The sequence below is a fragment of the Petromyzon marinus genome, chromosome 25 (genome assembly GCF_048934315.1).
Source record: "Petromyzon marinus isolate PM22_M1 ecotype Great Lakes invasive population chromosome 25, UKy_Petmar_22M1.pri1.0, whole genome shotgun sequence".
Taxonomy (NCBI): Eukaryota; Metazoa; Chordata; class Hyperoartia; order Petromyzontiformes; family Petromyzontidae; genus Petromyzon; species Petromyzon marinus.
The window spans coordinates 10,629,143-10,773,321 of NC_133691.1; the positions used below are offsets into that span (position 1 = coordinate 10,629,143).

General features: G+C 50.0%; 5 protein-coding genes and 1 long non-coding RNA gene across 23 annotated transcripts; 5 read left to right on the top strand and 1 right to left on the bottom strand.

Moving 5' to 3' along the window:
- Positions 1-3,873: 3,873 nt before the first annotated feature.
- LOC116945839 (sulfotransferase 2B1-like) lies at positions 3,874-34,868 on the top strand. Of its 2 annotated transcripts, none has more exons than XM_032960439.1 (7): positions 3,874-4,117; positions 5,785-5,993; positions 9,894-10,020; positions 11,561-11,655; positions 20,099-20,230; positions 21,449-21,494; positions 22,436-22,931. In XM_032960439.1, exons 1-7 carry the CDS (start codon positions 3,958-3,960, stop codon positions 22,555-22,557), a joined length of 891 nt encoding a protein of 296 aa, XP_032816330.1. In that variant the 5' UTR covers positions 3,874-3,957; the 3' UTR covers positions 22,558-22,931. The 2 variants fall into 2 exon arrangements, with proteins under 2 accessions (XP_032816330.1, XP_032816329.1); XM_032960438.2 differs by lacking the exons at positions 21,449-21,494; positions 22,436-22,931 and adding exons at positions 33,378-33,423; positions 34,371-34,868 and having other exon boundaries at positions 3,885-4,117.
- Positions 34,869-38,209: 3,341 nt separating this feature from the next.
- Positions 38,210-39,909, top strand: LOC116945779 (uncharacterized). The gene is made up of 2 exons (XR_004403368.2): positions 38,210-38,471; positions 39,410-39,909. It is a non-coding gene; the product is annotated as an uncharacterized LOC116945779 (long non-coding RNA).
- Positions 39,910-52,101: 12,192 nt separating this feature from the next.
- Positions 52,102-74,958, top strand: LOC116945792 (protein-glutamine gamma-glutamyltransferase K-like). Its single transcript, XM_032960326.2, has 14 exons — positions 52,102-53,619; positions 56,181-56,369; positions 57,971-58,303; positions 58,974-59,092; positions 59,610-59,717; positions 60,278-60,458; positions 60,752-60,890; positions 61,258-61,361; positions 61,801-61,889; positions 62,795-62,948; positions 69,021-69,311; positions 69,472-69,632; positions 71,300-71,442; positions 72,133-74,958. Exons 1-14 carry the CDS (start codon positions 52,968-52,970, stop codon positions 72,272-72,274), a joined length of 2,805 nt encoding a protein of 934 aa, XP_032816217.2. The 5' UTR covers positions 52,102-52,967; the 3' UTR covers positions 72,275-74,958.
- A 1,254-nt stretch (positions 74,959-76,212) lies between these two features.
- LOC116945791 (protein-glutamine gamma-glutamyltransferase 4-like) lies at positions 76,213-89,764 on the top strand. The gene is made up of 13 exons (XM_076069538.1): positions 76,213-76,228; positions 77,443-77,631; positions 78,766-79,091; positions 80,262-80,507; positions 82,825-82,926; positions 83,767-83,947; positions 84,756-84,894; positions 85,397-85,500; positions 86,395-86,483; positions 87,068-87,269; positions 88,183-88,668; positions 89,056-89,216; positions 89,568-89,764. The coding sequence occupies exons 1-13, from the start codon at positions 76,213-76,215 to the stop codon at positions 89,736-89,738; spliced, it is 2,412 nt and encodes an 803-aa protein (XP_075925653.1). The 3' UTR covers positions 89,739-89,764.
- Positions 89,765-108,149: 18,385 nt separating this feature from the next.
- On the top strand, positions 108,150-122,220 carry LOC116945836 (RNA-binding protein 39-like). Of its 17 annotated transcripts, none has more exons than XM_032960416.2 (21): positions 108,150-108,307; positions 110,233-110,280; positions 111,043-111,123; positions 112,122-112,187; positions 112,329-112,381; positions 112,940-112,978; positions 113,545-113,718; positions 114,193-114,267; positions 114,453-114,506; positions 114,752-114,814; positions 116,595-116,712; positions 117,315-117,467; positions 117,744-117,890; positions 118,065-118,130; positions 118,431-118,635; positions 118,758-118,847; positions 118,962-119,034; positions 119,630-119,735; positions 120,623-120,701; positions 121,356-121,452; positions 121,667-122,220. In XM_032960416.2, exons 3-21 carry the CDS (start codon positions 111,070-111,072, stop codon positions 121,680-121,682), a joined length of 1,728 nt encoding a protein of 575 aa, XP_032816307.1. In that variant the 5' UTR covers positions 108,150-108,307; positions 110,233-110,280; positions 111,043-111,069; the 3' UTR covers positions 121,683-122,220. The 17 variants fall into 17 exon arrangements, with proteins under 17 accessions (XP_032816307.1, XP_032816310.1, XP_032816315.1 ...); XM_032960419.2 differs by having other exon boundaries at positions 111,046-111,123; XM_032960417.2 differs by lacking the exon at positions 108,150-108,307 and adding an exon at positions 108,334-108,716.
- Positions 122,221-129,587: 7,367 nt separating this feature from the next.
- Positions 129,588-143,224, bottom strand: LOC116945790 (pyruvate dehydrogenase [acetyl-transferring]-phosphatase 1, mitochondrial-like; the record flags this gene model as incomplete). The annotated part of the gene is made up of 8 exons (XM_032960324.2): positions 129,588-131,206; positions 131,617-131,797; positions 134,572-134,802; positions 135,259-135,506; positions 137,673-138,044; positions 138,743-138,901; positions 140,654-140,713; positions 143,012-143,224. Coding segments are annotated over 8 exons (1,743 nt in total), but the record flags the coding sequence as incomplete, so codon positions are not given.
- Positions 143,225-144,179: the final 955 nt, after the last annotated feature.

Genomic DNA, 144,179 nt, shown 5'->3' on the forward strand with positions numbered 1-144,179 from the left:
CTCAGGAGTAGCTCTATGAGATCTCTGGCTCTGCAACAGAGGGCGCTTGAGCGGATATCTCAGGGGTAGCTCTGTGAGATCTCTCCCTGGGCAACAGAGGGCACTTGAGCGGATATCTCAAGGGTAGCTCTGCGAGATCTCTCGCTGGGCAACAGAGGGCACTTGAGCAGACATCTCAGGGGTGGCTTTGCGAGATCTCTCGCTGGGCAACAGAGTGCACTTGAGAGGATATCTCAGGGATAGCTCTGCGAGATCTCTGGCTGGGCAACAGAGGGCACTTGAGCGGATATCTCAGGGGTACCTCTGCGAGATCTCTCACTGGGTAACAGAGGGCACTTGAGCGGATATCTCATGGGTGGCTCTGCGAGATCTCTAGCTGGGCAACAGAGGGCACTTGAGCGGATATCTCAGGAGTAGCTCTGCGAGATCTCTCGCTGGGCAACAGAGGGCACTTGAGCGGATATCTCAGGGGTGGTTCTGCGAGATCTCTCGCTGGGCAACAGAGGGCACTTGAGCGGATATCTCAGGAGTAGCTCTACGAGATCTCTGGCTGGGCAACAGAGGGCGCTTGAGCGGATATCTCAGGAGTAGCTCTGCGAGATCTCTCGCTGGACAACAGAGGGCACTTGAGTGGATATCTCAAGGGTAGCTCTGCGAGATCTCTCGCTGGGCAACAGAGGGCACTTGGCAGATATCTCAGGAGTAGCTCTACGAGATCTCTGGCTGGGCAACAGAGGGCACTTGAGCGGACATCTCAGGGGTGGCTCTGCGAGATCTCTCGCTGGGCAACAGAGGGCACTTGAGCGGATATCTCAGGGGTAGCTCTGCGAGATCTCTCGCTGGGCAACAGAGGGCACTTGAGCGGCTATCTCAGGGGTAGCTCTGCGAGATCTTTCGCTGGGCAACAGAGGGCACTTGAACGGATATCTCAGGAGTAGCTCTGCGAGATCTCTCGCTGGGCAACAGAGGGCACTTGAGCGGATATCTCAGGAGCAGCTCTGCTAGATCGCCTCACGCGAACCATTCTCTTAACAATACTCCCGAGGCAATACATTCTGGCGAGATGCCACGTTTCATGATATAATAAAGTCGAAAGCAAACAATTTAAATAATGCACACTAAACACCGCCTGGAGCGAGCGTATATCGCGTTGTCTGGAGTTCATCATTAACTCAGCTGTCGGTAGGGTCATGGTCACGGAAGGCTCAGGGGCAGGGCTACGGCTGCGTCTCGACGCCCACGGGACGGGAGTTTGACAGCATCTGTTTGTGATCCACCAACCTTCGCTGCTTCCTCCACAGTGCTTGATTACAGGCTACGTGCATAGCCACATTTGTCTCTCCGGTACCCGTATTTACATACCGTACCAGGTACTCATTTAAGGTCTGAGACGACCAAGGGGGGGAAACCCAGGACCGCTTAAAATCTTCGCCACTGTTAAGGGTTGTGATCGAGAAGCGAACTGAAATCGCCTTCCCGATACATCGTACACGCACACATTATACTCATGTACAGTACACACACACCCATCACAACAACAACCGCCATTCGCCACTAAGTGGCGGTGACGTCACCACGACGCTTGTGCCAGGCCATGTGCACCTTGAGGCCACGTGAAGTGTCGAACGCCCGCTGGCAGGTCACGGGGCAGACCCAGGTTCCACGGGTCGACTGACTGGGATGACTGGCTGATGCACCACCTGTGCCCTCTACTGTGCCAACCTGCAGTGCTTTAGCCACCCGGCGCTCCGCTCGTTGTTGTGAGCGTCGCTCCTCCGCCCTCCGTAGTTGTTGGAGGGCGACTGCCTCCAACTGCCCAGTAGCGTCCTTCACGAGCCTCCTCCACAGAGGCCGATCTTGACACCGCTGGTACCAGTCATCGGCAAGTCCACTCAGCTCCACGTCCTCCTGTACCACATCACTCCATCTCTTCTCTAGCTCGTGCCGCGCCCGTTAAGCCCCCTCAATCCGGCCGAACAAAAGCTGTTTCGGCATATGGTGGCTGGGCATGCGGGCTACATGACCCAGCCAACGCAGCCTTGCCTGCCGGAGGAGCTCACCGATGGGACCTTGCCCAGATCTTTCAAGGATTTGTGAGCTCCTCACACAATCCAGCCTGGTTAAACCCAGCATGGATCTTAGGCAGGCTAGCCTAAATGTTTCTAACCGGTGAAGATGCAACATTAGGGGGGTCCACGTTTCGCAAGCGTAGAGACCGTGGCCGAGAAGACCTGAAGCTTAGTGCGGAGCGACAGACCAGGTAGCTTCCACACAGCGCTACGCAACCGATGAAAAGATATTGCCGCTCGACTGATTCGGAGTGATGCCTCTGCTGTTAAACTTGAGCCGGCCATAAGCACACTGCCCAGGTATGGGAAACTCTCCACTCTCCACTCTATCCACAACTGCCCCATCGCCGATTGGGAGTTGTGGGGGTTGAGTGTCCGATGGTACAAAATACCCAGGCAGGTGCTTAGTTTTGGTAGGGGTGATGGTAAGGCCCCATCTCTTAGTGGCACGCTCCAGTCTCAGCAGCAGCATCTCCAACTCCTCCTCTGAATGAACAGCTATTACCAAATCATCGGCATACATAACGTGGTTGAGCAATAGGGAGCCATCCCTTGACCGCACCCGGGCATCGATCAGCCTCCCATTATATCTGTACCAAATGGAGATTCCCCCGGTAAAGCTATTGAAGGCCTCACGAACTACGTGGTCAAAATAGATGTTAAATAATGTGGGAGCCAGAGGACATCCCCGTCGCACCCCAAGGTGTACAGGGAATGGCTCTGACTCCCGGCCCGCTCACCGTACACACACACACACACCGTACACACACACACCGTACACACACTGTACACAGTACAGGAATACTGGCGCAAGCGATACAACGGCACCATAAACTCTGTACGAGACCTGGGCAGGCGTCAATTGAAGTGAATTCCATTGCAACGGACCCGGGTAAAGTTTGTCACGTCAACAGAACGTGGCCAATTCGTTGCCCGTACAGCGACACCGGTTGTGTCGGGGAGCAAATCCACAACATTTAAAATCTGAGTACGAGATCGTAAATGGCGAAGGAAGTTCAACAAAGATCCCCCGTATAGCCTTAACAGACTGTAGGGGCAAGTGCTGTTAGCCAGCAGCTAATAAGGCCGGCACGACACACGAGGGGATGGGTGGCCAACACCACGGCGATGTTTACACACCGCACCAGGTACTCATTTGAGGCTGAGTCGACCTAGGAGAGGCCCATGACCGGCTCAAATAATCGTCACTGGGTGTTGGCCGTGAGCGGGAATCGAACCCGGGTCTCCAGGTTCGTAGGGCAGCGTAGCGCTAACCGCTGCACTATCGCTCCCCCAGCAATCCCTCCAGTACACGCAAACCAGCTGATTTCATCGCTCCATCTCCAAGGTGTACATGGCCCTCTGACGGGTGCCAATCTTCTGTCTGCCACCCACCCCAAGTCACTCGTCTTGGCCAACGGCCTCCAAACCTTGCGGCCCAAGCCTCCAAACCTCTTAAGCGTGCGTTCTCTAAATGCACGTGATCCTCTCTCTCCGACCCACGATGGGTATCATCGACACGTATATACGTTGTGTCATATCGATAACAGTACATTCATTCGTCGAGACTTGCACATTCCTCGCCGCGTGCTGATAAACAAACGTTAATCATTATTGGGGAAGGCTGCAAAAATCAAAAGTTGCTTCGTATCACCTCGTACGGAGATAAGAAAATGCAGCAGTCAGAGCCGCGGCCAGGTGGATAGCATCAGTGACCCCCCCGCCCCCCCGGGGTGCTGTGACGTGGGGACGGGTCGAGTCACGTGGCAGCGGACCGTATAAAAAGGAGGCAGCGAGCCCCTCGCCCATTCGCTGTCTTTGCCAGGTTGGGTGACGGATCTCTTACTGGTCGCCGCGTGAGAGAGCCGAGGCGACACAGCGAGTAGCGATGGATCCGCCTGCAGATGAAGTAAAAATAACAGACGCCATTCTGGAGGTCGACGGCTGCCTCTTCCCCGCAGACATCATCTTGCGAGAGGGGCTCGCCTACACCAAGAACTTCCCCGTGCGCGAGGACGACGTCTTTATCGTCACCTACCCGAAGTCTGGTACGGAGGGACTCGCTCGCACACGCAGGGGCACAGAGGGACAGAGAGACATCCTGGAGAGGTGGGGGGTGGAGAGACACACAGAGAGACACACGCAGGGGCACAGGGAGACAGAGAGACATCCTGGAGAGGTGGGGGGGGGGGGGGGGGTGGAGAGACACACAGAGAGACACACGCAGGGGCACAGGGGGACAGAGAGACATCCTGGAGAGGTGGGGGGGGAGAGACATACAGAGAGACACACGCAGGGGCACAGGGGGACAGAGAGACATCCTGTACAGAGTGGGTGGGGGGGAGAGACACACAGAGAGGCACACGCAGGGGCACAGGGGGACAGAGAGACATACACAGAGAGAGAAACACACGCAGGACCCACATGCATATGGAGACGCGCTCACACGCACGCACATAGGGGCATGCACACAGAAGCACAGAGAGACATCCTGCACAGAGAGAGAAGTGGGGAGAGAGACACACACAGAGAGACACACACAGGTACCATATACGTACAGAGACACTCACTTAATAAACGAAAGGCATACCGAGCTACAAAAGACAACGATCCCCCGTGTAGTCCACCACGGCTGATGGTGCTGATCGCGAGCAACCTGCGAAGGCTGGAACGGGCACGCAAGGGGTTGTTGGGTGGCCACCACCACGCCCAACCGCCTTTGTCTACCTAGTGGCGATATTTACACATCGCACCAGGTACTTATTTAAGGCTGAATCGATCTAGGGAAAGCCCAGGACCGGTTCAGATAATCGCCACTGGCGTTGACCGTGAGCGGGAATCGAACTCGGGTCGCCGGGTTCGTAGCGCAGCGCGCCAAGCACTGCACTACCGATATCCATGATGTACAGACACAGAGATACACACAACTGCATACATACACAGATACAAAGACAAAGGTCCCCCGTATAGCCTTAACAGACTGTAGGGGCAAGTGCTGTTAGCGAGCACCTATGAAGGCCGGCACGACACACACGAGGGGGTGGGTGGCCAGCACCACGCCCGGCCGCCTTTGTCTCCCTAGCGGCGATGTTTACACATCGCACCAGGCACTCATTTGAGGCTGAGTCGACCTACAAGCAAACACACACACGTGTGCACATAGCGACATGCAGAGAGAGAGAGAGATACACAGAGGTACACACAGAGGCAATACACACACGTACGGCCATACACACTGACAAAAGCACACACACACACACGTGCGGACATCGAGACGCACGCGAAAGACGCTCGCGTACACAACAACAATGGCAACAACAAAAAAGCGACCGCCATTCGAAACTCAGCGATGGCAATCACGACGCTTGTGTGCCAGGATGGGTGCACCGTCACGTGACACTGGTGCCCCCCCCCCCCCCCGCAGACACGAGCACAAAGATTGCAAACACATTTTAGATTGACAGCACATTTCTTTAAAACTGCTTTTGTGTCTTTAGTTTATTGTTCTTCCCCCGCACGGTTGACCACGTACGGTGCGAAAGAAACTCAACATACATACGCCTCCGATGAGCACGGTTGGCTACGTACGGTGCGAAATTCAACACACACACAGAGGCATGCACCAGGGTGTGTCCACATCGCGGCACGCACGCATCTCGCCGCACAGTATCTGGGTCTCATCTCCCCCCCACCGCCCCTCCTCCATGCCCCCCAGGCACCACGTGGATGCAGGAGATCCTGAGTCTCATCATGAACGACGTTGACATCTCAAAAGTGGAGTCGGTGCCAAACCGGAATCGCGCGCCGTGGCTCGAGCTGGCCACGGCTCCCGTCTACCTGGACGGGCGCGAGTCCCCTCGCCTGGCCACCACTCACGTGTACGCCACCTTCGCGCCCACCCAGATTATGCAGGGGAAGGGCAAGGTGAGCGCACGTGTGGGTGTAGGTGTGTAGGTGTGTGGGTGTATGTGTGGGTGGGTGTGGGTGGGTGTGTGTGTGTGTGGGTGTGTGAATGGGCTAGTGGTAATGCGGCGGTTAGCGCGCTTGCGCTACGAGAGACATCCTGTACAGAGAGAGTGGGGGGGGGGGAGAGACAACAGCAACCGCCATTCACCACTAAGTGGCGGTGATGTCACCACGACGCTTGTGCCAGGCTATGTGCACCCTGAGGCCACGTGAAGTGTCGAACGCCCGCTGGCAGGAGGTCACGGGGCAGACCAAGGTGCCACGGGTCGACTGACTAAGATGACTGAGATGACTGGCTGATGCACCACCTGTGCCCCCTACTGTGCCAACCTGCTGTGCTTTAGCCACCCGGCGCTCTGCTCGTTGTTGTGAGCGTCGCTCCGCCGCCCTCCGTTGTTGTTGGAGGGCGACTACCTCCAACTGCCCAGTAGCGTCCTTCACGAGCCTCCTCCACAGAGGCCGATCTTGACACCGCTGGTACCAGTCATCGGCAAGTCCACTCAGCTCCACGTCCTCCTGTACCACATCACTCCATCTCTTCTCTAGCCCGTGCCGCGCCAGTTTAGCCCCCTCAATCGGGCCGAACAAAAGCTGTTTCGGCATGCGGTGGCTGGGCATGCGGGCTACATGACCCAGCCATCGCAGCCTTGCCCGCCGGAGGAGCTCACCGATGGAGCCTTGCCCATATCTTTCAAGGATTTGTGAGCTCCTCAGACAATCCAGTCTGGTTAAACCCAGGATGGATCGTAGGCAGGCCAGCCTAAATGTTTCTAACCGGCGAAGATGTTCGATTAGGGGGGTCCACGTTTCGCAAGCGTAGAGAAGGGAGGGAATGACCGTGGCCGAGAAGACCTGAAGCTTAGTGCGGAGCGACAGACCAGGTAGCTTCCACACAGCGTTACGCAACCGATGAAAAGATATTGCCACTCGACTGATTCGGAGTGAGACCTCTGCTGTTAAACTGGAGCCGGTCATAAGCACACTGCCCAGGTGTGGGAAACTCTCCACTCGCTCCACAATTGCTCCCTCACCGATTGGGAGTTGTGGGGGTGGAGTGTCCGATGGTACAAAATACCCATGCAGGTGCTTAGTTTTGGTGGGGCTGATGGTAAGGCCCCACCTCTTAGTGGCACTCTCCAGTCTCAGCAGCAGCGTCTCCAATTCCTCCTCTGAATGAGCAGCTATTACGAAATCATCAGCATACATAACGTGGTTGAGCAATAGGGAGCCATCCCTTGACCGCACCCGGGCATTGATCAGCCTCCCATTATATCTGTACCATATGGAGATTCCCCCGGTACAGCTATTGAAGGCTTCACGAACTACGTGGTCAAAATAGATGTTAAATAATGTGGGAGCCAGAGGACATCCCTGTCGCACCGACAAGGTGTACAGGGAATGGCTCTGACTCCCGGCCACGTAGTTTTACCCAGGCCTGTTCACCATCATGAAGGTTCTTAATGATCATGAGCAGGGGGTCAGGTACTCCAAAAGCACGAAGAACAACCCAGAGCCTAGGCCTACTGATGGTATCATAGGCCTTGACCAGGTCAATAAAGCAGAGATGTAGGTCTTGTTGGAATTCCCTACACCTCTGCTGTAGCAGACGGACAGAAAATATGGCATCTGTGCAGGACCGCCCTTTCCTGAAACCGCATTGGGGCTCCGCAAGCCTCTCCTCAGCGTGCCTGGCAAGGCGATGCTGAATAATCCTTGCCAGGACCTTTCCCGGCACACTGAGGAGTGAGATGCCCCTGTAGTTGTTACAGTCTGTGCGGTTCCCCTTCTTAAAAAGGGGGACCACCAGGGCATCCTTCCAATACTGCAGAACCCGTCCAGTGGTCCAGACTGTTGTTATGATGTCATATAGGGCAGTCTGTGCACAAACGCCACCCTCCCTCAGCATTTCGCTTGGAAGATCATCACTGCCCGCTGCCTTTCCTGGTCTCAGACTCCGGATCGCCTTCAGTACTTCCTCAACAGATGGCATCTCAGCCAGCCACCTGTTCCTGGGGGTCGGAGATTGGATCACCGTTTTTCCCCTGATGGTAATAGGTGTGGCGCTGCAGGTTACTTTTTTGATGGAGTTAAATAGAGATTTGTGATCACGGGCCACTGAGGCAGACTCCATCTCCTCAGAAACCCGCGACCACCACCCATCCTTGCAGCGCCTCACGGCTCTCCGAACCTCCGAGCGAAGGCTGTGGTAAGCCTCCTCATTCTCTGACGTGGGATTCTGTAGCCGATGACAGTGGGCTTGTCGCTTTTTCTCAACCATCCTGAACACCTCCTCTGTCAGCACAGGTCTCTGGGGAGGTCTGGACCGCGTACCCAAAGCAGCTATTGCAGCTGCTTGAGTCACAGTCCTAAACCTCGCCCATTTACCCTCGACATCAGGAGGAGTCGGGGACGATGCCAATCCCAGCCGCAAGCGATGATGAAATTCTCGCTTGCAACTTTCATCAGATAACTGAGACCAGGCCACTTTAGGTTGGAATGGGGTCCTGGGTGTACACCCACCACCGGAGTGGAAGAATGGCAGGCGCATCTTACAGATGACTAGTCGATGGTCAGAGGGCAGATCAGCTCCACGGTAGGTCCTGGTGTCAAGGACATGGGCTCGCATCCGCTGGTCCGTCACTATGTAGTCCAGCAGATGTTCTTGCTTGGACCCGGCATGCATCCATGATGTTGTGTGGATGCGCCGATGCCGGAACAGCGTGTTGGTAATTACAAGCCCATGGGCTGCACAAAAATCTAGCAGGCTCTTACCGTTGTTATTGAGCTGATCTGGCCCATGCCCTAAAATCACTCCAGACCAGGTGCCAGCATCATGACCAACTCGGGCATTGAAGTCACCCAACATGATGACTCTATCCCGAGGGGCCACTTTAGCCAGCACCTGTGACAGGAGGTCATAGAAGGAATCTGACTCTTCGGCTTTGCCTGCATCCCTCCACGGATGTTCATCTTCGGTGGGGGCATAAGTAACCACGACCACCATTCCTCGCCTCCAGTTGATGGGAAGGCGAGCCCAAAGTAGCCTGGGGCTTACAGCTTCCCACACCTCACCGCCACGCTCCCACGCCCCCTTCATTCTTTTGTTCAAAAGAAGACCCACACCCTGTTGTTTGGCAGTCTGCTGCCCCCAGTAGAGGACTGTCCACCCCTCATGGTGGCAGGAGCCAGAACCGGTCCATCGGACCTCCTGAATGCCACATAGATCCAGGCGGTACCGGTCCAGCTCCCGACAGAGGAGTGGCAGCCTCTCCTCCGCAGTGAGCGTTCGAACATTCCACGTGGCCACCCGTAGTGGTTTTTCGTTGTTTCTGGAGGAGCCCCGAGGGTAGATATTCAATCTCCTGGCTCCGCCAATTGGGGTTTGGCCAGGAGACGTCATAGACGCCTGCCCCCCAGGGGCCTCCGGCACAAGCTTATTAGTTATATACTTAATTCGCGGTTTAGTGGTAATTAATTGAAGGTGGAGAGGTTACCAGCCCCTCGCACCCATCCAGAGCCCCCGTTTAGCCCCTGTGGTGGACACAGATGCCATGAGGGGAGGAGCCAATCGAAATTGGAACTCTCCCCACAGCACTGTCCACGACAGAGTTGCCCGTCCGGCACCGCGAGGAGGTAGGGGGTTGTTTTGCCGGACACAGCAAGAAAATTAGTAAAAAAAATTATTGCTGTGGTTTTCACACCTGATGATGATTGCTTGTGTTGCAGTCGAAACGTCGTGAGAATTAAATTTTTAATATTTTTATTATTTTATTGTGTCCTTTCTACGTGACTTTACCGAAAGAACCAAGAATATAACATCCCCCCTGTTCCTCCTCTCTGCGGCCCCCCATCCCTCAGGTCGTCTACGTGTACCGCAACCCCAAGGACACGCTCATATCGTTCTACCACTTTCACAACATGGCGAAATTCCTATCCACGCCGGAGTCGTTCGAGAGCTTCGTGTCGGACTTCATGAACGAAAAACGTGAGCACGCGGAGGGATTGCGAAATGGAGGAGTGGAGAGGATGGGAAGAATGTGGGGTGGAGTAGAGAGGGAGGGAGTGAAGGGAAAGAATGTGGAGTGGAGTAGAGAGGGAGAGAGTGGAGGGAGAGAATGTGGAGTGGAGTAGAGAGGGAGTGGAGGGGGAGAATGAGTGTAGTAGAGAGGGAGTGATGGGGGGGAATGTGGAGTTGAGTAGAGAGGGAGAGAGTGAAGGGAGAGAATGTGGAGTGGAGTAGAGAGGGAGAGAATGTGGAGTGGAGTAGAGAGGGAGTGAGTGAAGGGAGAGAATGTGGAGTGGAGAGGGAGTGAAGGGAGAGAATGTGGAGTGGAGTAGAGAGGGAGTGAAGGGAGAGAATGTGGAGTGGAGTAGAGAGGGAGTGAAGGGAGAGAATAAGGAGTGTAGTAGAGGGAGTGAGTGAAGGGAGAGAATAAGGAGTGTAGTAGAGAGGGAGTGAAGGGAGAGAATAAGGAGTGTAGTAGAGAGGGAGTGAAGGGAGAGAATAAGGAGTGTAGTAGAGAGGGAGAGAATGATGAGTGTAGTAGAGAGGGAGTGAACGGAGAGAATGTGGAGTGGAGTAGAGAGAGTGGAGTGAAGCGAGAGCTTACGGAGATTTGTATGAATCTGTAAATTTATACAATGGAAGGCGTCTTCCCCACACCACGTTGGGTCATGAGGATTGTTTAAGCATACACCATCACGCTGGTCAGTGATGTTTGGCGGATATATTATCTTATATATATTAGAAAGTGTATTATATAGTGCCTTAATCCAAGGCGCTTTACAATACTGTCATTATAAAATAGTATATACTATGATAGTGGTCAAAATAAAGAGTGGGGTTATTGCAAGTGGTGGGGTAGTTATGGTGACAGGAGAGCAACGTGGGAATTTATTCTGAGACAAACCTGATTCTGATGAGACCCGGCACGTCGAAACCAATCCACTTGGGCTTATCCTGAAAGCAATGCTGCGGCTGACTGCCAGAAGGCCGTGTGTGTGCGCCTGATGGGATGTGTAAAGCACACTTTGATATATAAATGTTAATGTGGAGAGATGGATATTTGAATGAGGCGTACTGTCCACGTATGGGTTCGTCATTTGTATTCTCCAACAACAAGGCGAATTATTATTTCACGGTATCATCTAAAAAGCACAAAACATAAATATTTCAATCTTGATTTGAAGCTTTCGTGACTGCAGGAATCCATACTCTTTGGTTCTTTCGGTAAAGTCACAGTGGAACTGCTGGATATTTTTTTCCGCCCGAGGACGACCGCTTGTGTTGCGATCGAAACGTCGTGATATATTATTCATATTTTGTTTTATTTTTCTACCTACGTGACTTTACCGAAAGAACCAAAGCATATAAATATTTCAGTTGTTGGATCTTGTCACCGAGAGAGTGAGTGACTTGAGGCTGACTTGGGACGGTAATGAGTTTGTATGTTTGTATGTTGAACTTTTTTCGCAACCTACGTAGCCAACCGTGCTAACCTCTTCCTCCACATGTTATGTTGCAGTTTCATTTGGGTCCTGGTTCGAGCACATCAAGACCTGGATGGACGTGAGAGATAAAGCCAAGTTAATGTTCATCGCCTATGAAGACTTGCACAAAGTACGAGATGCTCGCTCACTCACTCACTCACCCACCCCAATCACTCAATCAACAGCTCAGCCAGTCACTTGCCCACACATCCACTCAGTCACCCACCCATCCACCCACTCGTATGTAGTCACTCATAATAACCGCCCACTCGGTCACTCCCCACTCCACTCGCAACTCACATACAGTACGTATTCACCCACTCAAATCGCCCATTGCATCACACATTTCTTCACTCCCGCACATCTGATTAGCACAGTTGGCTAGGATTACACATCCACTTAGCCACTCTACGACGAATATCCACTGTATAGTCTTTAACACATTGCTGGGGCGAGTGCTGTTTGCGAGCACCTATGAAAGTGGGAACGGCACATGGGGGGAAGGTGAGTGGCCAACGCCACGCCTTGGTCGCCTTTGTCTCTTCAGCGGTGATGTTACATCGCACAAAGTAATCATGTATAAGGCTGAGTCAACCTAGGGGAGGCTACTAACGAACCAACTATTTGTATGTTTCCAGGTAGGGCCCACTGAGCTACATAGCTCTCTTTCAGAAGTGACCTGGCCACAAATGATAGCTCAACGAAGTGGCGATGTGGAACTGTATAGCAGCCAAACACTCTAAACGCGTGTTTCTCAATGCGGAGGGAAAAACCGGAGGACCCGGAGAAAAATCCACGCGACCACGGGGAGAGAGAGACACACAAACTTCAAATATACAGGTGTCGGGGTCGAACCCTCGACCTCCTTCAGAATCAGAATCAGAAAGGGTTTTATTCGCCATGTAAGTTCACACCGACACAGAATTTACTTTGGCAGGATGGTGCATACATTCAACATATAGGAATCTAAAATCTTAAATAAGTTTTAAACAAGTCTTACTATATAATCTTAGTTTTTTCGGTAAAGTCACGTTGAAGAGAAACAACAAAATAATAAAATATATATAAAACAATAAAAAATTCTCACGACGTTTCGACCATAACTCAAACGGTCATCTTCAGGTGTGTTGGTTTGCATAAATTTATTTTTAAATGGCGCATTTATTTATTTAAAAAAAATTTATGCAAACCAACACACCTGAAGATGACCGTTTGAGTTATGGTCGAAACGTCGTGAGAATTTTTTTTATTGTTTTATATATATTTTATTATTTTGTTGTTTCTCTTCAACGTGACTTTACCGAAAAAACTAAGAATATGAATTACTGCAGTCACGAAAGCTTTAAATCAAAATTTAAGTCTTACTATAATAAGGGTTAAAAGTCTAACACCAAGGGGCTGAAGTATATAAAATAGAATAAATATCGAATTAAAATAGCTTTAAGATATAATTTAAAAATAAAAAATACAAATAGGTTAACATAGTTAATATCGGCAAGGTGTCATTATGTAGATAAAATGTTAAAAACAATGTAAACCCTTGGCCTTGTTTAACAGGCCAGCAGCAGATGGGAAGAAACTGTTTTTATGGCGTGAGGTTTTGGTCCTGATGGACCGAAGCCTTCTGCCGGAAGGGAGTAGCTGAAACAGAGAGTGTCCAGGGTGGGAGAAATCGGCCATAATCTTCCTCGCTCGCCTCATGGACCTTGTCGTGTGCAGGTCCTCGAGGGTTGGTAGATTGCAGGCAATTACCTTCTCAGCAGTGTGGATGATACGCTGCAGTCTGCTCTTGTCCTTGGCAGTGGCAGCAGCGTACCAGACGGTTATGGAGGTGAGGATGGATTCAATGATCGCTGTATAGAATTGCACCATCATTGTCTTTGGCAGGTTGAATTTCTTCAGCTGCTGTAGAAAGTACATCCTCTGTTGAGCTTTCTTGGTGAGGGAGCTGATGTTCAGTTCCCACTTGAGGTCCCGGGAGAGAATAGTGCCCAGGAAGCGGAAGGACTCTACAATTTTGACTGGGGAGTCTAACAGGGTGATGGGGGTGAGTGGGGCTGTATTCTTCCTGAAGTCCACAACCATCTCAACTGTCTTTAGAGCATTTAGCTCTAAGTTGTTCTGGCTACACCAGGTCACCAGATTGTCAGCTTCCCACCTATAGTCAGACTCATCCCCACCAGAGATCAGCCCAATGAGGGTGGTGTCATCCGCAAACTTCAATAGTTTGACGGACAGATGATTGGAGGTGCAGCTGTTGGTATACAGGGAGAAGAGCAGAGGGGAAAGGACGCAGCCCTGAGGAGTTCCGGTGCTGATGGACCTGGAGTCAGAGACTTGTGTTCCCAGCTTAACGCACTGCTTCCTGTCAGACAGGAAGTCTGTGATCCATTTACAGGTGGTGTAGGGCACGTTCAGCTGGAAAAGCTTGTCCTGAAGCAGGGCAGGGATGATAGTGTTGAAGGCAGAGCTGAAGTCCACAAACAGGATCCTGGCATAGGATGCTGGGGCATCCAGATGCTGTAGGGTGAAGTGGAGGGCCATGTTAACTGCGTCGTCCACAGACCTGTTGGCTCTGTAGGCAAACTGAAGGGGGTCCAGGAGAGGGTCTGTGATGGCTTTGAGGTGTGCCAGGACCAGGCGCTCAAAAGACTTCATTATCACAGATGTAAGGGCCACCGGTCTGTAATCATTTAGTCCTGTTGGCCTTAGCTTTTTGGGCACAGGGGTGATGGTGGAGGACTTGAGACAGGCTGGTACATGGCATGTCTCCAGGGAGGTGTTAAAGATGTTGGTGAACACCGGAGACAGCTGGTCAGCGCAGTGCCTGATGGTGGCTGGAGAGACAGAGTCCGGCCCGGGTGCTTTGCGTGGATTCTGCCTCTTGAAAAGTCTATTAACTTCTCCCTCCTGAAAGGAGATAGTCGTCTCTGTAGTATTGGTGGGGGATGGGGCCTCTTGGGTTGGAAGGGGTGGTTCAGGACAGTCCAATTGTCTTTCAAATCTACAGTAGAACTCGTTCAGGTCGTTGGCTAGGCGGGAGTCGTTAGTGGTGTGGGGGGCTCTGGGTTTGTAGTTGGTGATCTGCCTGAGCCCTCTCCAGACAGAAGCAGCGTCGTTTGTAGAGAACTGGTGTTTTAGTCTCTCTGAGTACAGTCGTTTAGCCTCTCTCACCGCTTTGCTAAACCTGTTCTTCGACTCCTTGAATCTGTCTCTATCTCCACTCCTAAACGCTTCCTCCTTCTCCAACCTCAACCTTCTGAGCTTTGCTGAGAACCGGGGCTTATTGTTGTTAAAGTTCACCCTGGTACGTGTTGGGATACAGCAGTCCTCACAGAAGCTGATGTAGGACGTCACAGCCTCTGTGAGTTCATCCAGACTATTGGTAGCAGTCGTGAACATATCCCAGTCAGTACAGTCTAAGCACGCCCGCAAATCTTCCACAGCCTCACTGGTCCACTGTTTAGATGTCCTCACAGCAGGTTTACAGAGTTTTAGTTTCTGCCTGTATGCAGGAATCAGGTGGACCATGGCATGGTCAGAGTGCCCTAGTGCTGCTCGGGGGACGGCGTGGTAGGCTCTACTGACTGTAGTGTAGCAGTGATCCAGAGTGTTCCCTTCTCTGGTTGGGCATTTAATGAATTGTATGTATTTGGGGAGTTCGTGGCTGAGATTACCTTTGTTAAAGTCTCCAAGTACGATAACCAACGAATCTGGATTTGCTCGCTCCACACTCAGAATCTGATCGGCGAGCATGCGTTGGGCCTCTTTAACCTGAGGACAAGGCGGCAAATAAACTCCGACCAAAAAGAGCGACGCGAACTCGTGAGGCGAGTAAAACGGTTTACAGGTTATAAAAATTGATTCAAGGTGTGGAGAACAATGTTGCAGAATCACTGTGACATCTACACACCAGCCACTGTTAATGTAAAAACAAATACCACCGCCTTTCGTCTTGCCGGATAGTGCTATGTCACGATCCGATCTTACAAGATGGAATCCTGCTAGTTGTAGCGAAGTGTCCGGAATCAAATCACACAGCCATGTTTCCGTGAAGCACAAAGCAGAAGCTGAAAGAAAGTCTTTGTTTTTTACCATCAGTAGCTGAAGTTCATCCATTTTGTTGTACAGTGAACGTACGTTGGAGAGGAAAAAGCTCGGAAGCACTGTTCGGATCCCGCGTCTGCGTAGCCGTACTAGAGCCCCCGACGTTTACCCCTTGGGCGGCGTTTCGCTGCTTGAGCAAAGCCTAGCGCGGCATTGACTAGAATGCCTACTAATTCTGCCGCTGGAAGCAGAAAAGTAGGAATTAAATCCACAGCAGTTGTTTCCCTGATATTTAAAAGTTCGTCTCTTATTCTTAGTTTTTTCGGTAAAGTCACGTTGAAGAGAAACAACAAAATAATAAAATATATATAAAATAATAAAAAAATTCTCACGACGTTTCGACCATAACTCAAACGGTCATCTTCAGGTGTGTTGGTTTGCATAAATTTTTTTTAAACGACGCATTTATTTATTTATAAAAAAAACGTTAGCGTCACGCGCAGCGATTTGGCAGTTTACCCAGGACTAGTCCATCTATATTTTGAAAAGAGGAGGGGGGAGACGAAATTTTTTATAATGTATGCTCTCTGAAAGCCACTGTAAGCGTGAACAATCAATTAAGAACTGAAATGGTTTATCAAATCTTTCCAATGATTGCTAAGATAGAATCCATCTTCTCGGTTGAAATTGTCTCTGTGCTTGTATATGTGGATAGCCTCATGAACGAATCTCTCATGGAAGCCAGATGGCTTACAAAGAACCTCTGTCTTGGAAAAGTCAATGGCATGTGAGCCTACTGAATTAGAACAATGATCTGCTACGGCCGAGGTGTTGGTCCTACCGTGTTTAAGGTCTGCTTTGTGTTCACGAATGCGGTCCGAGACATGGCGTTTGGTTTCTCCAATGTAACTACTACCACAGAGGCAACTTAGTTTGTAGACACCAGGGTATTGTATTTCCGGAATCACATCTTTTACAGACGGAACCAGATCACGGATTTGATGTAATGTGTTGAAACGGACCTGGATCTTGTGTTTATTCAAGATTTTGGAGATCTTTTTTGTGATCCCAGCAATGTAGGGTAAAGTGATGGTTTTGAAAGGCTCCTCAAGAGGGTTCTTCTTCATGGTTTGAGTGATAGCTTTGCGGATTGTATAGTCGGAGTAACCATTAGCCCTAAGAGCTTGGTGTACGTGCTTGAGTTCACTGCTTATGTGTTCCTGGTCGGATATGCATTGGGCTCTATGATACAGAGTCTTGATGAGAGAATTCTTCTGTGATGGATGGTGGTGGGAATCCGGTTTCAGATAAGCATCCGTATGGGTAGCTTTCCTGTAGACAGAGTGGCTCATTGAACCATCAGGTCTCTTTTTAATTAGGACATCCAAAAAAGGTATCTTGCCATCTATTTCGACTTCCATGGTAAATCTGATGGCTGGGTGTATGGAATTGATGTGGTCGAAGAATTGGTCTAGAGCAGGCCGGCCATGTGGCCAGATGACAAAAGTGTCATCCACGTACCTCTTCCATAAGGTTGGGCACAGAGTGGCAGTCTGGATGGCGTCAGTCTCAAATTTCTCCATGAAAATGTTAGCTATAACTGGAGAAAGGGGGGAGCCCATTGGGGTGCCCTCAGTTTGTTTGTAGAAAGTTCCATTCCAAGTGAAGTATGTATTGGTTAAACAGTGTCTCACCAGGGGGGGTACCTCAGTGTTTAGTCCTTGATGAACCAAGTCTTCAATGATTGCAATGGTGTCAGGTACAGGAACCTTGGTGAATAAGGAAACTACATCAAAACTGACAAGCAGGTCGTCTGGGGACAGGGAAATACCCTTGATTGTCGATACCAGGTGAGTAGAATTTTGTACCGCAGAGGTGGTCTTTCCAGTGAAAGGACGCAGGATTTCAGACAAAAAACGAGCTAGTTTGTAGGTGGGGGAGCTGATAGTAGAGACTATGGGACGAAGAGGTGTATCAACTTTATGTATTTTTGGTAAGCCGTATAATCTTGGTGGCCTGGCAGCAGAAGGTTTCAACGAAAACTGTTTAGATTGATCAATTAATGCGGTTGAATCAGAAATTATTTTGTTGGTTTGTGTAACGAGGCTATTGGTGGGATCTCTTTTTATTTTTGTATAACTACCATCGTCGAGTAATTCTTTAATTTTGTTGTTGTATTCTATTTTATCCATGATGACAGTAGCATTGCCTTTGTCAGCTGAGAGGACTACAATATCATTCCTCTTTTTTAATTTATATAATTCAAAACACTCATCTTTGCTGAGGTTGCTAGCTGGCATCTTAGCGTTTTTGAGGGTTGCAGCGATTTCAGATCTTGCTACGTCTGCAGCGATGTGACCCAGGCCCCTGAGAGAAACGTCTACTTGGGCAATTATATCATTAACTGGTATGTGTTTAGGTGTGACTGCAAAGTTTAGACCTTTAGCTAAAACGGATTTCAGACCATCGGAAATAGAACTGTTACTGCGATTAATTACGACTTTATTAACGTCTAACTTTTTGGTGTGTGGGTCCGGTCTTTTGTTGAAGAGGAGGTTAAATTTGGAAATCAGGTTTTCCTTACATTTGGTCGACATAGTAGCAGCTGAAGAGGCAGTCATATTGTCTACATGTTCCCAATCCGATGTGGACATTATTGCCGTCAATGATAAGTGTGATTTGTAGAGTGTCTTGTCTAACTGATCTAGTTCTGTGCGTATAAGTCTGATTTTTTCTGAGATAAGAGCTAAGCTAGTTTTGAAAAGAATTCGTTTCGCATTAGAAGAAGTTACAGCAGCAGAGGTCAGTGTAAATGCGATTGGTATTACCCCAGAGTCGCGGCATCTCTTCAGGAAGGTGAGAGACTCGGTCAGCTGAGCTTTCTTAGTGGCTTTCAGACAGCATACATTAGAAAAAATTTCGTCTCCCCCCTCCTCTTTTCAAAATATAGATGGACTAGTCCTGGGTAAACTGCCAAATCGCTGCACGTGATGCTAACGTTTTTTATAAATAAATAAATGCGCCGTTTAAAAATAAATTTATGCAAACCAACACACCTGAAGATGACCGTTTGAGTTATGGTCGAAACGTCGTGAGAATTTTTTTAAATTGTTTTATATTTTTTTATTATTTTGTTGTTTCTCTTCAACGTGACTTTACCGAAAAAACTAAGAATATGAATTACTGCAGTCACGAAAGCTTTAAATCAAAGTTCGTCTCTTGTTAGAGAACTCCGAAAATCTTGGCAAAACACTGAATTGACAGACAAAACAAGACAAAACAGGGCGCACCGACCGGCTGAGGCTACTATCATCGGCGCCATTTTCGCACCAGCACGGGTGTGCTGAACAGCAGGACTCTCTCACCAGCACTGGTGTGTTGAACAGTAGGCCCCTCTCACCAGCATGGGAGTGGTGAACAGCAGGCCCCTCTCACCAACACGGGTGTGATGAACAGTAGGCCTCTCTCACCAGCATGGGAGTGAACAGCAGGCCCCTCTCACCAACACGGGTGTGATGAACAGCACGCCCCTCTCACCAGCACGGGTGTGATGAATAGAAGGCCTCTCTCACCAGCACGGGTGTGTTGAACAGCAGGCCCCTCTCACCAGCACGGGTGTGCTGAATAGTAGGCCCCTCTCACCAGCACGGGTGTGCTGAACAGCAGGCCCCTCTCACCAGCACGGGTGTGTTGAACAGCAGGCCCCTCTCACCAGCACGGGTGTGTTGAACAGCAGGCCCCTCTCACCAGCACGGGTGTGTTGAACAGCAGGCCCCTCTCACCAGCACGGGTGTGCTGAACAGTAGGCCCCTCTCACCAGCACGGGTGTGTTGAACAGCAGGCCCCTCTCACCAGCACGGGTGTACTGAACAGTAGGCCCCTCAACACGGGTGTGCTGAACAGCAGGCCTCTCTCACCAGCACGGGTGTGCTGAACAGCAGGCCCCTCAACAGCAGGCCCCTCTCACCAGCACGGGTGTGCTGAACAGCAGGCCCCTCAACACAGGTGTGCTGAACAGCAGGCCCCTCTCACCAACACAGATGTGATGAACAGCAGGCCCCTCTCACCAGCACGGGTGTGCTGAACAGCAGGCCCCTCAACAGCAGGCCTCTCTCACCAGCGCAGGTGTGCTGAACAGCAGGCCTCTCAACAGCAGGCCTCTCTCACCAGCAAGGGTGTGCTGAACAGCAGGTCCCTCAACACGGGTGTACTGAACAGCAGGCCTCTCTAACCAGCACGGGTGTGATGAACAGCAGGCCCCTCAACAGCAGGCCTCTCTCACCAGCACGGGTGTGATGAACAGCAGGCCTCTCTCACCAGCACGAGTGTGTTGAACAGCAAGCCCCTCTCAAGACAAAACTGGACAAAACAGGGCGCACCAACCGGCCGAGGCTGCCATCATCGGCGCCATCTGTACACCAGGCGAAGTAGTTAACATCTCCCCACCGACACATCCACTCGCTAAACCATAAACCACCCCCCGCCACTCCCCACCCACCCGGACTCCCCCCCCATCCCCTCCCCAGGACCTGGCCGGCTCGGTGACTCACATCGCCACCTTCCTCGGCAAGAAGCTGGACGCCGAAAAGCTGAAGGTCTTGGTGGACCACTGCAGCTTCTCCAGCATGAAGAACAACAACATGGTCAACTACAGCGAGGTATGAAACCTACCGCAAGCCATGATCTCGACCCCGATCCTAACCCCAGTTCTGTTCGACTCGTGCGCATCATGGCATCAGCAACACGTTCAGGAGCGAGACGCCAACGTCGAGCTCTACGTCGAGGAGGGAGAGAGTCAGAGAGAGATTTCGTGTCGTGTTTTGCTGTTCCTCGTCCTCCAATGAAGGAGCGCAGACCACAGTGGTTTGTTATGCGGTCCATAGTTTGGGTCGTATGGCAACAATCGCTCTACCATAGCATGCGTCTTGACATTTTCCATTCATGGAGGTGGGGTGGCGCATCCGCCTGCTGCCGATGTCCTGATGCGGTTGATGGTTTCACCACCGGTGTCTTTGAGTAGAAGGAATGGTACTGGTAGGAACCTCCTGGTTACACCAGCCCACAGGGGATTATTGTGTCCGTCCGTCGTACATCCAAAAATGGGAGGGGTGGGGCTGGGTGGAGAGGGGAAGGTGGGGAGGGGCTGGGTGGGGAGGGAGGGAGGGGCTGGGTGGGGAGGGTGGGGCTGGGTGGGGAGGGGAGGGTGGAGAGGGGCTGGGTGGGGAGGGTGGGGAGGGGCTGGGTGGGGAGGGTGGGGAGGGGCTGGGTGGGAGGGGTGGGGCTGGGTGGGGAGGGGCTGGTTACTCCGTGGTGCCTTTATAAAACACAACGTTTAACCTACTCACGCCGGCTTGTGCCCGCCCTCATAGTCGGGCATATTTGCGGAATACACCACGTGCCGCCATTGACCCTGGCCATTGACCGAGCAACCCAACATTCCTACCAGCTCCCTCTGCAGGAATATGTTAAAGCCAGCAAGTTGGGTGCAGTGTTGTTTGGGTCTGGGTGAGATTCTAGAATGATGAGAAGTTGATTCGCGGCTCGCTCTATCGCCATGGGTCTGTGTCGGGTTACGTTGGCTCACGCGCGCACGACGTGGCTCGGTGAAGGAGATGTGCGCGCGATCGGCCTGCTGTCGATGTCCTGATGCGATTGATGGTCACACTGGTGGCTTCGAGCAAGCGGCGGCGCGCGCTCCATCCTCCTGACGTCTGCGAAAGACTCTTCTCGCGGGGTTGTTGAGAGTAAACGTGAGCCGGGCCATACCCCTTGACCGGTCCGGCACGGCTCCGGTCTGCGGCCTCGTGACCGTGGGTTGGGGTCGTTTCGGAGACTCAGTTTGTGTAAAAATAACATTTTATCTTTGTCATCCTCAGGTACCAAGCACCTACTTTGAAAAAGGGCAAAAGTTCATGCGCAAGGGTGAGTTTTTGGTGCGCGGAGGTGCGCCGATGGATGTGTGATTGCGTGTGTTAGCGAGTGTAAACATCGCCACTAAGGGAGGCAAAGGCGGCCGGGCGTAGTGCGGCCACCTACCCCCTCATGTGCCGTACCGGCCATGATAGGTGCTCACAAAAAGCACTCACCCCAATAGTCTGTTCAGGCTATACGGGGGATCTTTGTGTTAGCGAGCACCTCTGAAGGCCAGCACGGCACACGAGGGGGTCAGTGGCAAGCACCACGCCACCTTCATCTACCTTAGTGGCCGCCTTTGTCTCTCCTAGTGGCGATGTTTACACTTCGCACCAGGTACTCACTTGAGGCTGAGTCGACGTAGGGGAGGCCCAGGACTGGTTCAGATAATCGTCACCGATGTTGGCCCATGAGCTGCGCCGCTAACTGCTACCACTACCGCTCCCTGTTTAGCGAGCACCTCGCACGCTTGTACAACACTCACATTTACGTCATGGCGGTCATATTGCACAGGAGACTTGATGCCACAACGACAGCCATGTTGAGTCAGCATTGTTTTCCGGGCAGCCGATTGGCTGGTTGCAGCGGGAGCGATGACGTAATCTCCAGCAACCACTGATTTTTTTTTGGGGGGGGGGAGCGCTCACGCACAGACACTCCGTGTTGCTCACTCCGCACTTTTTGGACGTACGCAAACCTCTGGCTGGTAGGATTTACGAAGTTCTTTCTCAATCTATATCCAGCTCCCAGGTATTTTGTATTTTATGTTGGACTTACTTTCACGTAAAGTTTCCAGCAATTATACTGGGGGGTAGGGGGGGGGGGGGTGGTTGTGCCACTATGTGTTTTGTACAGCGCCGATGTTCCAACGTTTCGCACCACATGCTTGAGTGGGTGGGAGCTTCTTAGGGCAGAGCGGTTGTGACGATGGTGCCTTCACTCGCTCGCAGGGACCGTGGGCGACTGGAAGACGATGTTCACGGTGGCGATGAACGAGGAGTTCGACGCTTTCGTCCGCGAGAAGATGAAGGGATACGAACTCGACGACAGATGGACCAGCGACACAAAGTGACTGTCGCGACACAAAGTGGCACCGGCACATGGCAGAACAGCAACTAGGATACGGCACGGCACGTGCGATAGCCTGATTTTGTTGAGAGAGAGAGAGAAAAGCACACAATCCTGCCTAATGCTGCATAGAGAGTTTTAACGTTTAATGTCACCTGATTATGAGAGTAACTATGCAATGTGTTGACTCATTATACACCTTCGGTTTCCATAGCATTTCACATATTATTGGTGGGAGTTACCATCACTCGAGCACATAAGCAGGAAACCACGCCACAGGTATTGAATGGCAATGTATATTTCACTGTGTTCTGAATGCTTGTACAGCTCTTTGTTTCAAAGAAAAAATAAAGCAATGCCGCAGGAGCTGCTTCCAAAGCTGAATTGTGTCTTTGTTTTCTAGCCGCCGGTGTAATCATAAAGACTCACGACTATGAAGAAGGGCCACGGCCCGAAACGTCGCCTATTACAGGCGCTGCCTCTTATAACGCTGCCTCTTATAACGCTGTTTCATTATTCCATTCTTTGTCCTGGAGGATATAATCCTGCGCGGATCAGCCCATATATAGAAGAGGGCATGGCGTTGCCCATTGGGTCGTGTCTTTGCCCATATATGATCTTCTGGAACCTGATTTGAGGTGTCTATTATATCGATTCTGCTCATAGGCGATACCACAGCCACGTTAGAGAATCTTTTAATGGTTAATCACTGCATCGATTCATTGGCGATCCATGGATCGAGCTTCTCACCCGCCCCTACTGGACATCTGCGATAAAGAGCTTCATAGCTCATCGGATTTATCCAGGACAAATACAGATTCTGATTCTGTGTAATCCCATTGGTTAGTATAGCTTCCCGTGCAACGTGTGTTTACGGCAGACGGTGGTTACTCTTAAGCAAACTCCGACTTAATGTACTTGTGAGTACGAAACTTATTGTATTTTTTCATGTCATAAATAAAAAGTTATTATTTTATTCATAAAATGCTTTCAAACATTTACTAGCTTTACAACGGGAATTTGATTCACCACGTCCGGCCGCCTTTGTCTCCCCAGTGGCGATATTCACGCACCACACCAATTACTCGTTTGAGGCTGAATAGACCTAGTGGAGGGTCAGGACCGGTTCAAATATTCGTCACCAGTGGTGGCCTTGAGCGGTAATCGAACTCAGGTCGCCGGGTTCATAGCACAGTACGCTAACCACTACACTACCGCTCCCCCCCCACACACACGTGCGCGCGTCCATAGGTACACATAGACGCGCTTGCTGCAGACACACAACTTTCAGGATGCGTACGGCAGTAAACGACTCGAATAATAAAGTAATGCTGCGCGAAGAACGCCTTAGACCTGTGTGACATCAGCAGGCACACTGTGTTACGCTTCCGCATACGGGTCACATGACAGAGATGTGACGTCACAGCTCACTTGCCGTGCAAAATATATGCATTATTGCGCCCCCCCCCAAAAAAGTATATATTTTTTTCATTTTGCATGGTGTACAGTCTGGAAAGTACCCACATGGCAAATTTCAAGTTTGTTGCAGGTCGGGAAGTACGCTAAACATTTTGAAACAAACACACATATTCACAAATTTCCCTTTTAAATATATGGATCATGTGCACAGTATCATTATTAAGGCTTTTACCGATACTCCAATGAAGCCCTCAGATACTGTATTTCTCATTGGTAAATGATAGCGCTGTTGGAAACGCATCTCTATTGGAACCATGTTATAGTGACTTCCAATAGCGCTGTTTCATACAGCACTCCGTTTATCAATAACGCATCCTGAGCGCTATAAGAGATATGCCTGTATATATTATTTCAAGAGCATACACAGTTTTGTTATTTGTGCTTGTGCACCACTGCCAATGCAGCAGCATCGCTCAAAAATATTGTTCAACTCCAAATATAAGAAAACGGAGCATCGTTATCAATGAGTATGCCCTGCTGGGTTCAGATAGCACGCGCCACTGCACATTAACTGTGGCCGGGTAATGGATCTCACTTGGGCTGGGTTCGTAGCGCGGTGTGCGAATCAACAGGTATGTCATGCGCACGTACGCACGCGGATGTACATCCCAAGGGCACCCCACCTTGTCAATCAATAATTTACTTTGGATAATTCCAGACAAATGTAGCACAAAGATCCCCCGTAGAGCGTTTAATAGACTGTTATGGCAAGTGCTGTTAGCGATCAGCTATGGAGGGCCGGGACAGGGGACACACGGGGGTGGTGTGGACAGAAACCCACACCCAGTCGCCTTTGTCTCCCCAGTGGCGATGTTTACGCGTTACACCAGGTATTAATTAAAGGCTGAGTCGACCTAGGGGAGTCCCAGGACCGGTTCAGGGGTTATTCGCCACCGATATTGGCTGCGTTGTGGTATTGCGACTCGGGTCGTCGACTTGGAAGTGTAGTGCGGCAGGATCAGTGTTCTTCGTTTCACGCCACGCGGACAACTGGCGGCCCCTGGTGGCCTGGAGTGCGGCCCCGGCCAATATACAGCACGTGACACCCCCCCCCCCCCATCATCGTCGTCATTGTGCGACATCTATGAGACATTTTTTTCCAGTATAAACTAATGAAACAATAAGAATAGGTTGTAACCTTCCTGGCAATAAAACAGGTGTTAAGATGATCAAACAGCCACAAATCGCTGCCTTGTGCAAGGCACCAGGTCTGCGTTAACCACACGCGGTGCTTATGGCAAAACGTGTGTGGTGCCACCGCAGCGGAGCAGCTCGGCCGGCGCCACCCGCTCCTCGCACCCCCCCCCCCCCCACGAACGCACGCACACCCCACAAAACACTCGCATGCACCCCCGTAGGGTCTCGAGGAGGGATCACCTGGTACGATGGGTTTTCACCCGAGGACCCCCCTAGCAGGGACGTCCCACGGTTTCCCCGGACCAGGAAATTGGCTGAGACCCCCAGACCGGATTACATGGCGGCCCCCCCAAAATCGGGGGCATAGAGCTTTACAGGCCGGCCGCGATGAAGCATACACAGCACACGTGTTGATGCGCGGCACACAAACAGAGCGTGCAGCAACGGGTCAAAGGTTACAGTCGGCCAGGCTCTGCAACGGTGAGTTCGAAGACGCGAACAAAAAACATTTTATCATAAAGTACGTGGACCGGTGGGATTGGGGGATTTGAGAGAGAGCTGTGTTTGTGTTAGGCTGCTTCCCGGATTAGATTACAGGCCGTGCACGATAGCAGGCATTCCGCACTGATGAAAACGGTACCAGGGTTATTACCCCTTGCTGGTGCAGCGTCAGAAATACATAGCACACGCCGCCCTATGTACACTTACCTGTAGTTGCGGGCACCGGTCCGTAGGGGGTTCCACCCTGAGACAGAGAGAAAGAGCCGGACCGTTGAGAGGCCGAGTTCCCCCGACCCCAGGTGAAGGGTTGGGGGGTTATTCCATAGCCCCCTGGAAGGTTCCAGAAAGGGGGACGGTACCGGGGACGGAGAGTCCCCGAGGTGGATATAAAAGACGGACCTCAGGACGGCTCGAGGCAGTGCTCTGAAGACGAAGACAGAAGACCAGCTAGGCAAGGACCCCCGGGACCCCCGGGACCCGACGTCCTTTTAAGGGTAGGGGCCGAGCGCGGGCCAGTGGTCGAGACCCGCACCTTGGCTGGGTCGGGTCAGGATAGCCTCCCCTAGGTCACCCTTAGCCGGAGGACTGAGAGCCCGTGGTCCCAGTGATAGGGCACGTCAGCCCGGAGGCCATACCTCCCCAGGTAGTTGGGAAAAGGGCCTTTGTGTTACGGTTATTGAAATAAACGTGTTGCTTCTAAAGCTACGTCTCCGGTCTCCGTGGGAACCCACTACACTGGCAAGAACAAGGCAGGTGTTAAGATCTTCTTTGGTTCTTTCGGTAAAGTCACGTAGAATGAGAATAAAATAATAAATTGATAAAATAAATAACACAATAATATTCTCACGACGTTTCGGCCACAACACAAGCGGCCTTCATCAGGTGAAGGGACGAGACTGTCTGGTAGGACAGCGCTGGAGTGACCTGATGAAGGCCGCTTGTGTTGTGGCCGAAACGTCGTGAGAATATTATTGTGTTATTTTATTTGATCAATTTATTATTTTATTCTCATTTTACGTGACTTTACCGAAAGAACCAAAGAAGATGAATCCTTGCAGTCACGAAAGCTTTAAATCGAGGTGTTAAGATGTTCGAGCCCCCAAATAGACACCAGCAGTATTTGGAAAAACATCGAGTCTGCATTAACACATACCGTACCTCTGATTATCATGGTTGTGAAAGAAGGTACATACACACCTGTGGTAAAACATGCAAACAAACATGCCCTTTACTCTTTGGTTCTTTCGGTAAAGTCACGTAGGTACGTATAAATAAAATAAAACAAATCACGACGTTTCGATCGCAACACAAGCGATCCTCATCAGGTGGAACACCCACAGCAAGAAAATGCTGAAGTCGGCGGGAGAGCTGCCGTGGCAAGAGGTTATATAGGTAAGACAGGGGGGAGGAGGCAAGGGGGGAGAGGGAGATGGGGGGGCGCGTGAGCGCTCGGGTAAGAGGACGTGAGGCTGGGGAGGGGGGACATGCTCTTATAATGATATATGCATTGTCTTTAAAACTGATTGCACGACACGAGAGACATCCTTCTTTATGACTTTGTCTCGCCAGCGTTAGACCGAAGAATAACGCCAAAAGGCGAACAGTAGAAAGGCAACGCAGGTATCCAATCATTAATATCTCAATATCTCAATATAATATTTCAATATCTCAAGTTAATATCTCAATATCTTAAGTTAATATCTCAAGTTAATATCTCAATATATCTCAATATCTCAAGTTAATATCTCAATATCTTAAGTTAATATCTCAAGTTAATATCTCAATATATCTCAATATCTCAAGTTAATATCTCAATATCCCAAGTTAATATCTCAATATCTTAAGTTAATATCTCAAGCCATTAATATAGCAAGTATTACAGCATTCAAATCTGGAGTTGAGCAATTGAATATTCCAACCATGGAGAGGACGGATCCCTATACAGTAGTACCTCTGTACATCGACAGCTTCGGACTCATAGACTCCCCGATCAGATGGGTCCCTGTGCAGAGTTCGTGCCGTAACACGACGGTCAGTGCATGAGATCGGGGGGGGGGGGGGGGGGAGCGCTCACGCACAGACACTCCGTGTTGCTCACTCCGCACTTTTTGGACGTACGCAAACCTCTGGCTGGTAGGATTTACGAAGTTGTTTCTCAATCTATAGCCAGCTCCCAGGTATTTTGTATTTTATGTTGGACTTACTTTCACGTAAAGTTTCCAGCAATTATACTGGGGGGGGGGGGGGGGTGGTGGTTGTGCCACTATGTGTTTTGTACAGCGCCGATGTTCCAACGTTTCGCACCACATGCTTGAGTGGGTGGGAGCTTCTTAGGGCAGAGCGGTTGTGACGATGGCGCCTTCACTCGCTCGCAGGGACCGTGGGCGACTGGAAGACGATGTTCACGGTGGCGATGAACGAGGAGTTCGACGCTTTCGTCCGCGAGAAGATGAAGGGATACGAACTCGACGACGGATGGACCAGCGACACAAAGTGACTGTCGCGACACAAAGTGGCACCGGCACATTTTGAAACAAACACACATATTCACAAATTTCCCTTTTAAATATATGGATCATGTGCACAGTATCATTATTAAGGCTTTTACCGATACTCCAATGAAGCCCTCAGATACTGTATTTCTCATTGGTAAATGATAGCGCTGTTGGAAACGCATCTCTATTGGAACCATGTTATAGTGACTTCCTATAGCGCTGTTTCATACAGCACTCCGTTTATCAATAACGCATCCTGAGCGCTATAAGAGATATGCCTGTATATATTATTTCAAGAGCATACACAGTTTTGTTATTTGTGCTTGTGCACCACTGCCAATGCAGCAGCATCGCTCAAAAATATTGTTCAACTCCAAATATAAGAAAACGGAGCTTCGTTATCAATGAGTATGCCCCGCTGGGTTCAGATAGCACGCGCCACTGCACATTAACTGTGGCTGGGTAATGGATCTCACTTGGGCTGGGTTCGTAGCGCGGTGTGCGAATCAACAGGTATGTCATGCGCACGTACGCACGCGGATGTACATCCCAAGGGCACCCCACCTTGTCAATCAATAATTTACTTTGGATAATTCCAGGCAAATGTAGCACAAAGATCCCCCGTAGAGCGTTTAATAGACTGTTATGGCAAGTGCTGTTAGCGATCAGCTATGGAGGGCCGGGACAGGGGACACACGGGGGTGGTGTGGACAGAAACCCACACCCAGCCGCCTTTGTCTCCCCAGTGGCGATGTTTACGCGTTACACCAGGTATTAATTAAAGGCTGAGTCGACCTAGGGGAGTCCCAGGACCGGTTCAGGGGTTATTCGCCACCGATATTGGCTGCGTTGTGGTATTGCGACTCGGGTCGTCGACTTGGAAGTGTAGTGTCGGCAGGATCAGTGTTCTTCGTTTCACGCCACGCGGACAACTGGCGGCCCCTGGTGGCCTGGAGTGCGGCCCCGGCCAATATACAGCACGTGACACACCCCCCCCCCCCATCGTCATCATCGTCGTCATTGTGCGACATCTATGAGACATTTTTTTTCAGTATAAAACTAATGAAACAAAAAGAATAGGTTGTAACCTTCCTGGCAATAAAACAGGTGTTAAGATGATCAAACAGCCACAAATCGCTGCCTTGTGCAAGGCACCAGGTCTGCGTTAACCACACGCGGTGCTTATGGCAAAACGTGTGTGGTGTCACCGCAGCGGAGCAGCTCGGCCGGCGCCACCCGCTCCTCGCACCGCCCCCCCCCCCGCGAACGCACGCACACCCCACAAAACACTCGCATGCACCCCCGTAGGGTCTCGAGGAGGGATCACCTGGTACGATGGGTTTTCACCCGAGGACCCCACTAGCAGGGACGTCCCACGGTTTCCCCGGACCAGGAAATTGGCTGAGACCCCCAGACCGGATTACATGGCGGCCCCCCCAAAATCGGGGGCATAGAGCTTTACAGGCCGGCCGCGTTGAAGCATACACAGCACACGTGTTGATGCGCGGCACACAAACAGAGTGTGCAGCAACGGGTCAAAGGTTACAGTCGGCCAGGCTCTGCAACGGTGAGTTCGAAGACGCGAACAAAAACATTTTATCATAAAGTACGTGGACCGGTGGGATTGGGGGATTTGAGAGAGAGCTGTGTTTGTGTTAGGCTGCTTCCCGGATTAGATTACAGGCCGTGCACGATAGCAGGCATTCCGCACTGATGAAAACGGTACCAGGGTTATTACCCCTTGCTGGTGCAGCGTCAGAAATACATAGCACACGCCGCCCTATGTACACTTACCTGTAGTTGCGGGAACGGGTCCGTAGGGGGTGCCACCCTGAGACAGAGAGAAAGAGCCGGACCGTCGAGAGGCCGAGTTCCCCCGACCCCAGGTGAAGGGTTGGGGGGTTATTCCATAGCCCCCTGGAAGGTTCCAGAAAGGGGGACGGTACCGGGGGCGGAGAGTCCCCGAGGTGGATATAAAAGACGGACCTCAGGACGGCTCGAGGCAGTGCTCTGAAGACGAAGACAGGAGACCAGCTAGGCAAGGACCCCCGGGACCCCCGGGACCCGACGTCCTTTTAAGGGCCGGGGCCGAGTGCGGGCCAATGGTCGAGACCCGCACCTTGGCTGGGTCGGGTCAGGATAGCCTCCCCTAGGTCACCCTTAGCCGGAGGACTGAGAGCCCGTGGTCCCAGTGATAGGGCACGTCAGCCCGGAGACCATACCTCCCCAGGTAGTTGGGAAAAGGGCCTTTGTGTTACGGTTATTGAAATAAACGTGTTGCCTCTAAAGCTACGTCTCCGGTCTCCGTGGGAACCCACTACACTGGCAAGAACAAGGCAGGTGTTAAGATGTTCGAGCCCCCAAATAGACACCAGCAGTATTTGGCAAAGCATCGAGTCTGCTTTAACACGTACCGCACCTCTGATTATCATGGTTGTGAAAGAAGGTACATACACACCTGTGGTAAAACATGCAAACAAACTTGCCCTTTACTCTTTGGTTCTTTCGGTAAAGTCACGTAGGTACGTATAAATAAAATAAAACAAATCACGACGTTTCGATCGCAACACAAGCGATCCTCATCAGGTGGAACACCCACAGCAAGAAAATGCTGAAGTCGGCGGGAGAGCTGCCGTGGCAAGAGGTTATATAGGTAAGACAGGGGGGAGGAGGCAAGGGGGGAGAGGGAGATGGGGGGGGCGCGTGAGTGCTCGGGTAAGAGGACGTGAGGCTGGGGGGGGGGACATGCTCTTATAATGATATATGCATTGTCTTTAAAACTGATTGCACGACACGAGAGACATCCTTCTTTATGACTTTGTCTCGCCAGCGTTAGACCGAAGAATAACGCCAAAAGGCGAACAGTAGAAAGGCAACGCAGGTATCCAATCATTAATATCTCAATATCTCAATATAATATTTCAATATCTCAAGTTAATATCTCAATATCTTAAGTTAATATCTCAAGTTAATATCTCAATATATCTCAATATCTCAAGTTAATATCTCAATATCTTAAGTTAATATCTCAAGTTAATATCTCAATATATCTCAATATCTCAAGTTAATATCTCAATATCCCAAGTTAATATCTCAATATCTTAAGTTAATATCTCAAGCCATTAATATAGCAAGTATTACAGCATTCATATCTGGAGTTGAGCAATTGAATATTCCAACCATGGAGAGGACGGATCCCTATACAGTAGTACCTCTGTACATCGACAGCTTCGGACTCATAGACTCCCCGATCAGATGGGTCCCTGTGCAGAGTTCGTGCCGTAACACGACGGTCAGTGCATGAGATCGTACAGCGGGGAGTGAGTACCTATGCATGCGCTATGAAAAAAGTGCCAATGCCTTAAACGTCGCCTATTATATATTTGTTTTATTTTTAACGTTGTTGAGTGTTCTTCTTTTGTTGGGGTGTGCTTGTGCACCGCAGCCAGGGTAGGGTAGCATCATTATCACCACCAAATAGTTTATTTTCATTTTCTAGGACGTCAAGTTTGATTCCAGTGCCACGGCTGTCAGGGGCGAATTCTATCTGGATCCGTGGGAGTGGTGGAGTCTACACCACGCCCGGCCCTCTTAGTCTCTCCAGTGTTGAGTGGAGTGGGAGAGAATCAATGCGGGGGGAGGAAGGGGATGATGGAGAGAGTTCAAGGGAGAGAGCGAATGGGAGGGCGGGGCGAGGGAGAGGGGGGTTATGAAGGAGTGGAAGGGGAAATAACTGAAGAAAGGTGGAAGAAGTGAATTAAGGACTGCAGGGGAATGGAGTGAATGAGGAATCGGTCAAAAAGTTGTGAGAACACTCACTCGCTTGCTTGACTAGCTTGAGATTTAAATCCTGGGCGCCACGGTGGCTCGGTGATGTTAACTACCTCGCCTGGTATACAGGAGGTCGTGGGTTCGATCCCGACCCTGGCGCCTGCTGTATATTTGCTGTTTGCGTCTCTCTCTCTCTCATCATCATGGTGGCTCGGTGATGTTAACTACCTCGCCTGATATACAGAAGGTCGTGGGTTCGATCCCGATCCCGACCCTGGCTCCTGCTGCTGTATATTTGCAGTTTGCGTGTCTCTCTCCCTGTGGTCGCGAGGAATTGTTTCCGGGTCCTCCGGTTCTTCTCTCCACATTTAGAATCATGCGTTTAGAGTATTTGGCTGCTATAAATTTCCACGTGATAAGCCACTTCGGTGAGCTATCATTTGTAGCCTATGTCGCTTCTAAAAAAGAGCTATATAGCTCAGTGGGCATTTACCTGGTAAACAAAAAAGAAATAGTTTAGTTTTGAGATAAGCGACGTGGTCGGTTCACACACACACCCCATGTCTCCCTTGTAAGCCAGCCCCTCTATAAGAACGGACTCTCACCCGGGTTCTAAACAAAGTTCACTTTTGTGACACACATTCAGGCACCTCCAAAACAACAAAACAATCAGAGTCAACGCCTCTGCTGAAATGAGCAACGCAACAGCGTTCATCTGCGTTAACGGGCGTGTGGAAATTCCACATTCCCCAGGGTGTGGGTCATGTCAGTCCATAGGATGGTCACTGTTGACTCCCCACCCCCAGACTTGTAAGCCTGCGCAGATCATTATCGATCCTGAAGTGACAGTAACGACGGTGGCAGTGATCGTAATCTTCACGATGATGCCGATTAGTTGAACACGTAGTCGGCTTTCGCGACCGATATCATCCATAATACAGGTTCTTTTTTTTTGGGGGGGGGGGGGTTAGATCGCATAATATATAAATATGTGTCGTTAAACCCGCCACCACCCGATACAGCTAATTAGTAAGGTTTGTCACGTAAACAGAACGTGGCCAATTCGTGACTAGTACAGCGCACCGGGTGTGTTGGAGAGTAAGACCCACAACATTTACAAGTCGAGTTTTACTTGATTTGAAGCTTTCCTGACTGCAGGAATCCATACTCTTTAGTTCTTTCGGTAAAGTCACGTAGGTATAAAATAAAATAAGAGTATCGAGTTTTACTCTTCAACACACCGGTGTGCTGAACTAGCCACGTGTTGGCATGCGACCTCCAAACAGGGAGACATTAAGAGGCCGGGCGTGGTGCTGGCCACCCACCCACTCGTGTGCCGTTCCAGCCTTCAAGCTCGCATTTGACGTTGGAACATCGCCAGGAATTAATGTATTTATGCAACCTGTACTTAAAAATAACATTTTATCTTTGTCATCCTCAGGTACCAAGGACCTATTTTGATAGAGGGCAAAAGTTCATGCGCAAGGGTGAGTTTTTAGTGCGCGGAGGTGCGCCGATGGATGTGTGATTGCGTGTGTTAGCGAGTGTAAACATCGCCACTAAGGGAGGCAAATGTGGCCGGGCGTAGTGCGGCCACCTACCCCCTCGTGTGCCGTACCGGCCATGATAGGTGCTCACAAAAAGCACTCACCCCAATAGTCTGTTCAGGCTATACGGGGGATCTTTGTGTTAGCGAGCACCTCTGCAAGCCAGCACGGCACACGAGGGGGTCAGTGGCAAGCACCACGCCGCCTTCATCTACCTTAGTGGCCACCTTTGTCTCTCCTAGTGGCGATGTTTACACTTCGCACCAGGTACTCACTTGAGGCTGAGTCGACGTAGGGGAGGCCCAGGACTGGTTCAGATCATCGTCACCGATGTTGGCCCATGAGCTGCGCCGCTAACTGCTACCACTACCGCTCCCCGTTTAGCGAGCACCTCGCACGCTCGTACAACGCTCACATTTACGTCATGGCGGTCATATTGCACAGGAGACTTCATGCCACAACGACAGCCATGTTGAGTCAGCATTGTTTTCCGGGCAGCCGATTGGCTGGTTGCAGCGGGAGCGATGACGTAATCTCCAGCAACCACTGATTTTTTTTTGGGGGGGGGGAGCGCTCACGCACAGACACTCCGTGTTGCTCACTCCGCACTTTTTGGATGTATGCAAACCCCTGGCTGGTAGCATTTACGAAGTTCTTTCTCAATCTATATCCAGCTCCCAGGTATTTTGTATTTTATGTTGGACTTACTTTCACGTAAAGTTTCCAGCAATTATACTGGGGGGGGGGGGGGGGGGGGGTGGTTGTGGTTGTGCCACTATGTGTTTTGTACAGCGCCGATGTTCCAACGTTTCGCACCACATGCTTGAGTGGGTGGGAGCTTCTTAGGGCAGAGCGGTTGTGACGATGGCGCCTTCACTCGCTCGCAGGGACCGTGGGCGACTGGAAGACGATGTTCACGGTGGCGATGAACGAGGAGTTCGACGCTTTCGTCCGCGAGAAGATGAAGGGATACGAACTCGACGACGGATGGACCAGCGACACAAAGTGACTGTCGCGACACAAAGTGGCACCGGCACATGGCAGAACAGCAACTAGGATACGGCACGGCACGTGCGATAGCCTGATTTTGTTGAGAGAGAGAGAGAGAAAAGCACACAATCCTGCCTAATGCTGCATAGAGAGTTTTAACGTTTAATGTCACCTGATTATGAGAGTAACTATGCAATGTGTTGACTCATTATACACCTTCGGTTTCCATAGCATTTCACATATTATTGGTGGGAGTTACCATCACTCGAGCACATAAGCAGGAAACCACGCCACAGGTATTGAATGGCAATGTATATTTCACTGTGTTCTGAATGCTTGTACAGCTCTTTGTTTCAAAGAAAAAATAAAGCAATGCCGCAGGAGCTGCTTCCAAAGCTGAATTGTGTCTTTGTTTTCTAGCCGCCGGTGTAATCATAAAGACTCACGACTATGAAGAAGGGCCACGGCCCGAAATGTCGCCTATTACAGGCGCTGCCTCTTATAACGCTGCCTCTTATAACGCTGTTTCATTATTCCATTCTTTGTCCTGGAGGAAATAATCCTGCGCGGATCAGCCCATATATAGAAGAGGGCATGGCGTTGCCCATTGGGTCGTGTCTTTGCCCATATATGATCTTCTGGAACCTGATTTGAGGTGTCTATTATATCGATTCTGCTCAGGCGATACCACAGCCACGTTAGAGAATCGTTTAATGGCTAATCACTGCATCGATTCATTGGCGATCCATGGATCGAGTTTCTCACCCGACCCTACTGGACATCTGCGATAAAGAGCTTCATAGCTCATCGGATTTATCCAGGATAAATACAGATTCTGATTCTGTGTAATCCCATTGGTTAGTATAGCTTCCCGTGCAACGTGTGTTTACGGCAGACGGTGGTTAATCTTAAGCAAACTCCGACTTAATGTACTTGTGAGTACGAAACTTATTGTATTTTTTCATGTCATAAATTAAAAGTTATTATTTTATTCATAAAATGCTTTCAAACATTTACTCACTTTACAACGGGGATTTGATTCACCACGTCCGGCCACCTTTGTCTCCCCAGTGGCGATATTCACGCACCACACCAATTACTCGTTTGAGGCTGAATAGACCTAGCGGAGGGTCAGGACCAGTTCAAATATTCGTCACTAGTGGTGGCCTTGAGCGGGAATTGAACTCAGGTCGCCGGGTTCATAGCACAGTACGCGAACCACTACACTACCACTCCCCCCCCACACACGTGCGCGCGTCCATAGGTACACATACACGCGCTTGCTGCAGACACAACTTTCAGGATGCGTACGGCAGTAAACGACTCGAATAATAAAGTAATGCTGCGCGAAGAACGCCTTAGACCTGTGTGACATCAGCAGGCACACTGTGTTACGCTTCCGCATACGGGTCACATGACAGAGATGTGACGTCACAGCTCACTTGCCGTGCAAAATATATGCATTATTGCGCCCCCCCCCCCAAAAAAAGTATATATTTTTTTTTCATTTTTGCATGGTGTATAGTCTGGAAAGTACCCACATGGCAAATTTCAAGTTTGTTGCAGGTCGGGAAGTACGCTAAACATTTTGAAACAAACACACATATTCACAAATTTCCCTTTTAAATATATGGATCATGTGCACAGTATCATTATTAAGGCTTTTACCGATACTCCAATGAAGCCCTCAGACACTGTATTTCTCATTGGTAAATGATAGCGCTGCTGGAAACGCATCTCTACTGGAACCATGTTATAGTGACCTCCTATAGCGCTGTTTCATACAGCACTCCGTTTATCAATAACGCATCCTGAGCGCTATAAGAGATATGCCTGTATATATTATTTCAAGAGCATACACAGTTTTGTTATTTGTGCTTGTGCACCACTGCCAATGCAGCAGCATCGCTTAAAAATATTGTTCAACTCCAAATCTAAGAAAACGGAGCTTCGTTATCAATGAGTATGCCCTGCTGGGTTCAGATAGCACGCGCCACTGCACATTAACTGTGGCCGGGTAATGGATCTCACTTGGGCTGGGTTCGTAGCGCGGTGTGCGAATCAACAGGTATGTCATGCGCACGTACGCACGCGGATGTACATCCCAAGGGCACCCCACCTTGTCAATCAATAATTTACTTTGGATAATTCCAGACAAATGTAGCACAAAGATCCCCCGTAGAGCGTTTAATAGACTGTTATGGCAAGTGCTGTTAGCGATCAGCTATGGAGGGCCGGGACAGGGGACACACGGGGGTGGTGTGGACAGAAACCCACACCCAGCCGCCTTTGTCTCCCCAGTGGCGATGTTTACGCGTTACACCAGGTATTAATTAAAGGCTGAGTCGACCTAGGGGAGTCCCAGGACCGGTTCAGGGGTTATTCGCCACCGATATTGGCTGCGTTGTGGTATTGCGACTCGGGTCGTCGACTTGGAAGTGTAGTGCGGCAGGATCAGTGTTCTTCGTTTCACGCCACGCGGACAACTGGCGGCCCCTGGTGGCCTGGAGTGCGGCCCCGGCCAATATACAGCACGTGACACCCCCCCCCCCCCATCGTCGTCATCGTCGTCATTGTGCGACATCTATGAGACATTTTTTTCCAGTATAAAACTAATGAAACAATAAGAATAGGTTGTAACCTTCCTGGCAATAAAACAGGTGTTAAGATGATCAAACAGCCACAAATCGCTGCCTTGTGCAAGGCACCAGGTCTGCGTTAACCACACGCGGTGCTTATGGCAAAACGTGTGTGGTGCCACCGCAGCGGAGCAGCTCGGCCGGCGCCACCCGCTCCTCGCACCCCCCCCCCACGAACGCACGCACACCCCGCGTGGAATTGTTTCTGGGTCCTCCGGTTCTTCTCTCCACATTTAGAATCATGCGTTTAGAGTATTTGGCTGCTATAAATTTCCACGTTATAAGCCACTTCGGTGAGCTATTATTTGTAGCCTATGTCGCTTCTAAAAAAGAGCTATATAGCTCAGTGGGCATTTACCTGGTAAACAAAAAAGAAATAGTTTAGTTTTGAGATAAGCGACGTAGTCGGTTCACACACACACATACCCCACGTCTCCCTTTGTAAGCCAGCCCCTCTATAAGAACGGACTCTCACCCGGGTTCTAAACAAAGTTCACTTTTGTGACACACATTCAGGCACCTTCCAAACAACAAAACAATCAGAGTCAACGCCTCTGCTGAAATGAGCAACGCAACAGCGTTCATCTGCGTTAACGGGCGTGTGGAAATTCCACATTCCCCAGGGTGTGGGTCATGTCAGTCCATAGGATAGTCACTGTTGACTCCCCACCCCCAGACTTCTAAGCCTGCGCAGATCATTATCGATCCTGAAGTGACAGTAACGACGGTGGCAGTGATCGTAATCTTCACGATGATGCCGATTAGTTGAACACGTAGTCGGCTTTCGCGACCGATATCATCCATAATACAGGTTCTTTTTTTGGGGGGGGGGGGGGGTTAGATCGCATAATATATAAATGTGTCGTTAAACCCGCCACCACCCGATACAGCTAATTAGTAAGGTTTGTCACGTAAACAGAACGTGGCCAATTCGTCACTAGTACAGCGCACCGGGTGTGTTGGAGAGTAAAACCCACAACATTTACAAGTCGAGTTTTACTTGATTTGAAGCTTTCCTGACTGCAGGAATCCATACTCTTTAGTTCTTTCGGTAAAGTCGCGTAGGTATAAAATAAAATAAGAGTATCGAGTTTTACTCTTCAACACACCGGTGTGCTGAACTAGCCACGTGTTGGCATGCGACCTCCAAACAGGGAGACATTAAGAGGCCGGGCGTGGTGCTGGCCACCCACCCACCCCCTCGTGTGCCGTTCCAGCCTTCAAGCTCGCATTTGACGTTGAAACATCGCCAGGAATTAATGTATTTATGCAACCTGTACTTAAAAATAACATTTTATCTTTGTCATCCTCAGGTACCAAGGACCTATTTTGATAGAGGGCAAAAGTTCATGCGCAAGGGTGAGTTTTTAGTGCGCGGAGGTGCGCCGATGGATGTGTGATTGCGTGTGTTAGCGAGTGTAAACATCGCCACTAAGGGAGGCAAAGGAGGCCGGGCGTAGTGCGGCCACCTACCCCCTCGTGTGCCGTACCGGCCATGATAGGTGCTCACAAAAAGCACTCGCCCCACTAGTCTGTTCAGGCTATACGGGGGATCTTTGTGTTAGCGAGCACCTCTGCAAGCCAGCACGGCACACGAGGGGGTCAGTGGCAAGCACCACGCCGCCTTCATCTACCTTAGTGGCCGCCTTTGTCTCTCCTAGTGGCGATGTTTACACTTCGCACCAGGTACTCACTTGAGGCTGAGTCGACGTAGGGGAGGCCCAGGACTGGTTCAGATAATCGTCACCGATGTTGGCCCATGAGCTGCGCCGCTAACTGCTACCACTACCGCTCCCCGTTTAGCGAGCACCTCGAACGCTCGTACAACGCTCACATTTACGTCATGGCGGTCATTGCACAGGAGACTTGATGCCACAACGACAGCCATGTTGAGTCAGCATTGTTTTCCGGGCAGCCGATTGGCTGGTTGCAGCGGGAGCGATGACGTAATCTCCAGCAACCACTGATTTTTTTTGGGGGGGGGGGGGGCGCTCACGCACAGACACTCCGTGTTGCTCACTCCGCACTTTTTGGACGTACGCAAACCTCTGTCTGGTAGGATTTACGAAGTTCTTTCTCAATCTATATCCAGCTCCCAGGTATTTTGTATTTTATGTTGGACTTACTTTCACGTAAAGTTTCCAGCAATTATACTGGGGGGGGGGGGGGGGTGGTGGTTGTGCCACTATGTGTTTTGTACAGCGCCGATGTTCCAACGTTTCGCACCACATGCTTGAGTGGGTGGGAGCTTCTTAGGGCAGAGCGGTTGTGACGATGGCGCCTTCACTCGCTCGCAGGGACCGTGGGCGACTGGAAGACGATGTTCACGGTGGCGATGAACGAGGAGTTCGACGCTTTCGTCCGCGAGAAGATGAAGGGATACGAACTCGACGACGGATGGACCAGCGACACAAAGTGACTGTCGCGACACAAAGTGGCACCGGCACATGGCAGAACAGCAACTAGGATACGGCACGGCACGTGCGATAGCCTGATTTTGTTGAGAGAGAGAGAGAGAGAAAAGCACACAATCCTGCCTAATGCTGCATAGAGAGTTTTAACGTTTAATGTCACCTGATTATGAGAGTAACTATGCAATGTGTTGACTCATTATACACCTTCGGTTTCCATAGCATTTCATATATTATTGGTGGGAGTTACCATCACTCGAGCACATAAGCAGGAAACCACGCCACAGGTATTGAATGGCAATGTATATTTCACTCTGTTCTGAATGCTTGTACAGCTCTTTGTTTCAAAGAAAAAATAAAGCAATGCCGCAGGAGCTGCTTCCAAAGCTGAATTGTGTCTTTGTTTTCTAGCCGCCGGTGTAATCATAAACACTCACGACTATGAAGAAGGGCCACGGCCCGAAACGTCGCCTATTACAGGCGCTGCGTATTATAACGCTGTTTCATTATTCCATTCTTTGTCCTGGAGGAAATAATCCTGCGCGGATCAGCCCATATATAGAAGAGGGCATGGCGTTGCCCATTGGGTCGTGTCTTTGCCCATATATGATCTTCTGGAACCTGATTTGAGGTGTCTATTATATCGATTCTGCTCATAGGCGATACCACAGCCACGTTAGAGAATCGTTTAATGGTTAATCACTGCATCGATTCATTGGCGATCCATGGATCGAGCTTCTCACCCACCCCTACTGGACATCTGCGATAAAGAGCTTCATAGCTCATCGGATTTATCCAGGATAAATACAGATTCTGATTCTGTGTAATCCCATTGGTTAGTATAGCTTCCCGTGCAACGTGTGTTTACGGCAGACGGTGGTTAATCTTAAGCAAACTCCGACTTAATGTACTTGTGAGTACGAAACTTATTGTATTGTTTCATGTCATAAATTAAAAGTTATTATTTTATTCATAAAATGCTTTCAAACATTTACTAGCTTTACAACGGGGATTTGATTCACCACGTCCGGCCGCCTTTGTCTCCCCAGTGGCGATATTCACGCACCACACCAATTACTCGTTTGAGGCTGAATAGACCTAGCGGAGGGTCAGGACCAGTTCAAATATTCGTCACCAGTGGTGGCCTTGAGCGGGAATCGAACTCAGGTCGCCGGGTTCATAGCACAGTACGCGAACCACTACACTACCGCTCCCCCCACACACACACACGTGCGCGCGTCCATAGGTACACATACACGCGCTTGCTGCAGACACACACAACTTTCAGGATGCGTACGGCAGTAAACGACTCGAATAATAAAGTAATGTTGCGCGAAGAACGCCTTAGACCTGTGTGACATCAGCAGGCACACTGTGTTACGCTTCCGCATACGGGTCACATGACAGAGATGTGACGTCACAGCTCACTTGCCGTGCAAAATATATGCATTATTGCGCCCCCCCCCCCCAAAAAAAGTATATATATTTTTTCATTTTTGCATGGTGTACAGTCTGGAAAGTACCCACATGGCAAATTTCAAGTTTGTTGCAGGTCGGGAAGTACGCTAAACATTTTGAAACAAACACACATATTCACAAATTTCCCTTTTAAATATATGGATCATGTGCACAGTATCATTATTAAGGCTTTTACCGATACTCCAATGAAGCCCTCAGATACTGTATTTCTCATTGGTAAATGATAGCGCTGTTGGAAACGCATCTCTATTGGAACCATGTTATAGTGACTTCCTATAGCGCTGTTTCATACAGCACTCCGTTTATCAATAACGCATCCTGAGCGCTATAAGAGATATGCCTGTATATATTATTTCAAGAGCATACACAGTTTTGTTATTTGTGCTTGTGCACCACTGCCAATGCAGCAGCATCGCTCAAAAATATTGTTCAACTCCAAATATAAGAAAACGGAGCTTCGTTATCAATGAGTATGCCCCGCTGGGTTCAGATAGCACGCGCCACTGCACATTAACTGTGGCTGGGTAATGGATCTCACTTGGGCTGGGTTCGTAGCGCGGTGTGCGAATCAACAGGTATGTCATGCGCACGTACGCACGCGGATGTACATCCCAAGGGCACCCCACCTTGTCAATCAATAATTTACTTTGGATAATTCCAGGCAAATGTAGCACAAAGATCCCCTGTAGAGCGTTTAATAGACTGTTATGGCAAGTGCTGTTAGCGATCAGCTATGGAGGGCCGGGACAGGGGACACACGGGGGTGGTGTGGACAGAAACCCACACCCAGCCGCCTTTGTCTCCCCAGTGGCGATGTTTACGCGTTACACCAGGTATTAATTAAAGGCTGAGTCGACCTAGGGGAGTCCCAGGACCGGTTCAGGGGTTATTCGCCACCGATATTGGCTGCGTTGTGGTATTGCGACTCGGGTCGTCGACTTGGAAGTGTAGTGCGGCAGGATCAGTGTTCTTCGTTTCACGCCACGCGGACAACTGGCGGCCCCTGGTGGCCTGGAGTGCGGCCCCGGCCAATATACAGCACGTGACACCCCCCCCCCCCATCGTCATCATCGTCGTCATTGTGCGACATCTATGAGACATTTTTTTTCAGTATAAAACTAATGAAACAAAAAGAATAGGTTGTAACCTTCCTGGCAATAAAACAGGTGTTAAGATGATCAAACAGCCACAAATCGCTGCCTTGTGCAAGGCACCAGGTCTGCGTTAACCACACGCGGTGCTTATGGCAAAACGTGCGTGGTGCCACCGCAGCGGAGCAGCTCGGCCGGCGCCACCCGCTCCTCGGACCGCCCCCCCCCCCCGCGAACGCACGCACACCCCACAAAACACTCGCATGCACCCCCGTAGGGTCTCGAGGAGGGATCACCTGGTACGATGGATTTTCACCCGAGGACCCCATTAGCAGGGACGTCCCACGGTTTCCCCGGACCAGGAAATTGGCTGAGACCCCCAGACCGGATTACATGGCGGCCCCCCCAAAATCGGGGGCATAGAGCTTTACAGGCCGGCCGCGATGAAGCATACACAGCACACGTGTTGATGCGCGGCACACAGAGCGTGCAGCAACGGGTCAAAGGTTACAGTCGGCCAGGCTCTGCAACGGTGAGTTCGAAGACGCGAACAAAAAACATTTTATCATAAAGTACGTGGGCCGGTGGGATTGGGGGATTTGAGAGAGAGCTGTGTTTGTGTTAGGCTGCTTCCCGGATTAGATTGCAGGCCGTGCACGATAGCAGGCATTCCGCACTGATGAAAACGGTACCAGGGTTATTACCCCTTGCTGGTGCAGCGTCAGAAATACATAGCACACGCCGCCCTATGTACACTTACCTGTAGTTGCGGGCACGGGTCCGTAGGGGGTGCCACCCTGAGACAGAGAGAAAGAGCCGGACCGTCGAGAGGCCGAGTTCCCCCGACCCCAGGTGAAGGGTTGGGGGGGTTATTCCATAGCCCCCTGGAAGGTTCCAGAAAGGGGGACGGTACCGGGGGCGGAGAGTCCCCGAGGTGGATATAAAAGACGGACCTCAGGACGGCTCGAGGCAGTGCTCTGAAGACGAAGACAGAAGATCAGCTAGGCAAGGAACCCCGGGACCCCCGTGACCCGACGTCCTTTTAAGGGCCGGGGCCGAGCGCGGGCCAGTGGTCGAGACCCGCACCTTGGCTGGGTCGGGTCAGGATAGCCTCCCCTAGGTCACCCTTAGCCGGAGGACTGAGAGCCCGTGGTCCCAGTGATACGGCACGTCAGCCCGGAGGCCATACCTCCCCAGGTAGTTGGGAAAAGGGCCTTTGTGTTACGGTTATTGAAATAAACGTGTTGCCTCTAAAGCTACGTCTCCGGTCTCCGTGGGAACCCACTACACTGGCAAAAACAAGGCAGGTGTTAAGATCTTCTTTGGTTCTTTCGGTAAAGTCACGTAGAATGAGAATAAAATAATAAATTGATAAAATAAAATAACACAATAATATTCTCACGACGTTTCGGCCACAACACAAGCGGCCTTCATCAGGTGAAGGGACGAGACTGTCTGGTAGGACAGCGCTGGAGTGACCTGATGAAGGCCGCTTGTGTTGTGGCCGAAACGTCGTGAGAATATTATTGTGTTATTTTATTTTATCAATTTATTATTTTATTCTCATTCTACGTGACTTTATCGAAATAACCAAAGAAGATGAATCCTTGCAGTCACGAAAGCTTTAAATCGAGGTGTTAAGATGTTCGAGCCCCCAAATAGACACCAGCAGTATTTGGCAAAGCATCGAGTCTGCATTAACACGTACCGCACCTCTGATGATCATGGTTGTGAAAGAAGGTACATACACACCTGTGGTAAAACATGCAAACAAACATGCCCTTTACTCTTTGGTTCTTTCGGTAAAGTCACGTAGGTACGTATAAATAAAATAAAACAAATCACGACGTTTCGATCGCAACACAAGCGATCCTCATCAGGTGGAACACCCACAGCAAGAAAATGCTGAAGTCGGCGGGAGAGCTGCCGTGGCAAGAGGTTATATAGGTAAGACAGGGGGGAGGAGGCAAGGGGGGAGAGGGAGATGGGGGGGGCGCGTGAGTGCTCGGGTAAGAGGACGTGAGGCTGGGGGGGGGGACATGCTCTTATAATGATATATGCATTGTCTTTAAAACTGATTGCACGACACGAGAGACATCCTTCTTTATGACTTTGTCTCGCCAGCGTTAGACCGAAGAATAACGCCAAAAGGCGAACAGTAGAAAGGCAACGCAGGTATCCAATCATTAATATCTCAATATCTCAATATAATATTTCAATATCTCAAGTTAATATCTCAATATCTTAAGTTAATATCTCAAGTTAATATCTCAATATATCTCAATATCTCAAGTTAATATCTCAATATCTTAAGTTAATATCTCAAGTTAATATCTCAATATATCTCAATATCTCAAGTTAATATCTCAATATCCCAAGTTAATATCTCAATATCTTAAGTTAATATCTCAAGCCATTAATATAGCAAGTATTACAGCATTCATATCTGGAGTTGAGCAATTGAATATTCCAACCATGGAGAGGACGGATCCCTATACAGTAGTACCTCTGTACATCGACAGCTTCGGACTCATAGACTCCCCGATCAGATGGGTCCCTGTGCAGAGTTCGTGCCGTAACACGACGGTCAGTGCATGAGATCGGACAGCGGGGAGTGAGTACCTATGCATGCGCTATGAAAAAAGTGCCAATGCCTTAAACGTCGCCTATTATATATTTGTTTTACTTTTAACGTTGTTGAGTGTTCTTCTTTTGTTGGGGTGTGCTTGTGCACCGCAGCCAGGGTAGGGTAGCATCATCATCACCACCAAATAGTTTATTTTCATTTTCTAGGACGTCAAGTTTGATTCCAGTACCACGGCTGTCAGGGGCGAATTCTATCTGGATCCGTGGGAGTGGTGGAGTCTACACCACGCCCGGCCCTCTTAGTCTCCCCAGTGTTGAGTGGAGTGGGAGAGAATCAATGCGGGGGGGGGGGGGAGGAAGGGGATGATGGAGAGAGTTCAAGGGAGAGAGCGAATGGGAGGGCGGGGCGAGGGAGAGGGGGGTTATGAAGGAGTGGAAGGGGAAATAACTGAAGAAAGGTGGAAGAAGTGAATTAAGGACTGCAGGGGAATGGAGTGAATGAGGAATCGGTCAAAAAGTTGTGAGAACACTCACTCGTTTGCTTGACTAGCTTGAGATTTAAATCCTGGGCGCCACGGTGGCTCGGTGATGTTAACTACCTCGCCTGGTATACAGGAGGTCGTGGGTTCGATCCCGACCCTGGCGCCTGCTGTATATTTGCTGTTTGCGTCTCTCTCTCATCATCATCACGGTGGCTCGGTGATGTTAACTACCTCGCCTGGTATACAGAAGGTCGTGGGTTCGATCCCGACCCTGGCGCCTGCTGCTGTATATTTGCAGTTTGCGTGTCTCTCTCCCTGTGGTCGCGTGGAATTGTTTCCGGGTCCTCCGGTTCTTCTCTCCACATTTAGAATCATGCGTTTTGAGTATTTGGCTGCTATAAATTTCCACGTGATAAGCCACTTCGGTGAGCTATCATTTGTAGCCTATGTCGCTTCTAAAAAAGAGCTATATAGCTCAGTGGGCATTTACCTGGTAAACAAAAAAGAAATAGTTTAGTTTTGAGATAAGCGACGTGGTCGGTTCACACACACACACACCCCACGTCTCCCTTGTAAGCCAGCCCCTCTATAAGAACGGCCTCTCACCCGGGTTCTAAACAAAGTTCACTTTTGTGACACACATTCAGGCACCTCCCAAACAACAAAACAATCAGAGTCAACGCCTCTGCTGAAATGAGCAACGCAACAGCGTTCATCTGCGTTAACGGGCGTGTGGAAATTCCACATTCCCCAGGGTGTGGGTCATGTCAGTCCATAGGATGGTCACTGTTGACTCCCCACCCCCAGACTTGTAAGCCTGCGCAGATCATTATCGATCCTGAAGTGACAGTAACGACGGTGGCAGTGATCGTAATCTCCACGATGATGCCGATTAGTTGAACACGTAGTCGGCTTTCGCGACCGATATCATCCATAATACAGGTTCTTTTTTTGGGGGGGGGGGGGTTAGATCGCATAATATATAAATGTGTCGTTAAACCCGCCACCACCCGATACAGCTAATTAGTAAGGTTTGTCACGTAAACAGAACGTGGCCAATTCGTAACTAGTACAGCGCACCGAGTGTGTTGGAGAGTAAAACCCACAACATTTACAAGTGGAGTTTTATTTGATTTGAAGCTTTCCTGACTGCAGGAATCCATACTCTTTAGTTCTTTCGGTAAAGTCACGTAGGTATAAAATAAAATAAGATTATCGAGTTTTACTCTTCAACACACCGGTGTGCTGAACTATCCACGTGTTGGCATGCGACCTCCAAACAGGGAGACATTAAGAGGCCGGGCGTGGTGCTGGCCACCCACCCACCCCCTCGTGTGCCGTTCCAGCCTTCAAGCTCGCATTTGACGTTGAAACATCGCCAGGAATTAATGTATTTATGCAACCTGTACTTATGCCTTTTTGTGACTCGTTTTTGCCCTTGTATTGTTTGTTGCTGTAACTTGCTCACCCACCCCGACTGGGCATCTGTGAACAAAAAGCTTCATGGCTCATCGGATTCTTCGAGTCTAAATAGAGATTTTTGTTTGACAAGGTGAAGAAAACAGTGCTCGCTAATCGCGCCTGCCCCAACACAGCCTGAGGTTCGGCATTGGGATGCGATTCTGAACTGCAGCGAAGTCGAATGCGGGGAATCCGCGGCTGGCACGCAACTCGAAGGGGGATTCGCTTGGAACCGGAGGGGTCAACGGCGCATGGACAACGTCGACCTCTTTAAAACTCGTTTCTTTTGAGCCGCTTTGTTGTGTTCAGTTCGTTCTCCGTTCCCCCGCGCCTACGATGAGCAAGGTTGGCTTGGTACGGCGCGAAAGAAGTTCAGCATACATAGTTTAACAAACGTACATCACTGCGGCTCATGGGAATTCGGCATCAACAGATGAAATGCGGTGGTGGCGGCGCTGCTAAGTTGTGAGACGTCTCGCTGTTGTTGCCTTGGGCATGGACCCAGGCACCGCAAGGCGGCGTTCAACCTGGGAGGCCTCCAATTCTCACCACAGCAGAGCTGCGGTCACCACCCGCATATACTCACACTCTCACCCCTCACACTGTCACCCCCTCACTGACTCACCCCCTCACACTGTCACCCCCTCACACTGTCACCCCTCACACTGTCACCCCCTCACTGACTCAACCCCTCACACTGTCACCCCCTCACACTGTCACCCCCTCACACTGTCACCCCCTCACTGACTCACCCCTCACACTGTCACCCCCTCACACTGTCACCCCCTCACACTGTCACCCCCTCACACTGTCACCCCCTCACACTGTCACCCCCTCACTAACTCACCCCCTCACACTGTCACCCCCTCACACTGTCACCTCCTCACTGACTCACCCCCTCACACTGTCACCCCTCACACTGTCACCCTCTCACACTGTCACCCCCTCACACTGTCACCCCCTCACACTGTCACCCCCTCACTGACTCACCCCCACTGACTCACCCCCTCACACTGTCACCCCCTCACACTGTCACCTCCTCACTGACTCACCCCCTCACACTGTCACCCTCTCACACTGTCACCCCCTCACACTGTCGCCTCCTCACGCTGTCACCCCCTCACTGACTCACCCCCTCACACTGTCACCCCCTCACACTGTCACCCCCTCACACTGTCACCCCCTCACTGACTCACCCCCTCACACTGTCACCCCCTCACACTGTCATCCCCTCACACTGTCAACCCCTCACACTGTCACCTCCTCACTAACTCACCCCCTCACACTCTCACCCCCTCACACTGTCACCCCCTCACACTGTCACCCCCTCACACTGTCACCCCCTCACTGACTCACCCCCTTACACTCTCACCCCCTCACTGACTCATCCCCTCACACTGTCACCCCCTCACTGACTCACCCCCTCACACTCTCACCCCCTCTCTGACTCATCCCCTCACTGACTCATCCCCTCACTGACTCATCTTAAAATCCCCTCGCCCTATGAATCTGTCGCCATGACGCCGCTGTTATACCACAGCAACCACCACCACGACTACCACATCAACCTCCACCACCACCACGACTACCACATCAACCTCCACCACCACCACATCAACCACCACCACGACTACCACGACAACCTCCACCACCACCACGACTACCACATCAACCTCCACCACCACATCAACCTCCACCACCACCACCACGACTACCACATCAACCTCCACCACCACCACGACTACCACATCAACCTCCACCACGACTACCACGACAACCACCACCACGACTACCACATCAACCTCCACCACCACCACCACCACGACTACCACATCAACCACCACCGCTACCACGACTACCACATCAACCACCACCGCCACCACGACTACCACATCAACCTCCACCACCAACACGACAACCACATCAACCTCCACCACCACCACGACAACCTCCACCACCACCACGACTACCACAGCAACTACCACCGCCACCACTTGAAAACCAACGCCGCCAACCACCACCACCACGACTACCACATCAACCTCCACCACCACCACGACTACCACATCAACCTCCACCACCACCACGACTACCACATCAACATCCACCACCACCACGACTACCACATCAACCTCCACCACCACCACGACAACCACGTATGTCACGAGAGAGGCTGGTGGTGGAGTTGTATGTATAGGTGGAGGCGATGGTGGCGAGTCTGATGGTTGTGATCATGGTGGCGGTGATTATCTAACGCTGCGGTGAATCCCTCCAACACCCCCCTGGCTCGAACCGGAGGCCACGTGGCAGCGGCTCCCACTGCTGGCTCGGTGCCAGGTCTGGCGATCACCTCGCTCAGACGTTCCCCCTCGTAGTGTCGCCTCGAGCGAGGCTCATCCCACTCTCATCGCACTGACGTCACCTGTGTATGTGGGGGGACAGAGAGGAGATCTCATCAAGAACAACACCGTTGACAAGGTGCACATCAACAGAGCCTTTGGGAAGTCAGTGCTTGGTGAAGTTGGTGGTGATGATGGTGACAGTGATGGATGGGCTCTACCGACGATGACACGTTGGTGGTGATAGTGGTGAAGGTGATATTGGTGATGGTGGTGGTGATGGTGGTGATGGTGGTGGTGATGGTGGTGGTGATGGTGGTGGTGGTAGTTGGTGGTGGTGGTGGTGATGGTGGTGGTGCTGGTGGTGGTGCTGGTGGTGGTGAAGGTGTTATTGGTGATGGTGGTGGTGGTGATGGTGGTGGTGGTGATGGTGGTGCTGGTGGTGGTGGTGATGGTGGTGGTGATGGTGGTAGTTGGTAGTGGTGGTGCTGGTGGTGCTGGTGGTGGTGATGGTGGTGATGGTGGTGGTGATTGTGGTGGTGGTGGTAGTTGGTGGTGGTGGTGGTGATGGTGGTGGTGCTGGTGGTGAAGGTGATATTGCTGATGGTGATGGTGGGTGATGGTGGTGATGGTGGTGGTGATGGTGCTGGTGGTGGTGGTGGTGAAGGTAATATTGGTGGTGGTGGTGGTGATGGTGGTGGTGGTGGTGATGGTGGTGCTGGTGGTGATGGTGCTGGTGGTAGTTGTGTTCTCCACGAGTCACCACATCGATCACCAACCGCATCGCGGGCTTTCAGATGCTCTTCTGCGGCCGTCGGGAACGCTCTTCCTTCCCATACTAGGAAGCCACTGGAGCTGTGCACTTTCAAATAATCTAGGTTGGAAAGTAGTTGATTTCGAACTGCTTGCTTAGTGTGTTGTCCTTCCCCGCACCTCCGATTAGCACGGTTGGCTACGTACGGTGCAAAAGGTCAACATACAGTACATACACTGAGCAAAGTGGAAGACCTAAGAGTCAGATGGTTGGATAGTGTTCTGGCAGATCTCGGGGTAAGGTTGCCCGCCACTTGCTAGGGGTGGCTGTTGCCACATCACCCCCTCACGGGAGTCCTGTGCTGTCACCTTCACAGGTGCTCGCCAACAGAACTTGCCCCAATAGCCTGAACAGGCTACACGGCGGAGCTTTGTATGTGTGTGCACGTATGTGTGTGTGCGTATATCGCGTGTGGAGCGGTTAGCACAACGCGCCATGAACCTGGCGAGCCAAATTCGATTCCCGGCCAACACCAGTGACGATTATGTGAGCAGTTCCTGGGGCTCCCCTAGGTCGACTCAGCCTCAAATGAGTACCTGGTGCGGTGTGTAAACATCAAGTGGGAAGATCGCTCCACCGATGCGAGTGTCCTCCTCCAAGCTGACACCACCAGCATTGAAGCAATGCTTATAATCAACCAACTCCAATGGAGCGGCCACTGCATCCGCATGCCTGAGAACCGCCTCCCCCGCCAGATCCTTCTCTCCCAGCACTCCGATGGTCAGCGGACAAGGGGGGGGGGGGGAGGGGGCACAAATAAAGCGGTTCAAGGATACCCTCAAGTTCCCCATGAGACGCCGAAAAACCAGCCTTCAAGACTGGGAGGAGCAGCAGGCAGGCTGCCCAGCGCCTCGGGCCGCGGCCCCACTTTCTAGACCCAACGTCTCGATGCCGCCAAAGGAAAAGGAAACCAACCCTGCACTGCGGACCTCACTTACATCTGGGCTCAGCGCGTGGCGCCCTCAATGCCCAATGATCTGCGGATGCAGAATTGGACTCGGCAGCCACCTCAAGCCACCACTAAACCTGATGGGCCGTTCATCATCTAACCCCCAGGGACTGCCGACGACGTGAACATCGCCACCAAGGGAGACAAAGGCGGCCGGGCGTGGCGCTGGCCACCCACCCCCTCGTGCGCCGTATTCGTCTTGCTAACGGCACTTGCCCAACAGTCTGTTGAGGCAACGCGGGGCGGGGGGATCTTTGTCTTTGTGTTCCGAGTGACGTCGAGGGAGCGCTCTTCATTTGAATCAGCGTGCTCACGCAATCATCGGGCACGTGTGGCGTGCTCACTTGCTATTTGAACGGAAGAGCATATTGGAAAACGGGTGACGGGTCTCGTGTTTGTCTGGAGTTTTGCCAATCCTTGCCACACGGAGAGTTTAGGAGAAAAGGGGGTTTGTAAGGAGCAGCAAGATTAAACGGAGGAGGTGGAAGAGGTTGAGGTGAAGGTGGAGTAGCGGGACGCTAGCGACGAGAACGTCGAGGAGGAAGGATTTATATTTAAGGACTCGAGGAAGAGGAATAAAGATACGGGATATTTGGAGGAGTGAAGGTTGAGATGTAGGAGGAGCTAGGCCGAGGTGAAGGAGGAGGTGGAGGAGGTGAAGGAGGTGGAGCAGGTGGAGGAGGTGAACGTGTAGGATGTGAAGGAGGATGTTGAAGAGGTGCAGTGGGTGAAGCAGGATGTGAAGGAGGATGGTGAAGAGATGCAGTGGGTGAAGCAGGATGTGAAGGATGATGTTGAAGAGGTGCAGTGGGTGAAGCAGGATGTGCAGGAGGATGTTGAAGAGGTGCAGTGGGTGAAGCAGGATGTGAAGGAGGATGTTGAAGAGGTGCAGTGGGTGAAGCAGGACGTGAAGGAGGAGGTGTATGCTTGAGTCGTGGTTGGGGCACGGCAAGAACGCGGCCGCTCCCTGGCTCCGCCCGCCCGCCCGGCCGGTCGAGCCGCGTGCCTCCTCCCTCACCTCGTGCCACGGCCGAGCCGCGAGGAGCGCTCAAGCGGACCAACAGTCCGAGTCAACACGAACATTCAAGCCTCATTTCCCGTGGAACCATACGCACAATGAGCTGTGCGTGTTAAGCCTTAGTTGTCCACTTTGGGTGATAGCCATACGTTGTTATCGAACTTGAGAGTGTCTATTTGTTGATCGGGTTTTTTTATTATTTAAGGAGTAAAATAAATGAATAAATGTAATTCTTTACACAAACAGGCGGCGAATGTTGAGTGATTTGTGCTGAATGCGTGGCCAATGTGGGCGTGGTTGTCTGCGTGTGTGAGAGTGGGTGGGAACGCGTGTGTGTGGGTACGTGTGTGTGTGTGTGGGTACGTGTGTGTGTGAGAGTGAGTGGGAACGCGTGTGTGTGTGTGTGGGTACGTGTGTGTGTGGGTACGTGTGTGTGTGGGTACGTGTGTGTGTGGGTACGTGTGTGTGTGGGTACGTGTGTGTGTGTGAGAGTGAGTGGGAACGCGTGTGTGTGTGGGTACGTGTGTGTGTGGGTACGTGTGTGTGTGGGTACGTGTGTGTGTGGGTACGTGTGTGTGTGTGGGTACGTGTCTGTGTGTGGGTACGTGTGTGTGTGTGAGAGTGAGTGGGAACGCGTGTGTGTGTGGGTTCGTGTGTGTGTGTGGGTACGTGTGTGTGTGTGAGAGTGAGTGGGAACGCGTGTGCGTGTGTGGGTACGTGTGTGTGGGTACGTGTGTGTGTGTGAGTGAGTGGGAACGCGTGTGTGTGTGTGTGGGTACGTGTGTGTGTGTGAGAGTGAGTGGGAACGCGTGTGTGTGTGTGGGGGTACGTGTGTGTGTGAGAGTGAGTGGGAACGCGTGTGTGTGTGTGGGTACGTGTGTGTGTGTGAGAGTGAGTGGGAACGCGTGTGTGTGGGTACGTGTGTGTGTGAGAGTGAGTGGGAACGCGTGTGTGTGTGTGGGTACGTGTGTGTGTGTGGGTACGTGTGTGGAGCGGTGGCGCTGCGGTTAGCACGCTGCACGACCAACCCGGCGACCCGAGTTCGATTCCCGCTCACGAACAACACCAGCGACGATTATTTGAACCGGCCCTTGGCCTCCCCTAGGTCGACTCAGCCTCAAATGAGTACCTGGTGCGGTGTGTAAACATCGCCACTGGGGAAACAAAGGCGGCCGGCCGTGGTGCTGGCCACCCACCCCCTCGTGTACCGTTATCGGCCTTCGCAATGCGTCAGCCACGACACTACAGTTCAACCCCCAGACATCGTGCCCTCTCACTCCACCGTCACCCGTCCTGCTCCCACCCCTCCCCTCTCCCCGTGGGGGGGGGGCATCCTGAGCCCCCCTCCCTTCCTCTCTCTCTAGGGTGGAGTTGGAATGAGGAGTCGCGCCCCGTTGCCTTCCTCGGCACTGCCTCCTCGCCCTCCACCGTGCAGGTAAAGCGCACGCGCACCGAGTGCCGCCGGTTAACTCGACGTTCCCAGGCCGGTGGACTCGACGTTCCCAGGCCCGGTGCCTGCCACCCTACCCCCCCTCCCCCGCCTTCTTCCCCCCTGTTTAAATCAAACACCCCCATCGTTGGGGTCCCTCTCTCGATGGCTGACCGCGAGGAGCTGGGTCGGCAGTACGCGGAGGGACGGCGCCACCGCCTCTCGTCCGTGTGCCCCAGCCCGGTTGGCTCGGGGCAGTTCCCGGGCATCGGTTTCCCCCCCGGGCGGACTGCCCCCAGTAAGGGCCACTCGCTTCGCCGCCTGTGCTGCTGCTGCCTGCCCGCGCGCCGTGCCCCGGGAGGCGAGGACGACCACACGGCACCGCTCAGCTCCGCGAAGAATCAGCACGCCGCGGAGGAGGAGGGGGCCGAGGAGGAGACCGAGCTGCGTGAGTGTCAAGGGAGGCTCGGTCGAGACGAGTCGTTCACTCGCGCGCCCGCTAGTGCGCTCACTAGCTCACGCGTTCTGTGCAGTCTACGGCTTTGTCATTCACCCAATGTCTTCATTCACGAAGTCAAGACAGTCGCTTAGCGTTCAGACAATCAAGTGCTTCGTCGTTCGTTCAGTAAATATTATAGTTAGCAAATAAGTCGGTCGATCGCGTAGTTACTGATTCATTCACTCAGCGGCGTAGTCCTTCATTCCATCACATGGTTACTCAGTCATTCAGGCCTTCACTTAGTCACTCATTCAGTCAGTACGTCGCATAATTAATCGGTCAATTACTTAATCAATCGTGCAGTCATCCCGTCACTTGGTCACTCGTTCAGACAGTCTATCACATTCAGTGAATTACTCACTCTGTAATTGCATCGTCCACTCTATCGCATATACTGCTCTCGCTCGAACACGGACTTACTCATTCATGCACTCCACCATTAGGTCAATAAATACATCACCCCATTCAAGGCTCACACACTCACTCTGATTTCATCACTTCCTCATTCATTCATTCACCCACTCGCTCAATAGATCAATGCATCTCTCACTCACCCATTAATTTATTGCATCGCTCACCCGCCCATTCCATAGTTGAATTAATCATTTCTTCCATAATTTCACCGATTTCATCACTCACCAACTCACATTTTCGTTGCAAAACTGACTCACTCAATACATTATTTATTTACTCCTTCGCTAATTAAATCACTAGATTACTATATAACTCACTCATTGCGTCATTCACTCGCTGACTTGCTCCATAATTTGTATCACTCACGCACTCTCCCTATACCTTCCTCCACCGGTAAATCTCCCACCCGTCCCAGCCCGCATCCCTTCACGAGCACCTGACAGGTTCACTGGCTCTGGGCCACCTGACAGGTTCACTGGCTCTGGGCCACCAACAGGGACTTGTGCTGTTTTCTCTCTCTCGCTGTCAAGTATATTGTAATCGCTGTCAGTTACAAGCCACGACACGAAGCAGTTTGCAATACTGCAAATAAATAAATAAATAAAAACCCTCGCAGCTCAACAGTGCACCAGCTTGTGTGCATGTGTATCTGGGGAGCGGTGTGGGTGAGCGGCGGTGCAGCGGTTAGCACGCTGCGCTACGAACCCGGCGACCAGAGTTCGATTCCGAACACAAGTGACGATTATCTGAACCGGTCGGGGGCTTCTCGTAGATCGACTCAGACTCGAATTAATACCTGGTGTGATGTGTAAACATCGCCACTAGGGAGACTAAATGCGGCCGGTCGTGGTGCTGGCCACCCACCCCCTTGCGTGCCGTGCTGGCTGTCATAGGTGCTCGTGAAAAAAACTTGTCACAACAGTCTTTTAAAGGCTATATGGGGGGGGGGGTCTTTGTATTTGTATGTGTGTCAGAGAACAGGCTCTAGATGGTGACGTCACAGAATGGCTGCTGTGACGTCACCTTTATAGCCGCGTGTCCCCCTAAACTCGAGGGGCAAGCTGCTCCGTTGTTATCCTCTGGTCTCCTGCATACCTTGCCAGGTTTTATGTGCGAGTCAAAGTTGTCATTTGTCGATGTAAGTACATTTTGAGGGCATACGGCTCGGGCAGGGGTCGGCAACCTGCGGCTCTTTGAGGACTGCTTCGTGACGCGTTATTCACGTGCTTTGCGGCTCTCGATGTGTGGGGGTAGAGTTCAGCACTGGTCGGTGGACAGCATCTGGGCGCGGTGTGTGGGGGTAGAGTTCAGCACCGGTTGGTGGAAATATTGTGGGGGGTTTTTTGATCGAATTCGAAAATAACGGCTCTTCTTATTCTGGTTGCCGAATCCTGGGTTAGGGCATGTAATAAACACAAAGTATCTTTGGGTTAGGGAATGTAATGAACACAAAGTATCTTTGAGATATTCTTGGTTATATATTTTATTGTTTCCCTTCTACGTGACTTTACCGAAAGAACCAAGAATATGAATCCTTGCAGTCACGAAAGCTTTAAATCAAAATTTATCTTTGAGATAATATGTCATAAGACAGAAAACGACCACTCGTTTGCGATGTCGCATTCGGTGCAAAAGAGGAATATGAAATGAACGTCAGTGTAATACACAATAAGTTCACTCTCCAATGAGAGTTTACCTTACTTGCAAAACAGTCGATCGATTCACAGTTTTTTTAACTGACTTCTCACCAGATGAAGGGATCATGGCTAGCCAATTACAATACAGTTAAGACACATTCAAATAATAGGGCAATTTTTTGACATTCCGGAATTACCACTGTCCCATGAAGTGCTAAAAGATACAACACAAATAAAAACAAACATGTAATTCACATATGAACACTTAAATCTGGTTACTACCTTGCAGGTATATTCCAAAAGCAATCCTTTAAAACATATAGATTTAAAAAGGTTAGTGTTTGACATTACAATACTCTACGGTAAGTCATTCCTTCTCTCGTATTTAGAGAAAGACTTAACTCCCACGTGTATCCTCGTCGTGACCTCACCCCACCCCCCACGTGTGCGGGCCCTCAGTGGGGGAGCGCCTGGCCGTGTTGCGCGTGGAGAGCGCGGGGAAGGAGGAGGCGGCGCGCGAGCACCGCACCGGCGGCTTCGCGCAGCCGCAGCTCGTTCTGCGGCGCGGGGCCCCGTTCCGCCTGCGCCTCAAGCTGAGCCGTGCGGTGCAGCGACACCACGACTCCATCGTTCTCGAGTTCAGCACCGGTGAGTGGACAGCATCTGGGCGCGGTGCATGGGGGTAGAGTTCAGCACCAGTGAGTGGACAGCATCTGGGCGCGGTGCATGGGGGTAGAGTTCAGCACCGGTGAGTGGACAGCATCTGGGCGCGGTGCGTGGGGGTAGAGTTCAGCACTGGTAGGTGGACAGCATCTGGGCGCGGTGCGTGGGGGTAGAGTTCAGCACCGGGTCGGTGGACAGCATCTGGGCGTGGTGCGTGGGGGTAGAGTTCAGCACCGGGTCGGTGGACAGCATCTGGGCGTGGTGCGTGGGGGTAGAGTTCAGCACCGGGTCGGTGGACAGCATCTGGGCGCGGTGCGTGGGGGTAGAGTTCAGCACCGGGTCGGTGGACAGCATCTGGGCGTGGTGCGTGGGGGTAGAGTTCAGCACCGGGTCGGTGGACAGCATCTGGGCGTGGTGCGTGGGGGTAGAGTTCAGCACCGGGTCGGTGGACAGCATCTGGGCGCGGTGCGTGGAGGTAGAGTTCAGCACTGGTAGGTGGACAGCAACTGGGCGTGGTGGGGGGGGGGGGGGTAGAGTTCAGCAGCGGGTCGGTAGACAGCAACGGGGCGCTGTGGGTGGCGAGGAGGGGGTCATAGAATTCAGAACTGGTGAATGGACAGCGACGGGACCCGGCGGGCTGGAGTGGAGTGGGGGAGTGATGGTGGGAAGTTATGTTGTAATCATTATAATGATAGAGGTGATGGGCGAAAGCGATGATGAGGGTGGTAATGATCTGTCGTTTACCAAGGTGAAATTAGGAACGTTATCTATGTGTGGATATCGAAGTTATTAAGCCATTCAGTGGCCTCACTGGAGGCTGGGTGGATCGTCGGTGATTATGCCCGTGAATCGTCGACACGGGCAGTGTGGGATCAGCTGATCCATGGTCTGGCTCCGGTGACCACAGCAGTCACATTGCGGACTCTTTCTTCATTTTCCATTGATGAAGGATGTTTTGTATGGTGATAGAATAACGGTAATGATGCTGGGGAATGAGATGATAAGGCGTTAATGGGGATGATGATGATGATGAAGTTGATAGGATGATGGGGGTGGTGATGCTGGTGGATCATGGAGGTGATTGTGGGAAGGATCGAGGTGTTATGGGGTTAATTCCCGAATGCAGTAAATTTAGTGAGGTTGGGGTGATGATGGGGGTGGACATATTTTGAGGATGATAGGGTAGTTGTGACAGAATGACTGGAATTATGTTAATGGTGATGATGTTGGTGACAAGGATGATGATTACGCTGTTGCTAATACTGATGAGTATTATGATGCTGCTGCTGCTGCTGACGACTAGGTTGCTACTGATGCTGATGATGCGGAAGCTCCTACTGATGATAATAACGACGCTGCGGATGCTGACGACGCCGCTCACGAACAATAACGACACTCACGACACGAATGCAGAAGATTCTACTGGCGGTGGTGGTGGGTCGCGACGATGCTGACGATGCTGCTGATGATGCTGCTGATGATGCTGATGATGCTCATGATGCTGATGATACTGATGACTATTATAACCCCCCTCTCTCTGGCCGTACCCCCCCCCTCACCCACTCACTCCTCATCCTACCACGCAGGTCTGTCCCCGCAGCTGCGCAAAGGGACACTCATCCAGGTCCCCTTGCGCTGGGAGCTGCCGCCTGAGCAGCAGGAGGGCGCGGGAGGCCAGCGGGACGGAGGCGCGGAAGGCCAGCGGCAGGAGGGTGGGGGGGAGGAGGGGGGCGGGTGGAGCGCCGTGGTGGAGCGCGAGGAGGAGCGCGCGCTGCACGTGCTCGTGCGCTCGTGCCCGCGCTCCGTGGTGGCGCGGTACGAGGTGGCCGCGTGCGCACACAGCGAGACCGCGGTGGAGGAGGTGCGCTCCAAGCGAGAGCCACTCAGCGTCTACATCCTCTTCAACCCGTGGTGCCGCGGTGAGGCAGTAGGGCGGTGACGTGGGGTGGGGAGGTGGGGCTGAGGGGGAAATGTGTGTGTGGGGGGGGGGGGTCAACAACGATGAGAGAACTACATCATTAGACCTCCTTTGCCAGTACCGGCGTCATCTGGTCGAGCACCAATTGGGTCGAGGCTCAAAAGAAAGCCGTCCCTTGGTGTGGACCAATCAGTTACAAGGACAGTGCATATATTATCATAGTGTGTTTTTTGTTTGCATTTTGACTGCAGGTATTGTGGTTAATGCAGACGTGAATCCTTGTAAAAAGGTTTCAGTTTTGTTGCCAGAAAAAAGGGGAAAAACCCTATTATTGAGAGAGCTATTGAGGAGGCCCGGGGATGACGAGCGCGGGTGGAGGAGTGGGGAAAGTGAGGGAAGGAAGGAGGAATATGCAGGAGTGAGGACGAGGAGGAGCAGGGTGAGTGAGGGCAGGAGGAGAAAGGAGGAATGTGGAGAATTAGGGAAGAGTGAAGGATGATGATGATAGTTAAGGAGAAGGAGCAAGAAAGAGTAGGGCGTAGGAGGAGGGTCAAGGCAGAGCATAGAGGGCCGGGGAGGAGGGTGGAACGATGGTGGAGATCCAATGCGGATGGCGGTGATGTCCGAGCGGATGACGATGCTGATGCTGACGATGCCGCTGCTGCGCGTAGAGGACACGGTGTACATGGAGAGCGAGGAGGAGAGACAGGAGTACGTGCTGCGGGAGACGGGGCTCATCTACTATGGCACAAAGGAGCAGATCAGCGCGAGGCCATGGGTCTTCGGACAGGTCTTTCTCCCCATCATTATCATCATCAGCCACCACCGTCACCATTGTCACCATAACACACCGTTATCATCATCATCAGTGTTATCCATCGAACGCCACGGTGGTGAGATGTTAACTGCATCGCTTGATATACAGGAAACCGTGGGTTCGATCCCGATGCTGACGCCTGTATATTTGGAGTTTGCGTGTCCTCCCCGTGTTCGCGTCGATTGTTCTCCGGATCCTTCGCGTTTTACCTCTACATTTAGAAACTTGCCATTCGAGTATGTGGCTGCTATAAATGTCAACCAGATAAGCCACTTCTTTTGGGCTATCATTTGTGGATAGGTCGCTTCTGAAAAAATACCTGTGTACCTCAGTGGGTCTAATCTGGTGAAATAAAAATAGTTAATTTTTAGTTTTTTACTTCACTATCATCACCAACGTTATCATCGTCCACCTCCCCCTCCTCCTCCCAACCTCCCCTCCACCCCACTTCGCGCCCTCTCTTCCTCCTCCTCTTCCTCCTCCTACTCAGTTCGGGAAGGGCATACTTGACACGTGCCTGCACCTGCTGGACCGCGCCAACATGCCGCTGTACGGACGCAACGACCCCGTGAACGTGGCGCGCGTCGTGTGTGGCATCGTGAGTAAAAACACGAGACTCCCCCCCCCTCGCCTTCCCCCCAACGTCTGAACACGATTGTACATCCGGCATTGCGCCGCATGTGCAGGACGAGCGCCGAGAGACCATACTTCACCGCGCTGGTCGCAAGCGGATTGGTGAAGGGGTGGAGCCGAGGACCGAGTCGAATACATCCCACGGCACTGATGTTTGTGAGCCCTGCCTGGGAATCGAACTCGAGATTGTTTTAGTTCGTACAGTAGTTCAGTGCTCGAGACCCTTCCCGGGTGCCAATACTGAGACGGAGCTGCCCTCGTATGTACGCCCTAATGCACATGTGTGGAGAAAGCGCTGTCAACGAGCACCTATTAAGTCCCGGCGTGGCACACGGTGCGGTTGTGTGGCCAGAACGACGCCCCGGCCGCCTTTGTCTCCCCAATACCGATGTACGCGGTGCTGCCCTCTACACAGCAGGTGTCCATTTCAGACCGAGTCGACCCAGAGGAGACTCGGATCGCGGCGCTCGTAGCGCGGTGCGCCACCGTTTCTCACTTGGCTCGCGAAACGCGCGCTCGCTGCAGGTCAATTCGCAGGACGACAGCGGAGTGCTGGAGGGGAACTGGTCCGGGGACTACACCGAGGGCACCTCGCCGGCCGCGTGGACCGGCAGTGCCGAGATCCTGCTGGGCTACCACAAAGGAGCGCGGCCCGCGCCCGTTCGCTTCGGCCAGTGCTGGGTCTTCTCCGGGGTCACCACCACCGGTGTGGAAGCGCCGCACCTCGCCGCACCTCGCCCCAGCACGCGCCACCACGCCACACCTGGCCGCGCCAAGCTCAACCGCAGCCGCACCGCACTGCGTCGCACCGCGATCCACCACGCCGTCACGACACTGAACTCCACCGCGTCACGACATTGCAACCGCAGCGCCGTGACCCGCACTGCTCGCCGCCGCCGCCCCGCCCACCCTAAACCACTGTCCACCCCTGCCTTGCCCTGCCCACCCGTGCCCTGTCCACCCGTGCCCCTGCCCGCCCGCGCCACGCCGTGCCCACAGTGATGCGCTGCCTGGGCATCCCGTGTCGCAGCGTCACCAACTTCTGCTCGGCGCACGACACGGACGTGAGCCTCACGACCGACGTCTACGTGGACGAGAAGATGAAGCCGATAGACGACCTCAACACGGACTCCATCTGGTACACGCATTCCGACTGCCTGCCTGCAGATGTCTTTGCCTATTGGATTTTCTGTCTCGTCCCCGTGTCTGTCTTTCGAGTTGTTTGTCTGCCTGTGTGTTGGCTTGTCTCTCTGTGTGCTCGTTACGTTGTCTGCGTGTCGAATTGTCTCTTGATGTCTCTAATTGATCCTTGTCGATTTATAATTAATTGAAGCAACTGTTACTGCTCCTGTTGCAGCTGCTGAAAGTGTTGGTGCCGCTTTTACATTTGATGCACCTGCTGCTGATGGTGATGCTAATACTGTTGCTATTGCTGATACTGCAGCTGATGATGATGATGTTAGTGCTGCTACTGATGATGATGCTGATGCGTCCTTGTTTCACAGGAACTTCCACGTGTGGAACGAGTGCTGGATGGCCCGGCCTGACCTCCCGATGGGATACGGGGGGTGGCAGGTGATCGACACGACCCCCCAGGAGACCAGTCTAGGTGAGCCCCCCACAACAACCAACAAACCCCCCCTCAACCCCACCTCGTCCCACCCCCCTCTCTAACCCCCTCCCACGTGGCCCTAAATCCTCGCATGGCCCCCATAGTTGCCCCCACGTGGGCAATCATAAGGGGGGCGTTTTGTCAGTTCTGAACATCCACGTGCACTGGACTGTTATCTGCACCGGCCCTGGATACTTCCCACTTTACGAAGCCACGTTGGCTGGCGTGGTGAAGTATGTACACCATACGCGCACTGATTAACCAATCATTTTCACGAGTACATTGGCACATTTTTAGTCTGACAGCTGCGAAGAGTGCACCACTCGCTACATATCGAGTACAGGTTCATCCTGAACGCCTCCCCTCACTCCCCGCACCCCCCCTCCTCCCCTCCTTGCTCCACCCCCACTCCTCTCCCTCCCCACGTGGTTCCCAGGGTTCTACCGGTGTGGCCCCGCGTCCGTGAACGCGGTGCGGGATGGGCAGGTGCAGCACAAGTACGACGCTCCCTTCGTGTTCGCAGAGGTAACAGGGCTCGTGCCCTTTATTTTTATTTATTTATATTCGCATTTAAAATATATTCTCGTTTTTTATTTCCCCAATGTGGTCCACGCTGCGGGTATCGGCACCGTGTCCTGGGAAAGCGGGGGGAGGGGGGCAATGGGGGGATCAGTTCGGGAATCACGCAGAGCAGTTCAACCAGGGCTTAATGTCGAACTAAACATTTTTTCCTGGTCGCTGGTAGGTAAACTGAAGAAGCCACAGCCGTAGCGAGAGGAATACTGGATGTGGTATGCCGGGTACGGAACATGAATCCCGGGCCGCTGGTTAGCCTTGACCAGTAGGCGAGATGTTCAATACCTCGTCGGGTATGCAGGAGGTACTGGGTTCGATTCTGACCCTGACGCCTGTATATTTGCAGTTCGCATGTCCTCCCTGTGGTTGTGTGGATTTTGCTCCGGGTCTCCAGGTTTTCCCCTCCAAGTTTAGAATCAACATCACGCGTTTAGAGTATTTGGTTGCTATACATTTCCATGTGATAAGTCACTTCATTGAGCGATTATTTGTGGCCAGGTCACTTCTCAAAAAATATATATAGCTCAGTGGACCTTACCTGGTAAAATAAAAAAAAACAATAGCTTAGTTTAATTTAGGTGGTACGTGACTAGCAGCCGTAGCGAGGCGTGGAACAGAAGGCTGGACGTGAGGTGCCGAGTCCGACAATCCCGGTGCAAATAAATCCCCCAGTGTTAGAGAACGATCCGCGGAAGCGGATATTACAGAGCTACCTCCGAGAACCCTTCATGTGACCCCTGGTCCACGTAGTTGGTTAGGTGGCGGGAGAGGGGGGGGGTGAAGGGGGTGGGTATAGCACTTTCCTACTTCGTCGCATGGCAGTAGTCGCGTTCTGGTATGGTGTCGATTGACAGGTGAACAGCGACCGCGTGTACTGGATGAAGCAGCCTGGAGGGGAGTTCTCCGTGCTCAGCGTGGACAAGCAGGCGGTGGGGCACTGCATCAGCACCAAGGCCGTGGGCTCGCACGAGAGAGAGGACATCACCGGCCTCTACAAACACCCAGAGGGTGCGCCCCCCCCCCCCCCCCCCTTCAGCCTCATCACGGAACAACCTCGTCAATCGTCATCAATCACCATTGTCATTCAAGAATTCGTCATCATCATCCGGTCGTCATCATTATCATCTATTCATCACTCGATTATCACCACCGACATCTAACCATTGCTCATAACTGTAATGTAAACGTCACTCAATCATTATTACCACCTTTAGCATTATTACAGCAATCGTGATTATCAGTCATAACTCATCACACTCAATTATCTTCATCCAATCATCACTCAATCATCACCATTACCCTCGTTGAACCTATCACAACCATCATCAGCATCACAATCAATCATCAGTAAATAATGGTCCAAACCTTCCTTTGTTCAATCACCGTCATTATCATTGCCCAGGCCCCATACGATGAACTTCAATCAAGATACCTATTTTTACATCATCAGTCATGGTCAATCCACTGCTAGATGAAGACCTCCTGCACCTTCCACCGTCCTGCGATGCGACAACCCGCACAGCATCTGCACGCGAGCCGATTTAAATCCTTGGGCAGCCTATAAAGTTTTGCTGGTTTTGACGCCCTTGGTTTTATCAGGCATTGCTCTTCCTTGGGAATAGGTAGGTAGCTACCTTAAAATTAAACGATATCCTACCAATACCTTGGAACATCAGACTACTGCCATCATTGCCAAGTCAACAATTCTGAAGGAAGAGCAATACCTGCTCAAACAAAGGGCGTCAAAACCACCAAGACGTTACGGGCTGCCAAAGATTCACAATCCTGAAGTCCCATTTTAGACCCATAGTTAGTACAATGGGCTCTGCCACATACAAATTAGCACAATACGTAACAAAACAAATACAGCCCTACATCGGCAGGACATCTTCTTCTTTAAAAACTCAGGACATCTTGTAAATATCATTAAAGATATTAAGCTTAACCCTAATGACATTCAGGTAAGTGTTGATGTGACTTCTCTGTTCACGAGGGTTCCGGTCAGGGGCGGAGCCGGGGGGGGGTGACAGGGGTGACATTCTGCGTATAAGTGTACGACACTCGGTCTGGCGGACTCCGTGCAACTGCTTTGTCAGAGTGTGTCGCCAACCGATGGCGTCTAGTTCAACAGCCTGACTCTCTAATCATTCTTGAAATTAACATTTGTTTAATGTCACCCCGGCCTGAAATCCTGGCTCCACCCCTGGTTCCGGTGGATGAGTCAATTAAACGACTCGCTACTCTGGTAACTAACACGGGTATTGTCGAAGATATCCTACGACTAGCTGAGCACTATCGAAAGAACACATGTTGCTTGTGGAAATGTGATTCCTATAAACAAAAGAAAGGAGCAGCAATGGGCTCTCCTTTGTCTCCTGCAATGCCGAATTTGTACATGGAAGACTTTGAAGCAAAAGCAATAGCTTCAAGCGCACGACAACCCTCTGCTTGTTTTAGATATGTGGATTACACGTTGGTGGTTTGGCTGGCCACCAGGCAAAGATACACTTAATACATTTCGAAATAATCTCAACTCGCTAAACCCGTCCATCCAGTTCGCCATGCAAGTGGAGGTTGATATAAATCTGTCATTTCTGGATATTCTGCTAGGGCACGGCCGAAACGGTAAAATGACAACACGGCGTTAACCAAAAAAGAAAACGCACACTGACCCCGCACAGAAATCCTCTCTAATCAAGACGCTCATACATCGGTCTTAGAAAGTGTCAGACGGTGAAAATCTGAGGAGTGAGATTAAACATGTTAAAGAAGCGCTGCAATTGAACGGTTACAATGATGCACAAATCGGCAGGGCACTGAATGCCAACACCAAATCAAACAGCACAAGCGTTGCAACAGGTCAGGCAATTAAAACTATTAAAATACCGTACATTCACCATTGGAACTTCCTCTGCCAGTAGCAAAATATGATAATTGTTTTTTTACCCTTTTATCTGGCAACAAAACTGACACCTTTTGCATTGACCACGGTACCTGCAGTCGGAATGTAAACCCCTTTGTCAAGGTGCCTCACTTCTCTAAACCAGCTTAAAAGACGCTACGAATCTTAACAACGTTCATTGAAGCTCTGTCGTCCCGACAGGTCTGTTCCTTTCACCTGAAGAAGGCCACTTGTGTTGTGGCCGAAACGTCGTGATAATTTGATTATGTTATTTTATTTTATTAATTTATTACTTTATTCTCATTCTACGTGACTTTACCGAAAGAACCAAAAAAGATGAATCCTTGCAGTCACAAAAGCTTTAAATCGAAATTTAACTCTAATAATGTATGCACTGAGACAGCTTTAAATAGAGCCTCGTCTCACATGGTGTTGGACCAGATGACGCCAAAAGGCGCACAACTCAAAGACAATACCTCGAGCTCTCATACTCTGATGGTGCATTGTCTTTGAGTTGTGCGCCTTTTGGCGTCATCTGGTCCAACACCACGTGAGACTAGGCTCTAAGGAAAGCTGTCTCGGGGGTGGACCAATCAATTTCAAGGACAGTGCCAATACATTATCAGAGTTGTGTTTTTTGTTTGCATTCCGACCGCAGGTATTGTGGTCAAGCAAACATGACTCCTTGTAAAAAAAAGGTTTTTTTGCCAGATAAAAGGGTAAAAAAAACAATTATCATACCGTACATTGCGGGGGGGGGGGGGGGGGGTAACTGATAAACTAGCCAGTTTTTTGGGAAAAACCAAACATCCGAGTGAGATTTGGCATGGTACACAACATACAACATTTTATATTTGGTACTAAAGATGGGTTACCGAAGCGATCAGCCGAAGGTGCGTACTGTATTCATTGCTCCTTTGACAAATGCTATGTTGGCCAGACAGGACAAATGATCAGTGTGAGACTAAAAGAACACCAAAGGAATATAAAATAATCAAAATACAACTGTCGGCAGTGGCAGACCACGTGTGCCAACAAGGACACTCAATTGATTTAGACAATGTTGAAGTTCTATGCAAAACTAGTTACGACTGGCCAAGACTAATTAGATAATCTATCCAATTTGAGAGAATACACATTTAATTTAACCGTTCTGATAGCTACAGGCTGAGTGCTGCTTGGAAGCTAATTACCAAGTAATACTACACTGTTTAACTGCATGCCAAAACAGGTCACCATATGTCGATGGTGATTAACTGTGGGCAGACGATGACAGATACTGCGATTTCTTGCACCCAAAAACGGAAGCACGTACATGCATAATGTGCATTCACAATGTGTGTTGATTACCATATGAATAACCCAACCGGTAATGGGTATCCATTGTGATGTAGATGCATGCATTAACCCCCTCCCCCTCTCGGGCCTTCGCACCTGATTGGTTCACAATTGACGACATCACGTTTATCTCCTCCTCGATTTAAGACCGAAAGAGGAGGAGGATTTCTCCACAGCTCGGGCTGTCGCCTGATGATGCCGGTTGTAATTACTGGCGAAACGTCGTACTTGAATTGTAATTGTTGTGGTGGGTTTACTCTCCAACACAACCGGTGTGCTGAACTAGTAACGAATTGGCATTTTTTGTTTACGTGACAAACCTTACTAATTAGCTGTGTCGGGTGGTGGTGGGTTTAACGACACATTTATGAATCTTTACTTAAAACTTTCGTAACTGCAGGAATTGACATTCTTTGGGTCTTTCGGTAAAGTCACGTAGATAGGTTGAAAGAAAATAACAAAAAAAAACGACGACGTTTCGATCGCAACACAAGTGATGGTCTGACGATCGCTTGTTTGTGATCGTCTAACGATTGCTTGTGTTGTGATTGAAACGTCGTGGTTTTTTGTTATTTTCTTTAAACCTATCTACGTGACTTTACTGAAAGACCCAAAGAATAAGTCACATTTATGTTTACGCGATCTAACCCAAAAACCTCAAGTATGGATAATATTGGTCACTTGTTAAACAGACCGACATTGCCCGTCGACTTACACTGCACATTCGTGTGCTATGAAGAAGGGCAATTGCCCAAAACGTCGCCTATTAAATTCGTTTCTTTAAGGGCCAAAGACAAAGATCCCCTGTCTAGCCTTAACAGACTGTTGGGGCAAGTGCTGTTAGCGAGCACCTATGAAGGGCGGCACGGCACACGAGGTGGTGGGTGACCAGCACCACGACCGGCCGCCTTTGTCTCCCCAGCGTCGATGTTTACACACCGCACCAGGTACTCACTTGAGGCTGAGTCGACCTAGGGGAGGCCCAGGACCGGGTTTTAAGGCCGCACACACGGTGCTGTTGTTGACAACTGTGTCGACTTGTTCATTAGCACAGCTGTCAACCCATAGCTGTCAGCCCACAGCTGTCAACCCACAGCTGTGAACCCTCAGCTGTCAACCAACAGCTGTCAACCAACAGCTGTCAACCAACAGCTGTCAACCAACAGCTGTCAACCAACAGCTGTCAACCCACAGCTGTGAACCCACAACTGTCAACCAACAACTGTCAACCAACAGCTGTCAACCAACAGCTGTCAACCCAGAGCTTTCAACCCACAGCTGTCAATCAACAGCTGTCAACCAACAGCTGTCAACCAACAGCTGTCAACCCACAGCTGTCAACCCACAGCTGTCAACCAACAGCTGTCAACCAACAGCTGTCAACCCACAACTGTCAACCAACAGCTGTCAACACACAGCTGTCAACCCACAACTGTCAACCAACAGCTGTCAACCCACAGCTGTCAACCAACAGCTGTCAATCCACAGCTGTCAACCCACAGCTGTGAACCAACAGCTGTCAACCCACAGCTGTCAACCCACAGCTGTCAACCAACAGCTGTCAATCCGCAGCTGTCAACCCACAGCTGTGAACCAACACCCGTCAACCCACCGCTGTCAACCCAGAGCTTTCAACCCACAGCTGTCAACCCACAGCTGTCAGCCCACAGCTGTCAACCCACAGCTGTGAACCAACAGCTGTCAACCCACAGCTGTCAACCCACAGCTGTCAGCCCACAGCTGTCAACCCACAGCTGTGAACCCTCAGCTGTCAACCAACAGCTGTCAACCAACAGCTGTCGACCCACAGCTGTCAACCCACAGCTGTCAACCCACAGCTGTCAGCCCACAGCTGTCAACCAACAGCTGTCAACCCACAACCCAGAGCTGTCAACCAACAGCTGTCAACCAACAGCTGTCAACCCACAGCTGTCAGCCCACAGCTGTCAACCCACAGCTGTCAACCCAGAGCTGTCAACCAACAGCTGTCAACCAACAGCTGTCAACCCACAGCTGTCAACCAACAGCTGTCAACCCACAACTGTCAACCCACAGCTGTCAACCCACAGCTGTCAACCAACAGCTGTCAACCCACAGCTGTCAACCAACAGCTGTCAACCCACAGCTGTCAACCAACAGCTGTCAACCCACAACTGTCAACCCAGAGCTTTCAACCCACAGCTGTCAACCAACAGCTGTCAACCCACAACTGTCAACCCACAGCTGTCAACCCACAGCTGTCAACCCACAGCTGTCAACCAACAGCTGTCAACCCACAGCTGTCAACCAACAGCTGTCAACCCAGAGCTGTCAACCAACAGCTGTCAACCCACAACTGTCAACCAACAGCTGTCAACCCACAGCTGTCAACCAACAGCTGTCAACCCACAGCTGTCAACCAACAGCTGTCAACCCACAGCTGTCAACCAACAGCTGTCAACCCACAGCTGTCAACCAACAGCTGTCAACCCACAGCTGTCAACCCACAGCTGTCAGTCAACCCACAGATGCCAACCCATAGGCTTTACCCATATTCTTGAACAGGGAAATTGAGTTTTCAGGTCCAAGCGGCGGACATCCGTTTCAACACGGGCAACAACATTTTTTATTCGTATGTTTCTTTGTGTGTCTCCCTTTTGATGATGTGACTTCGTAGGCTTAACAGGGCACCGTGTGGCCAATATTGTCTGAATTGGTCTGTAACAAGGTAGGTCGCTGATCAGGGGTTGAGAGGTATGCGGTAGTCGTGCTTGTGCACCACTGCCAACAACAGCAGCAGCGGCACTCATAAAACCATCCTCCTCCCCCCCCCCCCTCTCCGGCACGGTTCGTCCCGCCAGGCTCCAAGGAGGAGCGCATTGCCGTAGAGACCGCGTGCTCGCAGGGCTCCAAGGCGAACATCTACAAGGTTCCGGGCACCGCCCAGGACGTCCGCCTCCTGGTGAAGCCGCCCGTCGACGAGGTGGCGCTAGGCCGCGACTTTGCGGTGACGCTCGAGCTGGCCAACCTCGACGCCGACGAGACGCGCACCGTGGTGCTCTTCTGCGCTGCGCACGGCATGCACTACACGGGCGTGCTGCGCGGCCGCGTCAAGCAGCACTCCTGGGAGGTGCAGCTCGCGCCCGGGGAGGGTGAGCGAGCACACGCGGGCACGCACGCGCACGAACGCGCGGGCACGGGCCATCGATCGGGCACCTCCGTCGGATGGCCCCTGTGATTACAGAGTCAACGGGAAGAACGTACAGAGAGGCAACTGTGATCATAACTCCCCGGTGCTCCCTGTGTGCGCAGAGTGCACCCTGAGCCTGCCCGTGAGCGCGAGCGAGTACCTGCAGTCGCTGGTGGACCAGTGCGCGATGCTCTTCACGGTGACGGGGCGCGTGGGGGAGACCGGGCAGACGCTCGCCACGCAGAGGAGCTTCCGCGTCAACTTCCCCGCGCTCGGCGTCACGGTCCGACCCACGCACACTCACGGCCACACTTACTCGGTGGCACACTTACTCGGTGGCACACTTACATTGCCACACTCAGTGGCACACTCACTCAGAGAGACACTTACATTGCCACACTCAGTGGCACACTCACTCAGTGACACACTTATATTGCCACACTCAGTGGCACACTCACTCAGAGAGACACTTACATTGCCACACTCAGTGGCACACTCACTCAGTGGCACGCTTACATTGCCACACTCAGTGGCACACTCACTCAGTGACACACTCATTGGCACGCTTACACTGCCACACTCAGTGGCACACTCACTCAGTGGCACGCTTACACTGCCACACTCAGTGGCACACTCACTCAGTGACACACTTACATTGCCACACTCAGTGGCACACTCACTCAGTGACACACTCACTCATTGGCACGCTTACACTGCCACACTCAGTGGCACACTCACTCAGTGGCACGCTTACATTGCCACACTCAGTGGCACACTCACTCAGTGACACACTTACATTGCCACACTCAGTGGCACACTCACTCAGTGGCACGCTTACACTGCCACACTCAGTGGCAAACTCACTCAGTGACACACTTACACTGCCACACTCACTCACTGCCACACTCACTCAGTGGCACACTTACACTGCCACACTCACTCACTGCCACACTCACTCAGTGGCACACTTACACTGCCACACTCACTCACTGCCACACTCACTCAGTGGCACACTTACTCAGTGAGACATTCACACAGTGGGACACTCACTCAGTGAGACACTCACTCAGTGAGACACTTACACTGCCACACTCACTCAGTGACACACTCACTCATTGCCACACTCACTCAGTGGCACACTCACTCAGTGAGACACTCAGTGGCACACTCAGTGACACAAAACAAAGACAAAGATCCCCCGTATAGCCTGAACTTGGTACTTAAAATACCTGAATTGACCTAGCGGGTGCCCAGGACCAGACCAGGTATTCATAACCCAAGTTGGTCATGAGCAGGAATCGGACTTGGGTTGCTGAGTTCCTAGCACAGTGCACTAACACTCCACATCATCACCTAATCGTTACGCACACTGGCACACTAACACACACTGGCACACTAACACGCACTCAGTGACGCACTCACACTGACACGCCAACATACACTCAGTGACGCACTCACACTGACACGCCAACACACACTCACGCTCAGGAGGGGAGCGGTAGTGTCACGGTCAGCGCTTCGCTGTGCTACGAAGCCGGCCAACCCGAAGCTCGATTCCCGCTCGCGGCCAACACCAGTGGCGACTATCTGAAACGGTTCTGGGCTTCCCCTAGGTCGACTGAGTCTCAAATGAGTACCTGGTGCGGTGTGTAAACATCGCCATTGGGGAGACAAAGGCGGCCGGGCGCGGTGTTGACCACCCACCCCCTAATGTGCCGCGCCGGCCTGCACAGGTGCCCGCTAACAGCACTTGCCCCAACAGCCTGTTACAGGCTATACGGGGTGGGGAACTTTGTATTTGTCAGTGGCACACGCTCTTATACTCACTTACACTCTCATACACTTACACTCGTAAGTGGCACACTCATAGCGATGATGACTGCGATGACCGCGATGATTGCGATGACGATGATGACGTTGACGGAGCGATCAATGTGCTGACGTCACCAGGTGGACGACAGGGACGCGGTGCGCGTCGGGAACAAGGCGCTGGTGAAGGTGTCCTTCACGAACCCCCTGCCACAGCCGCTGCGCGCCGTCACGCTGCGCCTCGAGGCCGCGGGGCTGCTGGAGCCCACGCTCATCCAGCACGGGTACCCACCATCACTACCGCCATCATCACCACCTCCATCACCACCATCACCGCCACCAACATCACCATCATTACTACCGCCATCATCACCACCATCATCACCGCCATCACTACCGCCATCACCACCACCATCACCACCACCACCACCATCACTACCGCCATCACTACTATCACCGCCACCATCATCACCACCATCACCATCACCGCCATCATCACCACCACCCATCACTACCACCACCATCACCGCCACCACCATCACTACCGCCATCATCACCACCACCATCACCATCATCACCATCATCACTACCGCCATCATCACCACCATCACCGCCACCAACATCACCATCATCACTACCGCCATCATCACCACCACCAGCACCACCATCACCACCAGCACCACCACCAACATCATCACCACCATCACCGCCACCATAACCACCACCATCATCATCATCGACACCACCACCACCATCACCACCATCACCAATATCACCATCACCAATATCACCTTTACCACTATAACCACCGCTAACGTGTCATCGTCGGTAGAGCCCATCCATCACTGTCACCATCATCACCACCACCTTCACCAAGCACTGACTTCCCAAAGGCTCTGTTGATGTGCACCTTGTCAACGGTGTTGGTCTTGATGAGATCTCCTCTCTGCCCCCCCCCCCGCTCGCCCCCGCAGGGATGTGCCCGGGGGGGGCTCCGTGTACCGCACTGTGGCGGTGGTGCCGCGGGTGGCGGGGGTCGCCACCCTCCTCGCCACCCTCGACTCTCACCAACTCATCACGGTGCACGGGGAACTCGAGCTGCTGGTCAAGGCGTGACGCTCGTGCACACGCCCGCGTGCTTGAACAGACGCACGAGGAATGACCGACACGTGCTCGTGTGTGCTCGTGTGTGCACGTGTGTGCTCGTGTGTGCACGTGTGTGCACGTGTATGCTCGTGTGTGCTCGTGTGTGCTCGTGTGTGCTAGCACGTGCGTGATAGTGCATCTACCAACACGCGCTCGCGTGCGCAGCCATCTACTCTTGTGCGCACACGTATGGGTACGCGTGCCCGCGTATGTGCACGCGCACTCTTGTACACACACACACACGTGCCCGTATAAGTACACACGTGCACACGAGATTGTGTACAACGCTTGTCACGACAGCTTGTTAAGGCTATGGATGGGCAGGGGAGGGATCCTTTGATTGAATGCAAAACACGAATGACACACTCACTCACTGTGCGCGCGCTCTCACGCTGTACGCGAGTTCGTAGAGTACACGTGCTCGTAAGCGCGCCCGTCGTGTAAGTAGGACACGCGCTTGCACATGCACAGCACTCGAATACACACTTCAGCCGATATGTACACGTGCGTGCCTACTCGCACGTGGTCGTATAAGTAAGCCTAATCGTATTTGCCTACGTGAACTGAACATGTACGTCGCGTAGAACACTATGTGGCTTGTAAAGAAAACAACCGGCGACGTTTCGGGCAATGGCCCTTCTTCTAAGCACACTATATATGCGGGCTCGCGATAGCACACGTGCTCGTACGCACACACACAGCTGCACACACACACGTCGACACACCCAGACACGCCCGCTCACAAGTGGAAGTATGAAGCATTGAACCGAGATCTCTATATGAGGGGCAAAGAATTCGGTGCCAATGGGCGATGAAGGAAGCGGAGGCGGGGAGGCGATTGCTAAATGTTACACCGAGAGACGGAGAGAGGAGCAATGTGGATTAGAGAACGGCTTAAAAAAGTGGCCTTGGCGAAGGGGGCTTCGTGTCGAGATGGGACGATGGCACATGGGCGAGACCGGTCACGGAATGGCAGCTAAAGGAGGGCGACCACCTCAGCGATGGAGCGACGGGATCGGTCCGCGTGAAGGAGCGGCGGGACGGACCGTGGTGACGTCGCGGAACATTCGGGGCTTGCGTCGGTGCTGGTGAGGCGTTCATCTAGCAGTGGATAGAACAAGTGGTCGGCAACCAAAATAGCAAGAAGATATTTTTTTCTTTCGAATTCGCTCAAAACAACTCGATATTTCAAGAAGCCGCAGTGCGCTGTGTGGTGAATACGAGACCGTGGCGTGTCCTGAATCAACAACTGTCACGAATGTTAGTCCTTAAAGAGCCTCAATGTGGCTCATGAGCCGCAGCTTGCCGACCCCTGGGATAGACCGTGGATGATGATGCGCAAAGACAAAGATCCCCCGTATAGCCTCGGCAAACAGTTGGGGCAAGTGCTGTTAACGAGCACCTATGAAAGCCGGGACGGTACAGGAGGGGGCGGGTGGCCAGCACCACGCCCAGCCGCCTTCGTCTCCCAAATGGCGATGTTTACTACACACCGCACCAGGTACTAATTTGAGGCTGAGTCTACCTAGGGGAGGCCCAGGACCGGTTCATATAATGGTCACTGGTGTTGGCCGTGAGCGGGAATCGAACTCTGGTCGCCGGGTTCATAGCGCAGCGCGCTAACCACTACACTACCGCGCTCCCATATGCTCTCATGCATACCGTATACCCACCCTATACACACGTGCAATGACATACAGTAACAGTCGTCATTCGCCACTACGTGGGCGGTGACTTCACCACGACACTTGTGCCATGCTAGGTGCTCTTTGCGTCCACGTGTAGTGTTGAAGACCCGCTGGCAAAGAGAGCATGGAACAGACCCAGGTAACATGAGTTGACTGACCGATGCACCACCTGTGCTCCCCATTGTGCCGACTCGTTGTGCTTTATCCGCCCGGTGCCCTGCTCATTGTTGTGAGCGTCGCTGCCTGCGCTGTTATTGTTGGGAGGGCGACTGCCCCCGACTACCGAGTAGCGTCCTTCACGAGCCTCATCCACAGAGACCCGATCGTGACACCATTGGTATCGGTAATCGGCAAGTCTACTCAGCATCAATGACATACAAAAGACAAAGATCCCCCGTATAGCCTGATACAGACTGTAGGGGCAAGTGCTGTTAGCGAGCACCTATGAAGGCCGGAACGGTAAACGAGGGGGTGGGTAGCCAGCACCACGTCCGGCCGCCTTTGTCTCCCCAGTGCCGATGTTTTTACGCACCGCACCAGGTACTCATTTGAGGCTGAGTCGACCTAGTGGAGGCCAAGGACCGGATCAAATAATCGTCACTGATGTTGGCTGTGAGCGGGAATACGAACTCGGGTCGCGAGGTTCGTAGCGCAACGCACTAACCGCTACACCACCGCTCCCCACCAATGACATACACCCACCGTACACACGCAAATATATGTACACACGTTCCTATCCAAACACACACACGTGTATATCTGATTCGTACGGTTGGCTACGTACGGGTGCGAAAGAAGTTCATGATAGATACACGTGGGCGCCGATACACGTTGAGTGGTCGACGCACGTATAACCCTCTGCCCGTCCCGCGTCCATAGGTTTATATGGGTTCACATATTTTGTCGTGTATTTTCATACCTAGAATGTTTGCAATAATATTATCTTATTAAAACTGCCATGGCATAACCGAACGTGCGTTTGTATTTACTTGTGTGTGTGTGTGTGGCGAGTGGTTCTGTAGCGGTTAGTGCCCTGCGCTACGAAGCCGGCGACCCGAGTTCGTTTAACTCTCACGGCCAACACCGGTGACGATTGTCTGAATCGGTCCTGGGCCTACCCTAGGTCGACTCAGCCTCAAATGAGTACCTGGTGTGGTGTGAAAAACATCGCCACTAGGGAGACAAAGGTGGCCGTGCGTGGTTTTGGCCACCCACCCCCTCGTGCGCCGTGCCGGCCTTTATAGGTGCTCAATCACAGCACTTGCCCCAACAGTCTGTCATAGGCTACAGAGGGGATCTTTATCTTTGTAGTGGAGAGCGGTGGCGCAGTGGTTAGTGCACTCAACTCTAAATCAGTACCTGGTTGCGATGTGTAAACGTCATCACTGGGGAGACAAAGGCGGCCGGCCTTGGTGTTGGCCATATCACGTGCGCTGTGCGAACTGTGTGCAGGCGCTGCACGTGGGGGCGCGTGAGACCGCGCCTAACGCGCTAATCTGTTTCGCGGTCTTAACTCTTCAACCTGTCATCACGCCAGGGTGAGTCAGAGTCACATCGCGCAACGAGAACCGTGCGACCGCCGGCCCATCCACTCACGCCGCCCGCGGGCACTCGGGGCAGCGAGATCCTAGCGCTGTCAGGGCTAATCGTTCACATTTATCCCAATTAGCCCGGACGTCTCATCACGACCAAACGGAACACCGATTACAGAAGCATTCCAACACAAACACGAGTGGCTCTTATCTTGTAGCTACACGCCTCGGCTGGGATAGACTTCACTGTCGCCAAATTTCCCCGAAGTCTCAATCAGCCACCACTACAGTCGACGTACGTCATCGGAAAGGGTGGAGGGGGAGGTGGTCCAGGCCATCTTATCAATAGATATGAATCGGGTACAATGAGTCTCTCTCTTCCTTCCCCCTGCTTTCTGGGAGTACCACCCATCCCCCGCTCAATGGGCAGTAACCCCACCTCGAACCTCTACCCGCTACGCAGTCAAAGGCTAAGTGTTAATGAGAGGTCCTCGTTGCAATTACCTGGGTGCGCCTCCCCCCCACCCCCACCCCAACGCCAACCACCCAATCCCTTCTAAGCTAAGCTGCTGCTGTAATCTGCGGTAATTGCCGCCCTCGCCATGGGCGGGGGTCGTGGCCTTTTAAAGCGCAACGCGGGAGGGAGCTACAGCGGTCTCTCTTTCTCTCTCTGCGGCCCAGCGCAGCGATGCCTCGCGATACAGGTGAGGGTCTGAGGGTCAAGGTGAGAGTCTGGGTTAAGTTGAGTATGTGAGATCAAGTGAGGTCTGGGGTCAAGGTGAGAGTCTGTGGATCAAGGTGAGGGTCTGTAGGTTAAGTTGAGTACGTGAGATCAAGTGAGGGTCTGGGGTCAAGGTGAGGGTCTGTGGGTTAAGTTGAGTATGTGAGATCAAGTGAAGGTCTGGGGGCAAGGTGAGGATCTGTGGGTTAAGTTGAGTATGTGAGATCAAGTGAGGGTCTGGGGTCAAGGTGAGAGTCTGTGGGTTAAGTTGAGTATGTGAGATCAAGTGAGGATCTGGGGTCAAGGTGAGGGTCTGTAGGTTAAGTTGAGTATGTGAGATCAAGGGAGGGACTGGGGTCAAGGTGAGAGTTTGGGGTCAAGGTGAGGGTCTGTGGGTTAAGTTGAGTATGTGAGATCAAGTGAGGGTCTGGGGTCAAGGTGAGGGTCTGTGGGTTAAGTTGAGTATGTGAGATCAAGGGAGGGTCTGTGAGTTAAGTTGAGTATGTGAGATCAAGTGAGGGTCTGGGGTCAAGGTGAGGGTCTGTAGGTTAAGTTGAGTATGTGAGATCAAGGGAGGGACTGGGGTCAAGGTGAGAGTTTGGGGTCAAGGTGAGGGTCTGTGGGTTAAGTTGAGTATGTGAGATCAAGTGAGGATCTGGGGTCAAGGTGAGGGTCTGTAGGTTAAGTTGAGTATGTAAGATCAAGGGAGGGACTGGGGTCAAGGTGAGAGTTTGGGGTCAAGGTGAGGGTCTGTGGGTTAAGTTGAGTATGTGAGATCAAGTGAGGATCTGGGGTCAAGGTGAGGGTCTGTAGGTTAAGTTGAGTATGTAAGATCAAGGGAGGGACTGGGGTCAAGGTGAGAGTTTGGGGTCAAGGTGAGGGTCTGTGGGTTAAGTTGAGTATGTGAGATCAAGTGAGGGTCTGGGGTCAAGGTGAGAGTTTGGGGTCAAGGTGAGGGTCTGTGGGTATGTGAGATCAAGTGAGGGTCTGGGGTCAAGGTGAGGGTAGGTGGGTTAAGTTAAGTATGTGAGATCGAGTGAGGGTCTGGGGTCAAGGTGAGGGTCTGGAGTGAACGTGAGGTTCTAGGGTGAAGGTCGAAGGTTCTAAAATGGCCATTTACACGAGTGTTGTAGCTTGTGACCCCACGTGTATCCTCGTCGTGACCTCACCCCACCCCCCACGTGTGCGGGACCTCAGTGGGGGAGCGCCTGGCCGTTTTGCGCGTGGAGAGCGCTGGGAAGGAGGAGGCGGCGCGCGAGCACCGCACCGGCGGCTTCGCGCAGCCGCAGCTCGTGCTGCGGCGCGGGGCCCCGTTCCGCCTGCGCCTCCAGCTGAGCCGTGCGGTGCAGCGACACCACGACTCCATCGTTCTCGAGTTCAGCACCGGTGAGTGGACAGCGACGGGGCTTGTCGGGTGGGGGTAAAGTTCAGCACCGCTAGGTGGACAGCAACTGGGCGCGGTGCGTGGGCGTAAAGTTCAGCACCGTTGAGTGGACAGCGACAGGGCGCGGCCAGAGGGGGTAGGGTCGTGTTCACCAATTTTCAGAGGAGAGCCATAGTTCATTTAGTTCCATAGTTCATTTATTTGGTATAGCCCTGTGAGCCATTCGGCTCTTGAATCGGGTGCAACCACAACAAACAAAAACATGAACAAGAAAACATCTTAAAGTGATTATGTGACTGTGCAAACAGAAATTCCAGGAAAAAAAAATCAAAATATTCATGAAATAGCACCGTACACCAACTCTGTGTGCAAAAATCCCAGTGGGATGCAAGTCAAATAACAACAACAACAACAACCACAAGACAACTAAGATCAAGGCCATCAGTCTAACTCCGTACTACAATAAACACTTTCGCCCATGAGACATCAGTGTGATGGCTGCCACACATTTGGAACCAATGGGTTTGAGAGCACGATGGGGTTGAGAGCACGATGGGGTGTTTTAACGTGTTGTGTATTGTCCAGGGCCGCACGTCAGGGGTCGCACTAAAGGTCACCAGGGGCCACCAGTGGCCTGCGGGCCTTGCAATGAAGAACACTGGGATAGAAGGTAGAGTTCAGCACCAGTCAGTGGACAGCAACAGGGCGCGGCGGGTGGGGAGAAGGGCAGAGTCCCGGGTGGGGAGTGGAGTGATGGTGGGAGGTTATGATGGCGTAGTGATGCAAGGGGGATTCTAGAGGTGAGGAGAGGATGTGAGGGTGTTAATGATGGAGACATGATGCGTATGATAGGATAATGATGTTGTCGGTTGCGTTGGTGATTATGGGGAAGATGATGCTGATGATGTTGGAGGTGACGGCAGGATGTGATGGTTATGATGGATGAATGATACTCATCTGTGAGGCTGAGTCGACCTAGGAGAGGCCCAGGGCCCGGTTACATATTCTGATGTCGACAGTAAGCGGAAATCGAATTCGGGTTGCCGGGTTTGCAGTGTAGTGCGCGAAACACTATGCCACCACTACCCCCCCCCCACCCCCCCCCCCCCCCCCGATTTACACACACACGCACGCAGAGACTGCAGGACCTCCCGTCTCCGTGCCCGTGGGACCGCGGCTTCGCGAGGAGACGTGGAGCGCGACCCTGAGCGAGGAGACCTCGGGAACCCGGGGGGGTCGAGGAGGCCAAGGGGTCGAGATCGAGGTCACGGTGCAGTCTCCTCCGCACTGCCCCGTCGGCCAGTACCGGCTCGCGGTGGCGGTGAGCCCCGCAGGGGGCCGGCCGGTACGCACGGAGCCCGGGGTCTGTCCCGACGTCATCATCCTCTTCAACCCGTGGTGCAGAGGTGGGAGTTCGTGTGTCTTGATCAAGAATAGATTAGAATCGATACTCACAAATACAGTATTTAACAGCGTGGAACATCAGTGGTAAATAGTCAATGGATGGGGGAGGGTCGATTGGGACCTGGGGTGGTCTCCACGTGTCTGGAGACCAAAGGGAAGAGACGATTTAAGTGCAGGTGGTGGATGCCTGCAAGGGGAGATCTGTGTGTCTCTACATGGGACCGAGCCTATGGGTCTGTGTGTGTGTGTCTATAGATCTCTGCGTCAGTCAATGAGTGTGTGTCTATGGGTCTGTGTGTGTGTCTATGGATCTCTGCGTCAGTCAATGAGTGTATGTGTCTATGGGTCTCTGTGTGCGTGTCTATGGATGTCTGCGTCAGTCAATGAGTGTATGTGTCTATGGGTCTGTGTGTGCGTGTCTATGGATCTCTGCGTCAGGCAATGAGTGTATGTGTCTATGGGTCTGTGTGTGTGTCTATGGATCTCTGCGTCAGTCAATGAGTGTATGTGTCTATGGGTCTGTGTGTGCGTGTCTATGGATCTCTGCGTCAGTCAATGAGTGTATGTGTCTATGGGTCTGTGTGTGCGTGTCTATGGATCTCTGCGTCAGTCAATGAGTGCATGTGTCTATGGGTCTGTGTGTGCGTGTCTATGGATCTCTGCGTCAGTCAATGAGTGTATGTGTCTATGGGTCTGTGTGTTAGTCCGTGTGTCCCCGTGTGGTTCTGTGAGTATCTGTGTGAGTGTGTGTATCTGTATGGGATTGCGAGTATCTGTGTGTATCTAAGGGTCTGTGTGTGTGTCTATGGATCTATGCGTGAGTCTATGGGTCTTTGTATGAGCAGATGGTAGGAGACTGTCATTGAATATCGTGGAGCTCGCTGCGTGTCTCTGCTGTGCAGTATCTGCGGGATCCGGTGGAGGATGGAACGCGTTGGCATTGAGCTTTCTGTGGTGGCATCAACGGACGTTATCCGTGATGACATCTTGACAATCAATCAAATCAATCTTCTTCTTTCGCACGGCTGATGGAGATGCAGAGCAACAACGAGAAATTCACACTCAGGCGGTCAAGCCCGGATAGCTGCGTCAGGAGGAGTGGATCCTTGTCCCAGCGGCCGACCTGGCGCGTCGTTTGGCCCTGAAACAGGCCCGTTGGCCTGGCTCGTGTTGTCATTGTCTTGTCACGTGATTCCTCACGTGACAAGAGTGGGCCGCGTGACGGCTGCCATCAATTAAATCATTCGGCATGCTCGATCATCAACAGCCGATCAATAACGTTGCACCCCTTACTTGTCGATATTACAAAGCGGAGCGAGTGACCGGACGTTTGGCGGGCCCTGGGTTCCCCTCAGGAGACGCCGTCTTCATGGAGCCCGAGGAACACAAAACGGAGTTTGTTCTGAACGAGACGGGGCGACTGTTCTACGGAACCGCGCAGCAGATCGGGACCCGCGCGTGGAACTACGGGCAGGTGCGTGTACCCAGCCTGGCACGCGTGTACCAGCCTGGCACGCGGGTGTACAGTTTATATATTGTCCCATGGTATACCTGTGTATACAGTCATGGGCAAAACTTGATGCGTGCACTCAATGACAGCCGTGACATTTCCAAAGCAAGCCCTGACACACAATCCAACTCTAACGCTAACTTCAACCATAACTTATTAAGTGGTACCCGTACTACTTACTCTAACACTCTAATACACACCCTACCACTAACCCAATCATTAACACAGTGTACAGCCTTAACTCTTCTGCCCCTATCACACCCCTACTACTCACCCCCCCCCCCCCCCCCACCATGCCTAACACACAAGTTACTACTTACACTAACACACAAGTTACTACTTACCCTAACACACAACTTACTGCTTACCCTAACACACAACTTACTACTTACACTAACACAAAATTTACTACTTACCCTAACACACAACTTACTACTTACCCTAACACACAACTTACTACTTACACTAACACAAAATTTACTACTTACCCTAACACACAACTTACTACTTACAATAACACACAACTTACTACTTACCCTAACACACAACTTACTACTTACACTAACACACAACTTACTACTTACCCTAACACACAAGTTACTACTTACACTAACACACAACTTACTACTTACCCTAACACACAAGTTACTACTTACACTAACACACAACTTACTACTTACACTAAAACACACCTTACTACTTACCCTAACACACAACTTACTACTTACCCTAACACACAACTTACTACTTACACTAACACACAACTTACTACTTACACTAACACACAACTTACTACTTACCCTAACACACAACTTACTACTTACACTAACACAAAATTTACTACTTACCCTAACACACAACTTACTACTTACACTAACACACAACTTACTACTTACACTAACACACAACTTACTACTTACACTAACACACAACTTACTACTTACCCTAACACACAACTTACTACTTACACTAACACAAAATTTACTACTTACCCTAACACACAACTTACTACTTACACTAACACACAACTTACTACTTACCCTAACACACAACTTACTACTTACCCTAACACACAACTTACTACTTACCCTAACACACAAGTTACTACTTACACTAACACACAACTTACTACTTACCCTAACACACAACTTACTGCTTACCCTAACACACAACTTACTACTTACACTAACACAAAACTTACTACTTACCCTAACACACAACTTACTACTTACACTAACACACAACTTACTACTTACCCTAACACACAACTTACTACTTACACTAACACACAACTTACTACTTACCCTAACACACAAGTAACTACTTACCCTAACACACAACTTACTACTTACACTAACACACAACTTACTACTTACCCTAACACACAAGTAACTACTTACCCTAAGACACAACTTACTACTTACCCTAACACACAACTTACTATTTACACTAACACACAACTTACTACTTACACTAACACACAACTTACTACTTACCCTAACACACAACTTACTACTTACCCTAACACACAACTTACTACTTACACTAACACACAACTTACTACTTACCCTAACACACAACTTACTACTTACCCTAACACACAAGTAACTACTTACCCTAACACACAACTTACTACTTACCCTAACACACAACTTACTACTTACCCTAACACACAACTTACTACTTACCCTAACACACAACTTACTATTTACACTAACACACAACTTACTACTTACACTAACACAACTCTTACTACTTACACTAGCACACAACTTACTACTTACCCTAACACACAACTTACTACTTACACTAACACACAACTTACTACTTACACTAACACACAACTTACTACTTACCCTAACACACAACTTACTACTTACCCTAACACACAACTTACTATTTACACTAACACACAACTTACTACTTACACTAACACAACTCTTACTACTTACACTAACACACAACTTACTACTTACCCTAACACACAACTTACTACTTACCCTAACACACAACTTACTACTTACCCTAACACACAACTTACTACTTACACTAGCACACAACTTACTACTTACACTAACACACAACTTACTACTTACCCTAACACACAACTTACTACTTACACTAACACACAACTTACTACTTACCCTAACACACAACTTACTACTTACCCTAACACACAACTTACTACTTACCCTAACACACAACTTACTACTTACACTAACACACAACTTATTACTTACCCTAACACACCCCTACCCCTAACCCAACCCACGGCCCGCAGTTTACGAGCGGGGTGCTGGACGCGAGCCTGCACCTGCTGAGCTCCATGGCCTGGGAGCAGCGTGGAGACCCTGTGGCCGTAGTGCGAACGGTCTCCGCGTTGGTAAGAAGATCGACACAACACAAAGAAACAGATCCCCCCTTTGTTTCCTCACTGCTGATGTTCACACACTGCATCAGGTACTCGATTCAGGCTGAGTCGACCGGTTCAGATATTCGCCACTGTCACTGGTCGTGAGTGGGAATCGAATTCAGGTCCCCGGGTTTGCAGCGCGGTGCGCTAACTAGTACAATACCGCTCCCAATTAGAGGCTAAGACAAATACAAAGATCCCCCGTATAGCCTTAACAGACTGTTGGGGCAAGTGCTGTTAGTGAGCACATATGAAGGCCGGAACGGCACACGAGGGGGTGGGTGGCCAGCACCACGCCCGACCGCCTTTGTCTCCCCTGTGGCGATGTTTACAACACCGCACCAGGTACTCGTTTGAGGCTGAATCGACCTAGGGAAGGCCCATGACCGGTTCAGATAATCGTCATCGGTGGTGGCCGTGAGCGGGAATCAAACCCGGGTCGCCGGGTTCATAGCTCAGCGTAGCGCTAACCGCGATACGACTGTTCCCCACACATTAGAGGCGCACACAGAAACCCACGAATACGCAGAGAGATAGAGAGGCGAAGGCGCTTGCCGTGACGGCCGAATATCTCTTGGGGATTGTTTCGAAGTGGGCAGTGGAGAGAATGCAGAGGAGGCGGGAGACTGCCTGGCCAACCGAGTGGCCATAGGCAGCAGATAGACAGAGACACAGATGGCCTACGTGGACACCGCGAATCGTAAGTCGCGGGTTTGTTCCCGACCTACGGCAAAGTTGACTCCACACTCACCCTTGAACTTTTTCAGCTGTGCCTCCGCCCCCACCACTTCCACCTCATCCCCCGCGCAGGTGAACGCGAATGACGAGAGCGGGGTCCTGGAGGGGAACTGGTCTGAACGTAACGACTACTCAGGGGGTACTGCCCCCGCTGCCTGGACCGGTAGCCCTGACATCCTGAGACAGTATCACCGGTCGGGTCGACCGGTCAAGTACGGACAGTGCTGGGTGTTCGCCGCCGTCACTACCACGGGTGCGGGGAGCGGGGACGGGGGACAGGGGAGGGACCGAAGTCCTCTTGCGCATTTGACTTGTGGATTGACAAATGCATAGACCAAAAGATAGCGCGTGGATGAATGGGCGTACGTCTGTATCAAGGCCGTAGCCATGGAGTCAACATTGGGGGGTACCAAATCTTCCAGGGGGTCTGGGGGGTCTTCCCCCCCCCGAGAAAAATCTTAATTTGAAAACTAATTTCCTGCCTAAAATATTTTAAAAAATCACTAATACAAAGGATGGACTTTTTATTTATTTTTTACAATAATGTCTAATAGTGTATTGTATTATATTGCTCTGTTTTTTATTTTTTACCTTTTCTTGTTTCATTGTATGTAATGGCAGAGATTTGGGATTAATAAAGTACAACCATAACCACAATCATATAAACAGAAATCTATTTTATAGCAATATATTGGGGCGGACATTTTGAGCATATTTGAATATTGGGGGGGGGGGATGTGTTCCCCCCAATATATATTATAATTACGGCCTTGGTCTGTATAGCAAATTAATGGGCAAGATCTTTACCACCACTGAAAAAAAGAACATTGTCATCAATCACCTTATACATGACCTGTGTGTGTGTTTCTTACGCGTGATCTGTATGCGTTTTACGCACGATCTCTGTCCTGTAAATTTTCCTCCCATGATCTCTCTATGTGTATACATGATCTGTACGTGCGCTACGCATTATCCATATGTAATATCAAGCAATATCTCTGTCCGTTTTCCGGATGTACGTATTTCACGCATCTCCCGTGTGTGTGTGTTCTGCCGCGAAGTGTTGCGCGCCCTGGGAATCCCGTGTCGCACCGTCACCAACTTCTCCTCGGCGCACGATACGGACGGGAACCTCGTCACGGACATCTTCCTCGACGAGAAGATGCGGCCAGACCGGAGCCACACCAAGGACTCCATCTGGTGAGGGGCAGCCCCCTGCCCCACGTGCTGGAGCTCCATGCACTCCCTGCACCGTGACCTCCTGCACCGTGACTCCCTCTCCCATGCAGACCGGCTCGCTGCTGAATACACTCTATGACCACATATATGGCCACACACACATAGCGATACATATAGATGCAGAGACAAGGATCACCGTATGGCCTTTCACAGACCGCTGGGGCAAGTGCTATTAGCGAGCACCTATGAAGGCATACACGGCACATGAGAGAGGATGGGTGGCCGGCACCACCCTCGGCCACCTTTGTCTCCCTAGTTGCGATGTTTACACATCGCACCAGATACGCATTTAAGGCTGAGTCGACCTCGGGAGATGCAGGACCGGTTCAGATAATCGTCACTGGTGTTGGTGGCCGTAAGCGGGAATCGAACTCGGGTCGCCGAATTCGTCATAGTACAGTGCACTAAACCCACTCGCTCACAGACAGGACTCGAACTCATCCGCCTCGCGCACCTGTGCCAGGAACTTCCACTCGTGGAGCGACGCGTGGATGAAGCGACCCGACCTCCCGTCGGGATACGATGGCTGGCAGGTGGTGGACGCCACCCCGCAGGAGGCGAGCGCAGGTAACGCTCACCTGAGCGTCGCGAGGCGTGCGGCGAACATCACCGCAGGTGGTATCACGTGGGACGATGGGTGGGGTGAAGGGACGATGATTGATGATTTTCGTGCCCGTGTTATTAAAAAGCGTTTAAACGCAACGTGCGCGTCCGTCCACGCCATGGCCCCTTTGACGAAGCTGCTCCTCCACAGGGAGGCCCTCCCCACTGCCACGCTCGAGCGATTCGCGGCGGTGTATTTGACCATACTTCACCACGCTGGTCGGAGCGGGGTTGGTTGCAGGCGTAGCAGCGCAGGGTTCAGTGCAAGGGTTCGTGTTGCTGTGCTGCCCCTTTGCTGACCACGTGAGCCTTGCCAGATTGGCTCAGCGAGTGCGCGATCGCTGAGCCGTGTGGCAGCGTCCCCGGTTTGCCACGTGCAGCTCTCGTAGACGATGGCAACAAACACGCACCCTGCTCTACGGAGTCTGACAGCGGTCTTGATGGTGGTGGTGGTTCGCGTGGTACCTTCCTATCAACCTAAAAACGTAACATTTTTTTATATTACCAGGTAAGGCCCACTGAGATACGTAGCGATATTTCAGAAGCGACCTAGCCATCACAAATTATATCTCAACAAAGTGGCTTATCACATGTAAATGTGTAGCAGCCAAATACTTTAAACGAATGTTGATTCTAAATGTGGATGGCAAAACCTGAGCACCCGGAGAAAAATCTACGCGACCATGAAGATAGACACGCAAACTCTAAATATGCAGGCGTCAGGGTCAGGATCGAGCCCACGACCTCCTGTATACCAGGCGAGGTAATTAATATCTCGCCACCGTGGCACCTCCCCCTCCCCCACTCCTTGTCTCTACGTGCCCCGCCCTCCACCCCTCCACCCCCACCACCACCCAGGTGTGTTCCGCTGCGGTCCGGCTCCCGTGATGGCCGTGAAGAAAGGAGACATCGACTTGAAATACGACACCGCCTTTGTGTTCGCGGAGGTCAGCAAAGCTGCTGGACACTGTGATCTCCCATCACGGCGTGATCGCACCTTTCAAGCAGTCCCAACCATGGACCGAAACGCAGCCCGCAACCCAACTCTAACCCTAAACCCAACTCTAATACCAACCCTAGCCCTAATAAAAACCGAATACCAATCTTGACCCCTAACTCTATACATTAATCGACACAATCCTTATCTAATCATCTGATTATATGCCATGCGAACCAATCCCAAGCCTGACACAAACAGTCTGACCGCTCTACTGTTCACTTGACCGACTACCCACTTGGTCACCTGCTCACGTGCTCACCTGTTCGCCCAATCGCCTCACCTGTTCACCTGTTCGCCCAATCGCCTCACCTGCTCAACTATTCAACCGTTAGCCCATTCACCTGTTAAAACGCTCACCTTCTCACCTACTCATCGTGCAACCTGATCACCTGCTCACCTGCTTATATGCTCATCAAGCTCACCTACTCATCCGTTCACCTACTCGCCCCCTCAATTCCTGCTCACCTACTCATATGCTCATCTGCGTACCCAATCATCTGCTCATACTCTCACCCGCTCGCCCGCGCACAGGTGAACAGTGACCGCGTGTTCTGGAGGAGGCGTGCGGGCGGAGAACGGGAGCGGATCTCCGTGGAGACCGACAGCATTGGCCAGAAGATCAGCACCAAGGCTCCGGGCAGCGACGCGCGCCTCGATATCACAGCCGAATACAAACCGTCTGAAGGTAACCGCGAGCTCGGGCAGCAGGAGGGCAGCAGCTATGGGACCCGGGGTAATAAAGGCGTGGTGACAGAGGCAATAGTAGTGGCAATGTCAGCTTGTAATGAGTCGGCGCCTCCGCACTGCATTCGCTCGCTCTCGTAGAGAGAGAGAGGACGACTCAGAGGCGTCAGCAGGAGGAACAACAGATGAGCGAGAAGGTAGCCAAGCGATGAATCGGCGCTACTAACAATTTCTCAAGCTCTGCGGTCCTCTATACATTAAAACGTTATCGGACAATTAATGAATTTTTATATGTTGGAGAAAGCCGGAGCGCCCATGACAAAATCCACGCATGCGAAGGGGAAACACTGTATCCCATAGAGACGAAACAGATGGAGCCCACATGTTTGCTGTTGTGCCGCTTTCTCCTGGCGAGCCAGGATACGACGCCACAGCGTCCACGAGAAGGGAGTTTCGCAAGATCTGTGCGTGATCCACCAACCCTTCGTTGCCTCTACAGTGGCTGCAGTACACACCACGTCCATAGACGCCACCGCCCGGTAGGGGCAGTGGGCAGATGGTAAGGGACCAAGCAGCAAGGGGGAGGATGGAGAAGGGCAGCGGGGAGTGGGTCAGTGGCGCGGAATGTTCGAGTGATGCAAATGTTCAATACATCTAGAACAATTTATAAGTGTGCGTTGATCGATATGATGTTGATTATAATGTTTACAGATACTTATATTGAGATCAGGATATGTAGGAGATAGTGATGATAATACTAATGTCTTTACGCATGGTGATGGTAGGGAACTATCAATCTGGTGATGGCTGGGGAAATTGAAGATAGTGATGATAGTGCTCCTGCTAAGTGATGGTACTTCAGATGATGATTACGATGCTGCGACTATTGCTGTAGCTGCTGAAATAATAATGATGCTGCATCTGCTGCTGACGAATACGATGCCCCTCGTCCACCCCCGCAGGCTCCGAGGAGGAGCGCCGCGTGGTGACGCACGCACTCAGCCTGCTGAAGCGCGGAGGTGCGGAGCGGGGACCCCGCGAGGTGGAGACAGGAGGGTCAGGGCCCCCTCAGGGGGATAACGCGAGCGGCGCAGGGGGTCCTAGCGGGGTCGAGCGGGGAAGAGACGCGGCGGATATCGGCGGGGCTCTGGATGTACGCTCCGTTTTAAACCCCGATGGACACCTCATTGCATCCCTCGGCGGGGACCCTATTGGGGCCCCAGCGGGTGGGGACCCACCACCCCCCGAGGTGACTCTGGCGGTGCGGGTTCTGGAGGAGACCGCGCTTGGCCGGGAGTTAACGGCCGAGGTGCGGGTGGCGAGTGCGAGCGCGCGACCCCGCGTGCACGTGCGCGTGCGCGTGCGAGGCCACGGGGCCACGTACACGGGCGCCAACCTGGGCGGGTTCGAGGAGGAGGAGGCCCTCCTGGAGCTGGGACCCCACGAGGGTGAGACGGAGGGAGGGAGAGAAGAAGGATAATTATACGAGTGTTGTATTTGTGTGCATGCGTGTATACGAACTGTAGTCAAGCGGTTAGCGCTCTGTGCTACGAAACCCGGGGACCCAAGTTCTATTCCCGAACAGGGGCAATACCAGTGACGATTTTCTGAACCGGTCCTGGGCCTCGTCCCCTAGGTCGACGTAGCCTCAAATGAGTAGCTGGTGCGGTGTGTAAACATCGCCACTCGAGAGCCAAAGGCAGTCGGGCGTGGTGCTGGCAACCCACCACCTCGTGTGCCGTCCCGGCCTTCATAGGTGCTCGCTAACAGCACTTGCCCCAACAGTCTGTTTGAAGGCTCTACGGGGGGACCTTTGTCTTTGTTGTCCGGCGCAGAGCGGCGCGTGCTGGTGCGCGTGCCCGCGAGCGAATACCTCCACCTGGCCGTGGACCACTTCGCGCTCGTGCTGGTGGCGTGCGCGCGCGTGCTCGACACGGGCGCCGAAGTCGCGCGCGTGCACGTGGCCCGCGTGCGCTCCCCGCGCCTGCGCGTGCACGTGAGTAGCACACCACAGTATCATCAATAATAACAACAATAACAACAACAGCAACCAACTATTCGTCTCAATATAGATTTTGGGTATCATAGATCCTCCTCCACCCGACACGGTGGTGCGATGGTAGATGGTGGTGTTTGTGATGGCATGATGATGGTATGATGTTAGATGATGCTGTGATGTTCGATGTATGTTGAACTTAATTCGCACCACCGTACGTAGCCAAGTGCTAATCGGAGGTGTGTTTGCTGTGGCATGATGGGATAATGACTGTGTGATTATGATCATGGCGTGATAATGGTGCGGTGGTAGATGATGGTGTGACGATGACGCTGTGATATCCCCCCACAGGTGCCCGAGGGGGCCCACGTGGGTCGCGATCTCATCTCCGAGCTCTGCTTCACGAACCCCGTGGCGCGCGCCCTGCACCGCGTGCGCGTCCGCGTGGAGGGAGCCGGCGTGCACACGCCGGGCACCATACTCGTCGGGTATGGTGCCGTAGTCACAAGTTCACGATCATGAGAAGATCAAATATATCAAAGACGGTGTTTCGGGCAACGGCCCTTCTTCATAGCACACGTGTTATCGATTAAACCAAACACATGTGCTATGAAGACGGGTCATCGTCCGAAACGTCCGTTATTATATAATTTTCCTTTTAAGACCGGGATGTTATTGCCGATTGAGAGTTTTATTTTTTGCGTGCGTATGCACCACTGCTACCGCAATCTCACAATACTGTCCATGTGCTTAGTCACAATAATACCTGATACTCACGCTGCTACTGATGATGATGATGATACGTGCCCGTACGTGTGTCTCGCTTCACGATAGTGTAGCGGTGAGCGTGATTCGTTATGCACCCGCGACCCAGTTCTGGGCCTCCCCTAGGTCGATTCAGCCTCAAATTACTATCTGGGGCGGTGTGTGCAAGCTTCAGCACTGGGGGTACAATAGGCGGCCGGGCGTGGTGCACCCACACCACCCGCTCGTGTGCCTGTCGCGGCCTTAACAGGTGCTCGCAGTACTTGCCCCAACAGTTTGCTGTAGGCTATACAGGGGACCTTTGTCTTTGTGTGTCTGTCGCGGCGCAGCGACGTGGAGGGGCACGGCCGCGTGCGCGTGCGCGTGCCCGTGGTTCCCAAGCGCCCCGGGGAGCTCACTCTGATCGCGAGCCTCGACTGCACGGAGCTGCCGCAGGTGCATGGGGGAGCCACTTTCCAGTGCGAGCCCTGAGACTTCAGCATCACCACCATCATCAGCATCATGAGTCAATCACCATCATCAACATCATGAGTCAACCACCATCATCAGCATCATGAGTCAATCACCATCATCAGCATCATGAGTCAACCACCATCATCAACATCATGAGTCAACCACCATCATCAGCATCATGAGTCAATCACCATCATCAACATCATGAGTCAACCACCATCATCAACATCATGAGTCAACCACCATCATGAGTCAACCACCATCATCAACATCATGAGTCAACCACCATCATCAACATCATGAGTCAACCACCATCATCAACATCATGAGTCAACCACCATCATCAGCATCGAGAGTGGTACCACCATGATCGTGATCGAGTGAACTATCATGAACGTGTTCATCATCATCATCAAGGTCGCACTCATTACACACAAAGTGCTTTACACAAATAAACCACAAATTCCTTCTTGATCTCGTCAAGGAGCGTAAACCATCACGAGAACTCCGGTCATCCTCGCAGTGGCTTTTGGATAGCCATCAAACAAAGACGGTCACTGCATTGCGCACTTTCAGATGCGCTTGTGTGGCCGTCTGGAGCACTCTTTCTTCCGATATTAGGAAGCCGCTGAAGCTATGCACTGTTAAATGTAGATTGAACAATCATTTATTTAGAAATGCGTTTTGTGTTAAGTTTGTTGTCCTTCCCCGCACCTCCGACTAGCGCGGTTGGCTACGCACGGTGCGAAAGAAGTTCAACGTACATGTCAACCACCACGATCGTGTTCATCATCATAAGATGATCATTTTCAGAATCATCAAATCGAATGTGGACCAAAAATCGTGACGGGGTGTGGGGGGGGGGAGAATAATCATTACAGAGCCGAGTCCCGTCAGCTCCACGTGACACCCCCACCCCCTGCCCCAAGCGATGTCATGGACAGACTTCAGGCGCGATAGACGAGAACGCTACCGCCGTGACGTCACTGGACTACGGATACTAAAGAAGAAGAAGGGGAATGACGTCATTGATGTCGCCTGTAGATGTTGGACTCATTCAGAGACAGTGTTCATGATTAACAATCCCAGATCAGCGTGGCAAGTGGCGTTGACGTAGCCACGCGCATCGCCATCGCTTCCTTCCTTCTTCCGGTTCCCGCAGTTGTTGCAGACGACGCCGCACCTCCGAGGTCTTTTGATGGTAACAGTCTGGCTCAAGGTCTTCCCATTGATCTTATTTTATATAGATTATATCGCAGCTTATTCCAAAGTTCTTTACAACAATTATAACATGAGATGATGGGTTATTAAAGGGGGTGGTGTAGTTATGGTGATAGGACAGGTGTGAGTGGTTAAGGAGGGGTAGCTATAGGGGTGGATATAGGGGTTGGGGTAGTGATAAACTTTGGGGTAATGATAGGGGTAGTGATAGTGGTTGGGGTAGTGATAGGGGTTGGGGTAGTAATAGGGGTAGTGATAGGGGTTGGGGTAAAGATAGGGGTAGTGATGGGGGTTGGGGTAGTGATAGGGGTTGGGGTAGTGATAGGGGTTGGGGTAATGATAGGGGTAGTGATAGGGGTAGTGATAGGGGTTGGGGTAGTGATAGGGGGGTGGGGGCTGTAAGTAGCAGCAGGATGGACTCGGGCAGGGGTCGTCATCCAACATAACAAGAAGATGTTTTTTTTTTATTCGGAAAACAAACCTCCCCCCTCAATATTTCAAGAGCCGCAATGCACGTCAATACGAGAGGGTGGGTCCTAAATAAATCAACAAAGTTACAAAGCCGTCCCTAAAGAGTCGCATGCGGCTCCAGAGCCGCAGGTTGCCAAGCCCTGGTCTCAGGAGAAGAGATGGGTTGTAGTGGAGGAGCAGAAGCAGGTGAAGATGATTGCTTCATGATTTCCCAACTTCTGGGTGCCACTCCAATGCCTGGCTCGGTAAATTACCCTCGTCCTCCACCCGTGTCCCGCCCATCTCAACCTCCTCCTGATCCTCCTGATCCTTCCCACACCACTTTCCTGCCACGTGCTATTCCCATACCTTCAAGTTTGTTTACCCTATTCTCCTCCACTCTACGCCCCTTCACAGTTACCACTTGTAACAGAGATGACGGCACATTATAAATCGCTAAGCATTAAAGCGACAGTAATTGAAGCTGTAAACAATTAATGTAATTATTTTCTCTGACGCTGGCCCCACCCATCACGGTAAATCACGAACAACTCCAAGCAGCAGAAACAACATTATGTTCCATACAATTATGTTCCATGCAATTATAATCGATTATCGTCATTATAGGCGAGCGGTGGCGGAGCGGTTCGCGTGCTGCGCTACTAAACGTGCCGAGCTAAGCAGGCAGTCGCGGCGACAAATCTCCCGTGTAGCCTTGAACAGATTGTTGGTGCAAGTCCTGTTAGCGAGCACCTTTAAACGCCCACACAGTGCACGAGGGGTGGTGTGACCAACAACCACGCTCGGCCGCCTTTGTCTCCCCAGTGCTGGTATTTCCACATCACACCGGGTATTCCTTTAAGGCTGAGACAACCTGAGCGCAGTGCCATTGCTGTTCCAGTAATTTACCTCCGTTCAGTTTGTCGCACCTTCTCCATGCGCTAATGCCCCCTCGCCGCTCGATTGCTGTGCACGAAGAGTCCGCACTAGAGAGAGGTGAGAGAGCAAAGTGCGGACACCTTGGGAGATTTTATTTTTACCGAATCAGTGCGAGGGGCTGCGCTGATGTCAAATCCATTCCACTGAGGCCTTCTACTTTTCATTATAAAGATTCGACTGAAATGAACCTGGCAGGATGCGCGCAACTTATTCGGAATGCGAGGAATTTACTTAATATATCAACAGGAGTCTCACTACATGAGAAGACTCATGTGGGTTCCTGAACCCGTAAGTGCGGACTGGTGCATGCTATCCCCTCTTAAACCCTTGGGTGGTTTCCTCTGAACACGTCGGAAACATGCGTTTAGAGTATTTGGCTGCAATAAATTTGCACACCAACTTCGTTGGGTTGTCATTTGTGGCCAGGTCGCGTCGCTGAAAGTTACATAGCTCAGTGGGCCATGCCTGGTAAAATTAACAGTGTCGAAATTAGTTTAATCGGATGTGCAGACACATTCCTGAACCGGCAAAGCAGACCAGAGCAAACCCCTCTGAAAAAGAGTCTTGATGGTCGATGGAATATTACTGAACAAATGTTACTCATAAAAGCATTAAATATTTTTCGTCCTTTGACACGAGACCTCATTTCATTCACATGAGTGTAGTGACATAGCGCTGACTGTTGGACAGCAGCAGCAACTGCAGGTGGGCACTTAGCGCACACGCCGCTGAGCATACATGCGGGTGTGCAGGCAGGGCGGAGGAACCGAGGCAAGGGTCATGGTAGACCTCGTGTGGAAGCTCCTGGAACCCTATAGAGGGTTCGAGAAGGGAGGCGCGGCTATGGCGGGACCAAGTCGCGCCGAGGTAAATAAAAGCAGCGGAGAGCGAGAGCTCTGGGCTGCCGGTTCTGGGAATGCACTCGTCTCTGACATCGTCGCCGCCCTCGTCGCCGCCGCCTTCGCCCGATCATTGCACGGCCGGACAGTAGTCGGCTGTCCCGGTCGACGCCGTCCGTGCAACGCGGACAGGGTCGTGTCTGGGACGGGGCGTGCGGCAGCGGGGTCGTGTGTGGGAGAGAGAGGGGGCCCGAGTGGTGGCGTGAGCTCGGCAACAATAAAAGGGCAGAGCGGTGCCTCCTGTGACCACCTCGTCTCCAGCTGACTGTGTGTGCGACGCACACCACTCACATACACAGACGACACTACATGAGTATACTTCACCACGTATGTTGAACTTCTTTTGCACCGTACGTAATCAACCGCGCTAATCAGAGGTGTGGGCAGTGCGGGTTGGTGGGGGGTGTCAAAGACCGTTTAATGCATCACTCATCATTGTCACCATCACCGCCACCACTCACCAGCAGCAAAGATAGCAACATCACTATCATCAGCAGCAACGTACTTTTTTTAAGATTAAACGGTGAAATATATCCGTATAAACGCAGATGCACACATTGATCACGTCACTTAATTATTTCTTTTCCCTGTAAAAAATAATTATACACACAGTACTTAAAAAATAAAATACATTTCTTTGATTGGAACCTTATGGCAAGCAAGACCCTGGGGTCCCATAATCCCCCGGCTTTCACATAAACTGCGTTGCAACGTCATTTCATGATGTCTGTTGAAGGCCAACAATATGGCAATCTATTCCTTTCGACGAGCTCTACACGATGCGCTACTCAAAGTTTCAAATTTTTGTTTCTTCTGCGTATTCGTCCTTGCTGCTGCGCTTGGACGACATGAGAACAGAATGATCTAAGCTAGTTGGGTCGCGGCGTTTATGTGCGCGGTGGGACGGAGTCGCACATTTTTTTTACGTACGATTTCAAGTTCCGTTTATTCGGGACCCCGGGGTCCCGCCATAAGGTTCATTTGACCGCATTAACAAGTCTCTTGCATAAAAAATTGCACTTGTGAGCAGCACATCACGATGAGCCCCACACTGTTGGTGTGGCAGAGACCCCATGCTCGCGGGGACGGTAGGGCAGGGACAGGGGGCAGGGTATATTGCTTGCCCTCCCAGATAGTAGTCCTCATGGGCGCCCATGACGACCTGGCATGGACCCCCCTATTGGCTACTCACCCCCACGGACTTCAAGATAGTTGCCACGTGCTCGTCGAGAGCGGTGAAGAGACTGGCTAGGCCACGCCAGGACCTTAATGTGCTTCTTCTTGAGCCACTAATTTGTTGCCTTGGCCGTGTGTTTTGGGTCATTGTCATGCTGGAATACCCATCCACGACCCATTTTCAATGCCCTGGCTGAGGGAAGGAGGTTCTCACCCAAGATTTGACGGTACATGGCCCCGTCCATCGTTCCTTTGATGCGGTGAAGTTGTCCTGTCCCCTAAGCAGAAAAACACCCCCAAAGCATGTTTCCACCTCCATGTTTGACGGTGGGGATGGTGTTCTTGAGGTCATAGGCAGCATTCCTCCTCCTCCAAACACGGCGAGTTGAGTTGATGCCAACGAGCTCCATTTTGGTCTCATCTGACCATAACACTTTCGCCCAGTTGTCCTCTGAATCATTCAGATGTTCATTGGCAAACTTCAGACGGGCATGTATATTTGCTTTCTTGAGCAGGGGGACCTTGCGGGCGCTGCAGGATTTCAGTCCTTGACGGCTTAGTGTGTTACCAATTGTTTTGTTGGTGACTACGGTCCCATCTTCCTTGAGATCATTGACAAGATCCTCCCGTGTAGTTCTGGGCTGATTCCTCACCGTTCTCATGATCATTGCAACTCCACGAGGTGAGATCTTGCATGCAGCCCCAGGCCGTGGGAGATTGACAGTTCTTTTGTGTTGCTTCCATTTGCGAATAATCGCACCAACTGTTGTCACCTTCTCACCAAGCTGCTTGGCAATGGTCTTGTAGCCCATTCCAGCCTTGTGTAGGTCTACAATCTTGTCCCTGACATCCTTGGAGAGCTCTTTGGTCTTGGCCATGGTGGAGAGTTTGGAATCTGATTGATTGATTGCTTCTGTGGACAGGTTCCTTTTATACAGGTAAAAAGCTGAGATTAGGGGCACTCCCTTTAAGAGTGTGCTCCTAATCTCAGCTCGTTACCTGTATAAAAGACACCTGGGAGCCAGAAAGCTTTCTGATTGAGAGGGGGTCAAATACTTTTTTCCCTCATTAAAATGCAAATCAATTTATAACATTTTTGACATGCGTTTTTCTGGATTTTTTTGGTGTTATTTTGTCTCTCACTTTTCAAATAAACCTACCATTAAAATTATAGACTGATCATTTCTTTGTCAGTGGGCAAACGTACAAAATCAGCAGGGGATCAAATACTTTTTTCCCGCACTGTAAGTCCATGTGTGCGTGTGAGTCCATTAGTGTGTGTGTGTGAGTCTGTTAGTGTGTCAGTCGATGTGTGTGTTAGTCAATGTTTGTGCGTGGTCTGTGTATGTAGACAACTTTTTAAAAAAAATTGTTCGTACATTTTCTAATTTTTATGTATGTGTCTAAATGCATGTGTTAATGTGAGTCGATGTGCGTCTGCGTCGATGTATGTGTGTGTGTGGGTCGATGTGTGTGTGTGGGTCCATGTGTGTGTGTTAGTCCATATGTGTGTGTGAGTCGATGTGTGTGCGAGTCGATGTGTGTGTGTACGTCGATGTGTGTGTGTGTGAGAGTGTGTGTGTGGGGAGCGATAGTGTAGCGGTTAGCACGCTGCGCTATGAACCTGGCGACCCGGGTTCGATTCCCGCTCATGGACAACACCAGTGACGATTATCTGAACCGGTCCCGGGCCTCCCCTAGGTCGACTCAGCCTCAAATGAGTACCTGGTGCGGTGTGTAAACATCGCCACTGGGGAGACAAAGGCGGTCGGGCGTGGTGCTGGCCACCCACCCCCTCGTGTACCGTTCCGGCCTTCATAGGTGCTCGCTAACAGCACTTGCCCCTACAGTCTGTTAAGGCTGTGTGTAAGTCCATGTGTGTGTGTGTGTGTAGGTCCATGCGTGTGTGTGAGTCGATGTGTATTTGTAAGTCGATATGTGTATGTGTAAGTCAATGTGTGTGTGTGTGTGAGTCGATGTGTGTTTGTAAGTCGATATGTGTGTGTGTCAGTCGATGTGTGTGTGTTAGTCAATGTGAGGGGCGCAGAGGGTGTTGGGGGGCAGGTCTTGGGAGGCTTCTTGAACGCCGGGCTCCAGTGAGCAGCCAGAGATGTCCTCTTCCTCAACCGTAGGAAGCTGTGGACAAACCGACCCATTAGACACTACACACAACTAAGTACATGTATCAGCTCAACTGGGATTACACACAACAGTCAGCACCCCCTACTGGCAGACAAATGCCGATTTCACGCCAGGTGCTGAGTCACCTTGTGCCCACAGGGACATCTGTCATTGAGGGTGCCCTTTCAAACGTGTTGAGATGAGATGTGATGTAAAGTACTCTGAGATGCCCCGGTGTACAGAAAGGTGCTAAATCATTCTTATCGTTATCACTGTTTACAGCAATAATGGAATTGTGTCTATAGATAGATAATCTATATTGGTAAACAGGGACCATGACGGCTTAACGAAATGGTTAGACCAGCTCATCATTATCATACACTGAATCGTGTGTGTATGAATATATTATTTACATTAAACGCAAATTATATACGTGTGTGTGCGACAGACGAGTGCCATGCGCTTACCTCCACCTCGCTCTGCAGACGCTGCTGCTCTGAGCGTGCGCTCTGCCTGTTGTCCCGGTAGGGCGCCAACTCGTCGTGCAGCTCCACCACCACACGTTCGTACCACTGAATCTCTGCCTGCAGAGATTCCAACTGCCAATTCCTGTCAATGAGCTGTGTGGGCCACGGGCAAACGGCGGCAAAGAAACACAGAAAAGCAATTTAACGATTGCGTGCGGTTATTGTATAACATACAGATGCAACAACAGGCACATATAGAATCTTTATTTAGAATTGAGCAATGTAATGAGATATGAAGCTCTTTTACACAGATGTCCATACACCACCAATGACCAAATGACCAGAATGCACCCAATCATCTCAGATCTTGGAAGAAAAGCATGGCTGAACTTCAATAGTGCTTAGATGGACGACCACCATCCATACAACTCAAGATAACACCTATAAAAGCCCACATATATGAATTAACCCAAAAGCTGCATTAAAATGTCAGATTAAGATCGCTTTCAAACCAAAAACAGGGAGGGAGATGCACCTAGCAGAGGGGAGTAGATGGTCTAGTAGTAGTACGCACTTCTACTAGAGGTGGGATGGTGGTTCGTAACGTGGTACAGTCCTAAACAGAGGATGCTCAGTAACCCAGTGCGCATCCATACTGTACAACCATCAGTATGAAAAAGAAGTATATACAGGCAGTCATCAACTTACGGACACCCGACTTCGGAATACCCGACCGACGAACTTGTTTCCATGAAATGTATTAATTTTGGTTACCAGTGACTTAAAACGCAAACTAGCACTTGCAAACTGAACCGTGAAACTATTTTGCTCAGTGCAGCGATCCTCCACGAGATGTCATGAGTCAGCCTCGTGCTGGGAGTGAATGTGGGCGTGCACACGCACATGTGTGTGTATGTGAAAGTGAGTGTGTGGGGAGCGGCACTGTAGCAGTTTGCGCGCTGCACTATGAACCCAGTTCAATTCTCACTCATGGCCAACACCAGTGACAATTTTCTGAATGGTTCCTGGGCCTCCCCTAGGTCGATTCAGCCTCAAATGAACACCTAGCACGGTGTGTAAACATCACTACTTGGGATACACAGGCAGATGGGTGTGGTGCTGGTCACACATCCCCTCGCATGCCGTGCCAGCCTTCATAGGTGCTCGCTAACAGCACTTGCCCCAACAGTCTCATTAAGGCTATACGGGGGATCTTTGTGACGCCGAATGCTGTGTGCTCACCTTCGCCTCGCTCTGCTGGTGCAGCACTTGCAGATCCTGGAGCTGTGTGTGCAAGCTCTGCAAGTTTTCGTGGGATGGCGCCAGCTCAGCGTGCAGGTCCGCCACCATGCGCTGGTAGCCCAGAATCCCCGCCTGCAGGGATCCCAGCTGCTTGTTGTTCTCAATGAGCTGTGTGGGCCACGGGCATAAAGCAGCAGAGGGATACGGTAAAGCATTTTAATGACTGCGTTCAGTTACTATAGAACATTCAGATACAACAAACACATACAGAACCAGTATCTTTATTTTAAATATAGGAATCTGAACAGCTATGAAACTCTTTTTCACAAATATCCATACACCATACCACCCATGACCAAATGACCCAGAATGCACCCAATATTATATCTTAGAAGAAAAGCACGGTTGAACTTTGATAGTGCTTGGATGGACGACCACCATCCATACAACCCAACATAACACCTATAAAAGCCCATATATTAATCAATTAACCCAAAAGGTGCAATGAAAGGTCAAAATAAGATCGCTTCCTAACCAAGGACAGGAATGGGATCGAGATGCACGTAGCAACAGGGAGCAGATGGTCTAGTAGTAGTAGGTACTTCTACTAAAGGTGGGATGATAGATTGTAACGTGGTACAGTCCCTAAACAGAGGATGTTCAGTAACCCAACGCGAATCTATACATCAGTGTGAAAAATAAGTGTATATACAGTCCTCGGCTTACGAACAACGGACTTACGAACATCCACACTTAAGAACCTGCTTCCATGAAATATATATATTTTTTAACACTGACTTTCAACGCGAACTCACACTTGAAAATTTAACCGCAGAGCTATTTTGTTCAGTGGAGCGATCCTCCATGAAATGTAATGACTCAGACTCGTGCTGGGAGTGAGGCTTTGTGTGTGTGTGCACGAGCGCACGTGTGTATGAAAGTGAATGTGGGGAGAGAGCCTTGAGCTCCTCCCTCAGCTGCATGATTACTTCCTCGTCTTCCTGAGCCTTAATACAGATAACGTTCATTTTACCATCGTCATCAATAGCATCGTCATCATGAGCAGCCATGATCCGTCCACTTCTGATTGATTGTACTTTTTTGTGATACTGCTGGATGAAGGTTTCCCTGAGCCATACCGGTCATGGAAATTGATTGATCATACTTCATCACACTGGTCAGCAAGAGGTGGTACACCCAAGACTGGTTCAGATATCACTGGCCATCGATGCTACCCATGGCTGGAAATCAAACTCCGACGGCTTGGTTCAGAGTGCAGAAAACTAATCACACTAAATAACTATTTTGTATATAGTTATTCACAAATATTTAGTTTTCTCTTTACCTGTTTGTATATAACTTCCATTGGTTTGAAATGCCGTATGTTCTCCCTGTTGTAATCTGTTACATCGTGTGGTCTGTTTTAGTCACTTAACTCCCTGTATTGAATTGTTTGTGCATTACTTTGTTCACGATAAACCTTAATTGCTGCATTGTGTACTATTATTTTGACTGCGCAATGACCATTCTGGTGTCGGTTACTCCTTTCATGTTCCATGATCACATTATTTTGATCAAGGCACCGATTGAATAATCGGAGGGGGGGGGCACAACAAATGTATCCCCGGCCAAATTGTCATTGGCACATTTTAAATTTGGCGATTCAGGCACGACAACCACACAACGGCCTCCCCCTCTTGTGAACGCTACCACAGAGGTCTTCAAACTAAAACTTTCATTATCCTTATTTACCACTGAGCTATATAACTCTATTTCAGAAGCGACCTGTCACAAATGAAAGTTCAAAGAAGTGGCTAATCATGTGGAAATGTATTGCAGCCAAATAATCTAAACGCATGTTTCTGAATGTGGAGGGAAAAACCGGAGGACCCAGAGAAAAATCCACGCGACCATGGGGAGAACATGCAAACTCCAAATATACAGGTGTCAGGCGAGGTAGTTAACATCTAACATCTCGCCACCATGGCGCCCCTCTTCAGTGCCAATCACGGCTTCATCGCGTGTGCCCTTGCGAGAGGCGGTGAATTAATTACAGGCCTAGTCAGGGCTTGTCTTGTTTAGTCAAATGTAATTACCTCATCCAACATTCACCTATCTGCAGGCAAAATTAAAAGGCATGATGGGAGGACCGATGCTGTGGTCACAATTATACCTTTTGCTATATAGAATGCATTATCATACTACATTAGAAAAAATAATAATGGCTGGTTGCCTTCCTGGCTGCATCTACGATACTTTATAACCCCTTCAGGTTTCAGCCACATGTGATTAAGCCAGGTACACATGTGCAATGAGTTAATCATCTCAGCCTGGTCATCAATGACTGCACAGAAAAGCCCAGGAAAACAATGTTGGCTTTGCACTAAATCGAGCTAAATTCCAACTCTGAAAACCAAAGATCTGACTGTTTTGTGATGAACATTACTGATTACTCTCCATATCAGGACAGGTATCAAAGAACTTCCTCCTATTGTGTGGACCAGAGGGCACTTAAAGATTTCTCAGAAGTAGTTCTGTGATATATGTTTCTGCGGACCATTCTCTGACCTGCGATGGTGCACAGCTCAGCGGATGAGGACAGACCTCCATATGCACACAAATAGAGGTGTGAGGTTGCAGTTTAAGGCTCTGGTTACCTGGTGCTGCAGCCCGTCGATCTGGCTGCGCATAAAATTCATCTCAGCATCCGCGTGATGAACTGTGTACTGCAGCTGCACCACTTCCCATGCCGTCGCGGCCTCCTCTGCTCTGGAGACTCCCAGCTCGGCCTTGATGAACTCTATCTTGCTCCTGTACAACACCACAAGGAGGCAGCACGACGTCAAGCACGGGCACTCCCACGCTCGCTAACTCGCTTGCTCACTCGCATTGAGAATCCAACACCGAACCGTGAAAGATCTCACACTCCATTGTCCTATATATCTGATCTAATTGTATATTTATAGAGCGAATTCTCTCAAAGCGTTTGACAGTAAAAAAAGGTGACAGAATGTAATAATTTAAATGGCAGGGGCATACAAGGGTTAAAGAATGAGAGACCACAACATAGGGTACTTCGGGATCACGAATGGGTAGGGGAGGTAAAGGAAATAGCGAGGCAAGGGGAGTGAAGAAGAAGAAAATGGGCATTCGAGAAGAGGTAAGCTGAAGGCCGCGGTGCGTATGCGCAGATCACCAAATCTCAGTAAAAGCAATTGCGTGGCCATGGTGCGACTGGCGCTACAAGCAGAGCATGCTGGGAACTTTTTCAAATGTGGATTGTATTACAAATTGTTCCTTGATTTTCTAATTTCCCGTATGTCCATCACTCCAACCTCTGTCACCCTGTGTTCTGCTCTTGGGAAGCACACGCTCGCACACGCGTGATCTGAACACCTTGGACGTTGCACGTATTTGTCCTTCTCGTGCCATGACTCCTTGACATGACTCTACTGCCATCCCACCACCGCTCACCTCTGCCACCTCGCTACGGACCGCCATTCCATTCCACACCTGCCGAACACCCTCCTAAACACGCCCCCCATGCCTCCAATCTCACCGTCGCCACCACCGGTGCGAGCGCTACGCACCTGGTATTATCGAGCTCTTCCCGGGCACGGCGCTTCTCATTCTGCAGCGTCCGCTCGCACTCCACCTTGTGCTCGCCTAGCCGCGCCTGCATCGCCACCAGTTCTGCCTGAGACAGCTCCGCACGCTCATACTGTTGCTCCAGAGAATTGGCTGTCGAAAGGGACGCAAAACCACGGCGATGAAGACAGTATAGCCACCAGCGGCAACAGGTGGAGAAAGAGCAGTGGGAGTAGCATAAACTTGTCGGGGCTAAGTGGGATTAGGTCCCTCAGACCTATTCACCAGCTTGCATTCAAACACAGGGTCCAAAATAATAATACATGCACAGGAACCCAGTGCAGCCCAACTATGTTAGCGGAGGTGGTCCACGTGTGAAATGTTGCTAGGACTTAGACTCGTTTAAACTCGTAAAAATAAGTTATTGGTACACAGTGGTCTACAAAAATTAGTGTTCAATGGGTGTGGATTTGCAATGGATGCTTTTCAAGATGAAAAGGGAAGAAATTGAGATTCTTTTGTGAATAAATCAACGATTACAAACATATGCAAGGTAAACACCCGTAGCTGTATTGAACATACTGCAATCACGTATAAAAAATATTAAACATTTCGAATAATTAAGAAATTCAAAAAAATGTTCCATTATATTGTATACATCAATCAACCATTGGAAAGCATGCATATAACATAAAAACGCTCTTCATCATGAGATTATGAATAAATTCCTATCACCCAAATGTTAATCTTCAAATGGAGTCAATATTCAGAACAATTCACAATGCCTCCCCACACTATGTTGGTCATGGGGATATGTTTTACGATACTTCCCCATGCTGGTCAGCCCCATACAGGTGTATTAATCAGTAAAACATGCTACATGCATACTCTTTGGTTCTTTCGGTAAAGTCACAGAAATAAAATGAAACAAATCACGACGTTTGGATCGCAACACAAGCGGTCGTCATCATGACCGCTTGATGACGATCATGATGACGACCGCTTGTGTTGTGATCCAAATGTCGTGATTTGTTTTATTTTCTTTCTAACTACGTGGCTTTACCAAAAGAACCAAAGAATATGGATTCCTGCAGTCACGAAAGCCTCAAATCAAGATACTACATGCACATTCTGCGGGGACATGCTATGATACAAAACTTGTGTTTGATCTGCTTTTTTTCATTTTCAACATGAGTCGTCAAACCATGGACCACTCACTATGGTGAATTTAGAGTACAGAACCAAAATATTATTTGTTGGGTTTTTTTTGTGCACTTATTGGCGACCAGGCTGAGACCACCAACTCATTACGCTTGGGAACCCGGTTAAATCACTGGTTGGGCGGCTGTAATCTGGATTTGATCCTGGCATCTCAGTAGTGCTGGCACAGCCTCTCTGACCCCTGGGGCACCCAGCCACCTCCCAGAATGCACTTATTTAATGGCCCATTTCCTTGACGTTCAGATCGCACTCTGAATAAAAACCTCAACACATTCATCAAAAACGATGCACTCAATAGGGCAGAACATCTTAAAGGTGACGTTTCAGGCAATGGCCCTTCTTTACAGCAGAGAACTCAAAGCAATATCCATTGCAGTCTTATTGACGAATATGTTAAGGTTTTGTTATCCCTGCGTGTGCGCCACACAGCTTCACAACAAGAACACGTTTCATTTTAGCCACGCTCCGTACAACGAGGGGGAGGGGGGGGTGGTTGGTGGCGGCCACGGTACCTCCTCAGCACGGTGGATCTCTAGTTGGTGCAGCATCTCGTGGATGCTCTTATCCTTCCGGCTCAGTGCGCCACGCGGGTTGGCAAAATGTGCTCGTGCCCTGCCCCGCAGGGTCGACACCTCCCGGGACAGCTGGTGCATTTCTTCTCCGGCATTTCCAACTGCGACGGGAGTAAGGGCACATGGTAAGGGCACGTTAGCTCCTCCGAGTGTAAATCGTGACTTCAATCGCATCGTGACGGACGCCATTTGCCATCGGATGGTGGAGACAACACCATGGCACATGGCAAGTGAAGTGCCTAATACACAGGTAGACACACAAAGGACAGATGCGCTGACACCCACACACCCACGCAAGGCAACACCACGATTCCCCACACAGCCTAAACACTGGTAGAACGCACAGCAGCATTGGTGTCAGAAACGCACCCACCGCCATCTTTGTTTACATTCGCTCAGCCAATGAGAGCTACGAACGCTCCGAGCTAACCCGCGATTCAATTATACTGTGTAACAATTTTTTTAATATATTTTGTTCCTGGGTAGTAAGTGTGATTTCCTAATTGCTTATGCCTCAAAAGTACAGAAAATGGTTATTATTCCCCACAAACTTTGCGTTTGTGACCAGGACATTAATATTTTAAAATGTACCTATTTTCCAGAACATTCCAGATAGATTCAGTGCTGAGTAAACTTTAAATAACTTCTAGAACATTCTGCAACTTTCCAGTAATATAAATAGTATAAATACAGGAGCTTTAAGCCCACCAGTTCAGTTTAGTTCCAGCTGCCGAAGTGGATACATAGCTGCATTTTTCTGAGATGGCATCAAGAGGCTGCAAACATCCGGCAGACGCATTTTGCTATGTCTGCGGTCAATTTATCAAGACGAGCGAAAAAGTACTCTGGAAGCATCTGCTAAAATGTGCGAGGCCTACAAGGCATATTTCGACATGCCTGTCGGGGATCAAGACAAACCCTGGGCACCTAATTTCAGCTGCGAGCAATGCAAAAAAAAACTCTGGAAGGTAATATGGACAATTGCTCGGAATTTGACGTTATACAATTTGTAAAATTGTTAGTTTTTTTAATTAAAAAATGTTTTCCAATTTTAAATGTTATTGAAAAAATATGAAAAATGTGTAAGAGTATCTCTTACACATTAGTCATGGGTTAAATTTATTTTTGTAGGAGGGTACAGAGGGGAAAAGTGAGCCATGAAGTTCGCTATCCCAAGCATTTAGCGGGAACCCACTCACCACTCAAGCAACTGCTATTTCTGCATGGTGGACCCTTCCAAACGTCGGACTGGCAAAAATGCACCTGCTATCACGTATCAGGACCTTCCTTCATCGCCCCGGTGCCACACTGCCATGAGCTCCCCGTACCTACTCCGGAGAGAGAGCAGCCGTCTTTAGAAGAGAGCAGCAAGTCGGAGAGCAAGGAAGACGTAGATCCATATGACAATTTCAGAGGTGGAGCTGAGGAGAGAAACCCATACTACCCCAACCAAAAAGACCTTAACGACTTGATCAGAGATCTTGGTATCACCAAGTCCAATGCCGAGCTTTTGACACCTAGGCTCAAGCAGTGGAACTTGTTGGATTAAAGTGTGCAAGTCGCAGATCAGAGGAAGCATCACCAACCTTTTTGCAGCTTCTTCACCCGTCAAAATGGGCTCTGCTTCTGCCACAATGTAACCAGTTTGTTCGAGGAAATCGGAATCGCCTGTAACCAGAATGAGTGGCGCCTCTTCATTGACAGCTTATCCAGGAGCCTCAAAGCCGTGCTGCTCCATAATGGTAACAAGTACCCGTCTCTTCCCCTGGCTCACTCGGTGCACCTCAAAGAGGATTACAACAGCATCAAGACCTTGCTGGACGCCTGGAAGTATGATGAGTACGGCTGGGAGGTCATCGGAGACTTAAAAATGGTGACATTCCTGATGGGTCTCCAAGGCGGAATTACCAAGTTTCCCTGCTATATTTGCCTTTGGGACAGCAGGGACACCAAGGCGCACTACCACATATGGGACTGGCCACAGCGGACCGAGTTCTCTGTGGGGAGGAACAACGTCAAGTGGGAGCCACTGGTGGACCCCCGGAAGGTGCCGATGCCACCACTGCACATCAAATTGGGCCTTATGAAACAATTTGTCAGAGCTGTAGATAAGGAGTCGGCAGCCTTCAAGTACCTTCAAGACTACTTCCCTAAGCTGTCTGAGGCAAAGGTCAAAGCCAGTGTCTTCATCGGACCACAGATAAAGAAGATCCTGGAGTGCAATGAATTCCCCAAGAAGCTCACTAGAAAGGAGAAAGCGGCTTGGAACAGCTTTTCCGCAGTGCTTTGTGGCTTCCTGGGAAATCACAAGGTCGAAAACTATGTGGAGCTGGTTGACTGGTGAAGAACTATGGCAAAATGGCTGTAGGATGTCCCTCAAAGTCCACATCCTTGATGCTCATCTTGATGAATTCAAGGAGAACATGGGAGCGTACTCGGAGGAGCAAAGCGAGCGCTTACACTAGGATATACTCTACTTTCAACGCCGCTACCAAGGACAGTATAATGAGAACATGATGGGAGACTACATTTGGGAGCTGTTTCGTGAAAGTGATTTACAGTATAATCCCAAATCTCGAAAAGCTACTCACTTCTAAATCTTTTGTAGTCATGTTTGTATTACTTTAGTATAAATACATGTAAATGTTGATTCATGTTGTTTTTTCTGACTTTATGTGAACGAAAATACACATTCGTCCGTTTTCTCATTGAAAATAGGTACATTTCAAAATATCACTGTCCTGGTCACAAAAGCAAAGTTTGTGGGGAATAATAGCCATTTTCTCTACTTTTTAGGCATAAGCGATTAGGAAATAACACTACCCAGGAACAAAAATTGTGTTACATAGTGTTATCACTATTCATGGTCACGAGTACTTTTATAATTTTGACAATGTTATTGCAATATTTGTTCAGTTGTATCACTGTGCGCTCTGAGCGACACAGCACTCGCCAGTTTTTACAAGACACTCGTCCGCCGACGTGTTTGCTCCTCATTTTTTTCTGTGCATCTTAGCCCCAAAATGTCTGTAAAGAGGCCTGCAAGTGTTGGTGCTGGAAATGACACCAACGTGTCAAGTAAAAGTCACTTAGAATGTTCACATGCAAGTCGAGGTGGGTGAGCATCGGGTGGATACACACTGGTGAGTACAGGACAGGGCAATCGCAGACGTGGGGGAATGGCAGTCACAGACGTGGGGAGCAGTCACAACGTGGGGAGCAGTCACAGGCGTGGGGGGACAGCACAGTCACATGCGTGGAGAGAAGTCACAACGTGGGGAGCAGTCAACGTGGGGAGCAGTCACAGACGTGGGGAGCAGTCACAGACGTGGGGGAACAGAGCAGTCACAGATATGGGGGGATAGGGCAGTCACAGACGTGGGGAGCAGTCACAGACGTGGGGAGCAGTCACAGACGTGGGGGGATAGGGCAGTCACAGACGTGGGGAGCAGTCACAGACGTGGGGGGATTGGGCAGTCACAGACGTGGGTGGACAGGGCAGTCACAGACGTGGGGGGCAGTCACAGACGTGGGGGGATAGGGCAGTCACAGACGTGGGGGGATAGGGCAGTCACAGACGTGGGGGGCAGTCACAGACGTGGGGGGGATAGGGCAGTCACAGACGTGGGGGGCCAGGACAATCACAGGCGTGGGTGGCCAGGACAGTCACAGGCGTGGGTGGCCAGGACAGTCACAGGCGTGGGTGGCCAGGACAGTCACAGGCGTGAGTGGCCAGGACAGTCACAGGCGTGGGGGGCAGTGAGCAGCACAACCATGGACCCCTCTGGGGCTGCCCTCTGCTGTCCACACCCAGCACTGCGCTCCCCACTGCCATTGGAACCCCAAGAACCGCGCGGCCCCTGAACCTCGGCTCGGGAGACCCCACGCATGGCGCCCCGTAGCCGCTGAGCGGCCACCACAGTACCCGTACTTGAACTCTCCGCCCTCACCTTCTCGGCCTCTCGGCTTCCTTGCAGGTTCGCTTCTAGCACTTCTTCAACCGCTGCTGTGTCCTTTGGTGTTTGCCTTTCGCTGCTGTAACTGTCGCCTCCACGACGGCTTCCGTGCGGGCGCTGTTGGGGGGAAGCCAAAGCAGGCCGCGAGAGACCGGGGGTCAGGGTCGGGCGACACCCGGGGTCGAACTCGCACGTCGGTTGTGAGAGGACCGACGAGGCGTTGCAGTTTTATAGTTTGCGCTCGCGCAGTTAAAGATTAATTTGGAGGGACAACGTTGAGCCCTTAAAGAAGAGTCTGCCTGAGCTTGAGTTGGGTTGGAGGCCTGAGGCCCGCGGGAGCGAGGTGGATTGTGTTGCGTGGCGCTGGTTTGTCACATCTCTCGATCGTAAAAAAACACAACAACCCGAGTCGCAAACTCCCCCGAGTCGTGTAAGTGGCGATTCTCGCGAAGTTAGTAAAGTCGTGCGAAGCGTGAAACTCGCATCTCGTGCGTGAGCGATTTTGTTGGGGACGCGGTGAAGGTGGAGGCCTCGTCCGCAGGCTTCGCCATAGGCCTCATGATTCCCGCCCTTTGACCAGCGGTTTTTTAGGTTGTTTTTATTTTGTTACAATTGCGTTCAGTATAAACGTAAGCTGCGTAATACCTCGTGGTGGTGTTATTGGTTTGGGTGTTTTTAATTTGTTGGAAGGAGTTTGTATTTCTGCGAACGCGTGTGAGGCTTGGGGTCAGTGGCCTTAAAAAAACACCAATCGAGTTATATTCGAAACGTGGCTTTGCATGAGGTTTCTCTGACGTTCGTGTGTAAATATTGCATTGATCAATTGTTGCTTTTCGTAATCTTTTACTTTTAATCTTGGTTTCATATTTAAATGCAAACCAAGCGACATTTTAACCGGGGTTGTTTGGAGTTGACGTATTTGAATATAGTTAACCTCTTTCATTTGCCCTGAGGGACATAGTATCCCATTTAAATAAACCTAAACTAAACACGATTAGTTTCCTCACATTAAACTGTGGCGCACTTGAGCTTCTATATATTAAATCGGCAGTTTATGGATATTTGGTTATTTTCTACTTCGCTTCAGATTACCATTTAAATGGAGGTACAATTTGCGGGGGTATTTGCACGTGTACTGCTGTATTTTATATTATTGGTATTGTTCAGTTACGTTCACTTTGGCATGTAAGCTAAAGGGTTTTGCTTCGTCTACAGTCATTTTCAAGTTACATTTCCTAACAAGGGAATTGTTCCAATGCAACTATGAAGACCTCGCTCGTACTTGCCAGCGTTATACCGAATTTAATAATACAGTAATGTATTGTGTTAATATAGATTTAAGTGTACTCATTCTGAAGTAGGCCATCCAGTCAAAACGTCGAGCCATTATCAGGGACGGAATAAAGTGATGTATTCACCTCTTTTTATTTAGTCTAGTGTATGAACAATTTGTTTTTGACACATGAACCTTAAATACAGTTCTAAAAAGTATAAAGAGTAGCACCTAACTCAAGTCATGACTTTACCGAAAGAACCAAAGAGTATGGATTACTGCAGTCACGAAAGCTTCAAATCAAGGTTATTAGCACCTAAGTCTATCGTGACGTACTACATTAATAGTAGTACTATAGACCCAAATAAAAACCAAAAGGCCATTGAGACAGGGGCTTTCTAAATAAGAAGCTAATTTTAAATAAGTACAACTTAAAGCTTTGGTGACTGCAGGAATTAATATTCTTTGGGTCTTTCGGTAAAGTCACGTAGATAGGTTAAAAGAAAATAACTTTACCGAAAGACTCAAAGAATATAAGTACAAACTGTTCAGTTTAAAATGGTAGCAGTCATTTTGCACAAGTAGTGGTAGTTGATGCATAAGCGTATAATCCATTTGTCAAACATGCTTCCTGGTCATGCCATAACACTGTGCTCTGTTTTTGTCTCCACAGCAAATACACGAGGGCAAACTCATTGCGATCGGAGATTTTTCTCATTGAGTAAGTTTGGAAAAAAAGGCCTCGGGGCCATAATATACACTTTACTTTTTTCATGCAGCACCTTTTAATATTGACAGCTCAGGACTGTTCAATATGAGCATTTTCAAAACGCTTTGACTCCCCACCAGAAAGCGTTTTATAAAATGTTGGTGCTTGGAGAAAGAGGTATTTCTACATTTTAGTACTTTGACATGCATTTGTTATTCCACTAGTCACCCATGGTAAACATCTCGTCCATACATTCTAGATTTGAAGCTTTCGTGACTGCAAGGATCCATACTCTTTGGTTCTATTCGGTAAAGTCACGTAGGTAAAAAATCAAATAACAAAAATCACGACGTTTCGGCCACAACACAAGTGGCCTTCATCAGGTGAAGGGACCGTGCTGTCATGAGGACAACGCTGTCCTCATGACAGCACGGTCCCTGCTGTCATGAGGACACCTGATGAAGGCCACTTGTGTTGTGGCCGAAGCGTCGTGATTTTTGTTATTTGATTTTTTACCTACGTGACTTTACCGAATAAAACCAAAGAGTATCTCGTCCATACTCATGGCCCACAAAGATGTATGGCTCGCAGTAACAGAAAGATGCAGATTAGTGACGTGGAAACGCAATAAACAGGCACCAGCTTTGAGAGAGATGGAGACAAGGTAAACGATAGACATGGATACAAAAGGTATAGTTTAGCAGTTGCATGTTACAGGTGTTATAGCGTCATGATGTGCCACTCGTGTAAATTACTGTTTTTTTTGTTCTGCAGCAGCAGCCACGCACTTGCCAAGTCGCCATGGCTGACGACTGGGATATAGAAGCTATGCTAGAGGCACCGTTTATGAAGGAGGTGGGTGTTTCTGCGGTGCCATGTTCTAACACACTGAGTGTAAACTATTAAGGACTAGAACGTGCTGTTGAGTCAGTTCGCTGCATGCCACCTTCAGGCATCACTGGCTTCCTATTGGCTGCTGTTGTCCTAACAGAGGCAGTAGAAGGCAGTGGTCCTCGTTAATGGTTTTGTGTTTAGGGTCTAAACTTTAAAGTGCAGTTATGTTATTGTTAAATGTTCTTTCATTCCAATATCGATGTTGATTGAGAGCAACCAAATGAAGCAATTCACTCTTCCTAGATGCCTAAGCCATCCCAGAGTTACGCTAAGCGGTACAAGACTGGAATGGTTATTGTGCAGGATTTGACCTGCCATTGCCAAGGTATGTGCCCTCAAACAAATACTTTTGATATGCACAATTGCAGTTTTCATGCGCATTACTTATGAACGGATTTAGAACTTCCCCCTGTTACACATCTGTATGGTAGACTTTTCGGCTTTTACATTTGATTTTTTAAAAATGTCCTGAAATGCGTGAGACGTGTAAAAGAAAGTTGTGAATTTTGCAGGGTGCTAATGTAAGTTCAAGAAATAGCTGGAGGGTCTTATCGGAACTGCAATTCTTAATGTGCCCCCTTTTGTTTCGGGTTTCCAGGTGAGTAGATTGCAGAAAATGGAAGTTTCTTTGACCTCAAGTTTGGAACATCACTTGAAGTGTGGGTGTGTGTGTGGAATGTGGAATAATTGTACGGTACCGTACGTGGCTCATTTAGTGCTACGATGCTCGTTAAACGACATTTAAATTGTGTAATTGAAAAGCCGAATTGCCGCGTAAATTTTTATTTAAATTTCACCAGCACATTTTTGGACAAACTGGCCCTGTTTTTTAAGTTCCCATAAAGATATCGATTTTATTTTAACTGTCACCCTCGGGGGGGGCCAGTCCCCTGTGCATGATTTCGGCTCATCGTTGTGCCCACCCGTGTCCGCTATTGCATTACTGTTTGTCTCGGCAGAATGTAAGCGCGGCGGACAAGGTTGCGGCTGTGGCGGCTAGCGATGTGCCCTTCAGCTACCTCGGCGTGCGTAAATGCACCGCAGTACAGTTCTTCGTGACACTGACCATACATGTCCCCCCTCTTTGTGCTCTCACTGCGTGTTACCCCGTCCCTGTTGATTGATGTGAACGCAACGTTATGCCGCTGTTATGTCGACCTGCATAGGAAGAGAAAAAGAGCTCCTCTGCCATTCACTCTTCTGGAGAAAAATCCAAAAAGTGAGTTCCTACCTCTTTTTACACTGAGATGTTGCGCTATATGCTTCTTTCTTGCTAAGATTTTGTCTTGCGAGACTTAGTGAGCACATTTGGTGTGTTTGTTAAAATATCTAAAAAGTATACATGTTAAACGCGGCTTTAAAAAAACATAGATGTTTGTTTTTTATAAAGTGTGTACATCTGGCCTCTTGATAACCAATGTTCGTTGTAATTAGGTGTCGCTAAATGATGTAATGGCTTTCCCTTGATTACCGTTCCCCAAGAAAAAGGTATGTGGTCTAGGGGTTGTCCGGGTACAATGCCTCTGTTATGTGATGTGTGGCTACAAATGCTTACACTGATTAAGACCCAGCATTTTAAACTTTGAAACACACTACATTGCTACAATTTCACATTGTTCAGTACACAATCAGAGATCTCATTTTTATATTTTACAATTGCTGTGGTATGTGTGTGTGTGCCCTTTAAACATTTCACTGACTGAATTTAATACGTTACTTCGATGAGGAATAGAGCGTTTTCATTGTCATTCCTTGCGGCTCTCTTTTCTGTTTTCAGAAAGCGGAGCCGCAGCAGAAGCAGAGAGCGAAAGAGGAGGTAGATCGTTGTTAAATAAATATAATGGATAATTTACAGCCCCTTCGTCAATCTGCAACCCATGGCTAATCGAGCGTTAACAACGATTCAAAAATGCAGTTATTTTTGATCGTGTTACGTGAACAGCTTGATCAAACATTGAGTTAAATCCCAACCCAGGCAATTTTGCTTCTTACCTCGCACTGCTTGATTTGGAATTGCCTCCCATTCTCTTTTCCCACGTTCTTACAATCGTACCAGAGGCGCATATATGAATTTCTCCAAGGGAGGAGGGCAGCTATGAAATTTCAAGGTTTATAAATATTACATTCTCTGGTAAATGTAATTTTTTTTGGGCTGTTTACTGGAGCTGCAATTTCCCCCAACATCCCCTCCCAATTAGCTTGGATCCGCTGCTAAACCGCGCTCAATTTCAAGAAACGTATTAACTCATATTACACCTTCAATATTGCCTTTGCTTCACAACCATGGTGATCAAAACTAAACAACTCTCAGCTGCTCAGGTCGCGGGGAACACCTGACATAGACACGTGAGTGTGTGTGCATGCGTCTCCGTCTCATTTCAGCAGGAGCCGAGACAAGCGCCGTAGTCGCAGTCGCGACCGGCGCGATGGTAAACCCGGCCGGAGTCGCGAGGGGCGAAGCCGGAGTCACGGGCGGCGGCGAAGCCGCTCCCGGAGCCGGGGCCACCGGCACGGGGGCGGCAGTGGGGACCGCGGCAAATTCAGGAGCCCCAGTTTGTACGTTCTCCCACTCCGCCGCACCTCCCCTCCCACCGCAACACATTGCGCTCTGGTGCGCAGCGTGTCTGAAAACAGATGTAGGATGCGGCATGCGATTCATGATAAAGTCTGCGTCTGTAAGCAACCCACAAGCACATTTTTATTGTGCAATGTTATCCTTAATCCTGTGCAAAATTCAGGGATGGTGGGGATATCCCCGCAGTTGACATTTGTTTTTTAACAAAAGGCCATTATGAATGGGCCATGAATGTCAAGTTTAGCCAATTTATAGCTTATAAATGTTAATGTTATTAATTACGCTCGCTTACCCAGGAGAGACCCATTGAGCAGGCTCTCCGGAGGGTCCTACTAAGTTTTCGCAGTAGGGGGGTGACGTTGTGATGTGTAATCCTTAAATTGAGCAATTCGCAGGTAATTTTTTTACCATTTGGATGTTGGGCCAATACCAGTTACATTGTATGTATTTTTTAGCTATGGGAGGAAACCAGAGAACCCGGAGGAAACCCATGCAAACCAAGAGAGAACATACAAACTCCACACAGAAAGGTGCCCGGGTCGGCTATCGAACCAATACACTTCTTGCTGTGAGGCACAAGTGTTACAATTGCGCCACCCTGCCACCCAAAATGATGACGAATGCTATTCATATTGATTCTCCTGACCGAGTTGCTAATCGTCGCTTTGTGTCTGTTGTGTGTCCGCATATCAATACTGTTTTAACCCTCCCCAAGCCGCCGCAGTGGCCGCAGCAAGAGTAAAAGCCCACGGAGGAAGAGCCCCATCAGGTAAGTGGAGTAGGGACGTGGGTCTGCTCTTGCACCATCCCTGTCCTCTGCCTTGTCGCCTATTTCCCATTACCCTCTGCCTGTGTCTCCCTGGCATATCTGCATACCAGTATTCCCTCTGCCCGTGTCCCCCCACTCTGTTGCCCGTGCGTGTGTATGTGCGCGGAAGGCCTCCTCTTGTGTGGAGAGCCACTGACGGCTGCCGCCGCGTCTGTGTGCACTTGTCTCTAACCCACATGCGCTAGGTCTAACACTGCTGCCGTGGGCCATGCAGCGACCCATGAGGACCGGCCCCCACACCCTACTAGGTGGAGTACCGCAAACCGTCGGCTGTCTCGTGACGTGCCGCGAAACCCCCCCCCCACCCCCCCAATAATTCATAAAAAGCGCCATCCTGACCAAGAGTTACACTTTTTAACAGTGGGGTGGGCACGGCATGCCTCTGGCCCACAACCACCCAAAGTACCTGCCCATTTCTAGAGTACAGTAATACCTCGATTTACGAAGTAGATGCGTTCCTGGAGGTTCGATCGTATGGTGAAACTTCATTGATTGAAATAACAGTACTGAGGGTGTGTTTCCAGCCTTCGTAACCTACCGTCTCATACTATAAACACTTTAATAACTTTCCATTCATTTTGTAAAAATAAAATAAAACATTAATGCAGACTCTAGTAATGGTTATAAAGCTAAGTGAGTGTACTGGCAGTCTGTAATGTAGACTGTAGCCTGGTTCTTAACCTGGTTCTTAGTCTACATGATAGACTGCCAGTACGCTCACTCGGTTTAATAATGATTGCTACAGTCTACATTATAGAATGCCAATATGCTCACCAAGCTTAAAAACCTGGCGACAGTCTACATTATAGACTGCAAGTACACTCACCCAGCTTAATAACCATTACTACAGTCTACATTATAGACTGCCAGTTCACTCCGATTAAGAACCAGGCTACAGAGTACATTCATGTTTTTTATTGTTTTTATTTGTATTTTTTATTCAATTTATTTTTATTATTTTTCTGTCTACGCGATTTTACCAAAAGAACCAAAGAATATGAATTCCTGCAGTCACGAAAGTTTTAAGTAAAAAGATAACTTGTATTGAACATAACGTTTTATACTGTCCAATATTAAAAGAAAACAGGAGGGAAAAACTAGAGGACCTGTAGAAAAACCCTCAGAGCTTGGGTGCAATTTTGGTGATTCAGCCTTATGTATGTTGAACTTCTTTAGCACCATATGCGCCCAACAAAAAAATTAGTTCTCAAGAAATTTGTTTTCGGTTCGCATGAATTTCAAGTGCATAGCTGCAATTGCTTCCTAATATCGGAAGGAAGAGCATTCTAGACGGCCGAAGAAACGCATCTGAAAGCGTGCGATGCAGTTACTGTCTTTGTTCGATGGTTAGCCATAAAGCTGCTTGCGATTAAACTGAGTTCTCAAGTGGAGTGCATTATTGGTCTCAGCGGTGATGCTAAAGATTGCACGTAAACCCCCACATTTTCATCTAATTCAACTTTTGTAACCGCCGAGGACTAAAACATCTATAAACTTTATTTGGTGATGCTGCTGCATTGGCAACGATGCACAAACAACAAAAATATATACAAAAAATCAACACATTAATTCATAACACTGCCTTAAAAGGAAAAATATATAATAGGTGACGTGTCAAATATTGTCCTTAAAAACATCTTTAGTTTCTCAACGACAGCTTCTAGCAAGACGCATGGGAAGGTGCATCATATTGTTGAAGGGCAGGTACATCAAGTAGTCCTCTGACATACATTTTCAGTGGTAATTTTCTTAAGCAGGATCATATTACATTGCTTTATATAAAAGTTATGGGTTTAAAATGTATTTGGCTCGTAACATATTTGTAATAGAATGAGTATGGGGAAAAATGTATAAGCACTCGAGCCTCGCTGTAGTCATGCAGAGGAGTGATTTCATGCCCCTCAACATGCACGGTTTAGGCAAGAGGAGTTTGATTAGTGAGGGTGTGACAGCGTCATCATAATGCCACGCCTGTTTGTCGACTGTGTGTGCGCGCGCTCGTGCATTCATGTGCATGCGCGTCTTCAGGGCCCCCATCGATAACCTGACTCCCGAGGAACGCGATGCACGCACAGTGTTCTGCATGCAGCTGGCAGCACGAATCCGACCCCGCGACCTTGAGGAGTTCTTCTCCGCCGTGGGCAAGGTGAGGGTGGCATGGAGGACTCCCGGGCTCGTGCCCGCACTGCGTGAATTCTGCCAGTGTCCCCCAGCACATTTTTCCTACTCGACAGTGAAAAGCAGCAGATTAGTTTAATAATAATAATAGGTACTGCGTTTTCTCAGATTAACATGATCCATTATAACTTATATGACTACATTACCTCCCCGGTCTTCGCACCTGATAGGCCCAGAGTGATGACATCACCTTTACCCCTCTATTTAAGACCGAAACAGGAGGACTTCACAATTCTGGCGATTGCCTCATGAGGCTAGTTGTAATGACCAGCAAAACCTCTCACTCAAATTGTACTATTCAACACACCAGTGTGCTGAAGTAGTAACTAATTGGCACATTTTGTTTATGATGAACCTTACTAATTTACTCTGGATCGTTTCTGAATGTAATTTGTATTTGGTAAGCTATTTGATGCACTTCCCATTAGCAGGGTTGGCTCCGTACGGTGTGAAAGAAGTTCAGCCCCCTTGACATGCACGACAGTTGCTCTGCGCACCAACAATGCTCGCACCGCAGACTGCCAGTTCTGGCCAGCATGTGACGAGGAATCGTGACTTTCCCTTCGACAGGTGCGCGACGTGCGCATGATCTCGGATCGGAATTCCCGGCGCTCCAAGGGCATCGCCTACATCGAGTTTGTGGAAGTGGACTCGGTGTCTCTGGCCATTGGGCTGACGGGTCAGCGTCTCCTTGGTGTGCCCATCATCGTCCAGGCCTCCCAGGTCAGCCTACACCCTTTTGCCACACTTCCTAAGTCAGCCTGTTCCTCATAACCTTTACCACACCCTCCCCTCATCACCACCGATGGCAGTGGTGGTGGTGATGGCGCGCTAGAAATATTGTGAGAAATTAAGCCCTTCTTGTGAGACGCCTAATAGCATTTTATCTACAGTATTTGGCTATATTCATGCAGTGTTTGCTTGGCATCAATGGGTGGTGGTGTGATCACTGATTGATGGTGGGTTGGCCTCAACGCACGTGCCATCTTGACTCTGCAGGCTGAGAAGAACAGAGCTGCTGCAGCGGCGGCTGCTGCAGCAACAATGCAGAAGAGTACCGCCGGGCCAATGCGTCTCTACGTGGGCTCACTACACTTCAACATCACCGAGGACATGCTCAAGGGCATCTTCGAGCCCTTCGGCAAGGTGCAGCAGCCGTTCTGGAATGAGACAAAACAATACTCTTGGTGGTAGCATGGATGGGAAAGTGCTGTGTTGTGACCATAGTTCACTTGAATGGAATTTTAACGGAGCTCTGTGGTGTCCACTTTGGCATGCTATTCCCTAACTCGAACGCATACTCTGTGCTCTTGTATGCAGATCGAGAACTGCCAGCTGATGATGGACAGCGACACGGGCCGGTCTAGGGGCTACGGCTTTGTCACGGTGAGCACGCACTGAAGAGGAGGGGATCGTTGGTCTGTGTGGATGTGCGGAACTTGTATGCGTTACGTGAGAGGCATTGCCTTTCCGAATGCTGTGTAACATCAGGCAGTGCTGTGAATTTTGCATTCAGCTGTTTAACCAATCTATATTCCCAAATCGATTTTTTAAAATGTTCTGCTTTGTGCCAAATTGCAAGGGTTTCATTATTTCTCTGGCTGTTTGCCGGTCCCTTGGCCCAAGCTCCCCCTCCATCCTGCCCGTTCTGGAACTTTATTCTTCGTTTTTCTGCGCTTGTGCCAGTTTGCGGACGCGGAGTGCGCACGCAAGGCCCTGGAGCAGCTCAACGGTTTCGAGCTGGCGGGGCGACCCATGAAGGTTGGCCACGTCACGGAGCGTTCAGACGGCTCGGGCGCCAGCTCATTCCTCGATAACGACGAGCTGGAGCGCACGGGCATCGACCTGGGCAGCACAGGACGCCTGCACCTCATGGCCAAACTGGCCGAGGGTACGCAAGCGCTCTTCTCTCGCCCCCTCCCTTCACAGTTTTGTCGCCATGGTCAAGGGTCCCGGGGAAGAGGCAGACACACGTGGTGCTCGTTTGAGTTTCTATCTCACTCTTTGATGCAGGCACGGGGCTGCAGATTCCACTGGCGGCCCAGCAAGCGCTGCAGATGACTGGGGGCTTTGGTCTGGGCACCACGAACCCCGTGATGCCAGGTAAGTTTTGCCGTCTGTTTATAGGACTCCCATCTTAAAGCAGTATTGATTACCTTTGAGATTTTGACGGACGAACACGCACATTGTGACTCGGTGCCCTTGTCTATTTCACAGTGCTGAATAACGCTGCGCCGCCTTCCATTGCCACACAGTGTATCCAGCTGTCGAACATGTTCTCTCCAGAGAGGTGAGGGTAACCTTTTAGTGACCCCCCCCCCAACACTTTGTACTAGAGCAGTGGTTCTCAACTGGGGGTACGCAGACCCGTGGGGGTACGTAGCAATGTCCCCAGGAGGTATGCGAGGTGATTTATAAAGGTGTGAAATTATATCATACATGGGTCATTCGTGAATAATCATGCATGAATCAGACAATAAAATAACTGCAATAATTGTTTTATTCATATGGTAACCTAGAACGATATAAAAGACCTTTCTAAACTCGTAAACAGTGTGGTTTACAAGAGTTACCAATTAGTGCAAACAAACTACGTCTTGCATGTAGTGCATTTGTTGAATTTGTTTTTATTCGCTTTCAGTTACCAGCTAATTAGGATATACCTCACAAAATGGACAATTGGTTCAAATGTTCATTCTTCATACATTTATTTCTCAGAACCATGTTGGGTCAGGCAAGGGTGGGGGGGGGGGTACTTGGTTGAAATAAAATTCAACAAGAGGTACAGTAGCCAAAAAAAGTTGAGAACCACTACTAGAGAATATATCTTCCATGAAATAGATGGGAGGAGTGTGAGACCTCGCGTGTGTGTGTTTGTACAACAGCGAACAGTCGCACACCTGGGATCAGGACATCCGCGATGACGTCATCACGGAGTGCATGAAGCACGGTGGCCTAGTGCACATCTTCGTTGATAAGAACTCCCCCCAGGTAAGCGTGGCGTGGTTTGCTGTAAGCCGGCAGCTGAATTGGTTTGGCATACATCAACATCATCACTATGAAGCATTACCGTTGAGTGTGGTTGTGTACAGCTCGGAATCTATACTCGAGTACACAAAAATAAAAGTAGAGGGAGACAGAACGGGTTGGATTGTATAATTACAATGGTACCTCGGTATACGTCATTAATTCATTTCCAGAAGGTAGGAGGACTTATACCGAAAGTGACGTAAATACCAAACGAATTTTTCCCATAAGAAATAAAGGGAAAGGGAATAATCCGTTCCAGAGTATAAGAAATTATATTTTATATGGCATATTATACATTTTATGGGGTTGTATAATATAATGTAGACACTACTTATTACTAAAATGCATACATAAATTAAAATAAATTGAAATAAAAATAAAATTTAACATCACTTGACCTTGCTGAGAGGAGTTAAAATGACAAAAAACACGTGAAAATTCAGAGATTTATAGCAAGGGTCGTGCACTGAACGAGATCTACAGGCAGACTGAGGAGCGGCGCTTTGTTTCAGTCGTGAACGGGGTGTACGCGGGTAATGTACGCGGTGACTCATCCCGACCCATACAAGTTCTAGCAAGTGCGTCGTATCCCAAGCAAGACGTATCCCAAGACATTTTTTTTCTCGTCAAAACATGACGTATTCCAAAGCGGTCGTATACCGAGGTATGACTGTACTTTGAACAAAAGTGTGCGAGTGACTGAAGCAACACACCTGTAAAAGAGAGAGGGAATCAAGTCCATTTGCTGGCGGGAGGGTAGTGCATGGTGCACCGTCGCGTTGGTGGTCAGCTTAGTTGTCCCCGGCGGCTCTAATGCTGATGCTTCTCCGGCCATGACATGTGCGCAGGGTAACGTGTACGTGAAGTGTTCATCAGTCGCGTCCGCCATCGCCACCGTCAACGCCCTGCACGGACGGTGGTTCGCTGGTGAGTCCTGCCTTGTGTTAGCACCCTGTGACCCCCACACTCATGATAATGGAGGCGTATGTGGTGGTGGGCACCTGAGAATGTACTGCTTTTGCAGCAGTGGTTAGTTGGATTATTTGTGCGTATTCTGGTTTCCCCTCACGCTAAACAAAATACCGATTAAAAAAAGCATTGGTTTTACAAACCAAAACACAAGGCCCTTATTTAAAGTAGTCTTGACCTTCGCGAATCGATGTGCTTCGTTACGGTAATATTTGTACAGTTCCTAATCTATTGGATATCGGTGAAACTACTGGATATTTGTGAAAAATAGCTTTATGGCTCATCGGATTCCTCCAGTATAAATATTCTGAATCGGACTGTCCTGCAGCTCAGATAACCTGCATTTCTCTGCAAAGTGACACAATCGCGTTGCCACTGCTTTGTGTTCATGGTGGTTGGAGGCATGTCACCAATTATCCACTGTGGATGGATTAATTACCAAATGCTCCTTTTGTTTAATTTAGCCTTAGGTTCACAATGCAACACACGCACGGTGAGCAATAAGAACCCGTTTCAATCAACCAATCCAAACATTTCCAGCCATTTGTTATTTTTCCTGGAGTGGTTGTTGACTCATTCCACCTGCATGTGGGCCCACTCGTTGCCTTGCAGGGAAAATGATCACCGCGGCCTTTGTGCCAGTGCCAACTTACCACAACCTCTTCCCGGACTCGACCATGGCAACTCAGCTGCTGTTTCCCGTCAGGAGGTGACTGCGCCACACCTGCCTCCCCTTTGTCCCCTCCCCTCTCTCCACAGCGGTGCTCTCAAACGAAACTGCAGCGTCAACAAACCACAGCCCATGCTATTTTTACACCGGAGACAGAGATTGACCATTTGTAGCTCCGGCGCGTCTTGAATGTACGCGGGGCTTCTGCTCTGCTTGACTGCCGCCGTCTCCCTGTGTCCGCTTGCGTATGCAGCTCTCAAGGCATTTGAGGGGGGGCAGGCATCGAGAAATGGCGACAACGCCCTGGAGGAGAGAGACATTCCACACAGGGAGCCGCGTGGGGCCCCGGGGCGGTGACCTCGTTGGCTTGTACTTACAACCCTCCAATAGCAGCTGTGGTATTCCTGACTTTTAGAACCGAAAATAATAATAATTACATAACATACAGACGTAGGCCAAGTCACCAACGGTGCTTGCCTTGGTGTGAAAGTTCCACGCAATTTGGTGTTTGAATGGTTTAACTTTGTAGCTTTTTGAATTAATGTTTTTTTAAGCATTTTCGGTAAATATTTCAGTGATACCTCCTGTCATTGGTGGCTGTTCCAGTAATTATCGCCATCTGCTTTGTTTAAAAAATAATCTTGTATAAAGTTGGGGGTGTGTGGCTCTGTGAGCTCTCAAGCCTTTTGTTTGCTATGTTTTGTGTTATTTTGTCAGGAATCCTACACTGTAATCGCTGGTAATTTTTTTCAAAATGTTTAAAGTTTGTAAAGAGATGGTTTCAAATAAACACATTCTTCGAAAGTTGTTCCTCGTAGACTGCTTTTGTGGAGATTGGAACTTCTGCACACCAGACCTTTGCTCCAGCACCTCCAGAAACCAATAAGTCTTAAGTACACCATATCCTGAATTGTTGGGTGCAAAAAGTTAACGGGAATAAGCATCGTCAACATTAACACGAATCCACACCCAAGTAAAATGTAGACCGTTTTTCCACAACAAATGTGAACACGCAGAATGCGACGGGGCTTGAATCGCACGCATTATAGCGTCAGTTTCAGGACGTGCAACATTTTAGTGGTCTGCATCGCACGCCTTAAAGATGCGTTTAACAAAAACACTTGGATGAACGTTGGTATTGACCAATAGAGATATGATTTTTTAATGGGTTAAGGAAATCGAAAATGACGACTTTAACATACTATAGAAAATGTATACAAAAAAACCTGTATTATGAAGACATTTAATATTTAAATGGCATTTCAACAATGTGACCTAAAAATACGTTAATTGAACAAATGAAAAATTCTAAATGTTAAGCATGCATTCTGCCACACCTTCACAATCACGCTTGTGCAATGTACAATGCAGTCTGACTCCCCTCAAACCCTACCTATGGTCTCTGCACCCTTACAGATAGGCAGTCAGCTTCCAGCCAGCTTTGTCCATGTGTATTTGACGAGTGTGCGTGCCATGAGTATCGTGCACCCCTGTTACGGTCTATAAACTGCCTGGAGTCGCCCAGGTTCATATGGTGGCCAAGCTCCAGGGGGAGGTGGCTGCCTGGTTGGCCACAAGTGCCCCGGACTACTCAGACTCGGCCATGCTCGTGCGCCGGACCTCCCATTCCCTGGCCCGGCTATCTAGATTTGTATCGTTCCTTTTTTCCATGGTGCTTTGCATCAATTCTTTTTAAATGTACATATGCAAAGTGGTTGAGATAAAGAGTGCAGACTATTATTAAAAGTGGTGGAGTGATCCTGATAGTTGGGAGAGGCAGGGGAATGCGGTTCGGGAGAGGTTGGGGTCGAGCTGGTGGGCGGCGGCAGAGAGGACCAGCCAGGGCGATGGCGTAACGAGCGTGGGGGCAGGGGGTGCCTTGGCTCCCCGCTAGCGGCGAAAGCTACGAGATGGGGACTTTCTTGACAACCACCATTTACTACTATCATGAGCCAATAATGTCTGTGTCCCGCGCATGACGTCACTCCACGTCAGCCAGCCTCCCTCATTAATAATCATGAACAGGTGACGTCCTTCACATGGACCCCCCCTCTAATAATCCTGAGCAGGTGACGTCACTCCACATCGAACAGCCCCCGTCATTAATAATCATAAGGTGACGTCCTCCAAATGGACATCCCCTCATTAATAATAATTAGCAGGTGAAGTCACTCCACATGGGGGGGCGAGGCGCCTCCTCCCCCCTCCTCGGTGTCAACTTCCAACCCTCACTACAAAGGCAGAACCCTCACGTCACGTGATCTCCGTAACGCTGTTGAGACATCAAAGTAAAAAGGACGTCATGATGAACAAGGGATTATACCCTTAAAAATGAAATAAATCTGTGTCACCGCGCCCTTACGAATTGCACACGAATTAATGCAATGATTATCACGTCGCGGTCTGTGCTTTTCAGATTTACTGCAATACACCCGTCCTTGGGCGGGCAAAAGGCTATTGAGATATGTTTTCAACAACAGTGTAAAAGAACACACTTATTTAAAACGCGGTTTCAAATTATTGTTTTAATGAGAATGCTTTCATTTCGGTTCCACGTTTCATTTTAATTTCATTAAAGCAGTTTCGTAATATTGCAAAGAGGTACTATAGGGAGCTGTAGTGGCTGCATTTTTGCGAAAACGGAGCACTTTTACAGCATTAAATGTTTGAGACCGTGAGCGAAATAATGCGATGAGACAAGCGGAGCCACGGTTTATAATAGCCGATGTGCGAATGTGCGACCGACTGCTGCACCCCCTGAGCTGATAATGTAGTTACGCCACTGCATCAGGGGGTATCGATATGGGTAGTGATAGGGGTAGGGCTGATCGGAGCTGGGCGGCAGGGGGTAAAGTAGTAGCAAAATGGGCTCGGGAGACGAGATGGGTTATAGTGAAGATGATTGTTTTCTGTGCTGCAGTGGGAGTTTGTTCAGTGAATGGGGAACGAGAAGGGAACAGGAACGAGCGAGACTGGGCGCAAGGTGAGGGAAGGCAGAGCAGTGGCCACTCGAGATTGGGAGCGGTGAGGACGGGATGGGTCAGAGGAAAAGTTGAGCGAAGCGAGATTAGGTGAGGCAAGAACATAGGCGGAGTTTGACTTCTATATTTGGGGGGGGGGGCATGGGTTCGCTTTGTCACTCACATTAGGAATCGCGGGTGCATGTCGTTAATTAATTTTTAATTTTAATTGTAAACTAATGAAAATAAGTTTATAGAAGTGCCGTTTCAAAACGGGCAATTTTTTTAATTTTATTTGTTTGTGTTTTTCCCTTGTGATGGGACTTTGAAAGATGAACGTTGAGGGCACGGAGTGACCAATAAGGTCTGAATTGGTCTGCAATAAGGTCGGCACTGATAAGGGGTTTACAGGTATGATGTACAGTGAGGGAAAAAGTATTTGATCCCCTACTGATTTTGTACGTTTGCCCACAGACAAAGAAATGATCAGTCTATAATTGTAATGGTAGGTTTATTTGAAGAGTGAGAGACAGAATAACAACAAGAAAATCCAGAAAAACGCATGCCAAAAATGTTATAAATTGATTTGCATTTTAATGAGGGAAATAAGTATTTGACCCCTTCTCAATCAGAAAGATTTCTGGCTCCCAGGTGTCTTTTATACAGGTAACGAGCTGATATTAGGAGCACACTCTTAAAGGGAGTGCTCCTAATCTTAGCTTGTTTCCTGTATAAAAGACACCTGTCCACAGAAGCAATCAATCAGATTCCAAACTCTCCACCATGGCCAAGGCCAAAGAGCTCTCCAAGGATGTCAGGGACAAGATTGTAGACCTACATAAGGCTGGAATGGGCTACAAGACCATTGCCAAGCAGCTTGGTGAGAAGGTGACAACAGTTGGTGCGATTATTCGCAAATGGAAGAAACACAAAAGAACTGTCAATCTCCCTCGGCCTGGGGCTTCATGCAAGATCTCACCTTGTGGAGTTGCAATGATCATGATAACGGTGAGGAATCAGCCCAGAACTACACGGGAGGATCTTGTCAATGATCTCAAGGCAGCTGGGACCATAGTCACCAAGAAAACAATTTGTAACACACTACGCCGTGAAGGACTGAAATCATGCAGCGCCCGCAAGGTCCCCCTGCTCAAGAAAGCACATATACATGCCCGTCTGAAGTTTGCCAATGGACATCTGAATGATTTAGAGGACAACTGGGTGAAAGTGTTGTGGTCAGATGAGACCAAAATAGAGCTCTTTGGTATCAACTCAACTCGCCGTGTTTGGAGGAGGAATGCTGCCTATGACCCCAAGAACACCATCCCCACCGTCAAACATGGAGGTGGAAACATTATGCTTTGGGGGTGTTTTTCTGCTAAAGGGACAGGACAACTTCACCGCATCAAAGGGATGATGGACGGGGCCATGCACCGTCAAATCTTGGGTGAGAACCTCCTTCCCTCAGCCAGGGCATTGAAAATGGGTCGTGGATGGGTATTCCAGCATGACCATTACTCAAAACACACGGCCAAGGCAACAAAGGAGTGGCTCAAGAACAAGCACATTAAGGTCCTAGGGTGGCCTAGCCAGTCTCCAGACCTTAATCCCATAGAAAATCTGTGGAGGGAGCTGAAGGTTCGAGTTGCCAAACGTCAGACTCGCAACCTTAATTACTTGGAGAAGATCTGCAAAGAGGAGTGGGACAAAATTCATCCTGAGATGTGTGCAAACCTGGTGGCCAACTATAAGAAACGTCTGACCTCTGTGATTGCCAACAAGGGTTTTGCCACCGAGTACTCAGTCATGTTTTGCAGAGGGGTCAAATACTTATTTCCCTCATTAAAATGCAAATCAATTTATAACATTTTTGACATGCGTTTTTCTGGATTTTTTTATGTTATTCTGTCTCTCACTGTTCAAATAAACCTACCATTAATATTATACACTGATCATTTCTTTGTCAGTGGACAAACGTACAAAATCAGCAGGGGATCAATTACTTTTTTCCCTCACTGTACATATGGCGATAAAAAAATCCTATTAATTTGCAAGACCATCTATGCAAATTTTACAATGTCTATTAAGTTGCAGTATTGAAGGCCAAGTAAATGTACATTTTCATTCAAGTTTAATAAGAGCTCGAATTTCCCAGCCAACCAACAGAGTTATAATTAAGAACCGCCTTTGGAGAAATGCCCCCACCCCCTCCCCGTACTCACAGGGTGACACGAATTTTCATGAACATAACGACATACGCCTATTACACATGGCCACCTCTCCACCCAAGTGCTACATATGTGCACGATAAAACTTGGATCAATTCTCGACCCTTTCCAGACACACACACACGTGATGCTTGCCCGAGCCAGCATCCTACAAGAGCCGCTCCACACACTAGATTGCGCGCATTGCACATCCGTTAAAAAGCACCGAGAGCGTAGCTTTAGAGTCAGCATCCTGGATGTTGCCAGCACCCCCCCACCTCCCCCCATTAATTATACTTTCTCATACTTTCTCAATTAAGTCATGGCAATGATAAAGGCATCCCCATGTAGGCATTTGGGATGGCACCAGCCAAATAAGTGTTTTCCACAGTGGCCTAACTTCATTGAAACTGGAAAAAAGTGCTTCCACCGGGAACCCTCTCAGCACAACGACAGCTGGCGAGACACGACTACCTCGCTCGTGAAACAAAATCCACCTCGTTACACTTGGAAATCGTCACCGGTGTCTCGAGGTTTTTTTCCAGGAACGGCTCTGCCAAGTGTTCACAGTCAGGCGGGGCAATGCTGCTATGCGTGTCATCTCAATTGATGAATTGGCAGATAATTATTTCAGCAATGGGATGTTTGGCCAATACCAATTACATTGCATGTTTTTTTTGTTTACCTGTGGCAGAAAACCGTAAAACTCGGGAGGAAACCCATGCAGAACAGGGGGCGTACAAACTCCACACGGGAGGGCACCCAAGTTGGGAATCAAACTATGAACATTTATTTCCTGAGGTACGATTGTTACCATTGGGCCACCATGCCACCCGAATAAAAACGATTGTAAGAATTCCATGTTTATTGAAAAATTAAGTTTGAAACAATTGGCATTTTTGGCCAAAAACGAGAGATTCGCGTGTTGATTTTTTTGGGTGAAAATTTTTATTGTAAGTCCCAACTCTCCTTCAATATACTGTGCAGCATTCTCAAGCCATTGCATTGCTGACGCAGACCTTCCCAAACTCCACACGAAGATCTACCGCCGTAGAGAAACTCAACGGTTCCAAATACCATCCACAAAATCGTTGGGTGCACACAGTTCACTTTATTTTCCCTATTAAATGAAAACACAGAACATACACTGAGGGAAAAAAGTATTTGATCCCCTGCCGATTTTGTACGTTTGCCCACTGACAAAGAAATGATCAGTCTAAAATTTAATAGTAGGTTTATTTGAACAGTGAGAGACAGAATAACAACAAAAATCCAGAAAAACGCATGTCAAAAATGTTATAAATTGATTTGCATTTTAATGAGGGAAATAAGTATTTGACCCCCTCTCAATCAGAAAGATTTCTGGCTCCCAGGTGTCTTTTATACAGGTAACGAGCTGAGATTAGGAGCACACTCTTAAAGGGAGTGCTCCTAATCTCAGCTTGTTACCTGTATAAAAGACACCTGTCCACAGAAGAAATCAATCAGATTCCAAACTCTCCACCATGGCCAAGACCAAAGAGCTCTCCAAGGATGTCAGGGACAAGATTGTAGACCTACACAAGGCTGGAATGGGCTACAAGGCCATTGCCAAGCAGCTTGGTGAGGTGACAAGTTGGTGCGATTATTCGCAAATGGAAGAAACACAAAAGAACTGTCAATCTCCCTCGGCCTGGGGCTCCATGCAAGATCTCACCTCGTGGAGTTGCAATGATCATGATAACGGTGAGGAATCAGCCCAGAACTACACGGGAGGATCTTGTCAATGATCTCAAGGCAGCTGGGACCATAGTCACCAAGAAAACAATTGGTAACACACTACGCCGTGAAGGACTGAAATCCTGCAGCGCCCGCAAGGTCCCCCTGCTCAAGAAAGCACACAAATGTCCGTCTGAAGTTTGCCAATTAACATCTGAATGATTCAGAGGACAACTGGGTGAAAGTGTTGTGGTCAAATGAGACCAAAATGGAGCTCTTTGGCATCAACTCAACTCGCCGTGTTTGGAGGAGGAATGCTGCCTATGACCCCAAGAACACCATCCCCACCATCAAACATAGAGGTGGAAACATTATGCTTTGGGGGTGTTTTTCTGCTAAGGGGACAGGACAACTTCACCGCATCAAAGTGACGATGGACGGGGCCATGTACCGTCAAATCTTGGGTGAGAACCTCCTTCCCTCAGCCAGGGCATTGAAAATGGGTCGTGGATGGGTATTCCAGCATGAAAATGACCCAAAACACATGGCCAAGGCAACAAAGGAGTGGCTCAAGAAGAAGCACATTAAGGTCCTGGAGTGGCCTAGCCAGTCTCCAGACCTTAATCCAATAGAAATTTGTGGAGGGAGCTGAAGGTTCGAGTTACCAAACGTCAGCCTCGAAACCTTAATGTCTTGGAGAAGATCTGCAAAGAGGAGTGGGACAAAATCCCTCCTGAGATGTGTGCAAACCTGGTGGCCAACTACAAGAAACGTCTGACCTCTGTGATTGCCAACAAGGGTTTTGCCACCGAGTACTCAGTCATGTTTTGCAGAGGGGTCAAATACTTATTTCCCTCATTAAAATGCAAATCAATTTATAACATTTTTGACATGCGTTTTTCTGGATTTTTGTTGTTGTTATTGTCTCTCAATGTTCAAATAAACCTACCATTAAAATTATAGTCTGATCATTTATTTGTCAGTGGGCAAACGTACAAAATCAGCAGGGGATCAAATACTTTTTTCCCTCACTGTACTTGCACCTCTTACCTGCCTTTTCTAGTGCCTCTTGCTCTCATATTACATTTGCATTGTTTATTTCGCGTGTTCCGAATTACGACCATTAAATACCTCGTTTGTTCGCTGTACAATATTCCTTCAGTACTCTTGTAGTCATTTTCTGCACTATTGATGTTTTCATCTTTGATTTGTTGTTGCTGCTGTGCTCATGCACCACGGATCGCAATTATCCATGTAAAAATAAAGTTACTTTATAAAATGCAGAAAAAACGAGGATGCATCAGACAAGTAAACCAGTCCATCGTCATTTTATAAGCATCGCCAACCTTTACACAAATCCACATCCAAATGACAAAAATAAATATTAGAATTCAAACTGCCTTCATAGTAAAGTTTGTGCGGCCACTTTAAATATGAATAACCGCAGAACGCGACGTGGCGTGCATCCCGCTGCGTTGTATCTTCATTCAGACTGACGCTGTGCAAACATTTTCAAACGAAAGTCTGCAAACCCACTACCGAAAAACACGTGCTTAAAAAAGTTTAATTTGGATAAATCCCAGCAATTGTGACACTGTTGTGTGTTAAACGGCAGCGTTTCAGAAGTCGTCATTGCGATCCCCTTTTTGCTTTAAAGGTGCCACTTACGATACACAAAACTCGCTAAAATATCAAACACAAACTCCAAAACACCTCTAAAAAGCAAAGTGACGTTACAGACAGTTGCGCTCAGTGCAACATTTGTCGTTCATCGATAAACGTTCTTCGGGTCTGTGCGGCACGGGGGTTTAGTTTCCCTTAACGATGTGCACCGACGTTGGCCGTGCATGGTGGCAGTAGCAGTGCTGCCATCGCTGGGTCACCCATGGTTGCGCTTTGCACCACTACTACCAGCCGCCAGCTCCGCTCCTGTCTTTGTTCTGAAATGGTCAGTTACCCACTTGTGCAACCATCCAACGGAGTGTGCGTGTGCATCATCGCGGAAGACGCAGTAAAATAATAAATGGAGATTGTAGAGCCATACCTAGGCTGCGTATCCTGGGCTGTCAGACACAGTTTTGACGTTTTGTTCCCAAGATAAAAAGGTCTTCAAAAGTTACGGTCAGGCAACAGCATTGTCGTGCTGCAAGTCGTTTTATTGGTGCGCTGAAATGGGAGGGACTTCAGAGTGATGTCACTAAAGTGCTAAAATTACAATTGTGCGACTTCATTTCTCACAGATAAAATGTACAATGTGTATTATTTATGTTTCGTCTATAAATCAAAACACTGTACAGAAGCAGTGTGTGTATATATGTTGTTTATACAGAGGCTGTCGGTGATAGGCAGAGTAAAAAAGGCTCTTTAACCTGGACTTGGAACAGGGGCAGGAAGATGACAGCACGGACGGCTGGAGGAAGTGTCAGACTATAGGAGCAGCAGAATGCAGCTTCAAACTCGTGTCAGACAGCCCAGGACCAGTGGCACGAGTACAAATCCACAGTTCGAACGCTTTTTTTTATTTTGAGTCGCACCTGCGAGGTCACCGTTTGCCTCCATCTCTCGACCGCACCATCCCGCCCAGAGCGGCCGTGACCGCCTAACCGTCACTGGAACAGCCGAGGTGGCCGGCCCACAGAGGGACCCCACCTAAGCACGTCTCATCTGATCGTCGTCCTCGTCGTCATCCTCGGCCTCGTCGCGGGCGTGGTGGTGGTAGCGTGCGGCGGCGTGCGTGTCCATGCGGAGCACTGTGAGCGTGATGTCGTCACGGTGAAGGCGCGCCATGTCCTCGGGCAGTGCCAGCATGCGCGCCAGCCGGTCGGGCTCCACGCCACCCCACTCGCCACGCCCCACCGCGTGCCGCACCAGCAGCGTCGCCGGGTTGCGGTCCCAGCCGTCCGTGGGGGCCAGGGCGGCCTTACGGGCCTGTACATTTGTGGACCAGGTCAGGGGGAGAACGAAATGCTGGGTTCATGGACAATGAGAGTCACAAACGTGGGTGTCATGGAACACCGGGGTCAAGGAACACTGGGGTCACAACGGAGTCACAGCCAGCCAGCCATGTAGCATGCCCTCGTTTGAAAGGCCTGACGCACAAGTGGCAGGGTTTGTCACAGCACGGCCACATGCCTTGTATAGCTGAGACACATTATAATAATATCATCATCGTCGTAAAACAACTTTATTGATAACGAGGTCTTTTGCAAACGATATCTTCTTGCAGGCCACATCACACCACGGCGTATACTGCCACACGGACAAGACGATTTTGCGACATCGTAATCGCAGGCGTAACGACGGTACCCGTGCTGCGGTACGTGTGCACGCGTCAGTACCTGCAGCAGGGCAAGCATGTCGGCGAGCGTGAGGGGGCGTCCGCGTGGCAACGGCTGGAGCGCGGGGCGCGATGGTGCACGGTCCAGGTGCTCGCCCACGAGCCGCACCACCTCCTGGCGGTGCATCACCTCCCACAGGCCGTCCGTGGCCAGGACCACAAACTCGTCCTGCGGGCGCAGCCTGCTCACCGCCACGTCGCCACCAGGGGCGGCCGGTGGTGGGGGGGCAAGGTGACGGTAAGGTCGGGGTTGAGGTGGGATGAGGGAGAGGGTAGGAACAAGGTGACAGTGAGAATGAAGTGAAGGAGGGGTGAGGAGAAGACGTGGGGAAAATATAATCAAATTCTAATTTACTGGTGTATTGTGATCTAGACATAACCGTGGGGAGAGAACCATCTGAGGACCCAATCAAAACCATCACCTTGCCATACATAGCAGGGGTCACCAAAAATATTTCCAAAATCGTGAGCAAACACAAGATCCAGGTATGATTCAACACAATACATAAAATTCGTGATTTGATCCCTTCTGTGGAGGATGCGATCCCCGACATGCAATGCCCCGGTGTCTACAAACTAAGCTGTGTCTGCGGCAGCAGTTACATTGCGGAAACTAAGCGATATGTCTCGGACCGGGTCCGTGAACATAAGGCAGATCTGAAACACGGTAGGACCAATACCTCAGCCGTGGCTGATCATTATTTTAACGCTGTGGGCACACACGAAATTTATTTTGCCAAGACGAAGGTACTCTGCAAACCCACTGGCTATCAACAAAGATTCGTTCATGAAGCCATCGAGATATATAAACACGGACACAATTTCAACCGAGAAGATGGGTACAAACTGAGCAATCATTGGAAGGACGTTATTAACCAGTTTAGGTCATAACTGGCTGTGATGTTCCTATCCTACCTACCTATGTTAGCAGTTATTCTCGACTCTCTGAGTTGCATTCACTAACACAGCCACCGTTAGCTGGGTTAGTAAATGGCGGCTTGCTATTATTTTCCACCTCCATATGTCCACTGCACTGCCTTACATTGACATGCTAATCTCTCACAATACAATAGCCACCCCCCACAGCTCTGTAGTACCTCTCCCACATTGGCATCAGCTGCCCCGCCAATCTCTAAACCATCTGTAAACAGCTCATTGATTGGTGTAGACCTACTGCAGGTTACGGAGACCTCTCCTACATTAACATCAGCTGCCCCGCCCATCTCTAAACCTTTATAAACAGCCTGCCTCGGCAGATTTCCCCCTCTTTTTTTCACCTGAAGACGATTGCTTGTGTTGCGATTGAAACGTCGTGATATTGTATTATTTTTTCTATCTACGTGGCTTTACCGAAAGACCCAAAGAATATGAATTCCTGCAGTCACGAAAGTATTAACACAAGATCTAGACAGATTAACCACTCAACAACTGTATGTAATGATCAATTACTTTACGGAAAGACAGATACAAATTACCAATTATAAATGTAACTACATGTAATTTTTGGCGTGCGGTCATTGGTGATTGAGCTGAGAACCATCCATTCACTAAATGTGAGAACCCGGCTTGATCACCGGCAGTGGCTAAAACCTGTATTCGAACCCAAGATCTCAGTGGTGCTGGCTTAGCGCTCTGACCTCTGACCTCAAAGTCACCCAGCCACTGCCCAGAAATGCTCTTCTTGAAAATGGACAAATAGAGTGGATGAAGAAGTTAATTGTTATTAAAATTATTTTAGACTATGGGTATAGGGGAGATGACCTCTGGATTGCAAAGGTATTGCAATAAAAGAAAAATTATCGTAACTTTTCAAATGTCCATTTAAAAAACTGGTCATCGGGAAAACATTTAAAACATGTTATTCTGTATCTCTATCACCTCTCTGTTTATGAATTAAGATGGGCCATTGCACGAAATGTCAGCTATTATATATTTTTGTCAAGGACACACAGTGTTATTGATGAACATGTTGAGTCCAAAGAAATTAGTGTAAATGTTTTTAAACTAAATAAATATTTTGCGGTACAGCCCTTAATTAATCAATTTCAAGACAAACAACAATCAATTTAAGCATCGATTGTTGTTTTGTTACCATCCCCGTAGTATTTTTATATTTAGCTTCTGTACAGGTGACGACATGGCACCACGTGACCTGCTAACATACACTCATTTTATTACCAGGCTTTCGCTGCAGGATCCTGATTGCACATCTTTTTCTCCGTCTTTCCATGTTTGGGGGGGGGGGGTGGGAGGTTAGGGTCCATGAAGAAATCATGAAAATAACAGCTTCGTCACACCGATGATGAAGAAGCTGTTTTTGCGGCAAAAGACATCGACTGGGAATGGGCAGCACGCGTAATGAGGGCAGATGACGAGAGCTGAGAGACGAAACTAACAGCGGAGTGGAGACAAATAACAGAGTTCGGAGGTCACGTCTGGACAGGAGCAACTGGGGAATGAAAGGAGTGGCAATAAATAGGAGAGGGCCTTTGCCCAACAGTGGAAAGTTACAGACTAACAACAACAGCATCATTATTATCGCCATGGTGGTGAAATGTTAACTACCTCACCTGGTATGCAGCAAGTCATGGATTCGATCCCAACCCTGATGCCTGTATATTTGGAGTTTGCATGTCTCTTTTCCTTATGGTCGCATGGATTTTTCTCCCGAGTCCTCTGGTTTTTCCCTCCACATTTAGAAACGTGCGTTTAGAGTATTTGGCTGCTATATATTTCCACATGAGCCACTTCGTTGAGCTGTCATTTGTGACCAGGTTGCTTTTGAAAAAAAACTTTACAGCTCAGTGGGGCCTTTCCTGGTAAAATAAAAAGCGTTTTTAAAATAGTTTTTTGTTTGAAAGAGTCTCAAGACTCTTTTTCATGAGGGTCCTGCCAAGTCTTTAGAGGAAGGGGGATGGCGATCGCTTTACATGGACTTCCAACTGAGCTCGCTCACCTGTGGTGCGTGATCTCGGGCTTGGCGGTGAGGTACGGCGGCGTGTGGTAGTTGGGCGGGAAGAAATACTGGCGCCCGGCGTAGCCCGTCTCGTCCAGCACGCGCCGCTGAAGCTCCACGCTCCACTTGAACCTCACGTCGCCGAACGCGCGCGTCGGCATCAGCAGCCCGAGCAGCCGCCCCCCACGCACCACCGTCTTGCGCTCCTTCATGGGGTGCTCCGCACGCAGCCTGTGTATGAGCGGAGACGTGGAGCCGGGCACAACAACACTACGGATTTCACTGATCGTTCGTTGGGTATTTTCTTCTTCTTTATTTTGCCATTAAACAATAAACTCTCTTTATTTGATCAGGTAAGGCCCACTGAGCTATACAGCTATGTTTCAGAAGCGACCTGACCACAAATGATAGCTCAACGAAGTTGCTTATCATTCTGAAATTTATAGCAGCCAAATACTCTAAATGCACATTTCGAAATGTGGAGGGAAAAACCAGAGGACCGGAAGAAAAATCCACGCAACCACGGGCAGAGACACGCAATCTCCAAATATACAGCAGGCACCAGGGTCGGGATCGAACCCACAACCTCCTGTATACCAGGCGAGGTAGTTAACATCTCCTCGCCACCATGGAACCCCTTCATCATGCGCCCTTCCGGGCACCGTCAGCGCAAGGCCACCACCGCACCTGGCGACCTCTTTCTCGTTCTGCGCCGAGTGGTCGTTGGTGAGCGAGAGGGCGCTCCAGGAGCCGTCGGCGCGGCGCACGCCCAGCACGGCGCGGCTGTCACCCACATTGGCGACGTGGAGGTCAGGCCCGTGCACGTGCGCCACGCACGCCGTGCAGCCCGAGAAGGCCGTGCGCCGGGCTTTGCGTGCCAGCGACGGGTGCTCCCACGGCACCTGCGCCTCCAGCGAGATATCCGAGTCCAGTCTCTGTGCACAATCGGGGCGGCAGTGGTTAGATTCGGATTGAGCGTGCGCGAGTAAAACTAAACTCTTTGATTTCTGCAGCCATTATTCATTTATTTTTTTCATACGGCTGATGTGGATGCACAGGAACAACTGCAATTGAACATTCAGTCGGTCAAGCCAGACAACCACGTCAGGAGCAGCGGAGTGTATCTCTGTGATGTCTTTGTGGATCGGGAATTGCGTCGTTACATGTTGTATGGTCTGTTCTGGATAACCAGTCGCACACTACCGGAGAGTTTTTAATTTTCCATTTGTGCATCAGGTATCCACATCTGCCATGGTTTGTGCGGATGCAATTTAGGGTGGACCATGAGCTTGGTGGAAGATCAAAACCGGGGATCTTCTGCGATGTGTGAATCTGCCTCAGACCCAAGCAGGGCTAGGGGCGGCATTGCTAATTTTTTTAAATTAGCATCACGGTATGGGTTCTCCAGTGGAAAAAACAACCTGGCTCATCCTGAGCTCCGCCAGGCTAACTCAACACGGCCACTGGTGAGACTTGGTTATATAGTGGAAAATTAATAGTCTGTGTACCAATCACTGCAAGATTTGTGTTTTTTAAGGAAAGCCTTGAGGTGTCACCCCAGGTATACAGACGACTTTCAACAGCATTGAACATCAGGTACCACCAACCTCCACCACTCCCTGACATAATAATGCCCTCTATGTATCCAGGAAAGCCTCACTCAATCTTCCATCACCATAAACCATGATCAGTCCACTGCTAGATGAAGGCCTCCCCAAGCTTTCGCTATCTCTCACGATCCCGCAATGTCAGGATCCACCTGACGCCCGCACACATGCTCGGTCATTCTCTCCATCTCCTCAGTGTACATCCTCCAGGGCGCGTTTTCCTCCCTTGGCTTCCGCTCCACCATCAATGGCACGGATACTTGATAACGAATTTGCGTTGGGCAGTGATCTATTTCTAGAGCACAGCTCGTTAATGAGCATCTGTCTCGCTCCATCAGCCCAGCAATGATGCGGAAAGCGTGGAACGAGTCCAGCGGCACGCGTGTGCACGCCTGTTGTGCTCAGCTCGGGTCATTCTGGCAGAGAAAGGCAAACGGCTAATCCGACGGGACATGCTGCACGCACGTACATACACACGCGCACACACGTACCCAGTCATGCACACACCCCTTTCCTATTTTTAGTTTCAGCTTTGTAATAAGCTCTTATTTTGGAGCTGGAGAACACGTAAACCGCATTCTGTATTCCCGTTGCTTTTGGGCGACGGGCACGGGCTGGCATCCACGTTGTTGTTGGCACTGTCCCCGCCCACTGCGTAAACACAGGAGCTGAAGTGATATCACGGCGAGGGCGAGCGATAGCGACATATCATGCCTGTTGTCGCGCGATCGCAGATAAAGGAACGCTCGGCGTTCTTTCTTGTTGCCTTTCAATACGCTCGCCATTCCCCGAAACATGCACTGGAATATTAACCGTACAACGAAATTACACACACAGCTCGGCACTATCCAACAATAATAATAATGGGAAAAACAAGGTTCATGTCGACCGAGTGTAAAGAGGACCTTGCAGTGACATAAGTGAATGAGCCTGGCACTTGAATTAGTGGTGTTGCCAGGTCTAAGATGTTTCCAGTCAGTACCTGGTTTAGTGTGGTTGAGATATTGTTTTAGAGTGTTTTGAAGAGGTAGGCCCATGCAGTCGTCAGTACATAGGTTCACCACCACTCACCTAAACCAACCACTTTTGCAATCTGATCCAAAAATCTGTGTTGAATCATAACATTGGTCTTGAAAGCCTGCGTGTTAAATTAAATCAATTTTAACATATAGAGCAGCTGAATACGATCGCATCTCAAGAATGCCACACGGCCTTCTTGTACTTTTATTTCTAAGTGGAGAGACAGGCATAGGAAGGAAGCGTATTGTCCGCTTACTCATATCCGCTCTATCTCCCTGGCTTCTCTATGTAAGACTTATAAAGAAAGGACATTGTTCGAAGCATCACCTCATACAGATTTTTCCTTTTAAAGCCACCGTGTTATTGACGAACATGTCGAGCCTTGCGCTACGTTTCTTCTGACGTGTGGTCCGCATCTGGCCACCGGATGAATCCACAGCGCACTACACAGCACCGCGTCGCACCGCCGCAGACCTTGAACGCGGTGATGAGCGCGTCGCGCACTCCGAGGCCCTCCCCGTTGTCCAGGTCGATAAGCTCCTGCCAGAACGTGCGCAGGCTCTCGCTGTAGTGCGTCCTTGCCGTGCCTCCAGGTGCAGGGCCGTGCCAGCGCAGCAGTTCCGGCGGCGCCGGGAGGTACGCCAGGCCCTGGCCCTGCGCCTGACCCAGCTCGGAGCTCAGCAGGGCCCAGCCGCCCTCCTGCAGTGCGGCCTCGCGGGCCTCAGCGGCCGCCTCCAAGTTGAGCAGCGTGTGCTGGGGCAGCAGCGCCGACGCCACGTAGCCGAAGAGGCGCTCGCTCACCGCCTGCGCGCAAGTGGAGCCACCATGGCCGTCGAAGACGCCCACCTGCGTGGGTGCGGAGCGGTATTCGGGTTGAGAGATTAGAGGGGGTGGGAGAAGAAAAACTCGAGGGAGTGATGATGATGGTGGTGGTATTGGGTAAGAGATGATGATGAACAAGAGATGAAGATTATGTAGCATTGAAGTTGAAAAGATGATGCCAATGAGAGAGAGTTGATTGATGATGGAGTGATGAGGATGATAACATGAGGGGGATTGAGACCATGGTGTAGAATAGCTGATGATGATTGAAAGATAAGGACGATGATCAGGTACAGTTGAAGATGACGTAGTTTCCCGATGAGAGAGATAATGCAGTGAGAGTTATCTCAATGAGGAAGAGGCATTAGCTCAGTTATCATGGGAGGGCCTATGTGTTTGTGTACATGCATTCACTCATGCGTGTACACGCATCTGCATGCATGCTTGTGTGTGTGTGTGCATGTGTGTCTTTGTTATTTTTTGCACCGTAGTGTAGCGGTTCAATTGCTGCTCATGACCAAAAACACGGGTGCTTAAAAAATTTCACCTGGTGCTGTGTGTAAAGTTCAGACAACGGCAGCCAGGCGTAAATGTTGGCCACCTACCCCCGAGTGTGCTATGCTGGCCAACATAGGTGCTCACTAAAAGCACTTGCCCAAAGAGAGTGTTAAAGGCTACATGGGGGATCTTGGTCTTTGTGTGTGTGTGTATGGAGGCGCCACCAGAAGCCCTCCCGTGTGCAGGCAGGTGGCGGCGGTGCGCCGGTCCTCCACGGGGGTGTTCGCCGCTAGCTGGTTGCTGTGGAGGCTGAGCACAGTCCCCCCACGGAACTCCCGCTCCAGCTCACACTCAAACTCGTCCGTGCGCAGGATCCCGTCCACCTGCAGGCAAAGGAAGGAGCCACCGAGAGTGAGATGTAAGGGATGTGGTGGACTGACTTATAGACTCCACTGCCCTCATGGGACTTTTGGTGAAGAAAAATAAGATTTAAGTCTATGGCACTCTATTTAAGTCTATGGATTATATTAGTATATATATAGGTCTGTATACAAGTACAGTAAAACCTTGGATTGCAAGCATAATTCGTTCCGGAAACGTGTTTGTAATCCAAAGCACTCGTGTATCAAAGCGAATTTCCCCATAAGAAATAATGGAAACTCAGATGATTCGTTCCACAACCCAAAAATATTCATATAAAAATTATTAATACAAAATACCTTTTTATATTTTTATTATTTAAATGCAATATAAAGTAATCACATTTATTAATTAAATGTAATCGTGGCTGGTGTGAGGGAGACAGGAGAGAGGAGAGGAGGAGGGGCCATTGTTGCAGTACAGATACTAAAGAACACTCACCACACTTGGACACAAAATAAAAAAATGCTTTACGCACACACACGTGGTCACAACACTATAGTACTGTAGTAAACAGTATACACGTGGTCACAACACTATAGTACTGTAGTAAACAGTATACGCTCGCACGGATGTTGACTATTCGAGTGAGGCACGCGGACTGAGACCGAGCATGGGAGACGATTACCCACAATCTCGCAGCGAGAGAGAGAGAAGAACCATTGTCTCAGTTGTGATCACGTGACGCTCGGCAGACAAAGCGTATACGTACTGCTCGTATTGCAAAACCTCGCTCGTTTATCAAATTAATATTTATTTTAAAAATTTTCTCGTCTTGCAAAACACTCGCAGAACAAGTTACTCGCAATCCAAGGTTTTACTGTATATAGACCATGTAAGTGCATGTGAGTCTATGGATCTCAATGTAAGTCTATGGATCATATACATTTGTCAGAGTCTATGGGTCTTTATGTAATTCTAAGGTTCATGCATATATGTATGCTGAACTTATTTCGCACAGTACGTAGCCATAGAAGCGTATGCAGGTCTATTGGTCTCTATGTAATAAGTATGGTGGATGTCATCTTCTTTGGTTCTTTCGGTAAAGTCACGTAGAATGAGAATAAAATAATAAATTGATAAAATAAAATAACACAATAATATTCTCACGACGTTTCTGGAAATATGGTGGATGTGACAAGAGAATACACGCAGAATGTATATGTCTATGTTGAACTTCTTTCGCAATGTACGTAGCCAACCATGCTTATCAGAGGTACAGGGGAAGGACAACAAACTAAACACAAAAGGCAGTTCTAAAGAAATTAGTTTTCAAGAACAGAAGTATGTGGAGATAGAATATCTGAGCAGTCGATCCAATGCAATAATGGTTCTTCTAGCTGAGAAGACACCAACATTCAGTGGCACGACACTATTGGTGGAGACGTCACATAGTAGTGTCTTATCAAAGTGGTGAGATGTTAACTACCTCGGCTGGTATGCAGGTCGTGGGTTCGATCCCTACCCTGATGCCTGTATATTTGGAGTTTGCATGTTGTCCCCGTGGTCATGGATTTTTCTCCGGGACCTTCAGTTTTTCCCTCCACATTTAGAATCAACATGCTTTTAGAGTCTTTGTCTACTATAAATTTCCACACAATAAGCCACCTCGTTGAGCTATCATGTGGCCATGTCGCTTCTGAAAAAGAGCTATATAGCGCCGAGGGGCTTACCTGGTAAAACAAAATGAAAAGTTAATTTCAAGTTTAGTTTACCTGCTCTGGGTTTAGCGGCGGTGAAGCCTTGTGCTCCGCGGGCAGGGAGATGTAGCCTCTCTGGGCCGGACGACGCAGGGGGTCCCAGCGCGAGGAAGGAGGGGGACCGGCGACGGAGACACGGAGCGCAGAGGCGCCGTGCGCCCATCCGACCCGGAGAGACACGCAGAGAGCACTCGTCATGGCCGATCTGAATAACAACGATATTAATTAAAACGAATATCGGTTGTTATAGTAGCTACAAAATTAATGATGGCAATGATAAAACAAACCACGATAAAATACCGACATTTTTACAGCTAATTGTCAATCCACTCCTCTGATGAAGTCCTCCTGACGCCGTGTCAGACGTAGGGCGTGGTTTGACCATACTTCATGACGCTGGTCGGTATGGGCTGGTGAAGTAAAAAGTTGCCCAGTTTCAGTTCAGACATTGCTTGCCATATTGGGCAGGTTCTTGGTTCAAGCTCTGACCATTCCCTCTGGTCGTGCCCTTGTACAGATATAATTTCTACTAAGTACCAAACAGCACCTTGATTTTCCTATCCCTTGGCCTATTTCTCCAGCATCCATTCTCTTGAGAGAGCCTAGCAACAAGGCTTTCCCTGTGGCAACATGCTCGGCTCAGATTTTTTGGCAGTTCTTTGTCACTCTTACATCTCCGTCCAACTGATTTTCTCCCATTAGACATCGCACCCACATCTAAAAACATTACAGTCTTCTAAAGGCAGCATTTTTATATATAAAGTACATGTATCTCCGTTGAATTTAACACTAAGTGGGGTACAAACTAAATAATTATGTTAACAAATAGAAAGACAAACATTTCATAATGGTAACAACAATTCTAGTGATGGATAATGTGTTAAGGGTCAGGTATTGGGAGTCAGATGGGGGAGGTTGAATCCTAGGTGATGCGACTGGGTCAGGTGAGAGAAGGAACGTTTAAACTTTTAAAGAATTTGGCAAGCGCACCGATTAAGGCCGGCACAGCACACGAGGCTATGCTTGGCTAGCACCAAGCCCGGCTGCCTTTGTCTCCCCAGTGGCGATAGTTATACATCGCATCAGGTACTCAGTTAAGGCTAGGTCGACTTAGGGTATACCAAGGCCCCGGTTCAGATATTCGTCACCGCTGTTAGCTGTGGAGCAGGAATAGAACTCGAGTTGCTGGGTCCGTGGCGCAGTGCGCGAACTGCGACTGCACTTTGCGCTCTCCATCCTTGAGACCAAAGCAAACCCTCATCTACCCCTTCCCCATTACCACCACTACCAACCAACAAACCTCCACCGACCAGTTGAAGGCAGCTACAATAATCCCCTGTGGGCTGGTGTAACCAGGAGGTTCCTACCAGTATGAATACAGTGACACAGTCCCACCAACTTCCAGGCACCTGTGTGTGACCTTCATGTAGCCTCCTCAACCGCTTTACCACCATAACCACATCGCGGTTTCAACCCCTTATCAGTGCCCTACCTTATTACAGACCGATTCATACCTTATTGGTCACCCCGTGCCCCTTATAAATCTCAACGTTCATCCTACAAAGTCCTATCACAAGCGAGAATCACAAACAGACAACACACTTTTTTGCCTGTATTGAAACGGCTGTACGAACCTGAAAACTTAATTTTCCTGTACAAGAATGCGGGGTTAACTCTATGGGTTGACAGCTATGTATAAACCATCGTTAGCATCATCACCAGGTACACATCATCACAATCAGCATTCCCATCAAGATGAGCATCAATAGCAGCAACATTAACATCCTCATCGGATAGCAACAGTACAATCAGTATCACCATCACAACCAGCCATTCCATCATCATCAATAACATCACCATCAGCAGCAGCTTTATCATTGCGATGGATTGGTAAAAGATATGTACGTATATCTATTATAAGTTTGACCAAAATAATTATACACCATCAGCAGCGTCATGAAAAGCAGAAAGCGGCTGAATCAGCATAAGTAGAATCAATAGTAGCATCAGCAGTAAAAAAAAAACAGCAGCAGCTATTAGTAGCCAGAAATATAATCAGCAGTATAAGCATCGGCAGTGACAGATTAATCGGCAGTATAACTAAAATCTGCAGATGATCAGGATAATTAGCGGCAGTCTCAGACGGAGAAGTTAAGGTCGTGGCCTAGTTGTGCCGCACGCACGCGAAGCCTCCGCTCTTTCCTAGGTGCCTCCACCGGCACCCCTCACCCTGGGTCAGGGTCAGGTGTGGATGCTGGTATCCTCCTCTCGCACCGTCTCCGGCATCTCACAGACCCCCGCCGGGGACTCCCTAGCGCCGGGTGAGGCGAAACGCCGCGGTTCGACTCCCCGAGCCGGGTTCCCCGGACCCACCTGAGCGAGGGTTCGAGTCCCAGTTGGGTTGGGGACGGCAGCCAGCGTCACTCGCACCCGGCCATGGCTGCCGCCGTGTGGCGAGAGGGGGGTGAGGAGGTGACCCTGTGGTGAGGAGGTGACCCTGAGGTGAGGAATGTCAGTGAGGAGGTGACCCTGAGGTGAGGAGGTGACCCTGAGATAAGGAATGTGAGTGAGGAGGTGACCCTGAGGTGAGGAATGTCAGTGAGGCGGTGACCCCGAGGTGAGGAATGTCAGTGAGGAGGTGACCCTGAGGTGAGGAATGTCAGTGAGGAGGTGACCTTGAAGTGAGGAGGTGACCCTGAGGTGAGGGATGTCAGTGAGGAGGTGACCCTGTGGTGAGGAGGTGACCCTGAGGTGAGGAATGTCAGTGAGGAGGTGACCCTGAGGTGAGGAGGTGAGCCTGAGGTGAGGAGGTGACCCTGAGGTGAGGAATGTCAGTGAGGAGGTGACCTTGAGGTGAGGAATGTCAGTGAGGAGGTGACCTTGAGGAGGTGACCCTGAGGTGAGGAATGTCAGTGAGGAGGTGACCCTGTGGTGAGGAGGTGACCCTGAGGTGAGGAATGTCAGTGAGGAGGTGACCCTGAGGTGAGGAGGTGAGCCTGAGGTGAGGAGGTGACCCTGAGGTGAGGAATGTCAGTGAGGAGGTGACCTTGAAGTGAGGAATGTCAGTGAGGAGGTGACCCTGAGGTGAGGAATGTCACTGAGGAGGTGACCCTGAGGTGAGGAGGTGACCCTGAGGTGAGGAATGTCAGTGAGGAGGTGACCCTGAGGTGAGGAATGTCAGTGAGGAGGTGACCCTGAGGTGAGGAGGTGACCCTGAGGTGAGGAATGTCAGTGAGGAGGTGACCCTGAGGTGAGGAATGTCAGTGAGGAGGTGAGCCTGAGGTGAGGAGGTGATCCTGAGGTGAGGAATGTCAGTGAGGAGGTGACCCTGAGGTGAGGAGGTGACCCTGAGGTGAGGAATGTGAGTGAGGAGGTGACCCTGAGGTGAGGAGGTGACCCTGAAGTGAGGAATGTGAGTGAGGAGGTTGACCCCGAGGTCAGGAGGTGACCCTGAGGTGAGGAATGTCAGTGAGGAGGTGACCCTGACGTGAGGAATGTGAGTGAGGAGGTGACCCCGAGGTCAGGAGGTGACCCTGAGGTG

Excerpts from the sequence above, each read along its gene's own strand:
- LOC116945839 (XM_032960439.1), top strand. The coding sequence starts at position 3,958 with ATGGATCCGCCTGCAGATGAAGTAAAAATAACAGACGCCATTCTGGAG. Across the intron at positions 4,118-5,784 it reads CGTCACCTACCCGAAGTCTG|GCACCACGTGGATGCAGGAG; the intron begins GTACGGAGGGAC and ends CATGCCCCCCAG. Across the intron at positions 10,021-11,560 it reads GGACTTCATGAACGAAAAAC|TTTCATTTGGGTCCTGGTTC; the intron begins GTGAGCACGCGG and ends GTTATGTTGCAG.
- LOC116945836 (XM_076069714.1), top strand. The coding sequence starts at position 112,059 with ATGATTTCGGCTCATCGTTGTGCCCACCCGTGTCCGCTATTGCATTAC. Across the intron at positions 113,719-114,192 it reads AAATTCAGGAGCCCCAGTTT|CTATGGGAGGAAACCAGAGA; the intron begins GTACGTTCTCCC and ends TGTATTTTTTAG. Across the intron at positions 117,468-117,743 it reads TCATCGTCCAGGCCTCCCAG|GCTGAGAAGAACAGAGCTGC; the intron begins GTCAGCCTACAC and ends TTGACTCTGCAG.
- LOC116945791 (XM_076069538.1), top strand. Across the intron at positions 82,927-83,766 it reads TGCGAACGGTCTCCGCGTTG|GTGAACGCGAATGACGAGAG; the intron begins GTAAGAAGATCG and ends TCCCCCGCGCAG. Across the intron at positions 84,895-85,396 it reads CACACCAAGGACTCCATCTG|GAACTTCCACTCGTGGAGCG; the intron begins GTGAGGGGCAGC and ends CACCTGTGCCAG.
- LOC116945792 (XM_032960326.2), top strand. The coding sequence starts at position 52,968 with ATGCGTCAGCCACGACACTACAGTTCAACCCCCAGACATCGTGCCCTC. Across the intron at positions 56,370-57,970 it reads CGTTCTCGAGTTCAGCACCG|GTCTGTCCCCGCAGCTGCGC; the intron begins GTGAGTGGACAG and ends CCTACCACGCAG. Across the intron at positions 71,443-72,132 it reads CCCACGCTCATCCAGCACGG|GGATGTGCCCGGGGGGGGCT; the intron begins GTACCCACCATC and ends TCGCCCCCGCAG.